The sequence below is a fragment of the Lissotriton vulgaris genome, chromosome 5 (genome assembly GCF_964263255.1).
Source record: "Lissotriton vulgaris chromosome 5, aLisVul1.2, whole genome shotgun sequence".
Taxonomy (NCBI): domain Eukaryota; kingdom Metazoa; phylum Chordata; class Amphibia; order Caudata; family Salamandridae; genus Lissotriton; species Lissotriton vulgaris.
The window spans coordinates 406,210,530-406,354,708 of NC_141693.1; the positions used below are offsets into that span (position 1 = coordinate 406,210,530).

The window sequence follows — 144,179 nt, forward strand, 5'->3', positions numbered from 1 at the left end:
TTGGAGTAAAGGAGTTACTCCCCAGCAAGGAAGGCACCTTTAAGGCATCAGACCGGTTTGCATCTCCCGAGCTCCTGAGGACTCCGAAGATTTCTGCAACACGGGAGGTGGGTTCCCAAGCATCCCATAGGTTGATCTGACCTCTCAGCAATTCTGAGACTGGTATCCCTTGTGTGGAACGTGCAACCCCAACTCCTGTGCTCCGGGTACTTTTGCAGCATCATATGATTTTTGGCAATCCCTGAGGCTGTGCTTTGGGCTATGTGTGGTCATGCCCCGTGCAATAATTGCACCAAAGATTTCCGGCCTACTCTCCACAAGTGTTCCGTGGGCTGGTATTTCGTGATTCAGCTCAAGGTGCCTTCGCGATCCCTGGTCCGTTGGCATGTGGGTCACTGTGAAGGTAACTTTGATTTCTATTGGGCTTTCCTGGTTGCACCAGATGTGCTGTGACTCCCCATAGCTTAGAGAGTCTCCAGGACCTTGCTGGTATTCACTGTGACTGCTTTCCTCTGCCCGCTTGGGTTGCATTTGCCAAGGCTTATTGGTGTTTAATCTGGACACTGACCCCTCAGCACTCGACATCCTTTGTGGGACAGCTCACCCTCGGACTTTGGTCATCGTCGACATCTCTTGGTCCCCGCGCCTGCAGCGTCGAGCGTCCCGTCATCTCACCTGAAGCACCCGACATCCGTGGGCATTTGTCTACCGAGCCCCTGGTCACCCTGAAGTGACCCAGACTCTGTATCCTCTACTTTCAGGTTCTTCTCACCTCAAATCCAGGCTTGGATTCCACCGGACACTTTTCATCTTCCCGGCAGCAGCACTTCTTTGAGTTACATCACTTGACCCCTATGCACCCGGCTCCTCTGGGATACGTAACATGGGTATCTTGGTACTCACAAGGGTGCTGGCCTTAGAACCTTCTATGTTCCAAAGGGTTTGCTTGAAGTCCTCTCTGAAGTGTCCTTAAACTCTAATTTTCCAAATGCAACTTTCCCATAGAGTTGTACAGAACTCGGGCCTGTGTTCTCACCCTGCACCCGTCGTCCGTGAGTCCCCTGTGTCACTACTTTGGGTGGGTCCTTGGGGTCCCAGCAATTCTACATGCTGTAGGCACTATGTCTAGTTGAGTCGTTGTTATTATACCATTTTTTTAGCATATTGTTCGGTCTCCCCCTGGAGCCCGCTGTTTATTGTGGTATTTACTGTTGTTCTATTGATTAATAATTGTGTTACTTGTGCTCTAATCTCTTATAGAGGTTAGTAGAGAGGGTTTAGTAATAAATACATATATTTTATATATCTCTTGTGTGGTTTTCCTTTCATTTGGCTATTCAGGAGGTTACAATCTGGTAAAACAAGCTGCTTTACATTCCTTCAAGACTTAGCCTGAAGGCTGCTCTCCATAGCTACCACTAGGATAGCTTTCATAAAGGTTATCTTTGCCCTAATCATCAATATGGGTCGTTTGGACTGGTACAGGGTGCCCACTTTAATTAGTGGATAGCATATACCAGGCCAACTTCTCACTTGTTTCTTCCTTGAAAAGTTTGGATCCTTGTGCTCATTTTGTAATAACAACTAATGCAAGCTCTAAAGGATTGGATGGGGTTCATGCTCAGGTGGGTGAAGATAGAAAATGAAAATGCCATACCTTATGCATTGAGATCTTTGTCATTTACAGAAGAAAGGTACTCTGTTATTGAGAAGGAAACATTGGCCTGTCTTTGGGCTGCAGATAATTTTAGGTCATTTGTGTGGGAAAAATGTTTCATGCTACGTTGTGACCACAAACCTTTGGTGAAGGTACTCACTATTGAAGTCACTATTAACACATCTGCAGGAGTTGCAAGATTATTAATTAGAGTACAGGACTATAGTTACGTGGTGGAATTTTTTCCTGGTAAAAAAAAAATAATTCCGATTTTCTTTCCAGGATGCCTAAACAACTTGACATGCGTGAAGACGAATTCTGGAATGCAGATCAGGTTGATATGTACAGGATTTTGGTGACACGGGTATCATGAGGGACGAATGGGAGGCTGTGGATAGAAATGATGAGGTAAAGTTAAAAGAGCAGCTTACGCTTTCTTGGCCAAGGAAAATGGGGATGGAGAATGTTTTGAAACTTTTTTGGGAAGTGTTATGACCGGATTCTCAGACCAGATAGGATCAGCTCACCAGAGCACCGTCAACCCAGCCAAAACGTAACCACCTCCCTCCTCAGGACCCATCTATCCAGGCACCTGGGTACCTACCTGAGGATGGGGAACTCGCAATATCCAAGCTCATATCATCAGAAACACCACTAAATCTATAGGAATTACTAGGAATACTCACTGATTACTAAGGACGTCCATGCCCTACACCACACTCATACCTCATAGTCTCGCGACCACATGGGCCCAGACTAATCTACCCTGGGGCAGTTCTGATTATATACCATTACACACTGGCCACAACCAGTGCTCACTCAAGCCACAATCTGGTGGGTATACATACCAGTATCCTCCATGGTACTCTCTTTTATCTAACAAGCCACAATCCTGTGGATATACATACCAGTCTCCTCCCTGGGACTCGCTAAACAAGCCACAATCCGGTGGGTATACATACCAGTCTCCTCCCTGGTACTCGCTAAACAAGCCACAATCCTGTGGGTATACATACCAGTCTCCTCCCTGGTACTCGCTAAACAAGCCACAATCCTGTGGGTATAACGCCGCATCCCAACGACGATCACTTTCCTATGAATACCTTCAGCTCTCTCTCTCTCTCTGTTGGGAAGTTTCTCTCACTATTCACTCGAGGATCACTACTACAATATTATGAATAAAGGCCGAATTACACGGTGTACAACTTATCCTTCAGTTCAAGGGCTCCTCTCTCCCTAATTATTCAGTTATTGCTTGCTTGATCAGGGGTAGCATCTGTTCAAGCTGTAATACCTGACTAGAAGACAAGGTTACCTTTCCTATACAAGAACAAGAGGTACAATAATATTATGGAATAGCCGAATTATATAGTGTATAACTTATTCTCTTAGCTCAAGGGCTCCTCTCTCCCTAATTATTCAGAGGTCACTTACCTGATCGGGGGTCGCTTCCGTTCGTGCACTGACACCTGACTAGAAGAAAAGGTTACCTTCACTGTATAAGAAAAAGGCATACACTGGTTCACTAAGAACTGGGGTATCTTTATTACAATAACATAACACATAGCCTGAAAAGTAAAATGGGAATAGACACATACACAGATCTGCGGGGTCTCTGTAAAGCTTTATTACTATACTACATCCACATGTAACTAACAGGGACTGTAAATAGACTGCACACCCACATGTAACTAACAGGGACTGTAAAAAGACTGCACACCGCTGAAAGAAAAAGGATTAGCAATACAGTAGGGACAAGGTTAATGTTTAAAGATAAAGAAGGATATCACCTAAGGAGTATGAGGTCTTGCTCTAGCTGTCATCTGGGCTCCTCTCTCGTCTGTGCCTTAGCTCGTCTTAGATCCTCTCCTGCACTCTTGGACACACATCTGCGCTGATCACTCTGCACTGGATTCCTCTCCCCCACGAACTCTCTCCACCTTCCAGCTTCAGCCTAATTGTTTTTGCCGCTCTGATAACCGTTTGCACCACTAGCTTCTTCACTCTGTCTGATTATCTCTGTTCCAATGTCCAATTCACTCCAGCTGCTCCCACAGATTAATCCACGATATAACTTCAGTCTCTTTCAAAAGGTATCACTTCAGACTCCAGCTGATCACAACTCCTTCTGATAAGTAACTGCTTCTTACTGCTTCCTTCAGTTCCAAACATTATCTCACTTCTCTCTGTTCAAAACACCATCTGCTCACAACTGCTTCTGGTTTCTCTCTCTGGTTCCAGCTCACTGACTGTCTGTCTGTCTTCTCTCTGTTCCAAGCATCCACTGTATCTTCTTCTCTCCTATGCTCCAACTCAACTCCAACTGCTACTAACTCTCTCTGTTCCAATCATCGACTGAACTCCTTCCAACTCAAACTCTTTCTGCAACTAACTGACTCCGCCTCTGCACTTCACTAATATGGAATGCTCTCTCCTCATGGAAAGTTCCAGCCATCAGCCTGCCGCCCATCAGATCTCTGCACCACTCCGCGTCAAGGACACACACCCAGCCGGCCGGCCTTTTGTGGTGTCTTCGACACAAAGAATAATACAGCCTACCAATAAGGGCTGGCCCAGACCGGTTCTCTCCAAGTGAACAACAGCTCATAACTAAAACATTACCTTTACCCTGCAAGCATCTCAGTTCTGCAGGGACAGAAAGCAAAATGTAGTCTCTCTAGTTCTGGGCCTTGTAGGCCTGAGAAGGATGAAATAACACTTAGCTCTGTCAGAGTACCTACACAAACCATACCAATATGTAATATAAAGTCAGGACTACAGGATCCACCCTTCACTACAGTTAGGATGATGAAAGGACACATAATTATGTCAACGCCAATAGGCAATAGATGGATTAGAGTCAAGAATAAGGGATCTATCATCATATTAAGCAGCTATCCTCTAGTTTATGCTTCTAGGTCTGGAAAAAGGCCTTAAAAGGACCAGCACAAGGCAAGAATAGAGATTTAGGATGGTAGCAAGCTTAAAGTCACCATCACTCAGAAGTAGAGCCAAAAACCCGGTCAGAACAGGAAGTAAGGTTTAATTTGTGTGACCAGGGTAAGAACGTTTTGAGAGCCGAATGGGTTGTTCCCCCGTAGAGTTTGCCTCCGTTAAACAAAAGGTAAAGGGGGAAGTGTTATGTCTATCATAGTTGATATGCAGTGTACAACTGTACAAGCGCTATATAAATGCAAACCTTTTCCCTCTTCTATTCCTCGACTATCCTTCTCGATCCAAATAATTGACTAACATATACACCACTCAAATTACTTTCATATTTCACTATATTAATTCACCACGAATCATTTTTGGTGGTAAGCGCTACATAAGTGCAATTACAATTACAATGTAATATGTGAGGCCATAAGCAGTGAATTTCTCTGGTTTTGTGCAAGTGAAATCTGAGCCTAATTATAATGTCCTTGTATCCTTTGTTTTTTTCAGTGAATATGTATATAGGTATGTATATATATCACAAAGTTCAGCAGAATATGTGTGGGGTTATCGGCCATATGTTTATTATATGCAGATGAGCTTCGGGTAAAAAATAGCCTCCCTCAATGCTTGAAATTCACATTAAGACACAAAGTTCTGGAGTTTAAATGTACGGGACTTCATCCCCATAGGTGGATTCAAACCATCATCATAGTTGAAGAACTGCAATAACTACATACACATTTTGGCCACCATTTTGCTGTTGGTCATATGTTGTACTATTCCTACTGACTCCAATTGTCACACATTTGTCTCACCTCAATACTTAAGTCTCAAATAGAGTCTTCACGTCCATGGCTCGCCAAGCTTCTAATCCCATTTGTAATGTTCTTACTCAATTAAAGTCCAGTGAAGGAGCTCATCTCCTTAACCCTCGCCTGACAATGGATCATGTTCCAAGATATATTCCTCAGGAGTCGGTCCATCTCTGTATTCCATGAACTTGTATAGTTCACGGCCCAATAGTCGACTGAGCCATCTTCCAGGGACGGTTCTGACAGATTTTAAATAAATAAATACTCAGCTCCAACTCCACCATTACTGTTGAACTCACAGCGGGTGCTACCAGAAGTGTGATGGTAGGAATCACAAAATTATATTCAAGCTCCCAAAGTTCAGCAGAGCACTCGCTGGGTTATCGGCCAGACATTACGGTGTCTGGTATAGATGCCATTCCTATCATTCATATGATTTTGGCACATGATGGCTTTAAGACACATAATCTGGCATTCACTTTTAAATAATGCTTCTGAAATAACACCTCTTTTTTCAAATATTTCATATAAATCTATTATGATGCTCGGATAGAATTGTATTCATATCTCCTTTTTATAGATGTAAGAAATATTACAAATGATTTTAAGGATATGTGCAATAAAAAAATGTTTCCTTCATTTTCATTCATTATAGTAGTTCTTCATCTATGATGATGGTTTGAATCCACCTATGGGGATGCGGTCCCATACCTTTAAACTCCCGAACACTGCGTATTAATGTGAAATGCAAGCATTGAGGAAGGTGAATTTTCGGTGAAACACACCTGCCTGTAATAAACATATGGCCGATAACCCTTTGAATGTTCTGTTGACCTTTGTGAGCTTGGAAATAATTTTGTGATTTTTACCATCACTCTTGTTGTGTTCGACAGCAATGGTGGCGTTGGAGCTGAACATATAAATAAATATCTATCTATCTATCTATCTATCTATCTATCTATCTATCTATCTATCTATCTATCTATCTATATAAAACACGCCTATATACACACACACGCACACACACACACACACACATAAAACACATAAACAGCTTTTCCGTGATTAAAGAAAATTTTAGATGAATTGAGGCAAGTGCTTGAAGTGCACAATAGGAGCACTTTATTTCATGTTATGTTCTTTATTACAATGATCTCACTCAGCAGTATGTAGCATTACCAAATAACATGCTGAAAAATGCTGTTGCAGCTCATCTGAAAAAAATATTTTTTATTAAACCGCCAGAATGATTACTCTTACCACCCTTGACTAGAACCAGTGAGTTGTTCCGGGTTAATATTAGGTTCTCACTGCCGCCTGCACGTTTTCTGAAGCCGCCCTTTCGCTTGCTTTTCGCGCTTCCCCGTCATTACGACGGAGACGTCCATGTGACTGCTTGTCATTGGCTGCTTCGAATGTCTCTGCTCGCGGTGATTGGTTGCTTAGGTACAGTTTAGCGCGGCTGGTTTGAAAGCTGCTCACTTGGCAGTATCTGCAGTGTGGAAGGAAGTTGTGTTTTTCCCAGGTAAAAGCCTAATGTAATATTTTTCAGCATGTGCGATAATGGCGGACTGTAAAGTTGTGAAAGGTGTGCTGTCGTTTAAGGAATGAAATGCGCGCCATTGGGCATCGTGCCAGCACTCGATCAGGGTTTTGGCGTTTCAGAGCCGCTAGTGCCGGGGAAAGACAGGGAAAGTGGGCCTTTTTCGGAGGTCGGGGAGAGCTGGTTGCACCCGTTCTGCCTGCTCAAAGAGCCAGTTGTGTGTTGTCGCTCCCTGTGGTGGTGTCTTCATTTCTACTGCGTTCATAGGCGCTTTCGAATGACCCAGGAGATTTGGCTGCTGCTTTGTGTCCCGGGCCACTCTTTGGAGATGGTTTCTCCCTGCACTTTCTTAGCGTTATGAAAAAGAATATCGTTCATATTAAGTCCATTTTAGTATCGATTATTCAAATACCGGTTCAATGAAGTTCCACTACACTTCCCATAATGCATTTGGTTGCCAATAAAAAGTGCAGGATTATTGTACGGTGTCCCGGATAACCTCGAGTTACGTGGGATATTAATTGGAGCATGTCTCTACCTACCCAGGTCCCGTTTTAATATGTGTTTGGCACGCTATATTAGTTTGTTTCGACCCCACCCCGGAAGTGCTCTTTGAGTTGACCCCCTTAGTAAAAGCTAGTATCACAAAAGCCCACGAGGGCTTTAGATGAGTTCACATTATAAATGATCACGAGGTAGGGGGCACCAGCGGACGTGTCTCAGCCCTTGGTTTGCTGACTGAGTGCTCTTGTGAGTTAAATGTTTTATGCCCTGGATTAACTTCTGATATTAATGCAGGGGTGTGGATTTTATGATTTGTTCTCGTCAAAGGGACGGAGTGCTCCAGAAATGTAATTGGCCTATTAACAATAATCCACTTTTTCATTTGGTGTCATTCAAAGAGGTGACACGTTAGGATCTGTTTATGCCTTCACTCATTTTATAGCTGGATTTGAATTCCAGAATGGTTCTGATTTTGCAGTGTGTGTGGTTTTATTTTTTGCTTTTTGTCTTCATATGCCTAAACCTGAGCTGTGTTCCCATGAGGAATTCCACTCACTTCTATTATAGTCGGGCTGTTTACCGGGTGCGAGAACAACCGAACCCATTTTAACAGATGAGCAATCCAGCTGGAAGATTGTTATAAAAATAGGCATTCTGTAGCAACCCCCCCCCCCCCCCCCCCCGCCATGGAACTGGGGTAGCATGTAACGATTAATCTGCACGAGTAATCTTCCCTGCCTTTCTAAAACGCTCCCATTCACGTTTACGACCTGATAAGAGCAGACTAACTATAATCCCAACAGAAAATTGAATGCTGTATGCACTGTTAATCCCTATTTCATGGTGACAGACTGATAATTGCAAGCAACCTGCAATCTGGGGGGTGACTACAGATGCTGCTAGTAGGCAGGAATCAGTAGGTAGTATAGGGCTTCCTGTGAGTGTTTTATACGCCATCAAATTTGCATATGAAAGCGTATTTAACAATTTTTCCAAACCCTTCCCACCACTAGTAAAGGCTGGAAATGTACTACTGACAAAGGAGGAGGAAAGCCACCCTGTTTTCGTCATACATAAGTTGTGAGTAGGGAAAGTGAATTTGCACATGTTAAGCACAATTTCACATGCAGATGGGCATACTTGTCTTTTTTTTTATGTGAAAATTGAAATAAAACATATTTGCCAGTAGTACGTTTTTTATACTACTACAAACGCTTTTGAATTCTAGTCTTCAATCTTCACTAACTAGCTTTTAAAGTTGCTCACCAGTTTAGGAAAACTTTTTCAAAATTGCACCATCTGAAGCAAAAATGTACAGGCCAATATTAAGTTAGTATTTATAACCAAATATGTCATAAAACCTGCCTTCCCCGACCATTCAATGTGTTTTATCCCTGTTTTGCAGTGTGGCTGCTTTTCAGCATGGCTAAAAGTTAGTGGTGTAGAGAAGCGTGGAATGGAGTCGTGTAGATTTGAGTTGTAGAATGGAGTACTGTGATTTTAGCAACGGAAGTCAAGAATGTCTGTTCTTCGAAGTTGTGCGACCCAGTCAAAATGAAAATTACCAGTCAAAATGAAAATTACCAGTCCTATCAGCAGTGTTTTGTTAGGGACAAACACTTTCACATCTATTTTGCAAACTATTACAAGTTATGTATATGCATGTTTACAGGCACTTTTAGGTTTCACTAGTACGGTTACTGGCAATTGGGTGTGTGCACTACTTCTCTCAAAGCTGTATGCCTTAGAATTTTACTGTATCCCACACCCATGCATGACAATAAGGGTATCAAGGAGACGTACGTTTGGGGAATGTAAGTTTTGGTGCTCTGCTAGTGCAGCCTGTGCATTGGGTGCGCGGGATGTTCATCTTTGCGTTCTGGTTTAAGGTCCTCTGGGGAAGCCTGTAGCGGATTTGTCGGTGATACGGGGGACTTGTGTTCCGTTGTGTGTTTGAAAGTGTGCAACCATGCTGCCCACTGCATTGATATTTGGTGTTTACGGATGTCGTGGACTTCCTCATGGCGTAGTGCATCTTCCTCTAATGATCCCCATTTTGTGACTGCTCCCTTCCAGGCTGCTAGAGGGGGCCCTCCCGGAGGGTACTGTAACGCTTGTTCCCATTCTTTGTCATAGAGGGGTCTCCGGATCGCTACCTCCCATTTTTCTAGCAGAGAGGTGAATGGCGCTGCATTCAGTTATCGGATCGCTTTATACAACCATGCTACTATGTGTCGTCCTGGGCCCATTTGCAACACAGCATGGAGGACTGCTTGTGTTGCCCGTTCGTTGTCGATCATGTGCCAGGCGCTGTGACAATCTGCCACCCATACATGAGGAATTGACCTCTGTAATGGCCAGTATCGGTTGTCAGTTCTGCAAATGAGAGCAAGCAGCACTTATTCGGCCACCCTTACGTGCCCTGTACCATAACACACACACACTACCATTGCAAATTGAGTGTTTTGGTGCAGAACAAAGTGAAGAGTTGACATTGGACACATTACTGTGTGCTATGTCCACAATCCACTGCCCTGGTATAGCTAACCCACCCCTCTAGATGGGTGCACTATACCAGTGGTGAGGGTACAGGTGCTTGAGCCCTGTACCCCTACAGTGTCCTAGTCCATTCTTAGACATTGTAAGTGCAGGAATGCCATAAATAGTGTATTGTCCGGGAGTTTGTCATTACTAACTCCCAGCACCATAATGGCTTTACTAAAAACTGAAGTTTGGTATCAAATTTTTCAGCCCATTAAACCCACACTGATGCTGCCAGTGTGGGGTTTAATGGGAAATGCACTCAGAGGGGATCTTAGAGATACCCTCTGAAAAATAACCTAACTAGTGTCCTGGCTGAGTGGCTGCTCACCAGCTAACACCATTAGACATCTTTCTGGACTTCTGGGTTGAGTCTGTCGCTCTCGGGGTCCTGAAACAAAGTACATCATGGGACGAGGTGCCAAGCCTTCTCTCCTAGGATAGGATGAGTCCACGAAGGGGAAGCTTCAAAGGCTTGTTGCCTTTGTGAGCTACCCCAGCCATTTGTTGCTCACAGGAACTGTCCCTCACCGGTTCTGACCCCAACTTTGGTTTGGAAAAGCAGCGGCAAAACCAAGTTAGGAGAAGAGGTGTGCCTACCCCATCCCTCAGGTGGGGACGGCAAGGTGAAGCACAACTTGGTTCCTGCCATCTTGAAGAGGGGGGGGGGGTGACCCAGCCAACCATAGTGAGGCTTATGCCCCCTCCTACTGGACGGTGGCATAATAAGGGGTGTACCCACTCCAAGGAAGGGACCCATTGGTCCCGAACTGTACAGACCTGTAATTTAGTATTATGGGGCAACCCTGAACCTTGCCTCAGACAAGAAAACCAGAAGAAGGACCGAAGAGCCATGCTGATGAAGAGGACACTAACTGACTTGGCCTCAGAACTAACGGCCTGTCCAGACCCAGACTGGCTACAGCATAATTCCTGTCTCTCCAGCAGCCCCCAAGAACACAGAGAACCTGCCTTGCCTTCCCAAACCAGACAATCTCCTGTGAGCACTGGATTTGCTCACCCACAGACTCTGGGTCTGGCGAAATCCGCGAGTCTGTACCCCACGGCCAAGTTCGAGTGGCCCAACACCACAAGGTCTCCCTGGTGATCCTGACCTGGGATCTTGTGATCTCTGACCTGCCTCTTGTCTCTAAGAGATGCCTGCAGACCCTTTCTGGAGGATGACCTTGACTGGAGTTGGTAAGAGAAACCAGATGGCAAGACACCCCTGCATCCGAAGTACCATGGCAGTGGGTGGTCCAACCGTCAATGTCCCAGCATCCCAACCAACCTTTTCAACCAGTGGTTGCGTCCAGAAGATCTTCGTCCCTGAGCCTTTAGTGTTTGTTGCAACCGGAGAATCCCTATTAAAAGCAGCAGTCCACCTGATGCCAAAACAGCACCCGTCACCTGGCTGCCCCTGTGTTGCTAAGTGCTTACCTATAACACTGTTTTCCCCCCATAGGACTGCTTTTCTGTGAAACATCTTTTAAGCGTGTTGATGGTTTATATAAAACCCTAAGACTGCAAATGTACAAAAACTGAATTACTTATCATTGAGAGCAGGAAATGCAAGGCAGTGCAAAAATGCACTCTAGTTGGCTAGTACTCTGTATTAAAGCCTGCTGGCCAAGAAGGTACCATTAGAAGGCCTGTTGGCTCATTCTTTCGGGGCCAAAACTACTATGTTTGTTTTGCCATGGTTGGCAGGCCTCAAAGTGGAATTTGATGGACACGTTCATGAGCCACTACTGTTGCAACAGTCTTGTCAGACTGGCAGCCATTTTGTCTGCTCAATCCTGCAAGAATTCTAATCTCCGGTCTCAAAATCTACTCGTCCCTTGCTATGGTGAGTCAGATTTTATCAGCTGAAGCTACTTTTTAGAGCTTGCTTTCCCGTTCAGGTGATAGCTCCACCACTCAAATTACTTTCATATTTCTCTATACTAATCCAACACGCATCCTTTATGGGTGCCGGAGTAGTGTGCTACTCACCAAAGAAGCGCTTTGAAGCTTTGTCATGGGTACTAAGCGCTATATAAATGCAATTACAGTACAAAATAGCTTGAGCTGACAGAGTAGGTGTTTTTAGTTCATTCAGAGAGTGAATGAGCAATAAAGGGGCCTTTAAATCTTATTTGGTTGTAATTGCTGTATTGATCAAAAGTTGGCAAGGCTGTTCCTCGGGGATGAACGGGAAGTAAGGTGCACTGGTCAAGGGAAAAGTGGTGGTTTAAACAATATTCACCTCCCACTGGGTATCCATTGTGTTGGATATGTTTGCCTCACACACCCTTGCAGGTGTCATGCTTTATCATAGGCGTTGCTCCTCGTTGGGTAGGCGGTGCAATTCCCAACGGGCTCACCTCAGAGAGGGGCTCTTTAGCGGAGTTCTTTTGAATCCAACTGCCTATGGGTGAAGTGTGGGGCCAAAGGGTTTGCAGACCTGGGTGTGAGTTAAAATGTAGCGCAGGGTACCTAAGACTATTTTATTCGGGTGGTCCCTCGTTACAATTAAAAGGTGGAGCTAGACTAGACTTAACCGGAAAATGTTTCCATATTCTATACTAGGCTAGGGAGTATAAAAACGGTCGACATGTTTCTTGCTGTGTAGCAATGACTTGCGATTCGTCAGGCCCTATATGGTATGGTCTACAAAAAGTAAGAAACCTTATGTCAAAAAGTGTTGCTTATTTTAAATAATTGGAATTTTTTTTACCTCAATTATGTTGTTCCTTGCCTAAAGGTCAGTATTTATTTGCCCCATCAATACTCGGCGGGTTGTGCATCAAAAGAGAAGCCTCTGGTTAGTAGGCTACTGCTCTCCGTGTAGTAGGCATTGGTCCTACCCCTTCTTCCACCGAGCACGGGCTGTGCAATCAGATCTAATGTCGGAATATCTATGCTTACAAATCGCTGCCTATTCTGTCTTGGAGATTTGTGTTTACGTGTCTTTCTCTGACCGTCAAGTTAGAGTATTTTGGAAAGTGAACGCTGGCAATTATGCTGGGGTACAGGGTGTGTAAAATGAGAGGCTGTAGGATGTCAGTACTTTGTGAATGAACTGCACAAATTTCAAAATGTATCAGAAGAAACCACTTTTTTGTAATAAGTGTGAAGGAAACCTAGATTTTATTAGGATCAAAACAAATGATAAATATTTGCTGAAACTAATTTTCCCCACTTCGTTTGTTACTATATACAGCCAGATTCCTCATTGTCCCGTTTAGCGAGTCCTTAATAGCGATTATTAAGGAATCGCTATTAAGGACTTGCAAAACTGGATTCATGTAGGAATCGCAAAATAATTTGCGCTTCCTACAGCTTCCTTAATTGAGATTAGCAATTTGCTAATCGCAAATAAGGATGCGATTGCAAGGGTGCCAGGGGTGTCCAAAGGACACCCTGTAGCACCCCTGAAATGAAAATGTAGACTGATGTTACGCACGCACATGTCCAAAGGATGTGTGTGTGTAACATACAACTTAGAAAAATACACTAAAGTTCGCTATTTACCACGAAGTCAGACTTCGCAGTAAATAGCGGCCAAAAATTGCGAATTCGCAATTAAAAAATGGTTAATGAATTGCAATTAAGGAATCTCAAATGGAGATTCCTGAAATGCAATTCCTCGCAATTTTGCTATTAGCGATTTTAATTTTAGGGAAGTACTGCATACTGTTCTGCAAGTCTAACTCCACAATCCATACTCTCTGCCTTTGGGAGGCTCTGCTGTGGGAGGCACTGCTATGGTCCCTTATAAGGTTGGGATTCTGTAGTTCGAAGTACCCCCAGAACAAGTTACCTAAATTAGTAAATGTTCCTTCTAGTGCATACTCCTCTTAAAAGCCACTGCGCCCCCCACCACATCCCCGTTCTGTGTCATGCATTCATGAACGACATGTTTCAAGTTAGATTTTTTTGCACACTGTCAAATACAATGTGATCTAAATGCTCCATGTCTGAGTACTGAGTCTTAGAAGCTGACAGCGTGCAGAAGTAGCACTTGCATACGTCTCCTCTGTCACTTTTGTAGTGGGTTGAAGTCACAGTTAAGGTGGGAGCATTGTTGAAAAAAATGTCCCATTCTAGTTCCTAGGAGTATCTACAGAAATATGCAAGTTTGCCTTCCAGAAAGAAGGCTACAGAAAAAAACTAACTAGTTTGTTTTGACCATTTTACTTCATGCTGTCTTGTGATGCATGCAATAAGGAATAATGCAAAACTGCAATGGGAATTCCTAGACTAATATATACATAGTATCGTGAAGACCCAAAGGAATGTTCCTAGTGTATGTAGTCTATCCAAATCTGAATACTTAGGCCTCCACCTCCCTAGGAGAACAATTTAATTCCTGTTTTTCTACAACCTACTTGTAGGGAATCCTTAAGATACTGCAAAGGTTTGGTGGTGGAAACGCAGAGCAATGCTGTAGCTCTTATTGTTTTAAAAGTAAGTGATAGGGGAACATGTACAGCCTCTTGGTTGTTAAATCTGCCTTGGTCGCTACTCTCGATGGTGGTATGCCCCTGAGTTCTCCCAAGAATTCCAAAATTGGACGAGAGGCTGATTGAATGATTGTCATTGCTTCACAAGGATGGCCTAAAAGTCAGCTGCTCAAGAGGAGTCCTGAGTCTATTTTGGAGGGAGATATCAATGGTGGTGACTGGAGGAGAAAAGGCCTGAGTTTGGCTTATAAATGGAATGCTGCCCTGCCCATTTTGGAATTTTCTGTTTTTCCTTTGTATTTGTCAGTCTGAGGTGCACTATTGTTTCTTAAACATTGGTCGTTTTGTCATTATATAAAGAACCCACTAAACCGTAATACAAAACTTCCGCCCCACCCATCATCCATTCCTCCCACTATATGGGAGTGTTTTTAGTTTTGAAGAGTTCCAGGATGTGTCCCAATAGGGTTCGACCTTGAGATTATAATTCCCTTCACCTCATCACCTCCCCAGAGAGCTTCCTTGTGTCCTTTCAGTCTCAAGGCCCTCAGAGTTTAAGGGTGTCTTAAGATTTCAGAATGTTCTTGACAATAATCCATAATTAGTTTTCAGATCTCTTCAAACTTCTTTCTCGTGTCTCTCTGGTTATAGGACAGCATTTCTATCGCCACCAGAGCCTGCAGGATAACAGATGTGTTGGGGGGGGGGGGTTGTCTGTTTCTAGTGATCCGCCACCTTTCGATTGGCTGCCAAAAGCATGTGCCATATTGCAGTCCAGTTACCTTTCCAGAGACCTCCACCTCCACCCCCACCCTCTTGGGCATATCCCTAAGACTATTATAGAGTATGTGCTATGGCACCTCTAGGCCTATCACTCCTTATGTGGCTCAGTATCTTTCAAAAAGACCTTCAGTATGGGGCATGCCCACCACTCATGTATCTGTTCTTTCCTCCCCACATCCCCTGAGTAACTTTCCATCTGTAGCAGAGAACCTATGCCTAAATTTGTGTGGGGTCATATACCAGTTGTTAGACCTGTCTGCCTTTGGGTAGTCCCTCCAATTTATTATTTATTTTGTCCCTTTTTTGCCCCTCATACCTCTAAATTTTTATGTCCACTGGCTATACTTTTTTTTTTTTTTTTGGGTGTTGGACTGGGGGTTAGATGCTCTTTTGCCCTCATAGTTTTTTACCTCAGGCCCAGGTGCCTTTCCCTGACTAGAAAGGGAGGGTTACACAAAATGGTGGTTTTCAACTGCCATAACTGCCACACCTGAAGCTTGAACCATAGGGAAGAGTAGGGACCATCTAGAACCTTCTGGTCCCTTCTGGACCTCCTAGGGTCAGCCTATATAAGGCCAGAACCAGGGCGGCCATTTTATGTTGGTTTTGGTGTAAAGAGGAGAGGTGGACGACAGGAGTATAGGCGGCTGAAGGAGGAGACTGGTACACTGTGAGGATTGATAGACCTGCTCGGTCGCGTTCCCTGCGGTGGTGAAACTATCCCTCATCTCCTGACCTGACCCTGTCAAGACGTGGACTCGGGAGACCCCCCCACCCCCCCTTCAGTAGGGGTTATCGTTGGACATCCTCTGTGGAGCATGAAGGCGAGGACAGTAAAGTACCGCCAGGTGAGGGCAATCGGGGGTGCCCCCTAGGTCAAGGTCGGGCCTGAGTGGGACGGAAGTAAGGTAACCCCTGCTCTACCCTAATCACCGGTGACCAGTGAGACTATCCTCGTGGCCCGGAGGAAGTGTCCCGCCTAAATCCGGCACTGTGGATTAGCATTTATTCAAAGTTTACTTGCCTCGGGATTAGACCATCCGCCAGCGAGGCGCTGCGTCTCCCAGCCAGGAGTAGTGTCAAGTGCTGCGCAGGCCCAGTGTGGTGCGGAGCAGTTTCCGTGAGGAGAAGCGCCGCCTCGAGGCCGCGCATGCTTAGTGCTGGTGGGTGGTTCCTGAGGAGTGGAGGTGTTCCGTAAGCTGCGCAGGCTCAGAGGTGTGCTGGGCGTCTGTCAGATCTGGTGAGGAGCGGAGCTGGGAAGACCGGTGGCCGGCCAGGCAGCGTGAGAGAAACGGGCCTGGGGAGGAGCGCCTACAAAGAGGACCGGGGGCTAACTAAGTAAGCGTCCTGCTTGGGTGAAGTCCCAGAGCGGGACGAATTTTCCTTAAAAGCGACAGGGGTCGTGGGAAGTGGTGAGGCAGAGTCCCTGGAGTATGACCCAGACAGCGAGGTGAAACTCAGACTTCCTGTCTCCCGACTGGGACCAGACTGGCTGGGGTGTAGTGCAAGAGACCTGAACCCCTGTTTCATTTAACGCTGTAGGGATCCTGCTCATGGTTGATGCCCGTGTGTTCCCTTGAAAGACCGGAGCAATTGGGAAGAGGACACTGGCACTGTCCATGCGGTAGATCCAGCCTATGAGTTAATGCTAGCATGAATTCCCCAACTGGTAAAAGGAGTAGGTGGTACCTTGGAATAGGTTCTACAGAGCGAAAAGAGAAATTGTGGTGGTTATTTTAAAGGTTAAACAGACATAGTAGGGGCTAGCCTCTGGCATGAGTTAGAGCTAGCCTGCCTGTCTTCAGTCTTGCATTGAACTGTGTGGGTTTACCTAGACCACAGGGTCAACTGTGGAAACTTTGATTATCATCTACAATCTGATTGTTTGAAATGCTGATGTCCTATGGGGGGAACTGAAAAGGTTAACTTACCCAAACCACTACCTACTCTGCACCCACTGTGTAGTGCTGATAGAAATCTGGAGGAGAAAGTTTAATGCTGAACCCTTATGAAATTGACAAAGGGAATGTAATATGTCTTTGAAATGTGACTTCCAACTTTAAAAGTGAAAAGAATCATAAGGAGAAATAATGGTGTGAAAGAGAAAATCAAACTATTTTTATAAAGCAATCCATAATTACTGGTGTAGTGTCGTTTTTGGAGTGGAAGTACATTGAGTTACTGCTGAGTGGTGCGCAACCTTTACACTTGTGTTTCTGGGAGTTGACTGTCTTGCCCTAGGCCAGGCTACCCTATGTGACCTGGCAACTCTAGGTCCAACACCAGTCATACATTATTTTAAAGCAAGTCTTCCTGCCCTGTACGCTTCTTGCTAAATTTGGCATCTCCTGCCATAATCTATGCCACTCATCATGGGTTATTTCTGTACCCAACATCCTAGCATTTTCAACATGCAAGGCCAGCTGTGCTTATTAGGGAGGGCCTTCAGTTTTTTATGAGTGGCTTAAATGAGGCCCTTGGTGCATTCATAATTAAGGAATAGCTTAACCAAGGGCGCTGTATGTTGCTGCTGTTTTAACTAGGTGTCTACAGTTGGCAGTATCCGATTTGCCATACTGATTTAATCCAAAGTCATTCATGCATGTGTAAAGTGTTACATTTCTTGGGCCATAAAGGGGTCTGGAGCTGCCCTTAGTGGAGGTCAGGACTAATCTCCTGACAGAGGTGCTTTGACCTGGGGCTTCCACCTTAGAACCCCTTCTGCTCTTAATAAGACACTTATTGATGTCCTTTAAGAAAGTGGTCCAAGCCTAGCACAGGGGCTCCTGTGAATAGGACGAACGCCCAGCTCCAGACAAATCAAAGTTCCTCAGCAAACACCCCACTCCAGAAGTTTGGTGGTACAGGCCTCTGTCACAGGGTGTGTTTCCTTCCGCTCCCCCGGATAGGGAATCCAAGAGGCTGTATTAATTTGGGAAGAAGTTTGTTCCTCCAGCCTGCCTTAGATGTCGGTGAATACCGCAAGCTTATTTGCAGAGGCGCAACTAGAGCGTGAACATTTCACGGAGGTGCTGATTCTTCCAGCAATATGCAGAGTGGAGATGCAGGGGCTTTAAGAAGGGGGAATACACAACAAAGCCCCGTTAACAAGTAAATGGTCTTTTAAAGACCTGTGACGGTGCGGCTGTGTGTGTGCGCCAGGGAAGCTGTTTCAGCCGGGCTGACACACACAACGGGAGGGAGGGGGGGGGGAGCCCTTTGAGCCCAATGGGTGTTATGTGCCTGCTTATTTGGCTGTTTCTCCCACTCCCTTTGGGTAACTGTTGAGTAAGTGCTGCCACAAGTGCTGCAAGAGGCCCAGGCTGTACACTCTAATGCAGTTAAGGATGGGAGAGATACAGCAAAATTCACCTTTAAGGTGTGGCCTTGGTGAGACTGATTTGCTGAGCTGATTGAGTTTCATGGCAACTGGCTTCTCAGGTGATGTCCAGGCAAATCTAATGGACATGCCCTTTGGTGGAACCTGCCTTTTTTGGGAAAAGGCAGATTGGCCTCTAGTGAGGTCAAAGGACTCTCTAGCTATGGCCAGATCCTTGGGCCTCTCTTCTACTCCTCATGGCCAATATACCTTTTGTGGCAAGAGAAGGTTTTTCCAACTACTTCAGCCCAATCCCAGCCACCGTCCTGCGCAGGCTTCCTAAGCTAAATGGGGACATGGACACGGTTCATTCCAGCCTAGGAATGGAAGCCAGAAATAGTCGGCCACCCTTCCCTCAGCAGCTGCAGCCCCCAAGCACTCCTAGTCTGACTCTGCAAGACCACACCACTCCAGTTGGTAGGAGAATCCATCATCCCGTCCCCCACTGGAGGTCCATAACATTGGACAAGTGGGTCTTGCAGATAGTTCAGGAGGGCTATTCTCCTTTCTTTTCCTCCTACACAACACCACCCTCAGAGGAACCCTCATCTATGTACCCCCTGGACCACTACTACGGTTCAGCGATTCCGTCACCGACCTCATCAGCACACACGTCCTCATCTCCACAGACTACATCCTCCTCGGAGACCTGAACTTCCACCTTGAGAGCACTGAGAACATAAACTGCAACCTTGATGGACAATCTCGCCAACCTCTGACTCCGGCAGCTCGTCACGACACTCGCCCACTGTGCTGGACACACCCTAGATCACATGTTCTCCGCCAGCAAGCACGTAACCATCAGCCACACCACTGAACTTCGTTGGACCAACCACCGCTGCATCCACTTCTCCTTCGACAAACACACTGCGCACAACCAACTGCTACGATTCCCACACCGCAGCTAGAACAAAGTCACTGAAGAGCCGCTTATCACCTCCCTCTCCCGAGGCCCTCCACCTGAGCCCTCTGACGCAAACACAGCGGCCCACAACCTCCGACAACGGATCGACAACTGCACTAACACCCTCCCCTGATCAGGAAACCCTCAAACAGGCGCAGAGACCCAAGGGCCATCTGGTAAAACGCCGACCTCTATCATTGTGAAAGAACTCGCCACCTCCAGTGACATCCCACAGTCCCAAGAACTCTGCGACTCCCTAGCCACCTTCTTCCACTGCAAGATCAGACATCCACAACAGCTTCGACACCCAGACACCAATGACAGATGCAGACACCCACCCCATTGACTCAACGGCCACCAAAAACTCAGACCTCCTGATGAAGACACCATCAAAATCATGAGCACCGTCCACTCCGGCTCACCTTCCGACCCCTGCCCCACCAAAGCAAACTCCATCGCACCCCACCTCTCGAGTGATCCTCAACAGCTCCTTCCAGACTGCTACCTTCCCGGAGCGCTGGAAACCCGCTGAGATCAACGCCCGACTCAAGAAACCCAAGGCGGACCCAAAGGACCTCAAGAATTTTTGACCCCCTCTCCCTGCTCCTGTTTCCAGCGAAAGGCATTGAGAAGACCACCAACAGCTAACTGACCCACTTCCTTGAAGAGAACACCCTGGGCTCCACCCAATCGGGCTTCGGAAGCAATCACAGCACCAAAACCACCCTCATCGCTGCCACAAACTACCTAAGGGCCATGCTGGACAACAGCAAAACCGTGGCCCTTATCCTCTCGGCCGTCTTCGACAGCGTCTGCCACCACACCCTGCACACTCGCTTCCACGAAGCAGGGATCCGTGACAAAACCCAGAACTGGATTACCTCCCTTACTGGCAGAACAGAGTCTGCCTCACCCCCCCCCCCCCCCCCCATTCCGATCCAAAGCCACCACGATCACCTGCGGTGCGCCTTAAGGATCCTTCCTCAAGCTGCCAGTTTCCAAATCTACATGGCACCACACGCAAACATCGTCCGAGTACACCACCTCAACATCATCTCGTATGCCAGCTAATCCTCTCCCTCACCAAGGACACGGCCACTGCCAAATCCATCCTCCACGAGGGAATGAAGGACTTCGCAGAGTGGATGAAGACCAGCCGCCTGAAACTGAACTCTGGCAAGACTGAGGTCCTCATCCTCTGCTCCACCCCCTCCTCATGAGAACTCTTGGTGGTCTTCCACCCCTGGAGCTGCACCCACCAACCACGCACGCATCTGGGGGTTCTTTCTGGACTCATCGCTCTCAATGACCCAGCAAGTCGACGCTGTCTCCTCCTCCTGCTTCTACACCCTACGCATGCTCCGCAAGATCTACAGATGGATCCCCACCGAAACCAGAGACTGTCACCCAAGCCCTCGTCAGCAGTCTTCTGGACTACGGCAATGCCCTCTACGCAGGAATCCCTGTCAAACTCAAGAAAAGACTCCCAACGCATACAAAACACTTCCGCACGCCGCCTCCTCGAATCCCCTGCCACAACCATATCACAGCCCACCTGAAAGAACTGCACTGGCTCCCAGTCAACAAGAGGACCACCTTCAAGCTCTTCGCCCACGCGCACAAAGCACTCCACAACACCAGACCAGCATACCTCCATGATCGACTCGCCTCTACACCCCTTAAATGCCAGCTTAGCTCTGCTGACCTCTCCACCGTCCCACGCATCCGCCTAACGACCAGCGGCGGCAGACCTTACTCTATCTCTCCGCCAAGACATGGAACACCCTCCCCACCCACTTGAGACGGAACCCGGACCTGCTGACCTTGAGGAGACTTCTCAAGACCTGGCTGTTCCATCAGTAGCCGTCTTCCCTACCTCCACCCCAGCGCCTTGAGACCCGAACTGGCGAGTAGCGCGCTTTACAAATGCTTGCTTGATTGATCTGCTAAATCGGGAACGGCTGACAGAGGATCATTTAAAATTGATCCAGAAGAAGTTTTAGCTCTTTGCCAAGAGAGCTATAGAAAAGGTCCCGGTTTCAAAAGTAGGCAGTGGGTTTTATTCCTGCTACTTTCTGATTCCGAAGAACAACAAAGGGTTGCAGCCCATTTTAGATATTCAGACCATCAATCTCTTCCTCAAGAAAGAGAAATTAGAGCTGCTCACTCTAGCTCAGCTCTTCTCTGCCCTAGATCAAGGAGATTAGATGGTAGTGTTGGACCTGCAGGATGCATTTTTTCATATCCCCATCCTGCCGGGACACCTGCGGTTCAAGGTAGGCCACAAGCAGTTTGTTTACTGTGCTCTCTTTTGACCTTACCAGTGCCCCATCGGGTGTTCACCAAGGTGATGGCGGTCGTCGCAGCTCATCTGCACAGAAGACTTGCGCAATTCGCTGGGGTTCTCTATAAACGTGTGAAGTCACACTAGGCTCTTTCTCAGACGCTCCCTTTCATCGGAGCAGTTCTGGATCCACTGCAGTTTCGGGTCTATCCTCCTGAGCAGCGAGTCCAGGATATTCTGGTTATGATTCAGATGTTTTGGCCTCTAGCCTGTATTTCGGTATGATGGACCCTAAGGCTGTTGGGCCTCTTGGCCGCCTGGCCACCTGCATCCTGTCAGTAATGCATGCCAGGTGGTGCATACTGGCTCTGGAGTGGGACTGGAAGTTTCAGTGGGCACAGCATCTGGGAAGTCTCACCATAGTGGCCCAGATCTTGTGAGAAACTGAGAAACGTCTGCAGTGGTGATTGAACCACGATTGGGTCAATGACAGATCCCTCTTCCTTCCTTCAACCACATCTCGGTTGTGACAGATTTGTCACTTCTAGGATGGGGCGGCCATCTGGGAGAGGCAAATATCGGGGGACACTGGTCTCTGGCGGAGTTGTGTGCTCCATATAAATGTTAGAGCTCCAAGCGATTTGATTGGCATTGAAAGTATTTTTTCCTTCTGTCCAGGGGAAGCTAGTGCAGGTCTTCACGGACAACACCACAGCCATGTTGTACTGCAGCAAGCGGGGAGTGGTGGGGTCATGGACCCTTTTTTCGAGAAGCCTTGCATCTCTGTGCATGTTGGTTCAACACTTGGCAGGTTCTCTGAACGCCAGGGCGGATGAACTCTGCCATCTATGCCTAGTTGATCAAGAATGGGGTCTCCAGTCAGGGGTGTTGCAAGGTCACTTTTAGCACTGGAGAGAACCTTAATTAGATGTGTTCTCCTCTGAAGAGAACACGCAGTGTGGGCAATACTGCACGTAGGAGTTTGTAAGCCACATATCACTTGTCTGCACCTTTTCGTCTCGAGTGGGTCTCTGGCCTCCTGTATGCCCCGCCCCCCACACACACACACACACCTCTCCTGCCCAGGGTTCTGAAGATCAGGAGCAACTGATCCCAAGTCATTCTTGTGGCTCCGGACCGGGTGAGGGAAGTCTGGTATCCAGAGCTTCTTAAGATGAGCATCAATCCTTTGATCAGTCTACCCCTTCGGGAGGATCTTCAGTCTCCTCAGCAGCAGGGGAGGGTTCTACAGGGCTTGAAAATTGTAACTGTTACTAGACCTGCAGGTCTAGTAACTTTAATAATCTACTCGACCTAACTGTATTGTACTTGACCTGTGATCCTAGGAAAATATTTTGTGTTATGGAGTAGTCTTAATTATCACATGAGCACCTTCAAATATGAAAGTTCACTATTTCTGCTGTACAAAATACATTTACTGGACTAAATGCTTGCTCCATGTATAACTAGAATCTAGGCCATATACAGGGGCACGCAGATGATTTCTGGTTTGCCTCTTAGTTCACTAATAGCATTGTCGTCTGGCCAGGAGCAGTAATTCACAGTTCACTCACTTTTCATAAATATATTAACAAAGCATGAAGTGGTAGTTTATTGTCACTTATGGATGGCATATTTTCCATTGAAACTGGCACTAAATGTTCCAACTAACTTGTAGTTTTACTGATAGCACATATAAATTTTTTGGAAATTGAGTTTCAGGAAAAATATTGAAAATTTGCGCATTACCAAGTTTAGTGTTATAATTTGTTTTGATCCTATAACAATATTTTTTCACCACAGATTTTTAAATATGGGTCTTAACTAGTGAAATATGTTTGAACGGTTCACTTAGCTATTTCAGTGTTGTGTTAGAAAAAAGCCTGACCTCTTACAGCCTTTCATTTAACATGCTATGCACAGTTCAGTTGTCAAACTGTTCACTTTACAGAATCCCCTATCTTAAGTCACAGAAATAAAAATAAATCTAATAAGATGAGCTGACTTTTGACCTCTGTCTCTGAAAGCCAGCAAATGTGACAAAATGTAATGGCATTTTTATTGCTCTTTCACTTTCTGAAAAATAAAGATGCCTTTAAATCTTATCTTGTCACATTTGCTCTGCTTTCAGAGACCGAGGTCAAAAGTCAGTCTGTCTTTCCTGAAGTTGGAGGATTTTCAACTTGCCAGAAGGGATGAGTAGTCCTAAAAAATAGCTCATCCTAGGCAAGTGGATTTTTCTAGCCCTGGTTCTCCACCCGAACCAGTCAACTCTTGTGTCTCCATACATGGAGATTGAGCGGCGGCAGTTGGCTTTTGACCTTCCTCCCGAAATGAGTAACCCCATCTTGGCGGCCTTCCACTAAGACGGTACATGCCTGCTGTTGGTAGAAATTTGTATTCTACTACACAGAAAGGTCTCTTGACCCTCTTTCTGCTTCTCTTTCCGTTCTTTTATTTAATCTGACCCTTACACAGCAGGGCTCTGCATTGGGACATCTCGTTACTTTTTTAGGTCTCGCCCTGGAATTCGCATCCGAAGGATGCGTCCAGGGCGGAGACTTATAGTCGGCTGACACGGGGGAATGAGGGACACAAAACTGTGACGAGCGTGGATTGAGCTGCGTGCACGCGCGTCAACATTCACGCATGCGCACATCACAGCCACACGCATACACAGCACTCACGCATGCGCACATACACACGCATACACAGGCACACCCCCGTCACCTACACGCATACACAGAGACCCCTCCACACACACCAGCCCCTCTCCTCTCGGCTCCACACACACGCACACGCATTTACACTTACACAGACACGCAGGCACCCAGACAGGCAACCCCCCCCCCTCACACACACGCATACACACAGACTCCAGGACACATACACATACACACACACATGCACGCTCACACACATACACAGTCCGCCGCCGCGCGCGCGCACACAGATGCCCCCCGCCCCCCCCCAACAAGGCGACGCCCCACTCACCGGCATCCTCAGTGCAGCGGCTCCCACCGGCAGCAAGACTCTTCTTCCCTTCTTCGGCACCGGGGCGCAGGGTAGGCTCCTGCCTGCTCCGGTGCGCCAAACAATCGCGGCTCTTCCGTGGGAGGCGGGGTAGGCTCCCGCCCTCCTACTTCCGGTTGTCCCGCCCGGCCTGCCTGACTTCCTGGTAGAAGACACGGAATGTTCATGGCAAACAGACAGACAAAAAGTGTCTTAAGAATCTTTCGTGCGCCGGTAAAGTCATCGCGGTGCTGACCAGCAGAGGGAATGCACAAGGTAAGCGGCTCGCAAGGAGGTGGTGGGGGTGTGAGGCGAGGGACGTGATCTCGCTTAATTTAGTTTCGAGTAGAGCCCCCTGCCTCCCTCAACCGTGCCCCCTCCCCCGCTTGAAGGGGCCTGTACTATGCCCCTGGTGCCCATTTGGTTTGTATTGTAAGTTCGCAACTCATTATATAACACACGTTAGAGTTGCTCCCTGAGCCTATTCTTCAGGACATTGACACAGTTTAATTCCCTCACAGGTGGCCCGTGTGTGTGTTAATGTGTGTATATGACGTTGCACCTGTAGTTGTGAATGTACGCACGTCTGACTGGCGCGGAGGTGTGCATGCATACGTGTGCATCTATCTCTGGATGCGGGCAAGAGCAGAAATGTCCTCTCTCTATGTGTGCTTCAGTGGCCAGCCACTACTGCCTCTCCAAAGGACTTGCGGATTGCCTTGTGTTGCGATCAAACTCACTTCCGGATTTCAGTAACGCTAGGTGTTACCTGCGCATTATCAGGCAAGGCCTTTCAAGGGATGAGCTCCGGAGCTCATCTTTCTAACAACACGATCCGGCTGGAGCAGCGGGGACGGCTGAGGTGCTGAGAGGACTCGGTGCATCAGAACACTGATGCTGCAATGCAGGTTTTCTCTGAGCACTTACAGTCACTGTCACAACCGGCTTTCGTTTTCACTGTTAACAGCACATATTTCTTTTACAAGTGGGATTAAAGGAGGTAGGCAGAGGACCGTGTTCAACAAAAAGAGGGGACACGTATTGCATGCAATCCTCCAGAATTGGCACCGCTTTTACAATATACGCGCTGCTGTGATTTGAGGCCCTGTTGAACAGCTCCAACATTCACCAGACATCATTTCCTTCATGTAGAGACATGAAGAATGGCGGAGAGGGAGTTTTGAATATGAGGGACTATGTTAATGTAAAAAGGGCATAAAGTACACCCTGCCGTAATTCTGGTGCAGAGTGACTGCAAATCCTCCAGTGAGCCCACACTGAAGGCCAAGATTTGTCTGTGAGATACGGGAGACTCAGGGGCCCTCTTCAAATTCTGCCTGTGGGCCCCCTCCATTTTGCATTGCGTCATAGAGTGTAATGTGCTGTAGGGCACAAGGCGGCTGTCTGCTGCACATGGTACCTTTGTATATTTTCTTGTCTAGAACCAGATATTCCTTAATACTTCCCGGAAAATCTGTTCTTCTCGGAGGAGCTAGTGTGTCACCGAACAGGATGTGACACAGGGGTATCGGAGCTAGGGGAGTCAGAAACGCTAACATCATGGAAGGGCCTTTAATGGTGCAGGTTTGATGATGGAATACCTTTCTGCTCTTACATTATTTAAGGAAATGTGCTCCCTGTGCTTTCCAGTGAGGAGTGTTGAGTGTCCGGTGTAGTACAGAAAAATGGACATGCATCCTCGGATCAGATTGTGGCAGCTAGACATGCAGCAGAAGTTCGTTGTCACTCGCTTCCATTTCTGCACATTCAAGCACCTTGGACCGGAAAACGTACGCTTGTCCCTAATGTAACAAGCGCGAGGCCAGGTGCTGCAGCAACATTACAGTACTCCATTGCCGTGGGCCCAGAGCCATGAACTAGGTTTAAACCTTCTCTAATCTCAGTTCCTTCGTTAATCAGATGCACCGACCAGAGCCGTAGCCTCCATTAGCGCAGCAGGAGCATTGGTGCCGGGGTTCAGAGGCTCTATGTAGACACCCAAACACACACACACGGAGTGACAGTGAGTGCGAAGTGACAGTGAGTGCGGAGTGACAGTGAGTGCAGAGTGACAGTGAGTGCAGAGTGACAGTGAGTGCAGAGTGACAGTGAGTGCAGAGTGACAGTGAGTGCAGAGTGACAGTGAGTGCAGAGTGACAGTGAGTGCAGAGTGCGTGCAGAGTGACAGTGAGTGCAGAGTGACAGTGAGTGCAGAGTGACAGTGAGTGCAGAGTGACAGTGAGTGCAAAGTGACAGTGAGTGCAGAGTGACAGTGAGTGCAGAGTGCGTGCAGAGTGACAGTGAGTGCAGAGTGAGTGCAGAGTGACAGTGAGTGCAGAGTGACAGTGAGTGCAGAGTGACAGTGAGTGCAGAGTGACAGTGAGTGCGGAGTGACAGTGAGTGCAGAGTGCGTGCAGAAACAGTGAGTGCAGAGTGCGTGCAGAGTGACAGTGCGTGCAGAGTGACAGTGAGTGCAGAGTGACAGTGAGTGCAGAGTGACAGTGAGTGCAGAGTGACAGTGAGTGCAGAGTGACAGTGAGTGCAGAGTGCGTGCAGAGTGACAGTGAGTGCAGAGTGACAGTGAGTGCAGAGTGCGTGCAGAGTGACAGTGAGTGCAGAGTGACAGTGAGTGCAGAGTGAGTGCAGAGTGACAGTGAGTGCAGAGTGACAGTGAGTGCAGAGTGCGTGCAGAAACAGTGAGTGCAGAGTGCGTGCAGAGTGACAGTGAGTGCAGAGTGACAGTGAGTGCGGAGTGACAGTGAGTGCAGAGTGACAGTGAGTGCGGAGTGACAGTGAGTGCGGAGTGACAGTGAGTGCGGAGTGACAGTGAGTGCGGAGTGACAGTGAGTGCGAAGTGACAGTGAGTGCGGAGTGACAGTGAGTGCAGAGTGACAGTGAGTGCAGAGTGACAGTGAGTGCAGAGTGACAGTGAGTGCAGAGTGACAGTGAGTGCAGAGTGACAGTGAGTGCAGAGTGACAGTGAGTGCAGAGTGACAGTGAGTGCAGAGTGCGTGCAGAGTGACAGTGCGTGCAGAGTGACAGTGAGTGCAGAGTGACAGTGAGTGCAGAGTGACAGTGAGTGCAGAGTGACAGTGAGTGCAGAGTGAGTGCAGAGTGACAGTGAGTGCAGAGTGACAGTGAGTGCAGAGTGACAGTGAGTGCAGAGTGACAGTGAGTGCAGAGTGACAGTGAGTGCAGAGTGACAGTGAGTGCAGAGTGCGTGCAGAGTGACAGTGCGTGCAGAGTGACAGTGAGTGCAGAGTGACAGTGAGTGCAGAGTGACAGCAGAGTGACAGTGAGTGCAGAGTGACAGTGAGTGCAGAGTGCGTGCAGAGTGACAGTGCGTGCAGAGTGACAGTGAGTGCAGAGTGACAGTGAGTGCAGAGTGACAGTGAGTGCAGAGTGACAGTGAGTGCAGAGTGACAGTGAGTGCAGAGTGAGTGCAGAGTGACAGTGAGTGCAGAGTGACAGTGAGTGCAGAGTGAGTGCAGAGTGACAGTGAGTGCAGAGTGAGTGCAGAGTGACAGTGAGTGCAGAGTGACAGTGAGTGCAGAGTGACAGTGAGTGCAGAGTGACAGTGAGTGCAGAGTGACAGTGAGTGCAGAGTGACAGTGAGTGCAGAGTGACAGTGAGTGCAGAGTGCGTGCAGAGTGACAGTGCGTGCAGAGTGACAGTGAGTGCAGAGTGCGTGCAGAGTGACAGTGCGTGCAGAGTGACAGTGCGTGCAGAGTGACAGTGAGTGCAGAGTGACAGTGAGTGCAGAGTGACAGTGAGTGCAGAGTGACAGTGAGTGCAGAGTGACAGTGAGTGCAGAGTGACAGTGAGTGCAGAGTGAGTGCAGAGTGACAGTGAGTGCAGAGTGACAGTGAGTGCAGAGTGAGTGCAGAGTGACAGTGAGTGCAGAGTGAGTGCAGAGTGACAGTGAGTGCAGAGTGACAGTGAGTGCAGAGTGACAGTGAGTGCAGAGTGCGTGCAGAGTGACAGTGAGTGCAGAGTGACAGTGAGTGCAGAGTGACAGTGAGTGCAGAGTGACAGTGAGTGCAGAGTGCGTGCAGAGTGACAGTGCGTGCAGAGTGACAGTGCGTGCAGAGTGACAGTGCGTGCAGAGTGACAGTGCGTGCAGAGTGACAGTGCGTGCAGAGTGACAGTGCGTGCAGAGTGACAGTGCGTGCAGAGTGACAGTGCGTGCAGAGTGACAGTGAGTACAGTCACTCAGCACCACCACATTATCAGTCAGAACCACCACAGCATCACTCAGAACCACCACAGCACCACTCAGCACCACCACAGCATCACTCAGCATCACTCAGCACCACCACAGCACCACCATAGCACCACTCAGCACCACCACTGCATCACTCAGCATCACCACAGCCCCATTCAGCACCACCACAGCATCACTCAGCACCACCACAGCACAAATATGTTCTCTCAATGTTTCAAGCTTTATTACAAATGTCACAAAAAGATGTTAATATTTCACTTCTGTTCTTGGATTTTGTTACAATAAAATACACTGAACATAATCTTCACAAAAGTTATTTACAAAAGTTTAAGCTATTGCCATTATAAATTACAATCACTTTTATTAAGTATTAAAAAAAATTAAAAGCCATTGTTATTTGTAATATCAATACATCTAAGTCACGTAAATACAAATGTTGCATTACAAATGCTATAGGTGTCACATTTGCGAAAGTTATAACTACTGGCATTGTAAATGACAAAGCTATTAATTTAGCTATTTTCAAAACCAACACATAAATGAACGTTTGGTGAATTTCCATTAAAATATTTGACTTTTTTACTAAGATATTATTATACTGTTTTATGCAAACAAAATTTAGATACTGCATAAATAACTTTAATAAAACATATTTTATATGAAGCTTTTTATGTAAAAAAAAAATATAGCATAAAGCAAAAAACAATTGCCATTTACAATGCTAATAGCTCAAACTTAAATAATGCGAGACCTATTGCATTGCAAATGCTTGTTTTTCTCTGTCTTCTTTTTTGCTGCTGCCAGACAAACCCTTTATCTTTAAGTCCCCGATTGTACATAGGTTTCTGAAAGGGCTGGCTCACTTGTTTCCACCCAGGCCCTTTGTTATCCCAAAGTGGGACCTTAATTTGGTTCTCCCCCATCTAGACGCTCCAGGGCAATCGTGCGCCATATAAATTCCAAAATCAAATCTGTCTGTGTGCTCCCTTTGAGCCATTACTTAACTGTCCCCTCTGGCTGTTGACAATCAAAACAGCCAACTTCGTGGCAAATGCAGCTTTCCAGAGGGGGTGAGTGAGTTGCAGGCGTTGGCTTACACGCCTCCATATCTGATGTCTATTCCAGACAAAGTGGTGCTTCGCACCCAGACTTCCTTTTTACCAAAAGCTGTGATTCCATTCCTTCTGGGTCAATCAATCACGCTGCCAATCTTCTCTGCTCCCCCGCATCCCTCTAAGGAAGAGTAGCATCTTCACCGACTGGGCTCAAAAGAGCGCTCTACCTTGACCACACGAGTTTCTGGGTGGACGACCAACTCTTTGTGGGGTATGTGGGAGCAAAGAAGAGAATAACAGTGCAGGAAAGGGCCATCTCTTGCCGGGTCGTTCTCTGCATTAGGGTCAGCAATGCCCTGGCAAAGAGGCAACCCCCTGAGGGATTAAGGACCCATTCCACCAGGGGAAAGGCTGCAACTACAGCCTTGACTCTGGTGTCTCATCTTTGACATCTGTCAGGCGGCAACATGAGCTTCCTTGCACATGTTTACAAAACACTACTGTCTGGACAGTCTGATCCTCCAGGACAGTCATGTTGCCCGTTCAGTCCTGCAAGACTCTTTAGTCTAGGATGTGAGTCTGCAACCCACCGCCAGGATGTGATGGCTCGGGTATCTGATTCAAAGGTAAGGAATCTGCAGCTAGTAACTATCAGATGTTACTTGCCTTCTGGATCACATTAAATGGTAAAGAATCCATCTAGCGCAGATTCCGTACAGCCCCACCCATTTGCGGACTGATATTGTAGGGCTAGGGTTGTCCCCTTTGCCAAGCCCTAGTTTTGCACACGAATACAGCAGTTACTTCGTGGCTCTGTGTTTCTGGCGTGGTAAGTATGAAAAGTATGGACGTCCGCGCACCTGGGTGGTACCTATATAGGCACAGTAACTTCATAACTGACACTGCTGACAACGTTGCACGGAGCCGAATGGAGCCATCCGACGACGCTGCAAGGTGTGTTGCTCAAAAAAAGTTTCCGGATCCAGCTTGATGCCTGGGAAATTCAACGGTAAGGAATCTGCAGCTAGATAGTCTCTAACAGATTGTTTTATGGAGCATAAGTAACTTGTTTGTTAGTTACAATGCTCTGTTCAGAATGTCTTCTCATGCCAGAGTAGCTGGAGATATATCATGGCACAATTGCATAATGCATTAATCCCATTCAACCGCTTTCTGATGGCATGCTAGACCCATCAACCATGCCCAGCATTCCTCGGCAGACAAAAAGGAACTAGCCAAAAAAAAATCAACCCCCCAGACATAACACGTGCAATCAGCAATGGCTCGCAACAAAGCCCCGGGAATGGATGGGTTCCCATTAGAGTACTATGACACCTTGCAACCCAGCGAGTGCCCTGGCTGGTGGCCATGTGCGACGCACTGACCAGAGGAGAGCTCCTACCCTCGCTCCGCGAGTCGACTTTAGTAATGTTCCCGAAACCACATAGAGACCCAACATTACCTCCGTCCTATAGACCAATTGCTCTGCCGAATGGGGACTGCAAAATTTTAGACAAGATACTGTCTGATCACCATAGTCGAATCCTACCAGCGCTGGTACACCCAGACCAATGTGGGTTTGTCCTAAGGCGAAACACCTCGCAGAAGTTGCGCAGGCTGTTCCACATCCAGGACCAGGTAAGATCGATTTTCACGAGCAGCATGCCTGATTTTCGACCTGGAAAAGGCCTTTGATACCCTATTATGGCCGCATCTGTTTGCAGTCCTCCAGAACGTAAATGTAGGCCCTTTCCTGCGGGCGTACACGCAATTTATGCCCTCTGTCTCCCCTTCTGTTTGCCCTGGCAGTGGAACCCCTAGCGATACGACTAAGGAGGGAGGGGGGAGAATTGAGAATCCCAATAGCTGATTCCGTACACTGTGTATCATAGGCGGACGATCTCCTGATTTATGTCCGAAATATTACCAGTGACCTCACCATAATATGGTCGACGCTGCGAGAATTTGAAGCGACCTCTGGTCTCCCAGTTAACTGGTACAAATCTACGATCTACCCATTTAACCCCCACCTGGCTCCTCTAGACATCACAGTAGGAACCCAGCCTATCGCCTGGAGCGCCATGGCCCCCCGTTATTTGGGAGTGCGCCTATATCCCTCTCTGACAGACGTGTATGAAGGGAACCACCGAAAGACATTGGCCGGGCTGAGAACGGCGGTCAATTTATGAAAAACCTTGCCCCTGGCTCCCATTGGGCGTGTAGCCATCGCGAAAATTATTATGGTTCCCAGATTGTTATATCATTTCACAAACCTCCCGGTCATACCACTGCGCTCCTTCTTTAAGGAACTGATTTGGGAGATTGGCGACATAGGATAGCCCTCAACACGCTACAGTTGCCCACAACCGAAGGGGGCCTGGAAGCTCCATCATTTGAGGCATACTTCCTCGCGGCACAACTCCAATGGCTCTCATTGGGTGGCGGAGCGCCATATAGGAAAAACAATTACTGATTAAGCCCGCTTACCCCTTCCGGCAGTCCGGAGACTATTGTTACCAGGGACCAAACACTCATGTACATATCCCCTTCAGGTTTCTGTAGCCCGCAGATATGATGCGAATACATCGCATGTCGAAGGACCTAGTCCTACATTCCCCGTTGCTCCCACTGGCCAGTTTCCCACGGAGGGATACATATTATACTGCGAAGGCCTTCCAGATCTGGACGGACCACGATGTAACTGAGGTGGAGTCCCCATTTGCCGAGGGACAGTTAAGGACATACGCCCAACTGACAGAACAGTACGACCTCCCACCGGGGCAATTCCCTACACACAGACAAATATTAGATAGTGGTCGACGCTACTGGGATATCTGAGAGGGGGAGCCCCCGACACACCCGGTCTTGCACACGATCCTTCGTATGGGTACACGTAGACACCTAGTCACTTGGCACTACAAAGCGATTCGAGAACTGGTTAACGCCCCCCCCCCCCTTCCTGGACACCTTACTGTACACCTGGGAGGATGAGATCGGTAGTGCCATGTATGATTAAGAATGGGAGAAAGCGCTGAAATACCCAAAAAAGGTGTGTAGGAACGAGTTTCAAAAATATACAGTATAATATCCTACACCAGGCATATCTGACTCTACACTGGCTACACAGATTTTTACCACGACACGCAATTTGCTTGCCCCCGCAGTCAAGCCCAGGGGGCAGATTTTAAACCTATGTTCTGGGACTGCCTGGTACATGGGCAGTATTGGGACATGGTACAACAAAGTCCAAGTGACGACCGATCTCTCGAACACATCCACATGGGAGGCTTGTGCCTTGGGAGTCTGTCGTCAAAAGAAAACCGATAAGTTGCAATGGCGTTTGGTGTCCCTGGCCCTGCTTCTGGCGAAGAGGGGAATAGCCATGCATTGGCGGAGACCCCAGTGGATGCATAGGTGGGTGCTATGAAAAAATGGGAAGCAGCGGAGGAGGAGGCACTCTGACGAGGAAGTGAAAGGGACACGCAAACATCCAGTCTCCATGGAATGGGCACAGATGCTTTTTCAGTTCATCCAGGAAACAGCGATGGGGACCCCAGAAGCCTCGCAGCTCTAATCTCCATGGCAATCCCTGCCCCTCATAGCGCAGGAGCCGGATCCCAGGAATAACAGTGTAACATTTATCATCAAAGCGATATCTAAGGCAGTTTAGACACGTTCCTATGCAGTCCAGCAGACTGTCCCTCACTTCCCTCTTGAGCACTCATTGACACAACAGCAAACTATCACAGCCCGTCCCTACACTCCGCACCGCGCAGCTTCCTCCGATAGCTCCTATTTTCTCCTCACACCTAATCTTCCCCCACAGTTCACAGGTTTGTTTTCCCCCTTTGATTCGTTTCGAAACTACATCATCCGTCAAGGAATACATTCCTGAATCGTTCGACTTGCATGGGTAAAGTCGAGGGGGGTGGGGGTTTTGGGGGACACCAACTCACACCCCCAGGATACATGCCCAACCGAACACTGCATGACCTATTACAACATGCCAGGCCAAGCTGGAGGATGACTCCTGGACAGAAGTTAGTCAACCTACCCAAGTTGTGTTGATGTAGGATAAGACCCCCAAATACACTGGAAAAGCAAAGTGTTAATCAAATACCTGTAATTATGTTATGTCAATGATGCAACAACCACTTGTACCAGGAAATGTAAAAATCTTAATAAGCAAATTTAAACAAACAGCTTTCTGATGACCATGCCTGGTGAAGAATTATCTTTTAGTTCATAGGACACCAATTTTACCACGATCTCTTGGACAGTAGCGCAGATACTGTTTAGGTGTCATAACTCTGTGATCTCACTGTCTGTCGCTGGTTGAGCCTTCTCATCCAAAATGTGCGAATAGGGCGGGGCAAAAAGTTGATACACTTTGCTCTTTAATGTTTTTATGAGCTTTTCACGTTCTTAAGTTGACTTCCAGATGCTTCATATCTTCTTTGGCCGACCGTGCTAGCGTGTGGCTCTACTGCTTTTCCATTTTTCAGCTTCGATCTAGCATCTTATTTGCAGCCAATTCTGTTGCCCAATGATCCAGCTTCTTTTGTGTCGGCTACATCCCTCTGAATGTCAGCTTTTAAGGATTGTATCTTTTCTGCCAATTTTGTCAATCTTTATTTGCATCTTTGTAAACCCTTTGAGTAGGTTGTTCATCAATAATGGCTGAAGTTCTCCAGCTTTTGCTGTGCACATAATGGCATTGGTGTGTGTGTGGGGGGCCAGAGCTGTATCTTTTCATGGTCCGTTTGGGGGGGGGGGGGCACCTTATCTCTTATCCTTCCTCCTCCTTGGTAGAGCACTTGGAATCACTCTTCTCCCTGTTGCTGTTACATGCTATATGTCCTGCGTCAGTTTGAGGCCCCTCTAAAAGGACTAGTTTTCACTGTGAGGATTATGATCAGCCTTTCCCACAGAAGTCTTGAGTATGTTCAAAATTGGGGCACCCATGCTTGCAGTCGCTTGATTCTATTGGCAGCGTGAGGTTAGAATCTCATAGTTTTGAAATTTGGGTTTCTGGTTGGCAGAGGTATGTACCCTGTCAAAGTAGGAACCACAATCCTATTCGGGCAAAATCAGATACACATCATTCATTATCCTGAGCTCACGCTCTGGTAGTTTGGTGCAGGCAGGCTTAACTTAGAGGCAATGTGTAAAGTTTTTGTGCAACACTTCAAACAGTAAAAACACCACAAAGACTTTTTTTTATTGTGTTTAGAAAAATTGCTTATTTTTATGAATAATACCAGACCAAAATGAAAAATCCAAAAGTAGCTGGAGTTATGAATTTTTAAAGAATAAATTAAAATGTAGTGCTGAAGCGCCAACTGGGAATATCTGGTTGCACTAGGGATAAATCCAAAAGTTCAGGCCTATCTCGACTAAGGACAGGTCCGATACAGGAACTGACATGGCCCGCTGAAAAGTACCTGGGATGCGTTGTCGAAGAGGTGCGTCTGCGTGGAACTGCTGGATAAAAGGCCATGCATCATTGTCAAGCCACACAAATCGAAGCTTTCTTGCCACACTGCAGGGTGTAGCAATGCGCTGAACTCATGGCGTGAGGCTTGTGGTCCATGCAGCAGTGGTGAAGTGCCAAGGGGGATGCACAGGTTCCTTCATGCGCAATGTCGGTGCATGGAATTTTAGCAGTTGCAGCACTTAATACCAAACTCCAAGGGCCCAGGACTCGATTGGCATCACTTCGCAGGGCACGACTTGCACAAAGTCCAGGTGCTGTTGCAAGTTGATAAGCCTTTGGTGTCCTTGAGAGTTGGAACAGGGGGCATGCCTGCATGCCCTTAATGTCACTCTGGGTTCACGTTGAATGGGCCCAGTCCTTCCTCAGCAGGGTAGATGGTAGCAGGCTGAACAGCAGTAAAGATGCTCTTTCAGAGCAGCACTCCAGCATAGTGACAGTCCTTGTAGCAGCACAGCAGTCCTGCCTGTGTTATTCATAGGTCCACAAGTGTCTGATTTGGTGGCGTCAGAGACCCAGTACTTCTACCCAGTTGTGCCTCTTGAAGAATTGGTTAATTCAAAAAGGTGATTTGAAGTACACAGAGGTCCTCCCATTTCTAGATCTTTTTTCAGACTATTTGGGTGTTAGTTTCAGCTCCTCCATTCCATCTTGCCCAGGATGGCCCATCAGGTTGACTGTGGCTGTTCAGTCACACCTAAGCTAACTTTGTGTGTGGCTGTCTAGAGGGAATGCACGAAGTCTGCTGCCGCTCAACACAGACGTATATTGGAAACAGGCTGCAAGCGTACAGGTCTAGGAGCGAAAAAAATGCCATCTTTGTGGCATTTTCCATAGGAATTATTGATACTCTAATCAAACCGATTGTTCAATAGTCATACAGCTGTGAAAATCCCACACATTCCATAAGTGGGACACTTGTCAGCACAGATTTTTTTTTATATGAAAAGTGGCAAGTTACAATGCATACATTAAAAAAAATGCAGTACAAGATAAACCAGTTCAGAGGACCACCTTGATGCATAGAGTACCCAGAGATGGGAGGTCTTTGACCTGTTTTATTCTGGTTCTCAGCTGACTCGGGACACATCCATGATTTTCTCTCGGGTGTTTATTCACCTCTTGGCTGTGTATCCCTAAGGGGTTTATTGAAAATAGTTGTAGTCCTTTACATTGGAGTATCAAAATGCTGTTACTGTGGATTTGTTTTGGATATATAGGCATATTACCTATTGATTTAATCTTTCCATATTTTAAATTTGGGCTGGGAAATGCATGTTAATAGTGCTTTCTTACTCGCTGATGTTTTGAGATGTTTTTAAAATACAGGATGTCGTAGTATTTTGAAGCAATGTCAATTTGTTAGTAGGACACTATTCATTATGGTTTTCATGATGGGATAAATGTTTAGCATAGCGCACAAATCACTCCTGGAGCATCTAGGCACTGCTTAGAGAGGGGGGAGTTTAAGTCCTCAGCCTCTTCTGGAAGGAGGTTGTCTGAGCAGAAGCGTAGACTAAGGGGAAGTTTGTTCCAGTGATAGGGGCAGAGTTGAAGAACCATCTGCCCTCCATCCCTCTTTTGAGGTCTGTATGTGAGCGATAGCCAGAAGCGACATATCAGAGGACCTAAGGCAGCTGGAGGGCCGATAGGGTTTTAATTGAGTAGACTGGTCTGCTGGGTAGAAGGTGGCATTATGCGCCTGACAATGAAGCTTACAAAGTATAGAGGAGGAGGGTGAGCGAGAAGGAAGATTGTATATTAGCCGAGCACCAGTGTTCTGGACAACCTGCAACTTGGATAGCAGGGTATCGTTTACTGATGTCATCAGAGCATTACCATAGTCCAGCTTACTGCTAAAAAGAGACTGGACAAGTTTTCCTATTGTGGTCAGGAAGCCATGGTAGGGCCATTTTAAGGAGCTTTATAGTGGCAAAGCAGGGGCCTTAGGTGGTGGTGGTAATTTTCTTTCAAGGAAAGTGATTGATCTAACTTCACTCCCAATTTTTTCACTGACTGCTTAGGTGAAGGAGCAGGGCAAAGTTCAGAAGGTTGTGAGTTGGCAGACCAGTGATCGGTCTCTGCCAAAAAGCATAATCTGTTTTGTCACAATTTAATTGAAGATAGTGGCTAGTAATTCAAGCGGCGACTTCCCTCGTGCAATTTGCTTTTCCAAATGAAATGGAGTTTGTGTTGTCCGAAACGATACAATCGCCACACCACAGGCTCTCACAATCTGGGAAAGTGGCGCTATGTAGATTTTTTTTTTGTGTTTTTTTGTCCTCTCACCAAAAGCATATTCAATAAATAGCAGCTTACCCAAACTGTGCGACCCGCAGCCTCTGCAATCACTTTGGTCCCAAACCAGACCAGCCCCTTTGTTCAAGGTTTCATGAAAAGCCCAGGCCTCTGCCCCAATCGTCAAATCCCTGCCAGATATTTCAACTAACATCATTATGACTGCTATGCTGGTCCAGTCTGGCCACTAAAAAGCAGCTCTAACCCAATCCTGAGGCATTGGGGGCAATGGGTCTCTCCATTTCAGGCATATTTCCCTCCTGGAGATTAGAATCGGGTACAGCAGTAGACATTTATTGATGTGCATCAGTTTCATACTCCACATTCCATCATCTCCAAAAAGCACCATAGTAGTGTTTAGACACATTTTTTTCTTTGAAAATCCCACTTAAGGCTTCCTCAATTCTGCTCCAAAAATGAGCAAGTTGGGGACACAAAGATGTGAAGGCATTGGCCTGAGACAGGTTGCATCTTGGACATTTTGGATTTGAGAGAGGGGCAAATTTTGCAATCCTGGCAGGAGTAGAATATAATCTATTAATAACAAAAAAGGTTCTGTTTAAGATAAGCCGGCTTTATGTATTTATACAACATCTTCAGAGATGGTTCGGTAAGATCTTCAATGTTGCCTCCAAGTGACGTTTGGTTCCAAATATGGGTTGATGGGGGGAGGTCCTTATACTATGCCTCTACCAGCATTTTATACCATTTTGATATTTCTTTATATTTAAGATTTATGTTCTGAAGGGAAATCTCAACCTCCCATAGCCCTTGAAAATTACTCTTTGCTGCTGAAAACCACGAAGCCAGTTGTATATATTTAAATCTAGAGGCCCTTCCAATCTTTGCTCTTAAGACTTCACATGGGAGTACCCCCCTCTGAAGATACCAGATCTGACCAGATGGAGACACCAGCTTTTTTAATTGGAATTGCCAAATAGTCTTTAAGAAACTCCGGTGTTTAAGGAGAATCACAAACTGGGGCAAATTCTGAGTAGTATCCTATCCCCCCATCTGGTTCTAATCTTATACCAAAGAGTCAGAGCGTCCCTTTAAAACTTTCAATTGAACTTTTTAGAAGTATCTGGGCGCTCCATATTTATATAAAAAGCCTCCTGCCTTATCTTTGCTAAAAGTCTGATCCATGTTGAATCATCTGGTTTTGAAAGCATCAACCGAATGTGTTTAAATTGAGAAGCAAAACAATAACAATTTTTGTCTGGAAGAGCCAATCCCTTTGATCAACCTGTGCCTCCATTTCTTCCAAGCCAATCTAGCCCCGATCTGCGCCCAAATAAAACTTGTAATCTTACTTTGAACTTTATTGATATCTGATTCTAGAAAGGCAAGGGGAATAGCGTTGAAGAGAAACGTAAATTTGGGGAGTATGACCATTTTAACCAAATTAACCCTGCTGTAAATCGTTAACGGGAGATTTTTCCACCTGGCAAAAATTCGCCTTTCTACTTTTGTAATTCTATTCAAGCTAATATGCGCAATTCGATCTCCAACTATTATAATGCCTAAATATTTGAACCCTTTGCTAATATTGCCCACCCGTTTGTCTATATTCCAGAGCATCACCTCGGTTTTGACGGTATTAGCTAGATACCCTGAATAAGCGCCGAATTTTAATAACAGAGCTTCAACCCGGAGTATTGTTACCCCTGGGTCGTCGGTGCATATTACCAAATCGTCCGCATATTGGGCGATCTTACTACCGTATTGATGGGAATTAAATAGGGTAATCTGTTAATCTACCTGATAGCTTGGGCCAGAAGTTCTATCTATATATATATATATATATATATATATATATATATATATGTTGAAAAGCTGTGTTGAAGGGGGCAACCCTGCTGTGTCCCTCTAAGAATATCAAAGCTAGATGTTAGAACGCCGTTTACTAGAATCTTAGCAGAAGCTCCCTGATAAGTTTACCAGGCTTTGAATGAAAATAGGCCCAAACCCCATAGCCCTCAGAACCTCCCAAAGGTAAACCCAACAGACTATCGAACACCATGGCTGCATCCAATGACACTACAGCCAAGGATTAGCATCGAGCAGTGACAAGATCTATTTTACCTATTAGCTGTTGCGTTCATTCTTGATGTATCTTTTGGGATAAAACTTTTCTGATCAATATTGATCTCTTGAGGAGCAATTTTAGCTACCCTCCCTGCTAGAATGCTCACAAAGATCTTCTAGTGTGCATTCAGCAGGGAGATCGATCTATGAGAGTCTGCCATTAGCAGATCTTGTCCAGGCTTTAAAATAACAACGGTTGCCTCCTTCCAAGAGCTAGGTACCTTACCATCTGATAAACTGAATTAAACAAAACTCCCAATATAGGGACCAGTTCATCGAGCAGAAGTTTGTATATCTCGCTAGGAATGGCGTCTGTACCAGCTGCTTTATTATTTTTACACTTCCCAATTTGTTCCCTTATCTCGACCTCCATTATTGGGGCTTCAAGTGTGTCACGGATTTCATCTGTTACACGCAGGTTTTTTTTTATCCCTTAGCCAGTACCTAAGTGCCTCCAGGTTAAGTGTAGTTTCCTCTTTATAGAGCTCTGCGAAATAAAGAAATAAGTTGTGCTTAGACATCATCTAACCGTTTTCATGAATGAATGAATGAATATTCGTCTTGTATAGCACAAACTTCGCCCTGGGGCATCAAGGTGCTGCGGAAAGAGATCAAAGTGGGAGATATCCATAGATTTCAGGGTTTAAGAGGTTAGGACAGGTGAAAAATTAGGACTGGTGAAACGCAAGCCAGGTCTTCAAGGATGTACAAAATAAGGAATGGGTTTCCAGAGTGGAAATTCGGGAAGGAAGTGAATTCCACAAATTAGCCCCCATCAGCGAGAGAGCCCAGCCAAGAACCTCCTTCCAACCTGGCTTTCCTGACCCTGGGAACTGTTAAACGGTTCTTGCTTGCAACTCTCAGGTCCTTGTCGGGAAGGCATCTTTGAAAAATTTTATTGATGCCTTCTGACCCCCTATCGTGGACGGCTTTGTGGACCAGGCATAAGGCTTTGAACACAATTCTCCTCCCCAACGGGTGCCAATCCAGGCTTCTGATGGTAGCTGAAACTGAGTGAAATTTAGGGAGACCCAACACCAACCTAGCGGCGGCATTCTGCACCAGTTGACGTTTATGTAGAAGTACCTTGTTTATCCCTAAATAAAGGGCATTGCAGTAGCCTAATCTAGACACTATAAGGGCCACCACTGCCTGTTTCTGTGATGGAAGGAAGAGCACACGGAATATCTTCCCAAGAGTCCGTATCATACCAAAATAGGTAGAGCAATTTCTATTTATGAATAATTCACTTGTATGGTTTTTTGCATGAGCCGCCTTGGCTTTCCATGCCAACAAAGCTCCTGCCTTCTCACCATACTCTAAATTCTGCATGGATTTAGAGCCACTGAGCCTCACATTTTAAATCGAGCATAATTCTAAACTCCTGGTTTGCTTTGTGGAGATCTTTGTCTTTGGGATATTCGATCAGTGTCCCCCTGATTAGTCCTAGTCCTTTCTGCCTCAGCACGGGAACTTCGGCTAATTGAGGAAAAAAAATCTCCCGGTTATTCTCCTTATTGTTTGTGCTAATAAGACTGTGAAAGAATCCCCGAATGAATGCCTTAAAGGCAGCCACACAAATTCCATGGATGTGGAGCCCATATTATCTAAAGTAATTTTGAGTTGCACCTTTAAGGTCTCTTACTATCTCTAGGTCAGATAAAACTGATCTTTTGAATGTCCATCTAGGATTTATATTACTTTGATACCCTTTATGATTAAATGCTACAGGAGCGTGATCAGATATGACTGGTCAGAAAGTCTATCTAGGTTACTCTCCACAATAGAGCGACTAATAAAGGCATAATCAACCCTAGAAAGGTGTCCATATTTTTTTACTGTGGAATATATACCCCTGTTCATTGCCCTTCTTCAAGCTCTACAAGCTCCAAATCATGAAGCATTAGTCAAGGACTGACGTACCCGGGGGCCTCAAATGTAATGGCTCTGGTTTGATCGTTCCTTAAGAGGATCTAAGAGTACATTAAAATCTCAACCTATTAGTAGTGTCTTAACTTCTTCCATTAAGACCCATTGTAGCTTACAAACATAGAATCGTCTGTTATGGCCATAGAAGAAGACACATCAACTCTGACCCTCCTAAATCTAAACTAGCCATTACCCATCTCCCAGACTGATCTGTATTTACCCTTTTTTTTAATAGTGCAACCCGCTCCATGCTTAATCGAAATGGCCACTCCCTTACAGTGGACTGTCTGCTCTGACACACAATCCATTTTTTTATCCCTGAGTATTTAGAAAAAACAGCATGACTCTCTATATGGCTCAAGTGGGTCTCCTGGATTAGACCGATTTGGGCAGGACTTTGTTCTAAATACTTCATTACTAATCTGTCTACGAGGGCAGCGTAACCAGTTTATGTTCCACAACAGGAATTTTAAATTGCTACTTGCTACTTGCTGATTGCAGGATCTTAACTGTAAGAAGCGCCCATCATCTATACCTACACCTAAGAGCAATACTCTAGAAATGTCACCTAGAAAAGATGGTTGAGGACTTTTTTTGCTATTTTTTTCCACACTGCTCCCCCACCCGTGCTACCCCAAACTTCCTGCCCCCCCCAGGAGAACTCTCCCGATTAGGCAATAGCCTAATTGGCGTCCAGTCCTTGGGTCAATTAAAAACTACATTACCCATTTACACACCCTAACTCTCTAGTCCTCAGCTTCCCCATTATGAAAAAAACAAATCAGCCTCCCTTATATCTCTCCTCCTACCTTTCTTTTTTTGAATAAGAATATCCGCCTTATCTACTGACCGAAAAGTGTACGTATGTTTGTTCCACATGGCTTGCAGGAAACCTCAACTGAGCCCAGGCTCCCAGTTTATTTAATTCGACCATTCGTTTGCCTATCTCCCACTGTTTCTGTGCTGTTTTGTGGCAAATGTCAGACCTGATGTTAAATGTAAAGGTTTTCGAGAGGCCATTTGATGTAAGTGTCCCTTCCAAGCTGCTGATAGTATTGCCTCCTTTACTGTGTAAGTATGGAAATTGACAAAGATCTTTCTATTTTTCTGTCTCGCTGGGTTCCGCTTATAGGAATCATGATGTACCCTTTGTATCTCTTGCTCCAAATCAATATTTTCAGCGCCAATAGAAATTTTTTTTTGCACCGTCTCCTTAAGTAGTGAGATCACAAAACCCTTAAGATCTGAACCTTCTAAAGCTTCGGGAACATTAATCAATCTCAGATTGTTCCTTCTCGAATGGTTTTCAAGATCGTCCTTCAATTCCTTGTTCTGATTCTTTAATTTAGCCATTTCTACTGAAGAGGTGCTCATGGCACCCTTAATCTTACGAATCTCTTGCTGAAGCGCATCCGTTCTTAGGGAAACTTCTTCCAGCTTCTGGGCGAATACAGCACATGAGGCTTGTATTTTGATTGTTTTCAGAGACAGTGAATCTACTCCCTAGCTCTTCTTTAAGTGCCAATAAGATATAGAGCCTCCCCCAGCCCCCCACCCGTAGGGGGAGATATGTTGAAAAAACTAGGATGAGTTTGCTTCCTGCGATAACTCTGGACAGGAGACGTAATCACTATCTTGCAACTCCAAAATAGAAAAGCGGTTTGAGAGAGGGGCTACAGGATGGGCAAGGGTCTGGGAGCCACAAAGATTCTCTGGTGGAACTTCTGTCGATTTATCAATTTATCAGAGGCTAAGAGCAGGGTAGGTATGGGCTACTGTCTAAAGAGGCTAATTGCTCCAGATCCATCTCCCGACTGAGTTGGATCATTGGCCCGCTCCACCAAATACTCCAATGGATGGGGGACAGGGGGCAGTTAGGACCTTATAATATGATTTCATGGACAGGGCTATCTTAATTTTTGCCCTTACCTCCACATTTGCTACCCCCTGAAGGGTCCGTCTTGCCTCCTTTTACACTCCCTACCCCCTCGCTTACTTCACCTCCTTTCCTTCTTTTGGAAAATGGCAGGGGTAACACTAACTGGTGGAGAGGAATCTTGGTTATAGAGACTGGAATCTGGGAGTTGAGCTATCCGGGCTCTGAGTGCAAGCTTTATTAACAGACTCTCCCTTTACTTGCTTGCCTTCTTCCATATGCTGTGGATTCCCCCCCCCCCCCCCCCCCACCACCACCACTTGCTGCTCTCTTAATAGGCAGCAGTAGGCTGATTACAACACATTTTAACAATGGGTCCCTGTTGGAGCGAGCCAGGCAGAGCCTGACCCAAGTCCTGCCAGCAGGACCCAAGTCCTGCTGGCAGAATCATGGGGCCGGTCTATTTCCTCCACGCCTTACCTGGGGAGATTGCAGGGGAAGTAGCTTCCCTTCCTCGCACCTCTCGCCTGTAGCTGCACTGCACTGCTAGTACTGGCTCTGCCGCCGATGAACCGGACCTGAAAGTACAGGCAAGCAAGCCTGCTTCGGCGCCAATCCCGTGCCTTCTCAACAGGATCCTTGTGGCATCCGTACACTCCCTCCGAGCTCTGGAGCCAAACACAACCTCCAAAGCTGCTGCCGTTGCCACGCCAGCGCCAGCTCCCGTTCCTGCTCGACCAGAACACTGGAGAGTGAGGACAAGGTACCAGGATGTATTTTACATGTCTAAACCAAAAGTATGCTAGGAGAGGTGATACATCGGCCTTGCATTGCGGCGGCTCTCTCCTAGAAAGATCTGGAAACTGACCAGAGGACCTTCGACCCGCAGCCGATTAGCTGACGGCAGCCATGTAGATATTAAAGTGCTGGGCACGAGCCCAGGTGCGTTCCCTTGTGCATTTGCATCGGCTGTGACTTGAAGGAGTCCAAGCAGCCTTGTTGCGTTCTATTTGTAAGGAAATCTTAGAGCCAATGTAACGCCTTTCCATGTGGCCTAGATTCATGAATGGAATGTGAGACCGAGTGAAATGCTGCCGACTGTCATCAGCATAATTGGGGTACCTGTATCTAGAGAGCCGGATATCGGCCACAGCCAACATTGCACTCTGTGCTGTGGGGCTCCCTGAAGCCAGATTGCAAAGAGTCCGGGATGTGGGTTTCCTTAAGAGAGGCAAAAAGTTGTTTACTTGCTAAATCTCTGAAAAGGCTTATTAATAAAGGTAACGGCAAAATCTGTAGATAGTTTGGGAAAACATTATGAAATGCTGTAGATTTGATATTTTTTAAGCAGTAGATATACTAATGTGTGCTTCTATTCCTTGGGCACATTGGCTGTAGTCAGAGAGATTGTCTAGATCTTCTACTTCAGGTGCTAGACAGGTTGCTAAACTAGCTGCTATTCTGGGAGGCAGGGGTCCAGAGGTGAGCCAGACTTTGGCTGGGATTGAATATCGTACACCAGAGCAGAGTGTGAATTCGCTCAGGCTGCCCATGATCTTAGGATGAGGGTGGTTTAAATTGAAATTGTTCTGAGAGCAATCGGGGATAGCTGACATTCTCGTAAATTGACTTGCATTTAGTTGCCTTTTTTAAAAGTTAAAATTATTACATAAATCCTGGGAGGCCACGATGGTGGATACCGAAGCATGAGTTTTCACAAAGTTATTTAATGCTTTATAGAGCTCTTTACTGAAGTTCGCTACTTTCTCAATTAAAAACTGCTAGGAAATATTTCCGGGCTGACCTCTCGATGACCAGTTAACACAGTCACATCATCTTGCTTCAACACCGTGCGCGTGCTCCTTAAGATCTTCTGATAGATCCCCGCCGAAACCAGTCACCCAGGCACTCGTCAACAGCCGTCTGGACTACGGAAACACCCTCTACGCCGGAACCACAGCCAAATTTCAGAAAAGACTCCAGCGCATACAGAACGCCTCCGCACGACTCGTCCTGGACATCCCCCGACACAACCACATCTCCGGCCAACTGAAAGACCTGCAATGGCTCCCCGTCTTCAAGAGGATCACGTTCAGACTCCTCAACCACGCACACAAGGCTCTCCACGACCTAGGCCCCAAATACCTCCACAACCGCCTGACTTTCTACACTCCCACCCGCCAGCTACGATCAACCAGCCTCTCCCTCGCCGCCCTACCACGCATTCGCGAAGCCACCGCCGGAGGAAGATCCTTCTACCTGGCAGCCAAGACATGGAACTCGCTCCCCATCTATCTTCGGCTGACCCAGGACCATCTCTCCTTCAGGAAGCAACTCAAGAGCTGGATTTTCGAGCAGTAACGGACCCCTCCCCCCAGCGCCTTGAGACCCTACCGGGTGAGCAGTGCGCTATATAAATTCTGTGATTGATTGAAGCTCAACCTTAAAGGAGTTGTAAGGCAATGGCAATGCCCCGGACATTATGTGAGATCTGACCAGGGAATAGTGCTATGGCTAATGAGATGCTTGGGATGGCAGAAGCACAAAGCCAGGTTTCTGTAAAGAAGCAATTTCATAGAACTGTCAGAGCGGGAAATCCAAGGGAGCTGTTCTGATTGGAAGGTGTGCTAAGCAGGCTAAAGGGGAAAGTTGTTAAAGGTGGGTTTTCCTCAAGTCTTTGCAAACCTGCCGGGGTTAAGCAGGAGGATTTCTAGTCCCCGTATGAAACGGGACCCTCGAGGAGTGGAAAACTTTGGTTGCAGCTCCAGGGAGAGTCAGAGATTGGTGCTGGCTGTATACATTTGTAATAGTGTATGGAGGATAATTTCCTTGCCATATTTAAATCCACATAGCCCTAAGACCGGGTTGTATGAGGGTTGGAGAAAAACAGGCCAGGGTCCTGATTTTCCTTAGTCCACGTCGCACGTCCTCACCCTGCAGCTGCTTTTAAAGGTCTGTGTGCAGAGTAAGTGTGACTCTGGAGCGCCGACCTGCTCAAAATGGCGGCGGTCCTGAGGCACACAGGAAGTAAAGGCAGACTAACAATCCAGCTCTGTTGCAGCAAACGGGAGTGAGCAAATTAAATACTAATAGACCGGCTAACACATGGTCCACTGGATAGATTATGTGGTGAATCCAAGGTTGACTGTTCCCTTCCATACACAACAGTGGTCCAAGAAAGCAGTTATAAACCATATAAAATGGCACAGTCCGTTACAAATACCCTCTCAGAAGGATTTGTATTCCGTTCAAAAATTGCCCCTGCGTAGTTGAACAAACCTTGTGATCAATAAGTGGCCTGACTACTGCATATGATGACATTTTAACCGCCCACCTACCTTCATTTTATAAGACTGCGGTTGAGGGCATTGTTTGTGTTACTGTGACTTTGTAAATTGGAGGCTGATGAATACGCTTACTTCACCGCACTGTAAAATCCTGTTTTTATATGGTATTGGATCCATTTCAAGATGGCCCCGCTTGTTTGATTGTATCGAGTGACCAGTAAGGGGTGTGTTTTTATTATGTGTGTGCTCTTAGTGTGCCCTCTAACAGCTGAGTTTTGAACATGCTAACAGGGGATACATGGGCGCCTCCACTGTGGTGCATTAGTGAGTCTTACGAATATGTGCTACATGCGGACTGTCTGGCGATATGTGGTAATATACAGTTTTTTTGACTAAACCAATAATGTTCCCCCTTTGCAGATTGAGTTATCTGCTTACATTGGCTGCGTTTGTTAAGATATTGTTGGATCTGAGGCTGCCAGGTGTTTTACTTACCGTCTTAAGATGTGAGTTTGAACCAAGTGCAAGTTCTCCAACCCCCCCCCCCCTTTTTTTTTTGTTGAAAGATAACAGCATCCTTTCTAGTTGTTTTCCACACCCAGGAGTTAATGTTGGGTCTCTGCGTACCACCGACCTTTTCAGTTAGTGCATGTTTATGGCACTTTTACTGTGTATGATTGCTTCAGTTCTCTTGGGTGTATTCCCACCAGTTGGGTGTTGGTCTGAACACACCTCTTTTGGATTATTGATAGCATGTCTTGGGAGCTACACATTTAAGCATTGTAGTAGATTGTGGACAAGCGATGCACCCAGTAGTTTGTATTGTTTTCTTTCTTTGAGACTGTTTTTGTTGTTTGTCAGTATTTTGTAGGTGGTGTTCCTTGCTTACTTTAAGTCCTGAAGGTCTAATGGAAATTTTTGGCCCCCTCTAGATTTAAACGTTGACTGACCGTTAGTCCTGTTTTACATCATAAGGTGCACCATTACATCTCAATATTTGAAACAAAAGGATCAACTACATGAGACTGTGGATGTATAAACCTAAATAGTTAAGAGGACATTGCGCTTCCCAGATCATAGGATTGGATGTATATTGTGTAAGTTGTAGGGACCGTGTGGGAGGCTCTAGTGTTGCTGAATTGCCGTTTGTGTTTGCTTATTTTGTACAGCATTTTTCTTTTTAAGTATGTATTATAACTTGATGCATATCTGTTTACAACAGTTCGCAGTTTATGGGATAATAGTTTTTTTGATGATCATTGTATTGACCAATATATTGATTTAAGTACAAATAATTCCTCCAGGAACACTATTTGTACATTGTATGTCCACTTTGAAGGGAGATTGGGTTGCCCTGTTGCATAAATCTTTCTAAAATTGGCATTTTGCAAAAGATAGTGGAAGTCCTCTTTACCTGTAAAGAGGATTTATCATTACAATTCCAGTGACATGAATTAGGATACATCTCCTTCTCAATCGGGGATTACAGTTTATAAGGGTAAAAAGGAATTCCCAGTGTTCTCTTAAAAGAAGGGAATTGTTTTAGGGCAGGGACTCCAACCCTCCAATGTTTTGTGTAAAAAGAGCTACTTATGTTAAACATACCAATCTGCCAGTATTTTTAGTGTTGGACATGGTGCTTACTAATGTAATCTTGTCTGATGTCACATTTACAAGATTACCAGCAGCAACTCCTCCGTGCATCAGGAGTGTTGGCAGCAGTAATGTAAAAAAGCTTTGTCAATTTGGAATGCCTGTATGTGGGTAATTCATACAAGATACAGCTGTTGAGTCACTTGGCAAAAAAGTAATCCTATTAGTAATAACTTTGCACCTGATTTATCCCTCAAACATCACCTTTAAATATACTTTGAAAAGTCAGCAATTTTTCTCCAAGCATCAGTTTGAGTTCTCATAATAATCATGTTTGTCTTGAAATACACAATTTAGTCATACATGTTAATTTAACCAAGCAAAAAGCTCCTATTGAGAATGCATGGGATGCACATAGAAGAGCTAATGACTGGTTGCTGTAGAGCTAGTTGTTGGAGAAGCTGGTTTTAGTGCCACACTTTTTTGGTAATATGCTGGAGCTCCTTGGAGGCGAGTCTAAATATCGGACTGCGTAGCCGCTGGCCTGCAATATTTTACTGTGCTATTTGATGGTGGGGAGGAAAATGGATACATAAAGTGACATCCATTTCGCCCCCCCTCCCCCACACCAAAACCCATGTTTGTCCACCTACACAGCTATGGGGAGACTTCATTTTGTCTCGGTGCCACTTGGAGAGGTCCAAGGCATAACTGTGGCATTTGTGCTTTGCTTAGATCAGTCACCAATGTGATAAGCCAATCTTGGGAATCTGTTTAATTGAGTAGTCTCCCATCCCCCCCCCCCCCAATTGCTTATATAAGTTTGTTAGCTAGGAGATTTTTCATTAAGACTATCGTGACGGAAAGTTACATTTCCATTAATGACACTGGGGTGAAGTTTATGATTTACTTTCTTCACTTTGTATATCAGCAGCCACATTAATAACAAGACTTTATTTCACATAACCTGGGAAGTCATCAAAAAAAGTATTCAATCCAGTGTCAGACCCCACAAAAGTCTTTCTCTGTTGCTTCCTTCTCTCTTCCTGTGACGATACATAGAAACATCCAGTCTTGCTTTGACCTATCTGATCCCGAAGGGGTATAAACGTACGTAATTAAACTGTACTGGTAACCTCAAACAGTACACAAAGCTTGGCGCAAAATAAGACTTACTTCATCAGTCTATAGCGGAACACAATGGTAGCAGAAAGAATCATTTAATCAGGTGACTTGTAAGGCGCAACACCCCCCCCCCCCCCTCTTTTCATAGAAGGGGCTTGAGGTGGGCTGCTGATCTGCCGAAGGCAATATGGTTCAGTCGAAGAGCCAGGTCTTGAGGTCCTTCCTGAATTGAGGCAGTTACTGTGATTGCCTGAGGTGGAGAGGCAGGGTGTTGCAGGTCTTTGCTGCGAGGTAGGAGAAGGACCTTCCTCCAGCTGTGGCCTTGCAGATGTATGGAACGGTGGCCAAGGCCAGATTAACGGACCAGAGGTCTCAGGTGGGTGCGTGGAATGTGAGGCGGTGCTTGAGATCAGCAGGTCCCTTTGTCGTGTAGGGCATAAGGGGACTCTTGTAAACAACTGATTAACCCGAGGACTATTGAAGACTTTCTCATTAAAAAAACTGGATGTTCATCCTTTGTACTGAAATGTTTATCATAGCAACCTGAGTAAAAGATTGATGTAAAAAATTATTTTAGCCTTGCGAAAGCCCTGCCGTTATTCGCCACATAGGGTGAAACACGTCTGCTGTCTTTGCTCTGTTCAATAAAAACTTACAAACAAGAGTGAAATGGACTAAGTGAAGAATGGACAAAATATGGAATAACAGTTTATCAGCAAAACACTTGGTCAATAAGTATTCATCCTTGCTGAATAATCATCCATCTAAAAGGAAGGAACATATGCTTACATAACCTTACTTGTTTTTGCGAAGCTGTCATGGTCCAGAGCTTCGATCACAGTTCCTACAACGCTTGCAATTATTTTTTAGGAATTATTACCTAGACCCGGGACCCCTGGACCTGTTACTTCTGTTGGAACCCATGGCGTGTACGGCTTTGTATGTGTGTGAGGAGCTTGAAGGTGATTCTTTTTTGATTGGGAGCCAGTGGAGGTCTCTTAGGTGGGTGGTGATGTGGCTTCGGCAGGGGATATTGAAGAGGAGTCTGGCGGAGGTGTTCTGAATGTAAGCCGGGTGGTCTAATCCTCGCCTCTGTGTCCCCCCTTTTGTTTTGTTTTTTTTTTTTTTTTTTAGAAGTAAACTTTCCATTACGACAGCTAGGAAATTTTTCATTCTATTTTGGGACCAGGGGTGAGGATTCTGCTGGGTTAAAGCTTTCCCACAACCAGCGAAGAAATGCAAGGGACTGGCTTAAAATAAAATCTTTTTAAAGTAGAATCTGAAAAGGTCTGCATGGAGTATATTCTCCAGGCAACCCGCCCCCCCCCCCCCCCCAGAACGTCTTTAAAGCCTAACCAAACGAGCAGTAAACATCTTCGGGTCAATGCCAATCTCTTGCATAGCCCATCAAACCTGCTGTATACTGCTACCAAGGTGCAATCAGAAGTTGCCTATCACCATGTTGCTGAATTTCTGCAGTCATTGTCTCGTTGCTCTTAATACACCGTACCCCACATAATTTAGGTGAATCTGGAAAGGTAGTTTACAAATTCACATATCAATTGCATTTCATACGTCTGGAGATATGGAAAGTAACCCTGTCTAGGGTAAATACTCTACCGGTAACAGAGGGCTCTCACATCGGAGACCCTTTCGCAGAAAACCAAACCTAAAAGGGGAACCAGCTTAGCAGATCTCACTTTCCTCGAAAGGTTAGGTGTTGGATTGCATTGACATCTCCCTGAGTTAAAACGCTCTTTCAACCGGTCTCAACTGCCAAAGAGTATATGTATCCCACAAGCGTCTGAGACATATTACTACTCCCGTTCATGTACTCGCTGAGTTTATTCTAGTTGTAAACTCGACATGGCGCCCTTCAGGGAGGTGTCCCAAGAACACAACCTATAACCCAAGGGACGAGACTAATACATATAGATCACAAAAGATCATGAACAATTAGTAAATCAGCCCCTTCCACAGACATCTCATTGTCAAATTAACAAGTCATAAGATGCGATGTGAAATAAAAGCAAGCCCGTGGATACGAGCCGAAATATACTGGTAAAAGTATAGGCAACTCCCTTGCAGGGTCCTTACTGTTCCGAGGGAAAAACCTCACAACACTGCCTGCTTCCGGTTCGCTGCGTGGTCAATAGCGGCTCTGGTTGTTCTGCTTAACGTCTGACTCCAACGTTACCAGTGATTCTGTCGCGCCCCCCCCCCCCCCCCCCCCCCCACGTGACGTCTCGTATGACGTAATCACGTACCGCGCGTTACGTGAGGGTATTCTGGGTAACGTAGTCCTAGTTGGTGAAGTAGATAAGAAGCCAGGGGGCACAGTAGCCAACATGTGCTCATCCTTAGCATAATGTTCTCACGTCCCCTTCCAAGACCACTCCTCCCGTATGTCCAAGAGACAATCAAGAAAAAAGACGAGAGGCAAGAACGATGGGCCAAATTAAAACGCAAAGAAACAGAATTGTGGGTCAACATCAGGCCCCCACACAGTTAGACATTCAAAAGGAGAAAAAATGGAAACCTGTATCTATTTTTCAAAGTGTGAGGAAAGATATCACTAGGTTCAGGTGACACAGACCATACATCTAATATAATGGGAGTTGGGAGTAATATATATAATCGCATCACACACTCTAGGTAGGGGTAAAACAAGGAGACTGCAACACCAACCCAACCATTGAGTCCATGACGGTTTATACCTCTTCGCTGTACTGTTGACGCATGTCTTAAAGAGCAAGGACGCATCATGGCTCAAAAGCCCCAGGACTTTCTAACGATCCTGTAATCCTCCATGCCATAAGAAGTATGGACCCCTCCAGGACCAGACAGTGGTGATTCCCCTCTGGATCCCGGAGGAGGTCCGGAAAGAGGGATAGAAGGATTGAAAAATCCCAAGAAAGTTACAGAATCCAAATCATGATCACTAACGCCATCTCTGCCTCTTGTCTTATCTGGGTCAATAGATGCATTATTATGGCAAAATGAGGCAGAGGGGGCACCCCCTGTGCTAGTTCTGACGCAAGTTCTGTAGAAAAGCACCTGTGACTGGATCCTTCAGGATCCAGCACAAGTATCTGGGAATATTGTGGTCCATTTTACCTGTAGGTACTTTACGACTGAGTGCAAGGGCCAGAGGCTTGCATTTTTCAAGTGACGCGAGTGCCAGTCGGACACTTGGTTGGATGTTCCCAGGTGGTGATCTGCCATTACGGACACTTGATACATGAGACAATAGTCCCCAAAGTGTATGGCCAGGTCCGAGAGGGTTTAGGAGTGCATACCACCTAGATTTATGTAGCTACAGTTACTACATTGTCCTTTTTGAGAAGGACGCAGAATTTCGCTTGGTCCACCACCAGACTGAGTAGGAACATACCAAATTTTCTCGGCTGTTGTGCAGAAATTGTGAGAGGACCACCTTCCGGTGGAGAATTCCCCAAATTTTGCAAACCAGCCCTTGCCCCTGGTGTCTGATTTGATGACAAGGTCCGGAAGCGAGCTAAATATCGCTACCATGGATCTGTGGGCCAGCCACCACTGGATTTTCTCCCGTGCTCCCGCTGATAAGGGGGCCACCTGAGACTACCATGCGATGCAACTCGTGCCAGATTTTGTTCAGTTTCCGGGAAGGAAGACTGAGCATAGCCCGCACCAAGTTACTACAAAGCCCAGAAACACCAGAGATTAAGAGGGAGTGAGGTCTGACTTCTGTTAGTTGATTAATCATGAGTTCCAAGAGATCGACTGCCATCTGCAGATGCTTGGAGAGGGTCCAGGATCACTGTTCCATCAGAAAGGACGTGTAAGTAGACTGAGGCCAGTACCCGAGCCCTTAGGAATTCCACCACCGGGCAGATGACCTTGTTAAAACGCCACAGTGGAGAGGGAGCTCTAAAGTCTGCCCCACCATTGAAACTGGAAGAAACCAGTGCCTAGGAAAAAGTCTGGATGGTCAGGTAAGTGTCCTCGAGGTAGAGACACACCATCCAGCCCTCAGGTGGATCCCTTCAATCTTAAGTACTGGAAATACATCCACTTGTTGAATTCTTTCAGGTTGAGAACTGGCCATTGGCTGCCACCCCTCTTGTCCACCTAGAAAAAGGTTGCTGAGAAAACCTGCAGGATGAGATGCCTGCACCGTGGCACCTTTGGTAGATGCAGAGGTAGTTGAATTACTCGACAAACAGACCCTCCAGGTTTTCGCCATTCCAAAACTTTTACAAAAGTATTTACCACGTATTTACATTTCCTTTAATACACTGGAAGAATAAACTACACATGGGTGAATAGAAATGCACAGTCTTGGATTAAGGTTAGACGACATGACGCTGCATCTACAAACGTTCTAAAGATACCGATTTAGTGTGAACCTTCTGCCCTCCAGTGGCAGCGGAAAGGAATCCCAACAGCAGCCACATCATAAATAAAGGCTTTTGAATTGATGTGGAAAATGCCAGAGTAGACAACCCCAAAAAGTATACTTCTTTAAATCCTAAATCCGTCACATAGCCCCCCCCCCTCTCACCCCCCCCAAAAAAACTTGGAGAGGCTGGCGCTCTGATGTCCTGGGGTGTTTTCACACCACCCCTTAATGGAGGTCCCTAGTTCTAAGCCTCTCTAAAAAGAGTTGGTAAACCACTATTTACAGCACACAATTCTACGGTAGACTGCACATGCCGTCTGAACAATGCTGTGGTGCCACTGGCGGATACCACAAGGCCCAGTCCTAGGCGCTGCCTACCCCCAACCAACGCCCGCCCCCCTCGCTTGTGTAATGCCCTGTAAGACCCTCCAGGATTTAAGGCTGAAAATGAATGATTGAGTAAAATAAAGTGCAGCAAAAATGCCGCTAAATTTCCTTTGTCGCTAAAATTGCTAATCCATGCCGCTATATCCGGGGGGGGGGGGGGCGGGGGGGTCTGGCCAACTTGGCGCCTGATTCGGAGAAGGCAATTAGAGGGGAGGTTCCCTTATGGAACCCCTGCATGGTTTGGAGTACCCAAGAGTTGGCAGTGTGCGCCGCCCAGTTGCTAACAAGTTTCAACAGGCGCTCAGGCGCTGCTGTGGGAAAAGATGAACGCTCACCTTGATTGAAGCCGTGGTTGCCATTGCCTCTGCGGCTGCCTCTTGAACCCTGGTGTTGGTTATCCTCTAGTGCAGTGTTTCCCAAACTGTGGTCCGCGGACCCCCAGGGGTCCGTGACACATTTCCAGGGGGTCCGTAGGCAACAATTTTAAAAGCACAGAAACCTTTCTTGTATAATTAGCAGCTTTCCAGCAACAATAAGTGTCAAGAGAATGCCAGTGATTAATGTACCTGCTGGAGAGCAAGGAGAGTTTTGTTCAGTGGCAGCTTTGATTTAACTAATGTAGCACAGAGGGTTAATGTGCCTACTGCAAAGAACGTGTAACATGTATCTTAAAAAGCAGTTTTATGTGCCTAGGTTCGTGGTTACTGCTTTTGTCACAGAGATTCTTTTGTTACTGGGCACTTCATAAGTGACAATCGTAATCTAGCAGAGGGACCTATAAACTGACATCAAAGAGCTGCTTGCAAACTGCATGGTACCAGTTAGTAACTTATATTTTGTCCCAGTTATTCATTATCCTGATGCTGCTAAAAAGATATATTTGGGTGGAAATACATTTTTAATGTTAAAGTCAATGCTAGCCACTGTGTTCTGTTCTGAATCCTGAGTTTGTGCTTTTCCAGACCAAGCACTCTTTAAACATTTTATATACACACTGATTTACAATGGTATGAGAGATGCTATAAAAGAAATGAAATACATGTGACAGAGGGGCTATTACTTCAATATAAAATACTATGGGTCAGATGAGCGATCTGTGTTTATATGCGCGAACGGGTTCGCGAACCCGTTTGCGCATGCAAAAACCTATTAGGCCATGTACATAGCCTATTTCGCGAGTCACAAAACAGTCACAATTACCACCTACTTCCAGTAGATGGTAATGCATTCGCAAATGGGAAGGGGTCCCCAGGGGACCCCTTCCCCTTTGCAAATGCATTCCAAAATTTTTTTTAAGGGCAGGCAGTGGTCCCAGGGACCTCTGCCTGCCCTTAGAAAATGAAACGAAAACGTTTCATTTTTCTTTTTTTTTAAATGCATGGTAAACGGGCTGCATTTTTTTTTTAAACTGCTTAATTTAAAAGCAGTCCGAGACATGGTGGCCTGCAAAGCCCAGCAGGCCACCATCACTGGGAGGGCTGGCATTCCCAATGGGCTCGCAAATTGCGAGAGGCTGATTAATATCAATGAACCTCGCAATTTGCGACCCCATTGGGAATCCCAAACAGTGTTAAACACACTGTTGTACATTTCATTTAGCAACTCGCAATTTGCCACTCGCAATGTGTCGCCAATTGCGAGGCGCTAAAAGAAATGGTCGTACATCTGGCCCCAAAATCCTTAGTACTTTGAGTATTTGGTTTGTGTGCACACGTGTGTATTTTTTTTTTATTACTGTTTTAACGTTTAAAATTTAACTCATACAAATTGCTTGGGGGTCCCCGGCTTCCAGTGGTGACTCAATGGGGGTCCTCAGGAGTCAAACGTTTGGGAACCACTGCTCTAGTGGGATAGAAGTTTTCGAATTTAGCCCAGCTTCCAAGGTGTCAGGATTCCCCCCCTCAAGTTTGGGGTCCATCTTTGAAGCGTGAGCAGTGCTTTTCAGTCAAGATGGCACAATTTAGTTCACCCAACCAGATAATGGCTCTCAGCGCCCACCCTGACAGTACATCTGGGGGGATCAGGGTTCCAGCCTCTTTTGTGTCCTCAGCCTTGTCCAAAATGCTGGCAAGTTGTCTGATAAGATCAAGAAACTTGTCCTGGCAAGCCCGCCAGGACCTATCCATACACTAATTTGGTTAGAAATGTACTTTCCTAGGAAGGGGGCCATACGGTGGCCAGTCTGGGGTCCGTGCTACTTATGACCTAGAGATGGGTGAGGGAATTCTGTCCAAAGGTAGTTGCGGCCCTCCCTATCTAGAGGCTTGAGGTGCCTTGCAATGTATGGCTGCTGGGAACCATTTCACTGACCTGGGGTGGAGGAGTTTATTAGGGACAAACCTATTTGAGGGTAATGTTTTTAAGCCTGGGCAGGTGTACAGTGAGAAAGAAACCTTGCAAGAGCTAAGGCATTACAGGTACGAACCCAAAATAGGTGCTTAATGCTCCAGGCTTATGGAGTAACAGTGAAAATGCTACAGAGCACCTGGTCAGCTGTGCTGCCTCTGATGTGCCTCGGAGGAGGGGGGCGCAGCAGGAATAGTGTTCCGGCTCAGGTGAGACCCAATGTATGCGTACACACTGCGGGTCCTCGGGCTGCAGGAGGACCACACAGCGTTAGCCCCCAGTGCCAAAGTGTGCAATCAGCCGAGAAAACAGCAGCTGCAGAATGAGAAGCGTTCCCACAGCTGTGCTGTCAGGGAAAACAGTAACTAAAGCAGTTGGCAATTAAGCATACAAAATGAGAAAATCAAATAATAATAATCCACATTTGTAAAACGCACCATCACCCGTAAGGGTCTCTAGGCGCTGGGGCGGTCGGAAAGATTAAGCAAGCTATTGCCCAGAGTCGCATGGTGCTAGGCTAATCTGCCGCTGGTGCTGGGGATCGAACCAACAACCCCCGATTCCGGAGTCAGTCGCCCTAGCCGCGGCGCCACACCTCTTCCTCTTTTTAGTGATATAAAAGTGGCCCAGAGGCTGAACTGACTAATCTCTGCTGCAGGGGCAGTAAAGAAAGAGGCAACAGACACCGACTATCCTGGGGGGGTCTATGTCACAGTTAATTGGACATTTTATTTTTACTACTTTGCATGTTTTATGGGAAAATAAGTATTTTGTTAACATGGCTGAAGGTACAGCATAATCCTCACCTCCAGTCCTGACAGAATTCAAAGCAGTGGGTAAAAGATTTAGAACTGAAGTTCTATAACATTTGTACTGTGTATAGTAGGAGGCTGACTTAGTATATGGTACTCAGTTATGTAATTGTAGCACCCTGCACTAATCCAGGCAACCCCTATGGTGATTTTAGTGGTCTCTGACAACCTTAGAAAGCTCTAAGAAGTAGCTGTGGAGAGCAAACTTCAGGCTTAGTCCAGGAGTGTAAATCAGCTTGTTTGATCAGCATAAATAGGTATTTATTAACACTTACTATCACTATCTCCTACCCGGATATATATATGCATAATACACACAATACTTTGCCAATAGAGTACTTGAGTAGCACAGTGATTATCCGGGGGTGGAGGGGTGGGGGGGGTGGGTTGGGGGAGAATCAAACCATATACTACAGTAGTGTAATGCAAACCACAACTTAAGTCAACAATGGACCCCGAAGACGTAGAGTTGGGGAACCATCCAAGGCGAGTAACCATTAACCCTACAGAGTCAGTGTGCAGAGTGGGAACACAACTGTGTACTCTGAAAGTCTGTGGGTAAGTCGTGCTTGCAGTTTGAAAGAAGGACCCTTCCCAGCAGACCCTGAAGGAACCTCGTGGAACATGGAAGGTTGGAGAGCCACCCCACCTGTGGATACCCCAGAAACCAGGATGTCTACACCAGGGAAGCTGGCTGCATAGGTGCGAAGTAGTGTCTGAAACAGTCGACCCAATGGAGGACTTCAGAAAGATGCTGCTGGTGCAGAAGGTGTAAATGTCCGCAGGAACCCAAAGGTGTATTCAAAATGAGAGGTACCTGCAAGCAGAGAGGACAGTGTCACTCAGGAGTGACCAGGAGACACTGAAGACTAATACCAACCGATGTGGGGAAAGCATGAGAGTTGACGGTGCCCATGGAGTTACAGCAGTATGGACCGGGCTAAGCTGACAGACCAGGAGCCATGCATGAGCTGTCCCACTTCAGATGTCAAGAGCCAGGGGGTTAGTGTCAGACTGTAGCACTATCAAGCCTTGGCAGCAGCAAACAACGTAGTTCGAGAAAGAGGTGCAGTGTCGGGACCAGCAAGGTCCAAGTGACTCACCACGAGTAGGTAACTCAAAGCTGGCCCGAGCAACCAGGGGAGCCCACAGGAGCCAATGAAGATCCTCAAGAGGACCCAGAGGGCGGAGGCACAGAAACCTCTAGCAGCTCACCAAAGGTTTAAGGACCATGGTACAAAGGATGCGGTGCAGGCAAAGAAAATTGTTGCAGGAGATGCTTGAGGCTGGAGCGTCTTGGAGTCTGAAAATCTCTGAAGTCAACCAACCTTGCCAACGGCAAGTCGATGCAGTGCACAGTGGTGCTGCTCCAGCCGTTTAGACAAGGAGATACTGTCCTCCAACTTTCTAGGAAGACGGTGTAGAGGCACCACCTGTGTTGCTAAACCTTTCCGAGTCCATCGGAGCTCGGGAACAGCAGACCGGTCAGCTGGGTTGCGGTGCCTGTAGATTCAGGTAATTGACCCCTTCACTTGAAGGGAGATTCCTTCAGGGGGCTCGGATGTCCAAAGGCCTTGTGAGGAACCTATATGGAGCACAGACGATGCAGAAAGACTGGCAGAATGACTGGAACAGGAGCAGCAGGAGTCTTCCCAGTTGCATTGTTGAAGAGTGCCCAGACTGTTGAAGATGAAGTGGTTTCCAATCTGAATCTTGTCCCACGACTAATCTAGGGACACACCCACTGGAAGGGGGGGTTGGGGGGGGAGAAGAGTGTGTAGCCAGACAGTCCTTGGTGCAGTGAGGTATTGGATTCCACACCTCCTATAGTCAATTTTCTTTGTGTCAAGCATTTACACTACCATGATGGTGGACGTGGTCCTCTGATGTTACCAAAATGGCAAAATTGTAATGCCACAGAACTTTTATTTTTGCTGATTCAGCTTTTTGTGGTGTTATGGGCACAAGCATCAGTGAAGTTACCATTTTGGTTTTCACTCCAATTGTGAGCTACTAGGAGTTTCAACTTGTATCACATCTACTTGACGCCTGAAATGTTTATCATTGTTATTTGGTTAATATGTTCACAAGTGACAACCTCTGTTATGGCACTGTTACATTAGATTTTGTTTTCTTTTTTCAGGTTTATAGTCTACTGTAACCATGGATGACTATGCTAAGATAGAGAAAATTGGCGAGGGTAAGTAACCTGAGCATTAAGGACTTGTTTTACTTGAACGAAGTGGCCAAATGTGGTGGTGTTCCCTTCTGCAACTACTTGCGTAATAAAATTTTATTTGGATTGCATACATGTAGTAATGGCTTTTCAGTTAAGTGTACAGTTTAAATTAATTCCATGAGACTTTAACGTAATATCTTAAGCTCTCAGCATTTTTGTAGTAAGAATTTCAAATCTGAAATGTAATGTTCCTAGATAGATATGCTCCCTCTACAGCATTTTGTTGGCATGTTCTGCAAGAACATCAAATATGTGACTGCCTGCCCCTCCTTGAAATTTATCTGGTGTTGCTGCACATTGGCTCTGTACTAAGCCATTGCCAGCGTATTTCATGGAATGTAGCCTTCTAGCACATTATTTGAATGCTAATTGACATTGGTGCTAATGAGCCGCCTGGTCTGCCTAAAAGATTTCAATGGCTTTCCAAAGTGATGCTGTATTTTTGATGTTAAACCAATTGATTTGTTTTCTTTGAATCGAGGTATTCCAGTAGAGAAATTGCAGCGTACATTGGATTTTAAAATGTCCCTCTTGATTTTATATTGCTCTATCTAGAGGTTTATGGAAGCAAATCTGTGTTGAACGTGAGTTGCATAGTTTACAAAAACAAATGGTATAGTATCCTGCATTGAAATAAAGGTGAGAGGAGCACTCAGTTTCTTTACTCAGAAAATTTCAACTCGTTTGGACTTTCATCTAATATACTCCAAGCGTGCTGCTGAGGTGGCACGTATGTCCTAACCGTGCCTGACTCTGTGAACCTTATCTTAAGTGTGTGCAACACTTAACCTCTGCGCACTGTTGCTTTTTGCGGAACACCGCTGCGCTTTTATAAATACTTTAACACTTATTGAGTTTCAAAATGAATGTATTTATCCACATATTTCAACAAGAAATAAATAATCACATTTTACAATAATAATCAGAAATATTGTCCCATTTTAACAAAAGATCTAAACATAAGATGATCCAAATCTGGATTTTGGCGATTTGTCTTTTATGCCCAATGCATTTCGAGCTCGAATGAGCTCTTCGTCGGGGGCCTGTAAACTGAATATGATTCTTAATTAATAACTCGTCAAACTATACAGAACCTCACTCTCTTCAATATAGTACAAATCATTGCAAAAATGTAGTGGTAACATTGCTTACTCAAAATACCCTTCACCTACACCGCAGTGTGTGTGAAAATGACAAGAGAAACCGAACTCACTTAAGTCACAATGGAACAGGGGGGTCCTATGCTGTAAGAAAGTAAATGATAAACGGACTAAAAAAAACGGACTCTGAAAACAACTGAAAGGAACGCTTCAAGGGTGTCATGGCACTGCTAATTGTCAGGGTTCTCGGGGACTCTCTCTTACCTTGACCAGACTCTTTTCTTTACTTTAAACAAGATACTCCTGAACACCCGGTCCTCGCTCTCCTCCTGTGAATGTACCAAAACAAATGCGCTCACCATTGGGTTCCGCGACCCTAAACCACTGATCTACCAAATCAAACAACTGTTTAGCAGTTGAACCGGGTGCTCACCTCACAAGCAACAACTAAGTTCAGATACCGGGTCCCTTTCTCCTGCGTGTTCGGGTAACTCTAACTGTGTATACAGCCGACTGCGTGAAACAACCGCGCATGACCCTTTACTATGATGTGAAAATACTCAACACTGAAAACGGACAGCGGTATGCAGAAAAAAGCGGGCGCCATCTTAGAGAAGGTTAACTGAACACGAAAAAAGTGTATAGTGGAGAAACAAGAAAGTGATGGCATAGATAGAAAGTTTGAAGAGACAGATACAAATGAGAAAAAATGTTACCACCTAAATAACAATAGGTCAAACTTTTTTACTGAGTGCAGACATCATTCTCATACAGTATCTGGGTGAAAGAAGTCTCATAAAAAACATAAGTCCATTTTCTCATTTAAACCCTTTGGTGCTTGTGTAACTAGATATTTTATCCAGTGAATCTCCCTTTGGAGGAGGGATCTGGTTAGATCTACCCCCTCGTATGGTTTTACAACCTCTAGTATGGAAAACCTGATTTGGGCTATGCTGTGGTTGTTTTCATTCCAATGTTTGGCTAGATTACTTTTTACGTTTTTATTTCTTATTGTGCTCTTGTGTTCGGATATCCTTGTTTTTAGTTTCCTCTCTGTTTTTCCTGTGTATATTTTCACACACGGACATTTTATGTAGTAGATTACATTTTTAGAGTTGCAATCCCCATTGTAATGTAGAGTCACTTCTTTACCGGTTTCAGGATGATGTAACATTTTTCCTTCAATCACATTAGAACATTGGACGCAATTTTGGCATTTCCTCATACCTCTGTGGATTACATCTGTGTCTCTTATGGGGGTCATCAGTAACTCTTTCAAATGTTTTGATCTCTTGTAGGCAAAGATCGGGTTATCAAAAATCCAGTTGAAATCTCCTTCATTTTTTAAAAGATCCCAATGTTTATTTATGATGAATTTCAGTTTCTGAGATACAGTGGAAAATTTCGATACGAACACTTGTCTGTCCTGTGATTTCTTAGGTTTCTGTATCAAGAGATTATCCCTGCTGTAGGCTTATCGCATATGTGAATTGTTCAGAGAATATTGAATTCACATATGCGATAAGCGACAAAGAATTACCTTTCTGAGATGTCATGATCAACATTCAGGACGGACAGATCAAAACCACAGTACACAGGAAAAATACCGATGTGAACAATTCATTATTATTTCAAAGCTTTCAACCACAATCTAAAACAATTTACCCGTATCTCAATATAAGTGGATCAAAAGAATTTGTTCACATGAGGACGAGTTGAGGAAGAATCTGAATCTACAACAACGGTACAAAGAGAGAGGATACCCTGACATCTATCCGGTTTTTAGCTTTGGTCAAGAAGCCTACAGCAGGGATAATCTCTTGATACAGAAACCTAAGAAATCACAGGACAGACAAGTGTTCGTATCAAAATTTTCCACTGTATCTCAGAAACTGAAATTCATCATAAATAAACATTGGGATCTTTTAAAAAATGAAGGAGATTTCAACGGGACTTTTGATAACAAACCGATCTTTGCCTACAAGAGATCAAAAAATTTGAAAGAGTTACTGATGACCCCCATAGGAGACACAGATGTAATCCACAGAGGTATGAGGAAATGCCAAAATTGCGTCCAATGTTCTAATGTGATTGAAGGAAAAATGTTACATCATCCTCAAACCGGTAAAGAAGTGACTCTACATTACAATGGGATTGCAACTCTAAAAATTTCATCTACTGCATAAAATGTCCCTGTGGGAAAATATACACAGGAAAAACAGAGAGGAAACTAAAAACAAGGATATCCGAACACAAGAGCACAATAAGAAATAAAAACGTAAAAAGTAATCTAGCCAAACATTGGAATGAAAACAACCACAGCATAGCCCAAATCAGGTTTTCCATACTAGAGGTTGTAAAACCATACGAGGGGGTAGATGTAACCAGATCCCTCCTCCAAAGGGAGATTCACTGGATAAAATATTTAGTTACACAAGAACCAAAGGGTTTAAATGAGAAAATTGACTTATCATGTTTTTTATGAGACTTCTTTAACCCAGATACTGTATGAGAATGATGTCTGCACTCAGTAAAAAAGTTTTTTGACCTATTGTTTATATGGTAACATTTACTTTCTCATTTGTTTCTGTCTCTTCAAACTTTCTATCTATGCCATCACTTTCTTTTTTCTCCACTATACACTTTTTTCGTGTTCAGTTAACCTTCTCTAAGATGGCGCCCGCTTTTTTCTGCATACCGCAGTCCGTTTTCAGTGTTGAGTATTTTCACATCATAGTAAAGGGTCATGCGCGGTTGTTTCACGCAGTCGGCTGTATACACAGTTAGTTACCCGAACACGCAGGAGAAAGGGACCCGGTATCTGAACTTAGTTGTTGCTTGTGAGGTGAGCACCCGGTTCAACTGCTAAACAGTTGTTTGATTTGGTAGATCAGTGGTTTAGGGTCGCGGAACCCAATGGTGAGCGCATTTGTTTTGGTACATTCACAGGAGGAGAGCGAGGACCGGGTGTTCAGGAGTATCTTGTTTAAAGTAAAGAAAAGAGTCTGGTCAAGGTAAGAGAGAGTCCCCGAGAACCCTGACCATTAGCAGTGCCATGACACCCTTGAAGCGTTCCTTTCAGTTGTTTTCAGAGTCCGTTTTTTTGAGTCCGTTTATCATTTACTTTCTTACAGCATAGGACCCCCCTGTTCCATTGTGACTTAAGGGAGTTCGGTTTCTCTTGTCATTTTCACACACACTGCGGTGTAGGTGAAGGGTATTTTGAGTAAGCAATGTTACCACTACATTTTTGCAATGATTTGTACTATATTGAAGAGAGTGAGTGATGTTCTGTATAGTTTGACGAGTTATTAATTAAGAATCATATTCAGTTTACAGGCCCCCAATGAAGAGCTCATTCGAGCTCGAAATGCATTGGGCATAAAAGACAAGTCGCCAAAATCCAGATTTGGATCATCTTATGTTTAGATCTTGTGTTAAAATGGGACAATATTTCTGATTATTATTGTAAAATGTGATTTATTTCTTGTTGAAATATGTGGATAAATGCATTCATTTTGAAACTCAATATGTGTTAAAATATTAATAAAAGCGCAGCGGTGTTCCGCAAAAAGCAAGTGCGCATAGTATCCTGCATTACCACTTTGTACCCAAAAAATAAATTGCATCTGAATAATTCCAAAGTTGTTCCAATAAGTGGTGAGAAATTTCCCAATTTGTGACTTGAAAGTTGGCCACCTGAAGTTTGGGCCACTCCTTTCACGAATTGTGTTTTGTCGACTGATACAGGAGAATGCCTTTCCTGATCTGGTTCTGCGTATGGGTGGGATCTGTGGGAGTAGAAATCCTCCGGATCAGGGGGGTCTGAACGGTTGATGGAAGGAGATGCAGGTGTTAAGGTGTCTCAAGTTGTGTAGTACCATATGTGTGTGTGAGGAGTTGAAATGAGTGCATTTGTTTATTGGGAACCATTGGAGCTCCCTCAAATGTGATGAGTTCTGTACTGGATGTTGAGTATTAGTGCTGCCAAAGGTGCGAGGGTATCCTGGCCTAAAGAGGGTGTTCTGTAATCGAATGTGCTGATGACTAGGGCATGACTGGCATTTCTACCATTGCTTGGGAGACCTTTGAAGAATTTCTTTTGCGTAGGGTGTGAAAGCAGTGCGCCATGATGCTGTGTACTTGTGAGGTCTTGTCCAGTATGGTATCTATCATTATTCCAAAGTTCCTGGCGTGGGTGCTGAATATGTGTCCAAGTTTGGCCCGTCATCAATTGGAGTCTCACCATGAGGTGGTCTTGCCGAAGATCATTATTTCTATTAAGCTTGAGACAATTGTCGTTCATCCAGTTAGCAACTTGGGTAGGGTTTCTTATCCAAGAAGGAGAGTATGAATTGCGTGTTGTCTGCTTAAGAGAGGTTGTTTGTTGTCGTTTGGTTCTAGATCGCTATGGGCTAATCCTCCTGAACGCGGAGTCTGGCATTTTGAGGCAATGATACCCATGTTTCTGCTTCTAATCCTGTGTTTGAGTGAGACTGCCTTCGAGGCTGCTAGGTCTCATGACCTCCTGCATCCTGCTTGACATACGCCTGCTGACTCTGCAGTGGGACCGGAAGCACTATTGAGCGCAGCATCATAGTAATCGCTCCAACATGGTCTACATCTTGGGGGCACTGCAAAAGCTATGCGGTGGGGTTGACCATCTGCAATTGGGATAGAGGCAGACTCCTTTCCCTGCGTCACTCCTGGGCTGGGGTGGCTATCTTGGAGAGGTGAACATCAGAGGACTCTGGTCTCCGGTGGAATCCGGACTCCACTTCAATCTGTTTGAGCGGTGAGCAATCCGGCTGGCATTGAAAGCCTTTCCAGCCTCCATCAAGGGAAGGCTAGTGCATGTGTTCATAGACAACATCGCTACCATTTAGTGCTGCCGGGCGAGGTGCGGTTGTGGAACTTTTGTCAGGAGGCCCTAAGCCTTTGGACATGGCTGGAATGTCAGGGCAAACTCCTGTTGGTCTCTCTTGCTCTCTCTGAACTCCAGGGCGCTTGAACTCGGCTAAAAATGCCTATCGGATCATGCATGGTATCGCTACTTGGATGTCGTGCAAGATCTTTCAGCAGTGGGAAGAGCTGTGATTAGATCTGTTTGCCACCGCTGAGAATGCACAATGTCATTAGTTTTGTGCATTGGAGTTTCCAGGGTGGCTCTTGCTCAACTGCTTTTTGTTTTGAGTGGAGCTCAGTCCTCCTGAATGCCTTTCGGCAATACCAGTTCTGCTCAGCGTTCTCAAGATCAAGGAAGACCGGACCAAGTTATTCTTGTGGCTCTAGACTAAGCTTAGACTGGTAACCCAAGCTGTTTAGCTTGTCAGTCGGTCCTCCGATGAGGATGCCTCTTGGGTAGAATCTTCTGTTGCAGCAGCAAGGGATGGTTCTCCACCCGAACTTTCAATCTTCTGCCTTCATACATGGAGATTCAGCTGCAACAGTTGACAGCTTTTGACCTTCTGCCCAAAGTCTAAGATATTCTCTTGGCAGCTCGGTGTCCATCTACAAAGACTATTTACACCAGCTGTTGGGATACATTTGAGGCATTGTGTTCTAACAAAGATTGAACCTTTACCTCTCCTAAGTTCTTTTGTTTATCGTTACTGTAGCCCAGCAGGGCTCTGTATTTGGCACCTTGAAGGGTTAGTTATCTGCCGTCTCTGCTGTTCTGTAGCTTCCAGATCAACCATCTCTCTTAAAGTCCCTTATTGTAAATAGGTTTTTTTAAGGTCTGCAGCACAATGTTTATCCCACCTTCCTATATTATGCCACATTGGGATCTTAACTTGGTTTTTACTTTTTTTCATGTGCACTCCATTTGAGCTACTCAGTTCAATTAATCGGGGTTTATAACGCGTAGCTACTCCTGGCACGGTGAGGTGTTCACCCATGACTTGGTGGAATATACAAATGTTGCAATGAGACTCCTTTGCGCCAGATTGACACGTAATATATAGGCAGACAGTACTATATTTGTGTTCTAAGATACTGCATACTGCAGGTGTGTAGAAATGTTCTAGTTCAAATGTCCATGATGGAGAACTAGGATTGCAAGTAGATCTATCTATATTTCTTTGTTCCATGCAATTTTATGCAGAATGTTCTGCATGGCACTTCAATGCCCTCTCCCTAGTCTAAGATAAAATACATTAACCTTTTTGTTTTTCTTCCATTTTTTTAAAGCATCATTTTCTTGCATTTACCAGGTACCTATGGAGTGGTATACAAAGGTCGTCATAAGGCCACTGGCCAGGTTGTAGCAATGAAGAAAATTAGGTTGGAAAATGAAGAGGAAGGTGTTCCAAGTACAGCCATCCGAGAGATTTCTCTGTTAAAAGAATTACAACACCCTAATGTAGTTCGGTGAGTTATCTAGCCTGTAATTTTGTAAAATGTTAAATTGTAGATTAAGAATACAATTGTTTTGATTTTTCACTTTCAGAGAACTTATTGTGGATTTGATGTATCCCATCTGGTGGGCAGCGCGGTTTTTCTGTGGATAGAATATCCACAGATGCCTTTGGGTGAATGTTGTGCTATATAAATATCAAAATCAAATCTAATCCAATAAAGGAGATTTGAACACCCATGCATCGTTTTGTATTGTGCATATGCAAATGGGTGCACTATAAATCTATTGCCCTTGAACAGTTATTGTAAAAAAAATATTTCTGGTGCTCGGGTCTTGAGTCTAATGCTTGAAGTATTAAGGAGGTCTAATCATGAAAGGAAGAATCCATGCCCACGTTTCCTCTTATTTGTAACAAAGTCCAGGACTATTGCTGGAAGATGTAGACCACCTGCTGTCACTTTTGTTTTGCACAACTTATATCCAACACCTGTGAATGTGGCCTTGTTCACCTGATTTGGTTAAGATTGTCTACTAAGCTTCTACCTTTTGTGTATGCTTTACATATGTTCACTTGAACTGGTTCTTTTAGACCAAATCCACCTGTGACCCTGAACATTAGACACGAAGGAAGGTACACTCCTTCCCAATTTGAAGGACCTACTTGGATTCTGGTTTCCTATCTCATTGCCATAGAAAGATGGGCTGTTGGCTGGGAATGTGTATATAGTCTTTACTGAAGACACCCGTTGCAAGAATATTGGGTAAACTTCTTTCCACCAACCAAACCTTGGCTCTTGTTTTCTCTCCCTGAAGTTTTGATTGTAACTTCCCCCGTGTCCTGAATCACTCTGTCCTATGGTCCTCTTAATAAAGAGCTGGACTGCCCTCCGCTGCTACTAGACTGCTGAAGTAGCTCCACAAGGTCCAGTTAACTGAGGGTCTACCTGGGTGAGTACTCTAGGAACAAACACTACCCTAGAGCTACAAATGTTTTGCAGCCCAAATGCACTTGGAGGAGAATTCAACAAACCTTGTTGGGGTCCTAGAACTGCGGAGAGGTTTTTTTATGTTGCATCACGAACGAGTCTGCCATGTTCCTTTAAAGTGTCCGTCTCTTTGTCCCAGTAACCTGCATGTTCAGAAAAGAGTCTGGTTTAGTTAGGTGGAGTTAATTGTTCTTATTTCAATACCATTTGTGTCTTGCGGCTTCCCTGGCTCTTTTTGTGCTGAAGATTTTATCTTTTTTAGGTGTGGTGGCTTGTTAATTTTAAAACCCGTTTTGTAAACGCAACTAATCAAGCCTTTGTCCATTTGAAGTTTGATATACAGACCCCTAATGACTATTCTAGGGGGCGGATCCCCTTCTGCGAGTGATCTACTGCTACACTTTAACTTTTTAAAATGTTAATGTTTGGTCCTTCAAAGTTCTGCTTTCTGCCATTTATGGTTATCACTTCTGACCCATTGCTTGGAGTTTTATATTTGGAAAACCCTATGTTGAAAAACCTACTAGGCCCCTAATTGCCCATAGGCCAAGTGGACACAAGTACGGACATACAAGATTACACTGTGCCAGTGCTTCTTCCCTTAAACCCCCAATTCCTAATTCTACCCCCTTTAAGTACCTATGGTCTGGGAGCTGAAGAGTCCCGGGGCCATGCCACTGCCTTGCAGTTTGCATCCCCTTGTGAGGGAGAAAACAGCCTACATGGTGCCATGCCAACCAACACTGCCTGTAGGTATGGGTTAGTTACCCCTTTGGCAGGGTGCACTATACAACAGTTGAAGGCATATCTGCATGAGCAGATATGCCCCAACAATATTGGGGCCCATTTTCCTGATCATATAAGTGCCATAGGAGCCATTAGGAGTACCACAGGAGTTTTAGATACCAAACTACTACTTAAATTCCTCACTGGCCTCAGTGTGGATTTATTTTATTGTACCATGTACTCGTCCAGCACCTCAGGTGTCCCCTGAAAACCTACAAACCCTAGTGTGGCCTCTGACCAGCTGTAGGCTGCCCGCCACCACCAGACAACTTGTTTCGGAACCCATGAGTAGGGAGCACGTGCTCTCTGGGACCAGAAACCATGCACATCCTGGACACAGAGGGTAATGACTCCTTCCCAGGATGGGCTAGTGCTTGATGGTTCAAGCCTCAAAGGCCTGCTGCCTTTAAAAGGTGACCTCCACCTGCCTCTGCTGCTAGCTGCAGATGGCAGACTCTTGTTTGCATCCCCACTTTGGGTGGGAAATCTGGAGGGAAAATTTAAAAGAATAGGGGAGCCAACCTCTTCCAACTCCACCCCTAAGGTCAGGGAGGCGAGGTAAAGCACAACCTTTAGTCCCCATCATCTTGAAGATGGGGATATCCTCCAATCGGGGCTAGGTCAAAGCCGCCCTCCCATAGGAGAATGGCATAATAGAGGGTGTAGTAATCCCAGGTGAGGTGCCCATTGGCCTCAACTGCTTCTCCCCCAGACCTAGAAGATAGAACTGCGACAACCTAAGAAAGATTACCCTGAAGAGATGACTGCTTTTGCCCCAGCCCTACAGGCCCGTCTCCAGCTTATGTGATCCTGGCACTTGTCTTGCAGGCAGCGATCTCTGAAACCCCTGGGAGGACTGCTTCCTTTAAAAGAGACTCCAATCTCCTGTGGAGGGTAGACCTGTGTAGAAGATGCCCTAGCACTCTTGACTCCTGATGTTGGATGACCGCTCTTGACGACCTAGACAACTCTTGCAGTTTAAATCTAGAGGCCCCCCCCCCCCGACCGCGACAGGCGCCGGTAAGAAGTCTGTCGAAAGGTACCCCTGCACCCGAAGGCCCTGGGCCTTGGTGAGCTGAACTGACTGTGCCCCTTCGATACCCTACATCCCAACTTACTTCTGCTGTTGGACTGCCTAGTGCAATCTCTGGTGCCACACCTGCAGCCTCTCTTCCATCAGAAGAATCCTCATTGGAAATCATTGCGTGCCTGAAGTCTTATTTGCACCCTGCACTCGGCCACCCCTGTACCAATGTTTGACCTAACCCCCAAAGCTTGGCCCTTGCATCCAATCACTTTACCAGCAAGCAGTGGGGCTCTAGGCAGCCCCTTTTGACCTCTGCAACTGGCCGCCCTTTACCTGACCTCTGGCTCTTGGAGACATTTTGCCACCGAAGACTGGGATTGTAAGTTTAATACTTAATTGTTTAACCACACTATTGTTTTTCCCATAGGATAACCTAGGACTGTGTCAAAGTTTTGAAGTGTCTATTTTTCAAAGTTTAATTAAAACTGTACTTGCCTGATTACGAAGACCTTGGTCTTGAAATAAAATACATAGTATATTTTTCTTAAATTGGCCTTGAGTCGTATGTCCATTATTGATCACTGTTATGCAATAAATGTCTTACACTTTTGTGTTAGGCCTAAACCTGCTCGCCCACACTACTACTAATGAAGTTGGGTTTTACATTGAGCCCTGTATGCAAGAGTCTAGGGCACGTTTAAATATGTCACTAGGATGCACATATCCTGAACTCCTATTCAAAAGAGCCCTAGTCTCTTGCATGCTTTTAACGTGCAGGAGCGTTTCACTTTAGTAAACCAGTTTATATTTCTATATTGAGAAGCATTTATTACCAGTTTTAATAAATGCCTTCCAATATAGTAATTTAACCTGATGCACTAAATTAAAACGCCCTGCATGATGAAAAGCACACAAACTAAACACGTTTTTTTAAATACATGAGTTCCGGATGTGTGCTCTGCCAGCCTGCTTAGTTTTTGTTTAAAAGAAAAAATCTGTAAACCAACCACAGCTGGCAAGCATAATGGAAGGCCCCCATCCAATCCCCCCTGGTCCCACTTACATGGAAAACTCCGGTTCTGGAACACTCACGGCGGCGTGCAACCGGGTGTGCTGCTACTGCTGCTGCTGCTACAGTCCAGGGTGGGAGGCTTGAGAGTGCCACGCGTGCCCTCCTGGCCTCCGATGCGAAAGTATTATGTGGCCTGACGTCAGTCTTGTGACTCTGCGACCTCGAGTCACACGCCTGCAATTCTTTCTTCACTGTCTGCAAACACCCTTTCCTAACATGTCACAGGTGACTAGATAGGAAAGGCCTGCAGCCTGTGCAAGTGATTGATAGGCAGTCACGGGAAGACGGGGCTTATGCCCGGGACTGCTTGTAAATGACGCTGCTGGCGTCGTTAATGGCCGGTCTCTTCAGACCCCCAAACATTGCAGGCCAGGGCTGGCACTAGGCAAGTCCTTGTGCCTGGCTGCCTGACTACTCGAGATGCGGCCAGGCACTTTAGCAGTACCTCACGGGCTTAAAGCCCTTGTTTTATTATTAAAAAAAATCGTATGTGGGTAGCAATTGCCCCTTGCGATTACCATCTACGTAATGTGAAAAACGATGTGGGCGGTTCCCTGGCGCCCTCTAGTTGCAGCCGCTGCTGCTCATGGAATTGGGTCTACCCCCCCATCTTCTCACTGAGTACAATTGCATTTTAACCAAGTGTCCTTGGATTTTGCAGCCCATCCTTTATGCTGTTCAAAAGCGTCTGCCCATGAATCCTCGGTCTACATATTTTGTGGCGTGAACCTCCCTGTCAGTCATCCTAATAAAACTAATGCTTATTCATTAACCAAACAGTAGCTTCCAAATTGCAGTCTGCAGCACAAAGAAGAAAAGCAACTTGCAAAACAGTCGTTTAAAGTGTAAAAACGCACATTTCAGTATTAATGCTTTCATGCTGAATCGTGGGATCTTCACCATGTCAATTTAACGATCTGTACTTACTTTGTTACAGTCCAATAGGTTTTAAGTATGATTGCCTACATTTTTTTAAACAAAATATTTTTGGACATGTTGCACTATTTAATAAACCGTTTTATAAATCATTATGCTAGTGTTAGCAGACAGAATTCTGAATCAGATAATTTGGTATTTGAGTTAGCCCAGTATTCTTATCATGGATGTTTGTAGAAAAAACCGAAGGCAAGATGCTGGGAGCCTGGGCTTTTTTGAAGCTTGAAAAGCAGCACTCCCTTCTTCCCCAAAAGCTTCAGCTTTTGCTTTGCTGTATTGAGAAAATGAGACGTTTCATCTGCTAGTTCTGAGCTGTGGCAGGACCCATCTTGCGAACATGTCGACCTCTGTATGCTGGATTAACAGTCCAGCAAACAAAACTGCATTGGTCAAGTCTACTAATGTATTACCATCAAAATTGTTAAGCAGTGTGGACACAAATTATGAAAAGGTGTGTGGGAAATTGCAAATAATTTCTACTCTGTCAATAGACCCAAGCTTTAAGGGTTTTAGCTGATAGCAGGTCGAGAGCGGAGGAGACCATTGGTTCTCTATCATGCAGCTGTGATTTTGCAGTGGTTTTTGTATGCAAGTGCACTGGATTTTCCCAAGATGGACAATGATTGCCTCTGACAGACAGATGTGGGACATGCTTGGATCATATCACAAAGCATTTCAATACAGGGAGTGGTTTCTTAATCACTTACGGCTAGATCAGATCACTCAAAGTTCTTTAAGTCTATAAAACGTGCACTATATTTAATCTTATTAAGGACATTAACAGTTAACACATTCCTACTTCAGACTTTGAGGAGGTTCACCTAAGATTTGGTATATCAAGGAAGTTGGATGCATTTCTCTAGATTTCAATTTTACATTTTTTTTAATGACTGCAGTTTTCCCAGCTTAAACTAGCATGTTTAGGTCCTTCTTTTGGCCTCTGGCCTCTGGCGTCTTGACTTGAACGCTAGCTCAAGTGAAAATGAACTTGTGCAGACTTACATGTGTATCCCTCTCTGGACTGGCTCATATCCCTGTCACTATATTATTGCTTGTCCTTTGCAGCAGTGCAGACTTGCCTTCTGTTCTAAAATCTTCAATGGTTTCACCTTATGAAGTATCCTTCCTGGGGCTATAAAGTGTTCCTTGAAACTTTACCCCTTTCTTTGGTGTTCACTATCTTCTGCTCTACATACATTGCGTTTTTAAATATATATATTTAAATAAAAGCCCTAAAAGATGAACGTTCGTGCAAAAGGTAATGCGTGAAACATTACTTTAGGCTCTATAAGTTATGTGTAACGTATAAAATTCCCTTGTACTAGCTGGCTTGGGAAACTTTTACTTCCCGGGCCAACGTGTTCCTTGTGTGTGTATTGCTGTGATCCTCTTCCTGAGTCTAATTAAAAATTCCTTGCCTCTTTGGTTTTGACTGGTAGGTTTCCCCTTTCAGGATCAAGCTGAAGAATATTTAGTTTACTTGATGGTGTGGTTCATGTGTAGAGTGCTCATGCATAAATCTGTTCCTTTTCTTCAATTACTAGTTGAGGATCGGAGTGTAGTATATGTTATGGCTTTGGGGCTTTATTGTGGAATACACTCGCTAAACCTTTATTGGGTCTAGTCTGGCTCATTTGAGCAGCCTTCAGCTCAACCCTGGGATAGCTATGGCTTACGAACTGTAAAGCTTGAACAAAGGATGTTAAGCATTTAAAAGTATCAAACCGAATAAGAAAGCCACATAAAATGAAAGACAAGATACCAGTTCATAAAAATAGTGTGTTTTTGTTTTTTTAGAGTGCAAAATCGACTTGAGTGTTCCGGAAAGACTTCCTCACTTAATTTCAACTGCAAACCAGCATTGGTCAAAGTTTGTAAACTTTTTAAAAGTTGATAACGTTAATACAACTACTCTGGCCCGGGTTGGGTGACCAAATCCGGCAACTAGAGCGTTTTTCTGTTGAGTTCCAGCCTTTACAGCACGGCCGCCATAGATCAAAATGGAGTGTTCCTGATGCTAGAGATGCAGGATGACCAGATGCTTAAGGATGCTCCGGTTGTCATGCTTTCAAAGGGGGTGCTTTTGTGGTGATTCCCCGGTCCACTAGTGATGTGTGGGAATTTGGCCACAGAGGTCGGGGGTCCCACAAAGTCCTTTCAAGAGGTCGTAGGTCAGAAACAGCTGGTTTGAGCACTGGTCTTCCTCTTTGTCCCTTTCTCCAGCTTGTCGGCCTACACAATGGGCAGCCACTCTGTTATCACCATGTGCCCCTCCAATTGGGGCTTCCCGTTTTGAAGCTTGCCTTTTGGGCAAACGCTTGGAGTGGCTTCCTGCAAAAGGGAAGCAACACCTCCTAGTTTTATTTTTACTTATTTACTTGAGTTTTATATAGCCCTGGCTAGTCCCGGAGGTATCGGAGCACTTTACATAAGGACACAGTGAGTTACAAGATACAAAAGTTTTTCTGAAGTTACATAGTGGATAAATAAACAAAACCAGAGTAAATAAGCTAACATGAAAGTCAGGATAGGAGAGACCAGGGGCAGCAGTGAATCCACAGGAAGGAGACCGAAGCAGGGAAGAAAACAAGACAAATGTCCGTGATCCGGCTGGGTAGGTGATGGCCATAGCGATGTGCCAGGGCCAATCTCTCCTATAGCTGTCGGAGCAGCTCCACCGGGAAGCTGCCATGTATGCGTTTAGGGCTCTGCCAGCGAAGAATGAGGCTCAGGGGAGGTTCAGAAGGCTAGAAACCAAAGACTGGTGGTAGGCGCTTGCGAGGATGGCATGGTAGGAGTGGTGTGGTTTTGGCAGCCATCTTAGAGTCAGGCATGTCGAGTGTTAGTCTCCATGGCTTGTTCTAGTTGCCACCAATTCTAAAGTTGGATGAAAAGCACAGTGCTAAAAATCCTGAAAAAAACATCAGGACCCTGGACTCGGAGAAAGCTGGAGGGGAGCCAGTGTAGCATTATGACCCACGTCGTTGTGAGACCGCCATTTTAGGGTCTGGCAGGGAGCACTGCAACCGTAGTCACCGGTCCCGGTGAGCGCTGACTCTCAACTCATTAATCTGTCTGTGCATCCCAAGTGTTATGAGGGGTTTGATTCTGAACATCAAAGGGAAAGAAGGTGACTAGATTGTCCGAAGAATAGACGCTAAATGTTTTGGGAGAAGTTGGGAAGGACTGCTGACTACCTTTTTGGATGTGTAGAAAGGATTCAGCTTAAATATGCAAGTGGAGGCTGAGGGTAGGGGGGGGTTTAAAGGTGGGCTTATGTCTGAAGTCGAAGATCATGTGGAGGTCACAAGTGAATAGGGTGCTTCTATAGATATTTTCATTTGGACCCAGTATAATTAAATATTCAAAGACCCTATCCTTTTTCAGAAGTCTGCCAATTCAATGGGATGTCATGCAAATGCAGGCAATGGACTAATTGTTTTAGTGGTCGCCTGACATTTTCCTCGGATACAAGGATTTAAATAAAGCTATCTCCTCCATGCTAACATAGTTTGGTCAAAGGGCCCAGTTAGTTTTTGTACGTTTTTATGTAACCCTGCAGTATGGACTGAACAAAAATCAACATTTCAATTTTTAGGGAAAAGGTTGGAGCTTTTCTAAATTCAAGTGAGGCCACCCATCTTCTATACTATATTCTTTCATGCACTGCTCCCCCAAATCCATCTGATACCAAGAAAACTATTGGCCTTCAAATTCATATTTATGAAACGTTGTAACACTTTTAGTTTTATATTTTACTTCTCTATATATGCTTTTATGTGTACATATAATTTTGTAAGCAGTTGCAGACCCCCTGGGAGTCCCAGGCACATAGGCTAAAAACAGATGGTCTAGTCTGTCATTTAAGGGCCTGCTCCATGTTTACTATTGATGGTTGTAATTTTGGTACAACGCTCTGTAGTTTACAGTAGATGAGAATACCATTTGGCAAGGAGTTAATCCACGTTTGTAAAGCGATTCACGAATTGCAAGGTCCATAAAGTTGCAACTTTGTGTGTTTTTTAATCATAACTTTTAATAACATTGATTCTCTGGCAATTCTGTAACTTGTTGCTGGTTGCTCGCAACTTCTTCCAGAGCAATTTTGGTGTGCAGAGTTATCAGTTCTTGAACTATACGTCATACTACCAATGTATTTAACGATTTCTTTGTCTACAGTCTTCAGGATGTACTCATGCAAGATTCAAGACTTTATCTCATTTTTGAGTTCCTGTCCATGGATTTGAAGAAATATTTGGATACCATACCATCTGGCCAGTATATGGATGCAATGCTTGTCAAGGTAAATTGATGATCCCTTTTATCTCCAGGCATCATGAGTAACTTCATATTATGCTATAGTGCATTAGTTAATTTATTATAAAATCTTAAAACAACAATTGGGGCTCTGCGTGTTACTGCATCTGTCTTTTAAATGTAGGGGTTGGATTCTAGATTATCCCTTTGCTCGAGATGGGTGACCCTGGGAAACATTTAATTTGCATGACCTGGCTGTCGCACCTTCAGTGGTAGTAATCTTTTTAAAACCGATTTGATACAGTGCATTAACTGCCTGCGCTCGATGCCATGTCTGACAAAACTAACATAGGCACTTTCCTCTTATCCCCTTAAGGAGTTAGAAGATACTTTTGTAATGTTCAGGGGAGAAATGTGTGGCTACTGCCCCAGGACAATGTATGTACAGTTGGAAATGTTCGACATGCCCCAATTCATGTGAGGGGTAATTTGGGCCTGGGGAGGTAGATTCTTACCTGCTTTGCTTTAAACAATGGCTGCCTTTCAGAGGTGGAGAATTAAGGCGCAGAAATCAAACGTGACCTTGAAGAGATAGGTCCCTATGGTTTGGAACCAGTTTGAAAGCTATGTAGTGTACTATCAGTTTTATTTCACACCCTTGTAGTCACCCAGTTGCATCCTCTCTCGATGAGCCTACCATCATTAGGTTAATATCCTAATAATTTGTTTCTCAAGACAAACCTACGTAATTTACACCAGTTCTAGTAGCACTGATCCAAAAAAAGACTTTCTTAAAATTGCACTGAGCGGAAAAAGCCTGAATGGGCTTTAAAAAAAAAAAATATATATATATATATATTTGAAGCGGACTGTAAAAGTAATTGGGGATCTCATATGAAATTTACTTTTTATTTTGGTTTTATTTTCTAAAAGAAACTTACTAAGAAGAGCTATGCTGCAGGTGCTACAGATGTTATACTCTACATCGGGGGCAGTTGCAAGCATTTTCCCACAGGTCAAAAAGCTTGCTCTGTGGTTTGATAGAGGGCTGCATTGATTCCAGCGGGTTGGCGGTCATAGGGAGTCGTAGGGGATGCAAAGCATGTGCATCTAGTGGACGAATTACTAAATTCGAAAGCAGAAAACTTGGGATGAATCCCAACTTACCCACTTGACAAAAATGTGTGATCTAAGACCACCTTCTTGAATGGTTAACTGTAAAGTATTACGTTTTGTACAAGGTTTCTTGCCTGATCATACTAAGTTACTCAGCATTTGGTCGATGTTGTGAACAAAATTATACGGGACTTGAAGATTTTTGAAAAAATAAAGAATCCTCATTTTGATCACCGCTACTCTCCCTATTATAGAGTGGTAAAGTCTGCCACTGATTTAGAAGATTCCTCGCTTTCAAAAGCGTTGGTTCATAGTTAAAATCGATATAGCCGTGACAGATCGTGAAATGCGTATATGCCCAAACATCTAATTGAGCCAGTCCTGCAGACTTGATTACGCAAATCAGATGGAAGGATTTGATCTACGCGGTTAAAAAGTAGAACCTCCGACTTGGAATGATTGTTTTTAACTTGTGCAATATTTTGATTGTCAGCTGCCAAAAGGGAGATTAAATCCTCTGCGAAAAGCTTATGTTTGGGGGCTCCTAACGGGTGCCTTGATTTGCGCATCTTGGCGTAGCAAAGATGCGAATGGTTCTATATATAATGCAAAGAGCACTGGTGACAGAATCCAGAAAGATCTTCAAGCTGCAAAACTACACCGACAGGTAAGAAACTATTCGTTTTGCAGCGTGAATCTTTCTGGATTCACTATGCTGTGCATATTCCGCGGTCTTGTGGTTGGGTCCGGATTCGTAGTCTTTTCTTTGTTTTTGTTGTTGTTTTTTTTTGTAGCCCTTGTGGGCGTCGGCGTCACACCTCCTCGGGCGCGTTGACGTCGGCATGCTTCCTGTGGAAGCTCCCACTCTTGGGCGCCATCTTCAGATTCTTTTTTCCGCGGTCGGGTCTGGATCGTTCCCGTTGGGCTCCAGACATTTTTGGAGAAAGTACTGAAAAGAGTGGAAGTTGGAGGAGATATTGGATGAAGAAGACTAGAGAAGACTTCGCAGAACACTGACGAAGAGGAGAGAAGGTGAAAACCTCGAACTTCGACGATCGTCGACGTCCATGCGCTCAGTGAGGCCTGAACGCACGAGGATGGACAACACGCCGTTCAAGTTCTGCCCGAACTGCAGACACAAGTACGCACAAAAAGACCAGCACCCGGTTTGCAATCTCTGCCTACCGGTAGAACACAGAAGCGAGGACTGCAACGCCTGCGCCGTCTTCGCCCAGAGGACCCTCCGGGTGAGGAAGAGACAGAGGGTAGCACACGCCGCCCTCGGAGGAAAATCCCCGACTCCATCGCTGTACGAGCTGGGGATGTCCTCAGAGGAGGAGGACAACTCTGCCGCTGAAGACGACGGCTACACGGTCGTAGAGACCGATTACAAGAAGACACCTGATAAGGTAGGAGACTCGACGTCCCATAAGAACACGAGAGACCCTGAGTCTCGAAAGCACGAGGCCAAGAGCCCGAAGGCGCCAACGCAGCGTCATCTGCCGTCTGCGACCACAAGCAGGCCCAGCGGATCCTCGGAGAAGGAGTCCCTGGCGCCGAAGGCTGTTGACCAGCAGAAAGCGTCGAAGATCGTTGCTGAGCGTATTAGGTCCAGCTTGAGACCCCCAGTGTGTGTGCTTTGTTTCTTACAAGGACTCCCAGATGGCTAAAAACCTTAAAAAGCCCAAAAAGTCAAAGACCAGTCTCGAAGGAGGGTTTGATGTAAAAAGAAAAGGTTAAACCAGCTTAGACATTGACAAGCTCCAAAAGAGAGGCAGAAAATCTCGACGCTGAAACACAACCGTCTGAGTTAGAAAAGGAAAAGAAAATGCTCTAAGCCGAAATGACCTGCATCTTTAAATGCAAGAGGGATTTGAACGAAACAATTCAGCAATTCAAAATTCTGCCAAAAAGTTGTCCTTGTCGGAAAATTTGAGCCACCGGCAACACCAGAACCTGTCGGAAGAAGAGTACTACTTCGAAGCCGAAAGAGAGGAAGAGGACCAAACCTATCACAGTTCTGCTACCTTGTAGACACAATACCTACAGTGGCGATCTTGATGCCGAATAACCAGAAGGGGTAGCTGCATACCCCTTGAGGCCCTTACCACCAGATGACATTGGTATGTACAATCGGGCGATAAAGAAGGCAGCAGACACTTATGGAGTACTATTAGAACAAGAAAAGCCACAATGTTTTCTTCTAGAGACCTTGCAGCTTACACAAACAAGGAGTCAATTTCTTCCCATGCTACCTAGTGTACTGGACCAGGGTAAGTAAGCTTTTAAAGAACCAGCTACATGCAAAGCAGTCATACCAAGGGGTAAGTGCCAGCTGATCCCCTGATCACTGCCACAGCTAGGAAGAGAGCAAATGTACCTACTAATGTGGGGCCACCACCAGACAAAGAGCAAAAGAATGCATCTCATGGGAAGAAAGGTGGAACGAAGTGCAGCAATACAATGGGGCATTGCAAATTCAAATGCATTAAATAACAGGCATGCATACCACCACTGAGAGGAAGTAGGGAAACTACTGAAACTACTAACTCCTGCCAGACCAATTCCAAAAAAGGGCAAGCTTGTTAGTGGAAGAAAGGAAGAACATGGCTAACACATGTTTAATATCCGCATTAGATGAGGCAGAAACATCTAGCAGACAGATGATCTGAGTCACTGAAAGAAGGCACACCTGGCTGTGAATTTCGGGTTTTAATCCGAAAGCATATAATAAAATTTGAAACGCCCCATTCAATGGTGAACAACTATTCGCAACATCTGTGGACGACAAATTAAACCAATTGAAGGAAAATGAAACTGAAAAGTCCAAGGGAGCACTACAATTCCGCGGTATGCATAGGGGCACGCCCTCACGGAGACCAACAGGCCGAGGCAACCACCAACCTGTAGCCTCGCATCAAACCTTTCAGCAGGGTTACCAAGGAGTAAGCCATGGTCCACAACTGGGCCAGCAACAGCAGGGGTCGCAATACCAACACGGAAGGCAATCCTTTCGAGGGCACCCTTGTGGAAGAGGCCAATCTCAAAGAGGGGGACATCAACCCACCTCCACGTGACTTCACTGCAAGATTTACGCACACTCCACAACTCGGAGGGTGAAAAAGACACCACATAAGAACAGTTCACAAAAGACAAAGTAAATGTCCTAAACCGGAACCAATACCTACAACATGTAACACCAGTGGGAGGCAGAATAAAAGACTTCTTCCACGAGTGGAAGAAAATTACATCCGACAAATGGATATTAAACATGATACAATCTGGATACAGCATAAAACTTGCAAAACAGCCTCCAAATAACAAGGTTCATTCTGTAAAAGAACTATCTCATTTTGATCGAAGAGGGGCAAGAACTGCTGAACAAGGAAGCCATAGAGGGTACCATACAAGGAAAGGAACAAGGGTGTATATTCCACTTATTTTCTAATACCAAAGGTGAATGGAACCTTACGGCCGATACTTGACTTAAGGTTCCTAAACAGATTCATAAAGAAAAAAAATAACAACCTTACAGGAGGTAATACCTCAGATACAGGAAGGGGACTACATTGCAGCTATAGACTTAAAGGATGCATACTTGCACATCCCCATAAACGGCAAACACAAAGGTCTATTAACATTTGTAATCGACAAAACACACTACCAATTCACTGTGCTATCATTCGGGCTAAAATCAACACCAAGAGTCTTCGCAAAATGCTTAGCAGCAGTAGCAGCCCACCTAAGAAGGCAAGGGATTCAGGTTTATCCATATCTAGACTGGTTGAAAAGAGCAAGCTCATACAATCTTTGCAAACACATATAGCAAGTCAGAGACATTGGTCCAACTCTGTTTCGCAATACACTAGGAGAAATCGTCAACTGAACCAGAACAAGTAAAAGATATTATTAGGGGCTGAAATCAACACAATACTAGGGAATGTATTTCCAAGCACTAAGAACATTTTCAATACTGAAGGAGATGCATCTATACCACAAGGAGCAATCTTTGACCGTGAGGACAGTGGGGAAACTGTTAGAGATGATGGCTTCATGCATTCATCTGGTACCAATATTCGACTTCATTTGAGACCATTCCAGGAATGGCTTAAACAACAATGGTCACAGGCAACAGGGAGTTGGGAGGATTTGGTGGTTGTCACACACACAGTTTATCAGGATATGGCATGGTGGAACAGAAGAAACATAGCACAGGGGAGATTTTCAACACAACCAACTCCAACAGTCCCCATTACGATGGGGAGCGCACATTAACAACTTCAAAGTAAAGCTATTGTGGACACAAGGATGCGCAGAAACACATCAACTTCTTGGAGTTAAAGACCGTGTTCTAGCCTTAAAAGCCTTTCAGAACGAGCTTTACGGGAAGAGGGAGTTAATTCAAACTGACAATACCATGTTTTACATCAACAAACAAGGAGGAACACAATCGCTAACACTATCATCCCCAGCCCAACAATTATGGAGATTTGCAATCCCAAGGAAAATAGATTTACTAGCAATAAATCATCCAAGGAAGGACAACGTAGAAGCGGACAGACTGAGCAGGCAAGCGTCTGCCTTCCACGAGTGGGAAATAAATGCGACTGAAATCCAAAGGATATTAAAAAAAAAAATGGAACTCCACATATTGATGTATTTGCAACACCCCACAATGCAAAATGCCAAAGTTTCGCATCCAGGCAACCATTCAAACAGTCGCTAGGGAATGCGCTATGGATAGACTGGTCAGGGACATTTGCTTATGCTTTTCCTCAGATTTCACTGCTACACAGGGTAATCAACAAATGCAGAGTCATCCACAGGACATTAATACTCATAGCACCTCAATGGGCCAGACAAACCGTGTTCTTACAGATTTTGTAGATGACTCTGGGGATGCAATATACAAATTCCCTCAAAGGTGCACTTAGCAGCTGTCCTAGCATACACTAGGGGAAAAACAGGAAAGAATTTCTTCACATTCCATGTGGTCAAAATATTCCTGGAAGGAGCCAAGAGAATAGCGCCTCCAGAGAAGATGCACCACCTGCATGGAACCTCAATGTAGTACTAGCTCAAATGACACCATTCAAACCAATGCACAAGGCAACACTACAAATGCTCACACTAAAAATCGCTTTTTTAGTGGCAATTAAGTCACTACGAGGAGTAGGTGAATTGCAAGCCCTAACCCTGCAAGAGCGCTACTTCCAGAATTGTCATGAGAACTGATCCACAATTTGTGCCAAAGGTGGTATCAAAGTTCCACGTAAACCAAGCGATACAAACAGCAAGTCTTTTCCAATAACCCAAGCAGAAAGGACGTTACACACCCTGGATGCCAGGAGGGCAGTCATTTACTACATAGAAAGAACCAACGAATTCAGAAAGACAAAACTATTCTTTGTATCATTTGCCGACCGTTTTCTTCGGCGACCAGTCACAAAGAATACCATTGTAAGATGGATTGCTCAAGCCATACAATTATGCCACGAACAGGCAGGACAAACATTACAAGGAGCACCGCATGCTAATTCAGCAAGGATAAAAGGAGCAACAGTAGCCTTTCTAGCAAATACACCTATTCAAGACATTTGCCAAGCAGCAACATGGTCTTCAGTGCGCATGTTCACAAAGCACTACTGCTTGATTATTCAAATGAAAATAAGGAAGCACAAGTAGGACAAAAGGGTCTTATAACATATATTCACAAACCAACGCTCATCTTCTTCCCAACCACCACAAGACTAGCATACTGCTACAAAGTCTATGCACATAGTGAATCCTGAAAAGATTCACGCTGCCAAACGTATTGTTTCTTACCTGTTGGTGTAGTTTTGCAGCTTGAAGAATTTACTGGATTCACTAACGAACCCACCCTCCTCCGCCAGGAAGATGAGACTGAAGAAGGAACTAGGTCAAAAACTAACAATTGAATAAAATAATTCCGGACCCAACCACTAGATGGTGAAATAATGCACAGCATAGTGAATCCAGAAAATTCTTCAAGCTGCTAAACTACACCGACCGGTAAGAAACTACAATCTCTGCCACTCCTCTGACTTTTGTTGGAATGGGGGTCTTTTGTTCATTCACTCCAGACATGATCCGTGTGATCGAAATCAGGCCTTTCCCTCTGAAATCCATTCATCTTGGCATGGCACAGAAGCATATATTGAACTTCCCTTGCGCTGAGTTTTTGTTTCATTGGTTGCCTCTGTACCATCCTAGTAAAGAGAAGGGAAAATCCATATTTTGTTGGATTCTTTCTTGAGATTCCCCAAGTTTTCCCACTGTGCAAAGATTGAGTTCTCTGTAGTTTAAGAATTGAGCTTTAATGGGCCTAAGGGAAGCACCAGGCGAAGGTCTCTGTACTAGTGCACGATTTGTCTGTTTGATCAAAAAGCACGAAGAGAGCTGCTCTGCTGGTCCTGTTCGGAGCCAGGATTAGAAGTAATTCTGGTTGAGCCCCCGCTCGATGCTTTGGGGAAACCATAATAGATTACGATTTCAGTCTAGGACAGCTCTCTGCATCTTTAATTCTTGTGGACATCTACCCTGCGGAGCCCTGAAGTTTCTGGACCATGTGGTGCGAGGACTAAGCGCATCCTCCAGTGTGTTTCTGCTTCAGCGCCGAGATACCCTCATGGGTGAATCAGCGCTATACAAACCAATAAATATCAAGTGACTCGGCCAGTCGTGTTGTCTTTTGCCAGAGGAGCACCCCATGAGCTCCCACCTCACAATTTTAATTTGAAGTAGTTGACGGAAAGATTGTATGGCCACTACTGCTGGAGATTCCAGGCACACTCCACCAGGTCAGAGGGCTACTCCAGACACACAGTGGGCAGAGTTAGGGATGGTTGCCCCCCACCACTACAGGCAACCGCGAAAGTGGGTGCAACAAGATGGGGAGAGGAGTACCTTGCCCAACAGTCTCCTCTGACTCACCGGCTCCTCCTGTTTATTGATGCCAGGACTTAGTATTACCTCCTTTGAACTCTGCATCTGGAGCAGCTCCTAGCTCTTTCTTCCTACTTTAGTAAGCTGTAGATGCTTTGCGCTACAAAGGCACAGGGAAAAGCAAAGGCACTTGAATGATTCCGCTTTGCATACTAAGACTACAATGCTGAGCTCGGCAAGGAGAGGAAAGTATGGGGCAGGATCTGGGGAGCTATTTGACAGAAGGAAGAAATTTTAAAATAGAGGGTATGCTTTTAGGTGAGCCTTACAGATGGGGGCTAGTGGTACTGTGGATACTGGGCAGACTAGGTGTAAGACATTGGGAACTGGTATGACATTTGGGAGATCAACAAGAATTAGCTCCCACTCTCCCGCTCCAAACTAGTGACGTTGTCTCTGGCAAATTGCTTGTGTTCATTTTGGAGCCTTTTCAGAGACTATTTTAGAACACTTCTTGCCCAATTCTGATATGACTGGGAACCAAAATGTGTACTGGCAAGGCAATTTTTGAATTGGCAGGCCTATTCCAACCGACACCCATCATGTTGCCATAGGTGTTATACAATTTTATGGGTTCAAGATTTCAATCTTTGTTTGGTCTCTTATGAATTGAGTCAGTGTCAAGTTTTTCATGAATAATTTAAATACAACTAGTTCATTATTTAAAGTGTAATGTCTGATTAACAATGTTTGTTTTTCCTTTCTGTCCCCAGAGTTACTTATACCAAATCTTTCAAGGTATTGTGTTTTGTCATACACGCAGAGTCCTACACAGAGACTTAAAACCACAGAATTTGTTAATAGACAACAAAGGAGTAATTAAATTAGCAGATTTTGGTTTAGCACGGGCCTTTGGCATACCGGTGCGAGTTTACACCCATGAGGTGAGTCTTTTTTATTTTATATACTGTTTATCCATGCTTATTTGTATTGAATGTTTTTTTTTCTGCTGTTTTGGCAGAGGACTGTCTAATTCAAGTGTTACACCTGTAGTTGGAATGATTGAAGGCTTTTGCAATGAAACTCTGCTTTAATATTAATATTGTTTAATTTCTGGCCATGTCTACTAAAGTTTTGTTTCTTAGCTTGTTTCGTAACATGGTGTTTTGCCTTTCTCCTGCTTTGAATTTAATATAAGGTGTTGGGCTGACATGGGGAAAGGAACTGCAAGATTCTTGTCTGACCTGTGTGTGTGTGCATCATTCCCATGTGCAGACTTTGCTCATTGTTGCATCATGGTTGTACCTTTTCAGCTTTTGGTATTACATGAAATTCTCTTTAAAGAAAATGTATTAATTTTGAAGATGGGAGGTGTTTAAATATGAAAAAAAAATGAATAGCACCCTAGCACCGATTCTAAGTCCAATCTATTAATTTAGTGGTCAATAACAATCCTACGTTGTTCCAATATTTTATAGCTTTTTTTATAAAGACGTTGCGTACATAACGCCACAGAACTCTAAGCTTATTTCACCATATTTAAAAAACACGGTTCTTTCGACCTGCAATTCTCGAATGTTAAAGGGAGGGAAAAGCCCACTATTGTTGTAACAAATGCACGTTATTCAAATCTTCAATATTCCCACAGTGGTTCTGAGAAAATAAAGCTGTCATGCCAGTAATGAGCTCACTGGCCACAGGACTAGAACAAATGGAGCCATGTACCTGCCGATCCCATGTAGATTAGGCCATTCCAATTGAAGTTTAAAACCCACATCCATCTTTCCAGTTCTGGAAAATACGGGCTTCTTTACTCGTGTGCCAAACTTGTACTAGAAAATGAAGAATTCTGAGATGCAGTCTTGTAATAGTTCACTGTGTGTATGTATTTAAATGTAAAAAAAACTCCATGCCTACCAATGTTTACCTAAGTCTATTTAACCTTTGAAAAGTTTAGGAAAATAAAGACTTGGAATCCAAAGTAGTAAGATTAACTATTGCAAATAGAATTCATCACATTTATAGGTGTTAACTTATTTTTTATGAATGAATAAATGAAGTAAGAATGTAGCTGAATACAACTGAGATCAAGGATTCCCATTGCACCGTATGAAGTGGGCATTTTAAGTCTCTGCAGGCTGAGTTGCAATTGTCAATTTGCCCACAAATGTTTGTGAAGCTGCTCTCAAAATCTAGAGAGTGAATGGGGAAAATCAATACTAGAATTGACACCTTTTTAGAAAGGCAATTTAGCCTAACGAGTACCGCATCATTCACATAATCGGATATGAGTTCTTTCAGTGAGGGTATTGTTTCAGAACTGCGAATCAATATTGCAAGGGGCTTAATAAATGTAAATGGCTGACAAGGGGCGTTCTTGTGTGGTCACTTTGTCAGTTATTTTAACTGCAAAATTGTTTTTATTACTTTGGCACTTGAATTGTAAAATGGGATTTAACATAGGTAAGTACGGTATATTTTAAAAGGAAAAGTAGGGGGTCATCTTATACGCCCAGTCGTCTTATATGCCAGCAAATACGGTATTTTACTACTCTGCATGGAATCCCTCCTTACCCACATACCTTTGCATTGCAGAGTTTCATTATCCCTTCCGAAACTTCATTTTCACTAATTAAAGCACATCACGCAAGGCAGCACTTAATACTTCTAGGGTGTTGAAGTTTCGTTACATATATTCTCATATAAAAGTCTGTAGAAAAGAGATTTTTTCTCCTTATTTTAACTCACTGTTGTCTACCCCCAGTCCTGGGACCATGGTGATTAGATAAACTGTCTCTATTGGATTTTGTGCTTCAAATTGCCTGCTTCTTCTTCTTTGACTTCTGTTGCCTGTTGGAAGCCAGGGGCCCCTGCGTAGGGAATTTGTAATTTAAGCCTCTAACCAATACATGGAACTATAGTAAAATCAAAGTCCAAATTTAAATGGGAATTTCTGAACCGGAGCTCTGCTTCCCTTTTCAGGGGGAGATGATTGACGAATCCCATCGAATTCGTTATTTTTTTTTTTCAGTGTGCAAGGTAACTATGTTCCCAACAAACCCTACAGGGCTCGAACCATGCCGGGACTGTCAAACAGTTTGTGACTATCCTGCAGGTCTGACTCTGGTGTTTGAACTCAGGGCACGATGTCCATGTGCCCTCTTGTACCCGAAGATTGTTCAGGATAGTGAAGCAACGCTGGATGTCCCCTAATACTGACCTAGTGCACTAAGTCCTGTTCCTAGCAGAGCTCGCAAACCTGCTCTCCCTCTCCAATTTGCCACTCTGTCCAAAGAGAAGTTGGGAGGATGTTAAGGTGCCAATATCTCCCTCTCCTGATCGAAGGAGCCTTTTCGACAACTGGCCCTGTTGTGCCACAAATTTCCCAGGTTGTTGAGGAATCTAATGAGGCCACAGTGTATTTGTGGCACTCTTTCAGCTCCCTTGGGCCCCAAGAACCTGCAGGGCACCTTGTAGAATTCTTGCTGGTGGGTCGTCCATCAGCGCTGTGTGTGCCCCCGAAGCCCACTTCTGGTATCACTCTGACACCAAGGCGTGCTCCATTTCCTTAAGTCCTGAGGTGGGGGTGGAGCCCCTGCTGACTGATGTAAGGTCCTGAATCGAATCTATCCCGATTTCCGCACTAAGCCTCCATTCTAGAGCACCCAGTTCCTTTGCTTGATCTCAAACAAAACTCATCCTGTGAAACACTTTCTCGGAGGCTTCATCTTTATGGCTCTGATTCTGACCAGTTTACTACCACCCGGTGATAATTTACCCCCCCCGCCCCCTCCCCCACCATTACGATAGCAACTTTGTATACATGGGCTGTCCTGTCTAGGGGCAATAATAGCTTTGGCACTGAGCAGTTTGCTACAATATGCAAAGGATTCTCTTTCAGTGTGTTTAAAGCAAGTGCTTCCCGGGGACTATGTTCTAGATTGGTTTATCCCTGAAAGTTGTATCTTTATACATCTAGGCAAACAGTTCTTGGGTATTTTGGAATGGATGTGACCTCCCTGAGTAAGTTCAAAATTTGGTTAACAATGAGTCTTGTTGCTGCCGAATTGGCAAAGAAGGGCTACCTGGATCTTTTATGACTTTGTGACTTCTACAATTATGTGCGACTTCTACATATGCTTTTGTTCACACAATATGGACCTCTGCTCCAGACACCTGGAGATCTGGTTACCTGCAGCAAGTTTTTTTAAAAGGGTATCTTCCTCTGGTTATTAACTAGTCTCCTAGTAAAGATCTAGCTTCATCACCATTTCTGGAAAAAAATAAGTTAAAATAACCTATTATCTTAAAGTAAGCTTCACTCCAGATAAAATTCTTTGACATGGAGTTCTATTTTGGAGGTACTCCTGCCTTTGATTCACTTATTAAAGTCCTAAATATGCCTCAGGAATGTAGGCATATGCTACACAAACAAAATCAGAATGTTCTGCCAATCCATTTAGTTTGTGGCAGGCCAGTTAATTTCCTACGAAGTGTAGACATCTGAAAGCGAAAGTTTTCATCAGCAGCACCCCTGCACGTCAGAAGGTGGAGTTGTGCGTCTCCGCATCCGTCGTGATCGCCGAGATGACATCGCGGCAGCTCTTTAGATGCCGTCCTCGCTCGCTGACGTCAGTTCTTTCATCCGCTCCAGCAAGGGCAGATCCGGAGAGACCGGCACCCTCCCAGTCAATTTTTGACTGAGTTTTTTGGGACTTTTGTCTGTCTTTTGAGTCTTTGACTCCTGGTGTATAGGGATGCCCGGTTTCAAGTCTTGCAAAGTTTGTCTCCGCATGATGTCGGTGATGGACCCGCACGACGAGTGTCTCTGCTGCCTGGGGTGGGCTCATGACCCCACGTTGTGCCTAGACTCGAGGGCCATGGCTCCGAAACTCAAGGTCCCGGTCCCGTGGGAGGTTTTTACACTCTGGGCCTTCCCCTAGACTGTCCCGTGACACAGCTCTGGGTGCAGGTGGTGCCTCTCCCACGGCTCCGGCGGAGCCTACGCCGTCTGCCTAACCGCCCTTCCTGGGCCAATCTGCAACTCTGGCCCAGCTGCAGGAATTTCTGTCTGCCAAGGCCCGACTCTTTAGCCCATCTATCCCCTCCGGCACGCATGTGGGTCCGACTGGGGATCCTCGTTCTTTGGCGGTTCCAGCCCGACGTCGTGGACTGTTCCGGCCTTGTCGCCGTGAGACCAGCATGGATCCATGCAAGGATCCCAGCCGATGTCACTTGACCTCGTACGACCTCCACCAACATAGACTGCACCAGCGTCTGCCAGCTACCTGGCAGATGTCGTCCCCGGCATCCACCCTGACGTGGAGACTGCTGGAACGGTGTAGCTCGACTCCGATTCCGACAGGTAATTTTTATCCCTATTTCCATCCTCCTCCATCTTTCTCACCTGCCCAGCAGGTTATGGAGGACGGGGAGCACTGGGTGGGGTATGAAGACCCTATTGCAGCCCAATGCCAGTTAAACCCGGACTGGACAGAGAATTTGGGGGACGCCGGTGATCTGGATTTCTCAGCAGAACCTTGCGCACTCTCATTCTACTGTGACTACGGAGAAGGGTGGTACTTATTCAGTGGTGTAAAGTAGGGCAGCCGAGGCTCTCCACTTCGAACTCCCTACAGTGACCATCAGGACTAACCTCCTGGCAGAAGTGCTTTGGCCGGCAGCTTTCTCTGCAGAGCTGCTGCTCCCCTTTAATGATGCACTTTACGACGTCCTTTTAGGCACTTGGTCCAGGCCCAACACAGGGACTCCTGTGGATAGGAACATGGCCCAACACCCTGGGTGACCCCATTTTCCTCTCCCAACACCCTACCCCTGAGAGCTTTGTTGTCCAATCCTCTGCGTCCACAAGTGCATTTCCTTCCGCACCTCCGGACAGAGAATCCAAGAAACTGGGGCAGTTTGGGAAGATTATCTTATCTTCTGCCAGTTCAGGGCTGCGGTCTGTGAACACTGCATGCCTCTTGGGCCGTTTTTCCCACTCTGTGGGTTAGTGGCGCAGGTGCTGCCTTAGTGCCCGGTGGAGGCACGGACGGTGCTCTCCCAAGCTATTGCTGAAGGGAGAGATGCAGCCAAGTAAACGATTCCTTGTTGCCTTGACACCGCCGACTCGCTGGGCAGAGCGATTTCCACGACAGTGGCGCTCTCGCCGTCACGCTTGGCTGAAGACCACTGGCTTTTCAGGGGATGTTCAGAACACTCCGATGGACATGCCCTTTGATGGCACTCTCCTTTTTGACGAGGCAGATCGTGCGTTGGAGTGATTTAAGGACTCTCTGGCTACGGCCAAGTCCTTGGGCCTTTCGGCCACGCGCAGTCCTTCGGGGTCTACTTTTCGCTCCTTTCTTGGTCAAGGAAGGGATGGCCAGACACGTTTGTTTCAAAGCCATAGGCCTGCGCAGCAACAGTCTCTGCATCAGTCCACTGCCTTCAAACCTTCCTAGTCCGGTGTTTCAGGCCCACCAGACGTCAGTGGGCGGCAGGATTCGCCATCGCCTACCTCACTGGCGCACCATCACTACGGACAGGTGGGTTTTACAAATTGTCAGATGTGGCTACTCCCTCCCCTTTGAGACCACCCCTCCAGTCATGCCACCTCAGGTCGGGGATCACTTGGCTCTTCTCCAGCAGGAAGTTGCGGCCCTCTTGGCCAGTGGGTCATCGAGCACGCTCCGCCAGAAGTAGGTTGTGGTGGTTATTCCCACTACTCCTGGTTCCGAGGAAAGACAAGGGGCTGCGTCCAATCTTCGACCTTCGGAACTTCAATGTCTTCCTCCGGAAGGAGAAGTTCAAGATGCTCACACTTGCTCAGACTGGATGGTAGCGTTGGACTTGCAGGACACCTATTTTCATATCCCAGTCCTGCTGGCCCACCGGAATTTCCTGCGATTCACAGTAGGCCACAAGCACTTTCAGTTCACTGTGCTCCCTTTTGGCCTTACCATGCCCCTCTGGTGTTCAAGTAAGTGGTGGTGGTCGCAGCTCATCTGCGCAGATCAGGGGTTTCAGTCTTCCCCTCTCTCGACAACTGGTTGTTGAAGGCGGGCTTGCCCCAGTAAGTTCTCGCCCACCTCCAGACTACGGCCGACCTCCTGCAATCGCTGGGGTTCCCCATCAATGTGCTGAAGTCTTACCTGATTTCCTCTTAGAAGCTCCTCATTATCGTACAGTTTCTGGATACAGCGCAGATTTGGGTTTAACCTTCTGAACAGCGAGTCCGGGACATTCGAGCTATCATTCCGATCTTTCGACCCTTGTCCTCGGTTTCAGTCGGATGACCTTGAGGCTGCTGGGCCTCCTGCATCCTGCTGACCAATCATGCCAGATGGCATATGCGGGCTCTGCAGTGGGACCTGAAGTTCCAGTGGGCGCAGCATCGAGTGGACCGGTCTGAGTTTGTCCATATCTCGGAGGGCACTGCACAGCAATTGCAGTGGTGGCTCATGAACCAGCATTGGGTCAGCGGCAGATCACTCACCCTTCCCAAACCAGAGCACACAGTGGTGACCGATGTGTCCTCCTGGGATGGGGCAGCCACATTGGAGAGGCGGAGATCAGAGGCCTCTGGTCTCCGGCGGAGTCCAGGCTCCATTTCAACCTTCTGGAGCACCCAGCAATCCTACTTGCACTGAAGCCATTCCTTCCCTCTGTCAAGATGGAGAGTAGTGCTGGTGTTCAGACCATACCACTGCAATGTGGTCCTGCAAAAAGCAAGGCGGGGTGGGGTTGTGGACTCCATGTCAGGAGGCTCCACGTCTCTGGACATGGCTGGAACAGCAAGGCATTTCCTGGGTGCTTTATCACTTAGCAGGTTCTTTGAACGCCAGTGCGGGCAAACTTAGGTGCATGATGGATCACGAATAACGTCTTCACTTGGAGGTGGCGCAAGGTCTCTTTCAACAGTAGGGAGAGACTTCGTTGGATCTATTCGCCACCGAAGAGAACGCGCAATGTCAGCAGTTCTACGTGTTGAAATTTCCAAGGTGGCACTCGCTTGGCTTGTCTATTCTACACCGTTCAGCCTATACCACTTCTACCCAGAGTGCTGAAGATGAGGAGGCGCGACCAGGCCCAAGTCATTCTTGTGGCCCTGGACTGGGCTAGGAGAGTTTGGTATCCCTAGCTACTCAGAATGAGCGTGGATCCCCAGATCTGACTGCCACTTCGGGAGGATCTTCGCTCACAGCAGCAGGGGACGGTCCTCCACCCGTACCTGTCCAGCCGCCACCTCCTTGCGTGGAGATTGAGCGGCGACAGTTTATTCCCTTTGACTTTCCTCATGAAGTCTGGCAGCCAGGCGTCCCACCGCTAAGTATATGCCTGCAGGTGGAACAAATTTGTGGCATGTGCACAGCAAAGGCTGTATTTTTCCTTTCTGCCCCTCTTTCAGAAGTCCTTTTGTTCCTCCTTTCTTTGGCCCAGCAGGGTTCTGCTCTGGGCACTATTATGGCCTACCTTTCAGCAATTTCGGCCTCTCAGGCTCCCTGATCAGCCCTCTTTCCAAGTCCCCTGTTGTAAATAGGTTTTTCAAGGCATTACTCATCTTTTCATTCCTATTCCATTTGTGATGCTGCGTTGGGACTTTAATTTGGTTCTTACTTATTTTATTGGCGCTCCTTTTGAGCCGCTTCACAGCTGTCCTCTTCGTTTATTGACTTTGAAGACTGCTTTCCTGGTTGCCATTTCCTCCACTAGGCGCGTGAGTGAGCTCCAGGCAATTTTCTGTAAACCTCATTTTCTGTCTGTTCATCCGGACATGGTTGTGCTTTGCACTCGTCCTACCTTCTTGCTAAAGGTTGTTACTGCCTTCCACAACGTGCAAAGTTCCACCGTCTGGACCCAAAACATGCACTCATTCTACCTGAAGCGCACACAACAGTTCCGGGTGGATGACCAGCTCTTTGTTGGCTACATAGGGGCCAAGAAAGGCCAGGCTGTACACAAGAGGACTATCTCCCGCTGGGTCGTCTTGTGTATAAAAGCCTGTTATTCTCTGGCTAAAAAGGAACCTCCGGTAGAACTACGTGCCCATTCTACCAGCGCGACAGCAGCTACTACTGCATTGGGACGCGGTGTCCCCCTGCAAGACATGTCAGGCATCCACGTGGGCCCGCTGCACACTTTTGCTGAGCGTTATTGCCTTGACAGAAGAGACGGGAAGAGACTGCTTCTTTGGCCGTTCTGTTCTCTGACTTTCTGGTGCGATCTTGGTTCGCAGACCCACCACCGGGGTTGGTATTGTTGGAGTATCTATTTTAAGGTAAGGAATTGATCACTAACCTCTTTCAAATGCACAAGTTACTTGCCTTCGGTAACTATTTCTCTAAGACATTAGTTAGTGATAGATTCCTTACCAACCCACCCTCCCCGTTTTGCGAACTGTTTTCTAGGGTTAAGGTCATCCCTTTCAGGACCCTAGTTTTAATGCACCAGTGGTCAGTACCTTGCATTACTGGCGCGGATAGTTGTGTACAGAACTGATGTCGACGCGCGAGGGCGGCCTCTAAGTAGCTGCCGCGGCCTCTAAGTAGCTGCCGCGGCCTCTAAGTAGCTGCCGCGGCCTCTAAGTAGCTGCCGCGGCCTCTAAGTAGCTGCCGCGGCCTCTAAGTAGCTGCCGCGGCCTCTAAGTAGCTGCCGCGGCCTCTAAGTAGCTGCCGCGGCCTCTAAGTAGCTGCCGCGGCCTCTAAGTAGCTGCCGCGGCCTCTAAGTAGCTGCCGCGGCCTCTAAGTAGCTGCCGCGGCCTCATCCCTGTGCCTGCGACTGAGGCGGAGCCGCACAATTCCACCTTCCGACGCGCATGGGTACTGCTGACAAACGTCCCGGATCTAGTCTGACACTGGTAATTCTAAGGTAAGGAATCTATCACTAATGTCTCTTACTGATATATCGTTACCGAGGTTAAGTAACTTGTGCACCTATTCTCTAGCTCCTTACCCTTTCAATTATTTATATATATATATATATATATATATATATATATATATATTTTGTCTCCCTGAGAAACTGAAATTTATTGATTACACCACTTGGCGGGATGGGTATGCAAAGCTTTGCACCCTGTAAATTACTGGTAACATGGTGCTGGCTGTAGTTGTACCAATGTTTGAGAAGTTATGTATTGAAAATGTTAAATCTAACAAATTACTGTATCTTGGCTATGAAATTTTAGTTGTAATTATTTTAGATTTGTTTGATTTTCAAGTGTTTTATGGATATTAGTAGAGCTGTTTGTTTTATGGTTTATTGGATATAGGAGGTTTCTATCAAAAAACCTCTTTAGTGAGTCTGAACTTCCTGTTTCTATCTAGGTTGTGACTCTGTGGTACAGAGCTCCAGAAGTGCTTCTTGGGTCACTTCGGTACTCCACTCCTGTAGATGTATGGAGCATTGGAACAATATTTGCTGAAATGGCAACAAAGAAGCCACTTTTCCATGGAGACAGTGAAATTGACCAACTATTTCGAATATTCAGGTAGTATCTGCTTGGAAAATGTAGAACATTACTTTTTGATGTGATTTCGTGCAGTGTACATTTTTCTACTGAAGTGCTAATGAACACATTTCCAGTCATTTTCTATGCACATTTTAACTCGTGGCCACTAGTCACTTAGTTTCTGATGGGTACATCTGGCAGTAGATTCCTCACCGTGTGAATATACCCTACACCAGCATTCGGAAATTTTTTGTAGATCGCCAGGCAGACTAGGACGACGTCACAGAAGCATGTCTCCGCTCGCGACTCCGCTGACGTCACTGGAGCCATAGGAGAGACTCATCGGTGTGATGACGTTGGTTACTTTTTTTCTGCGCTGTCGACGCTACCTGTTTTCTTAGACTCTCCGTTGTTTCACTTGCTACTTTGTGTTACTGGTCTTCTTGTTTCCTTCTCGAGGATGTCGTCGGAAGTCTGGATTCAAGCCCTGCAGGGAGTGCGGAGGACACATGTCTATTACAGATCCTCATGAAGATTGTGTCTGGTGCCTGTTGTCTGCTCACGACGTCTAGGGATGCGTCTGCTGTAGAAAAATGAATCCAAAGACGTTAAAGGAAAGAGGCTAAACTCTTCATGGCGAAGATGAGGAAGGAGAAGAGGTCGTAGAAGTTCGTGGTCGCGTTCCAGGTTGAGGTCGGGCTCTAAGTCTACAATGGGGCATGCTTCTAGATCTAAGAAGAGGCATGGATCACGAGGCCTTTCAGATAAAGACACTGCTCCGAAGTCGACCTCACCAACTCCTTGACGTCGTAAAGACTTTGTGTCGCCTTCTCCATAGAATCGGGGTTCTCCTGTAAGATCGGCTTCGCCAGCACATTCTCAGACGCCGGCTCCATCTCAGACTTCGGCACATGCTCCGGTGGAAGAAAGGTTTAAAGGACAGTAAAGCCACATCCAAGTTTCTGGGCCTTCAGGCTCAGCCTAGAGGTTCTTTGTACAGGAAGTACAGAGGTTTTAGGAGGTTGTCCTTTTTGACCTACAGACAGCCTCAGCAGCAAAACGCCTTGTACGAGTCCTACAGGGGCAAGAAAAAGGTCGTCCACAAGGTCTTCAGTACTCCTCTTCCTTTTCCTCTGAAAAAAGGTGCGATAGATGCCTATTGAGGATGGATGCACCTTTAAGGCCATGCCCATTGTCCATAAAGCCATGAATGAAATGGGACCAAGAGTATTACAAGAAATTTTCCCATCACAGGCCTCTAAGATCATTAAATCATCTTCCGCAAATATGGTCTGTGTAACAAAATGTAAAAATCAAAATGGGTGTAAAATCCTTTCAGGTTAAGGGTTGAACTATGGAATAAGCTGCCAAATTCCTTGAGCATGTGAACCTGCTGAGTTTCAGGAAGAGCCTGTGGATTTGTACCGAGATTCTCATGTGTGACCGCTCTTTAACAGAAGGTGCCTGGTGTACTGATTCAGTTTACAAATAATTAAATAAAATAAAAGTGGCTGTAACCATGTGAAGGCATTCCAAATTGAGTATTTTATCTTGCTGTTGGTGAACCTGCCTGATATAGTGAGTTGATCACTACTTGTAATTTTGCATGAGATATCCACTAGTCTATTCTTATAATGTGGTCCCTGTCACCACACTAATATTGCTTTATATGATTTTATTGAGCTGTAAGTAGCTTTTTTTTTTCCAGAAAAAGTTGGCACCCCTGACCTAGTGGTACTACCTGTGGTATAATAGGATGGTGGTCTGGCCACTGTTAGTGTTGCTGGATTGACCTGATTAATTTGGGAAGGTAGAGAGAATGTGGGCTCTGACTCTATACACCTGGAGACTTTTTCCGCGGGGCCATATGCAGGGAATCTCCAAAGCTTCAGGTTCGAGGCATGTGGGCTGCTAAATTCACATCTAGTGCATAGATCGCCGCCTAGTGTTGGGTCCGGATGATTGCACCTTGTTGTCCTGAAAGAGTCTTCGAAGTATCACGAGATAGGTGGCTCCTCCCCTGGACTACAGTGCGCATGGGCATCGACTCCATCCCCAGATTGTTTTTTTCCGCCATTGGGTTCGGATGTGATTTTGACGTCTCCTGTTCGGAATCGATAAAACAACTTTATTAAGGCCAAAAGGCTTTACTCACTCGTCAGTATTGTTCGCGTTCGGTCTCGTGTTCATTCCTACTCTTCGAGTGGGATTTCGTGTGAGTCGGTGACTCTTCGATCATCGAGGCCCTGTCGACGCAGCAAGACCCCGACGTTGATAAGATGTAACGGAGTCCGTTCAAGTACTGCCCCGTGTGTGGTTCAAAGTACCCACACATCGACGTGCACCCGGTGTGCAACAAGTGCCTGTCGCCGGACCATGACGAGGCCAACTGTATGGCCTGTTCGAGATTCCGGTCGAAGAAGACCATCAAGCTTCGGCGCGTGGCGCGCCTTGAGGCCCAGCGATCGGCTCCTGCGCCAGCGGACATCTTCGGCGACCCCGCGGCAGATGAGCAGGAGCTTCACCTGCAGATTTCGCCGGCATCGGCGGAGGTCGAGACCGACTACGGAGAAGCAGTCGAGGACCACGACCTTGAGGAAGACATCGAGGAGGTAGGGGACGACGGAGAACCTTTTGGGGCCATGGAAGATAGCTCGGAGGATGAGCTATGCCCCGACCCATCCTTTACAACGGCTCAGGTCACGGGATCGCCACAAGGCCTTACCCACGACCATACGCCTTGATCCTCCGCCCCGCCTATCGGCCCGGCTATGGACACCTCTGCGGAGCCGCCATTACCGAAAACGAAACCGAAAGTGAAACCTTCGGGTTCGACCAAGATGGACGCCACTCCATCGACACCGAAGACGTCTGCTACGTCATCGACGCCTTCATCCTCGAAGGCGTCTGCTACGTCATCGACGCAGTCTTCTTCGGATACCTCAAGGCCGAAAAAGACTGTTGATGCGGCTAAGGTACCAAAAGTGGTTGAGCAGCCAAGCTCAAAGGAGGCCTCGGTGCAGCCTAAAGTCAAGCCCACCGCGTCGGCAGACAAACCAGTCGGCGATGCCAAAAGAGGCGCCGTGCCAAAGCCGGGTGTCCCGGCACCAAAAGTCGGTCGATCCGAAGACATCGACAGCGACGCATGGAGCCGTAGACTGTGGCGGGAGCTCGGCCGACGGCGCATCAGCAGCTCCAAAGGCAAAAAAGGTGTCATTCACGCTCCAGTCTTCCCCAGGGGGTGGATCGAAGTCTACAGTCGGATCGACTAAGCCGTCCGCTTCTTTTACGAAGCAGGTACAAGACTCCCTCAAACGGATTCGGGACAAAGAATCCACTTCGGGCCCGAAGATTACCTCGGAGACTACTCCGGTTCTACTGAAGAAGCAAGCCTCGATGCCGCTTCACTTTACCTTGCCACCAAAGGTGGTGCCGAAGGCTTTTGCGCCTCGGTCGATGCCCAAGGACTCGGTCGAAGGGGGGCATACTCAACTAAGTGGCGGTTCTGGTCGTCAGCCCTTGTTGGATGATGAGTCGGAACACTTTATCGATGCTGACACTGGAAAACACCCTCAAGAAGAGAAAGATTACTTCACAGCCTCTGGAGCCGTTCGTAATCCCTCTAAAGAAGAAGACACTCCCGGGGTCCCCTCAACTGGTGGAGCCTATTTACCAACCAACCAGAAGTCCAACACCTTCACCCACTTGTTCAGATGGTGGAGAGGGCGACCTGGAGGAACAGTATACCTTCCCTGAGAACACTGACCCTGATGAACAACAGGACTCATGGTTGCCCTCAGGGGATCAGGGGGACCACCAGCCTGTCTCTGACCCACAAGCCTATGGGCCTAAAACTTCTCCAACAGAAGATTCTACAGCATTCAATGCCTTAATCGAAAGGGCAGCTGCGAACCACAATGTAGAGATGCATGCTGACCCGGTACAGGTGGACTTTCTATTCAACACTTTCTCTACTGCCGAAAAGACTGTAAAAACACTTCCTATGCTTAAAGGAATGATGAAACATGCCACTGACATTTTCAAAGACACTACTAGGGCGCGAGTGGTGAACCCTAGAATTGAGAAGAAGTACAGGCCGGCACCTGTGGACCCAACTTTCATTCGGGGCCAGTTGCCTCTGGACTCTTTGGTGGTCTCTAATGCCCACAAAAGGGCGAACTCTCAGACGACGGGTGAAGCTCCTCCCCCGGACAAAGAGTCTAAAGTGCTGGAGGCGTCAGGGAAAAGGGTGGCAGCGCAGGCAGCCAACATATGGCGCATCTCAAACACACAAGCTCTGTTGGCCAGATACGACAGGGCACACTACGATACATTGGAGCAGCTTCTACAACACCTCCCTGATGAGTTTAAAGAGGGTGCGGAGATGCTCATCCAAGAGGGCAAGCTCATCTCCAACGCTGCTATTAAGTGTGCGCTGGACGTTGCGGATACGGCAGCAAGACCCATCAACACTAGTGTGATGCTAAGACGCCAAGCATGGCTCCGCATCTCTGGGTTTAAGCCAGAGATACAAACCACTATTCTCAATCAGCCTGTTAATCCAGACAGACTATTTGGCCCAAAGGTGGACACCACACTTGAAAAGATTAAGAAAGACACAGACTGCGAAATCGATGGGTGCACTTCAGTCTCAGCAGTTTAGGGGAAGCACTTTTCGTCGCTCAGGCAATCGAGGTGTTACCAGAGGACACGTGGCACAGCAGGCGCAATTCACTAAGGGTGGTGCGCAATCCTCATACACTAAACGTACGGGTGGTTACAGAGGAAACAATGCCAAGGGCAGAGGCAACAACAATTCCCGCTCCTCTGCCGCTAACAAACAGTGACTCCCTGTCACTGCCCCCGACCATCTAACACCTGTCGGGGGGAGACTCCAACGGTTCCTGCCTGTCTGGAAATCCATCACCACGGACAGGTGGGTAAGGAAACTTATCCAGTTTGGTTATTGTCTGGAGCTAACGTCCACTCCACCCACCATTCCCCCAAGGCACCGTCCTATGTCAGCAGAGCACTTGCACTTATTGCAGCAGGAGGTTCTTGCGATGCTGCAAAAAGGCGCCATAGAGCTTGTGCCGGTAGAAGAACAGGGCACAGGGGTTTATTCCCTGTACTTCTTAATACCAAAGAAGGACGGCTCATTCAGACCCATCCTGGACCTACGCCCGCTCAACATGTATATTCTTTCAGAACACTTCCACATGTTGACGTTGCAGCAAGTCCTTCCACTGTTAGAAGAGGGGGACTTCCTCGCAACCTTGGATCTCAAGGACGCTTACTTTCACATACCACTCCATCCATCCCACAGAAAGTACCTCAGGTTCACCATTCAAAACAGGCATTACCAGTTCAAGGTACTACCCTTCGGAGTGACCACTGCCCCCAGAGTGTTCACGAAGTGTCTGGCGACCGTGGCGGCGCACCTCAGGAGACAGAACATACATGTCTACCCCTATCTAGACGACTGGCTGGTTCAGGCCAAGTCAGCACGGCAGTGCGCCGCGGACATGTCCAGCACTATTCACATTCTTCAGTCTGGGGTTTTCGCTCAACTATCCGAAGTCGCACCTTCAACTTGCCCATGTGAGGCAGTACTTGGGCGCGACAATCAATACTCTGACTGCTACAGCTCAGCCAAATCCAGCGAGGATCACCAGTATCCAGTCGCTCATTCAAAAGTTCAGGCCGCAACACTCACTCCCAGCGAGGGTGGTTATGCAGTTGATAGGCATGATGGCCTCCTGCATCTTCATAGTCCCGCACGCGAGGTTACATATGCGTCCTCTCCAGGAGTGCTTGGCACACCAGTGGACTCAGGCTCAAGGACAGTTGAAAGACCTAGTGTTGGTGACCGGTCGGGCATACAACTCTCTGCATTGGTGGACTCCACACAACCTTTGCAAGGGCCGACCGTTCCAAGAGCCTGTGCCACAGATTATCCTGACGACGGACGCGTCTCTCCAGGGATGGGGAGCGCATGTACTTCATTACACGGTGCAGGGACTATGGTCGACACAACAGAAGAGGATGCACATCAACTACTTGGAGCTTATGGCGATCTTCATGGCACTGAAGTCATTCAAAGTACATCTGTGCAACAAGGTCGTGTTGATCCGGACAGACAACATGACGGCAATTTACTATATCCAGAAGCAAGGAGGAACACACTCTCCACAGCTGTCTCATCTGGCTCAGAGCATGTGGAAGTGGGCCATTCAGAGGAACATCTTCCTCATGGCGGAACACCTCCCAGGCAAGGACAATCAGATGTCGGATCTGCTTAGCAGGTACAGCCACCAACTGCACGAGTGGGAGATACATCCATCAGCACTCCACCCGTACTTCCAGCAGTGGGGTCATCCAGAGATGGACCTGTTTGCCACAAGGGAGAACGCAAAATGCCCAAGCTTCGCCGCCAGGTTCCCACACCCTCAATCGCAGGGCAATGCGATATGGATGAACTGGTCAGGCAAATTTGCGTACGCTTTTCCCCCAGCACCTCTCATACCGCTGGTGGCAAGGAAGCTGCTGCAACACTCGATGACACTCATCCTGGTTGCTCCAACGTGGGCACGCCAACCATGGTACACCACATTCCTGGAGCTCTCCGTGGTACCGCATCAAAGACTACGCCTCACACCCAGGCTCTTGATGCAGAACCATGGCGACATTCAGCACCCGGATCCGCAACAGCTCAACCTGGTGATCTGGCTCCTGAAGTCCTAGAGTTTGGCTACCTTGGTTTGCCCCCGGAATGCATGGACATTATCCGGGAGGCAAGAAGGCCCACTACCAGAGCTTGCTATGCAGCAAAATGGAAGAAGTTTGTCATTTACTGTACAGACCATCATATCAACCCGCTAGATGCATCCATTCCTAATATCATCTGCTATTTGTTACATCTTTACAAATGTAATCTGGCGTATGCTTCCATTCGGATACACTTATCCGCCATAGCGGCTTATCTCCAGAACAGGCAGCACCTCTGTTTTTAGGGTGCCTGCCATTAAAGCTTTCCTTGAATGGCTGAAACGAGTCATCCCCCCCCCCCACCAGGACCCCACCAGCTCCTGAGTGGAACCTCAATGTGGTCCTCACCAGATTAATGGGACCACCGTTTGAGCCCCTACATTCCTGTGAGATTCAATTCCTCACATGGAAAGTAGCCTTTCTCATTGCCTTTCTCATTGCTCTACGGCGCGTCAGTGAGCTACAGGCGCTCACAGTACTAAAGCCATTCATTCAGATTCATCCTAATAGGGTGGTGCTGCGCACTAATCCTAAGTTTCTCCCTAAAGTGGTGTCACGGTTTCATGTTAATCAGACCATTGAGCTGCCCACATTCTTTCAGAACCCTGAGACAGTGGCAGAGAGGATGCTTCACACGCTTGATGTCAAACGAGAGTTAATGTACTACATTGACAGGACCAAACACTTTAGGAAAACACAACAATTGTTTGTTGCCTTCTCAGCCCAGCACAAAGGCAACCCCATTTCCAAAGCTGGAATAGCCAGGTGGATCGTTAAGTGTGTCCAGATTTGTTACCACAAGGCTAAGCGCACCTTAACGGTTCCCCCTAGGGCCCACTCGACACGCAAGTTGGGGGCTTCCATGGCTTTCCTGGGTAATATTCCTTTGGAGGATATTTGTAGAGCAGCCACATGGATTACACCACACACGTTTACTAAACATTATTGCGTGGATGTGCATTCTAAACAGCAGGCAGCTGTAGGACAGGCTGTTCTTAAATCTCTTTTTCAAACTTCTGCAGCCGGCACGGGCGGCCGCCGTTAATGGAGGAACTGCTATGTATTCTATGCACTAGATGTGAATTTAGCAGCCCACATGCCTCGAACTGAATATGCTACTTACCAGTATGCATCTGTTCTTGGCATGTAGGGCTGCTAACATTAACATCGCCCGCCCTCCTCCCCGGCGCCCGTAGCGGCTGCAGGTAATTTCTTGCATTCAATCATTAGCATGGACATCATTTCACTACTTCACTCCATCTCTAAACAATGGCTAAAAACAATCTGGGGATGGAGTCGATGCCCATGCGCACTGTAGTCCAGGGGAGGAGCCACCTATCTCGTGATACTTCGAAGACTCTTCCAGGACAACAGGGTGCAATCATCCGGACCCAACACTAGGCGGCGATCTATGCACTAGATGTGAATGTTAGCAGCCCTACATGCCAAGAACAGATGCATACTGGTAAGTAGCATATTCATTACGTGCATGACCCAGGGTCACACACTAATTCAAAGTATGCGTTTAGACTGGAAGGCCCACTCACTTCTTCATGGAAGAGGATTAGAAGACTGAGGGCCTGATTCTGATGCAGGTTGGAAAGCTTCCCGACCGAATCGGTTTGGAAATGGTTTCCAATCCTATCTGATTGGAAGAGTCCGTCCGACGAATTAAGATGCATCCGGATGCTTCCAGATACGATTTGGTTAGACTCCCATTGACTTCAATGGGCCCTGGGTCGGGAAGACACGTTCCCGATCCGATTTGGAAGGAGCAAATCCCATTAGGAGGCCTTCCTATCCGAATCAGGCCCTGAGTAGCTTTGATTACTTAAGAGTAGGAACACCTGGAGCATGATCTGGTTCACTCAGCAAATTCAGGACTTATTATGGTCTAGCCTCCTTAGTGTATTTAAAAACAAAATAAGCTTACTTATTAACAGTGGGTGGTTTTTGAACGTATCCAGCAATTTGTCACTCTTCCCACCCTTCTCAGCTGTGCCCTACTTGGATTGAAATTGTAGTTTAAATGGTTGTGCGGATTATTGACTTGCTCATTAGGACTGCTGCCCTAATGCAAAGTTGGTGCCGGCGACTTAATGTTTTTATAAATAATCCAAGGCAGGAAGAACAGATCAATTTACATAAAATGGTGATATATAAATCCAGGAGTATCGTATGAGTCCTGTCCATCTGGGTGGTACCGGCACATGAGTGCTCTTTACTATAAAACTCACCCTTCAGGAAATCCTGAAGGTATGCTTCGCCATAGTGTTCACAATTGAGTCTAATACTTCCACCACATGCTTCAACCTGATCTCTTCCAGGGAGCACTTATAGATATTTCATCAGATCCTAGCAGTAAATTGGAGGTCTGCCTCAGGTAGCCTTTTAACAAACACATTATCAGAATATTACCTTGGCATTGTTAAAAACAAATGCAGACACTTTATGGGGTCTAATTGCTCTAGTATCCTTTCTCGCAGTCTACATGTTATTGCCTTCATAAAATGATCTAAGACTTTAGTCTGGACCAGCATTTCAAGGATCGCTCTGTATTGCTTAATCTTTTCTGTGTCAAGCAGGTGGGGAATTATCCCTGCTCGCACATCATACTTCAATTCATACATACGTGTACTTCATGCTGAAGTCACACCCCAGCTAAATCATTGGTGGGTATCTGTGGAACAGAGAATCACCACACCTTTATGCTATTTTGTTTAAGATACATCTACGTAGACCAATCTCCTCTTGTTTATAATCTCTTCTTGTTTATTCCTTCCATCAAACACCTGTGTAAAGGGTCACACTGAACACACAATAGATGAATATAACTATGGACTTCTAATGAGTCCTGATATTGGCCCACTCTCCTAGATAAGTCACCACTGGGTCTAGCTACATCCATATCATTAATAGTGATTCTGCACCCCATATACGGCCTCCTGACCCACTCCTTACTTGTACTTTGATCTCATTACTCCTTTTCTATCGACCAGGGAAGGTCAACGTTCTTATAGTAACACTCTAAATTTGTGCTGGAGGAAATGAAAAAAGAGAAAGGAAAACAGCGTTTTATATTTGTTTATCACTACTGTTCTCTGTAATACACAACTATGCCTTCTTGGCGATGGAGTTGTTGCCTCATCACATGCCTGTAATCTTTGCCCAAGCTCCCGAATACCCGTAAATATACATTCTAATTACTAGCAAGCGCCTACCACAGGAAGGCCATATTCCACTTCCCACTTCCTCCTATTGCCTTACTGTGGTAGAAAATTGCTAGTAATACGAATGTAGATGTGTGGTTAGTAGGGGGCTCCTTTGCACAGGACGATTGCCCACTGCCTAATGCTATAACCTACCCCGGGGACCTTGATGGTCCAAGTCTCCACTTCCCTAATCAATCCTGGATCATTCCCTACCACCCCTCCAGATAGGGATTCCAAGAGGCTGGACACCTTAGGCAAGTGAATGTGTTCTTCTACCAGCCTAGCACTGTGTTGCATGCTATTTGGTCAAGTACTCCCATGCACTATGACCGTGGTTCTTGACCTTTTGACTTTGTGGACCCCCACTTAATCATTGCTAAAACCTGGGAACCCCCACTTAATCCTAATTGGAATCCGGGTAACCCCACTGTCATTACTGGAAGACTGGGATCCAACGTAAGCATTGTAAATGATTTTAACCACAAAACAATACACAAACCAGCATTTATTGCACAAATACACAGATGATGATCTGCTAACCAGTCTTGGACCCCCTGTGGTCCCCGAACCACAGTCTAAGAACCACTGCGCTGTGGAATTCTGTTGCACATATGCTGCCCATGGTCCGGGTGGAGGTCCAGGCAATGCTCCCAAGCTATATCTGAGAGCTGCAGTGATGTTCACAATATGATGTGAGCTGGACTTGACACAGATCAGTTTCTTTGCCAGTGGCCTGATGGTGCCAAGCCTAGCTGAGAACGACTGGTTTATTTGTGGATGCAAAGCATCTTTTATGGCCATGCCCTTCGATGGGTCCTGTAACTTAGGAGACCAGGCAGACTCAGCGGTGGAGCTCTTCAAGGGTAGCAGAGCTACATCCAGGTCCTTTCCATAGCCCCTTGCCAACCCCAGTCCGCCGGTTTATTTTGTGGCCAAGGAATGGGCTTCCAGCCGTCTCTCTACCCACCCAACCACCACAGTGTACAAGCTTCCCAGCCTCTTCATGGCGGAGGATGCAGTTCTCAAACCCAGTGAGTCTGGCAACCTGAGCTTAGTCCAGTCTACCCACCCATTTACCTGGTAGCCACAGTCTCCAAACACCTTTTGGTTTGCTCTCCTACCATAATGGGAACCTAGTGGGAGGCAGGATATGCCATCACCTGCCCCAATGGAGGTTGTTAATATCAGACCACTGGGTCCTGACGATTGTCCGCAGGGTCTTCTTCCGCTCCCCCCTCCAATCACTTTCAACAGGTTGATGGATGACCAGCTCCTTGCTCTGCCAGGAAGTGGGCAAAAACACAATAGAAAGGATGCCGACTCCAGCTGTAGGTTGTGGTTGTTGTCCACCTACTTTTTGGTCCCCAAAAGGGACAGAAGCCTTTGTCCTGTCCTAGACCTGCTCCCTCTCGCTTCTTCCTGAAAAAGGAGGAATTCAAAATGCTCGCACTCGCTCAAAGTCCTACTTGCTCTGGAACCAGAAAACTGGATAGTAGCTTTGGACTTGCAAGATGCATACTTCCACATTCTCGTCCTGCCTGCCCACAGGGGTTGCATGCAGTTTATGGTAGGCTACGAGCACTTTCAGTTAAGCATGCTCCCTTTGGGCCTTACCAGTGCCCCTTGGGTGTTCACCAAAATTATGGCAGTGGTTGCAGCTCGGGGGTGCTGGTCTTTCCTCATCTTGACTGATTATTGGAGGCAGCCTCCCATGCTGTCATCTCCCATCTCCTGCATTTGCATCAGGTTGGCTATCAACGTGCCAAAGTCACTCCTAGCTCCATCTTGGCTGCGTCCCTTTCATCAAAGCTGTTCTCGACACTGCCGTTTCCGGCCTTTACTCCAGGACAGCGAGTCCAGGATATTCACGCTTTGATACAGATGGTTCAGGCTCTATCCTGGATTTCAGTGAGACTGACTCTGCGACTGCTGGGTCTCGTGTTCTCCTGCTTGTGATTCATGCCTGCTGGCGCTTGTACCCTGACCTGAAGTTTCAGTGGGCACCGCATCTTGGGAGTACCTCCGCCATGGTTCAGATCTCTGTGGGAACTGGAAAAGATCTGTAGTGATGGTTAATGAGCTGCGATTGGGTCGGCTGCTGTCCCCTCTCCAGCCAGATCTGACAGTGGTGACAAATGCATCACTTCTGGGATAGGACAGCCTTCTGGAAGAGGTGGAGAAGCTCTGGTCTCCAGTGAAATCTTGACTCCATCATACTATTAGAGCTCCAGGCCGGCATTGAAGGCCTTTCTACCCTCCATCAAGGGAAGGCTAGTGCAGGTGTTCACGGACCCCCCCCCCCCCTGTGGTATTGCAACAAAGAGGGTGGGGTCATGCACCCTTTGCCAAGAGGCTCTGTCTCTCTCGACATGGTTGGAACATGTAGCCATATCCCTGGTAGTTAAACACCTTGTAGGCCCCTTCAACATCAGGGCGGACAAACTGCTAAAGATGCTTAGCTGATCACGATTTGAGTCTCCATCCGGCAGTAGTGCAAGGTTTCTTTCAGCAGAAGGGAGGTCCTTGGTTAGATTGGTTTGCCACCGCCAAGAACGCTCAATGTCTATGGTATTGTGTGCCGGCGTTTCTGAGGCTGCTCTTGCTCGAAGACTTTTTGGCTCAAGTAGCGGTGAGGCCTCCTACAGCTTTCCGCCTATACAGTTTCTGCCCAGAGTTCTCCAGATCCGAAACAGCTGGGTCCAGTTCATCCTTGTGGCTCTGGACTGGGCTCGGAAAATTTGGTATTCCGAGCCGTTGAGAAAGGCCATTGGTCCTTTGATCAGGCTGCCCCTTTGGTAGGACTTTGGTATGATCTTCTATCGCAGCAGCAGGGGAGAATTCTCTACCCCGACTTGTCCACACTCCGCCTTCATACTTTGAGATTGAGTATGGACAGTTGTCAGCTTTCGGCCTTCCCGCAAATGTATGCAATGTTATCTTGGCAGCCAGTTGTCCCTCGACTAAGACTGTAAATGCCTGAGGTTGGGGCAAGTTTGTGGCATGGTGTGCAGAGAAATTGGTTGACCCTCTTTCTGCTGCCCTCTCAGGTCCTTCTTTTTCCTTTCTCTTGCCCAGCGGGGTTCTGCTTTGGGCACCTTCAAGTGCTATCTTTCTGCCATCTGAGCCTTTCTGCGGTTGCCAGATTGGCCTTCACTTTTCTTATCTGCTGTTGTAAAAAGGTTCTTGAAAGAATAACACTGGTTTCGACCTTGGCCTTTAATCCTGCCTCAGTGGGACCTCAATCTAGTACTTGAGTTTGTGATGTGCACTCCCTTTAAGCAGCTGCACAACTGTCCTCTCAGGCTCCATACCATCAAGGCTGCTTTCGAGTGGCAATAGCGTCTGCCTGGAGGGTGTGTTAGCTTCAGGCTTTGTCATTCAAGCCTCCGCATCTGAACTTCTACCTAGACAAGCTGGGTCTTGGCACTAGAGCTTCCTCTCTGCCAAAAGTTGGCATTCCTTTTCATGTAGGCCAGTCCATCACTCTGCTTATCTTTTACACACTTTTCCTTAGAGGGAGGTGGCTGAGGAGCGACTCAAGACGACCCAAAAGGAGCCTTGTTCAGCATGGACTGTAGAAGTTACGGATGGATGACCAAGTCTTCATGTAATATTTTGGTGCGAAGAAGTGACAGGACCGTGCAGAAACGGACAATGTCTGGATGGATCATGGTCTGCTTTAAGATCTGCTACACATTGGCCTAGGTGAGACTCCCTGAGGGTTTGCTTGTTCATTCCACCAGAGCTAAGGTTGCTACCACAGTATTAGCAAGCGGAATTCCGGTCTTGGATATCTGCCAGGCAGCAATGTGGCTTTCTGTACACAAGTTCACAAACCATTATGCCGGGACAGTCTGGTATGTCGGGACAGTCTGGTATGTTGGGATGGGCACTTTGCTTGTTGTGCTCTACAGGACTTACTAGTGGGAATCAGTTTTGCAGGACAGCCTCTGGGGAGATATTGCTTGGGTATCTAGTCTAATGTAATAGATCAGAGACTTCTAGTTGCAATCAGACAAACGGGTTACTTATCTTTAGTGCATTTTATTAAGACTATCTAGCCTCAGATTCCTTACCGCCCCACTCATTCTCCCTGCTTGGCGAACTGATTTCTAGGGACAAGGCTGTTCCCCTTTCAGGGCCCTAGTTTTCCCCACCAGTAGTCAGTGTTCTTTGTCTCTCCGTGCTCCAGGTGTGGAAGTCATGAAGAGAAACTGATGTCTGCTTGCTGGGGTGGTGCCATTTACAGACACCGTGCATGTCACTTTCCTGCTTGACCGATGACCCCACATTCAGCTTTCTGATGCAAAGACCTGCATTGAACTTGCCTTGTGCACTGCCTCCAGTGCTGAGTTTTGGGAAGTGAGGTCTGTTTCACTGGAACAGCAGCTGGGCTAGCAGAGCACCCTCCGTCTCACTTCCAGGGGTCCAGCACTTGAGAGTGCAGGGCTGGCAGTCCATGAGCGGTGTTCAATGTTGTTGGAGCTTGTTCGGTCTCTGACTCTGATCAGGCCATACAACTAGTCCTTGCAGTTACTCTGGTGGTCCTAGGTTCAAGATGCAGGTCCAGTGCTTCTCACCCAGGCAAAGGGCGGCACAGCAGAGTGTCAGTCCTTCCTGCAGTACAGCAGTCCTTAAGAGTCTTCCACATGTCTATATGTGTATTGAAGAGTTGGCGTTGGAGGTCCAATATTTCGATTTGGTGCTCACTTTGAAGGAGATATTTCTAGAGACTTCCACATTGCCGAGGTGTCTGGTTTCCCCTTTCTCACTCAACTAGCCCCAGCTTGTCTGGGTTCGGACACCAAATTATAGTGACAAAACATGGGTGGCCGGAATTTCACAGAATTACATGAAAATCCTATGAGCTTCAGCGACTGGGTGGAATTGGCATTTGGCGCTATTGTCTTAGTGCAAAATTCACTCTTGCCTAAAAATAGATGGTAGGATTCATTTCAAAATGGTATACTGAGGTTTCTAAACTTTAAAAACCACTGCATATCATTCCGCAGTGCGTACTCTCAGCGCTCTTACGAACTCTACAGTAATTAGTGTAGACTATGTAAGGACGCCGAGGGATATGCACTGTTGTGCAGTGATTTTTAGACTGGCTGGAAGAGGTAGCTGCAGAATAGTTTAATCTGAAATGTTTTTTAAACTTTGAGGGACTTCTCTTGCTGCCTCGTTTAAAAACCAATGCAGTGCGTACCCCTTGGTGCCATTAGATACTCTGCAGTGATCCCTGTAGTGCAATTTCTACGATTTGAACTGCAATATGCTACACAAATAAACCAGTATGTTAAATACTGAAATACCTCACTACTGATCAAATATAGATTAAGCAAAATTTTAATAGGTAGATTTGAGCTTTTCTAAACTTGTTTTTTAATTCTACCAAATCGCACTTTTTTGTGTGTGAATGCATGCTTTGTCGCCCTCTTAATGTGAGCCCACACTTTGTCTATGCTAAGTTCTGTGTGCTGTGCTTGGGCTGCTCCAATGAATCCAGATTAAGATTCCAACTAACTTTTAGCCTTGATATTCTTTCAGTTGCAGATATTTTGCATTTTTGCAATTGTGCTTCTTGTACTCTATTACTCTTAATATTTAATTTTCTAAATGGTCCCCTCCTATCCCCCTTATTGATCTGGAAAACACAGGTTAAGAACCACTGGTCTAAACCATTCCTGGACTAAGCCTTGACGGCTATTGCTAGTCTGGAGAGCCAAATGGATTCCTTTACTTGCTAGATTAGCATGTAGAATTTCATGCAGTTTCTCAATGGAGGAAATGAGTTGTCAAATCTATCACAAACCGAGTTTGTAATTGTGATGTTTTTGCCTTTTTTTGGTCTTACGACGACTTTTTCTCTCTCCAGAGCTTTAGGTACTCCAAATAACGAAATCTGGCCAGAAGTGGAATCCCTACAAGATTATAAAAACACATTTCCTAAATGGAAAGCCGGAGGTTTGGCCAACCATGTTAAAAACATTAATCAAGATGGACTTGATTTGCTTGCAGTAAGTTCGGTGTTATATTATTTGTTGAATGGTCTCTTTGCCCATGGTAAACCTGCGTAAGTGACAAGTAGCGGCTCTTGATGTGCATATTTGTCCAGTCTTAGACCAAAAGCATTCTCTGATTTGATCGGCATTTCAGTACATTGTAGTCCTGAAATTACTGTAATATCTTATTTTCAATGGTATTTTTTTCCCCCTGTGCTGTTGTAAGAATTTTCTTCTTGCTACCTTTCTTTAACCGCCAGTTCATGCTTATTAGACCTATATTTGGAGTTTGTAGTGTATTGGTGAGGTTTATGCGAACAACACTTTATTTTCATTCACTGCTTACTATATCTTTTTAACCTTTTATAACTGCTATAATGGTGTGATTTGAACTTTAACTAGTATTCGGCTTTGGTTGAAACACAAATGTTCTTTGAGCTGCCCTTCACACACTATACGGACTCCCGGCTGTAGTGGGGCACTTCAGATATGGCCAGTATGTGGCATGCAAGTTCAGCTTGAATACTAGCAACTAGACCATTGATAATGAGGTCTTTACACTTACTGGCTTCAATAAGTGCAACAACCAGGATGTTTCTTGTGCGATATAGTGCCTCAGTCAACTAATCCACATGGGACCATCAACTGCTAAAATGCAGGATCCTGCAACATGGGAGCAGAATTAAATGTGGAATCTCTTGTCTCACTACCAGAGGCATTAGCACAGCAGCGATGATTTGAACTGAGGTGATGAAGCCGATCTCACTTGAACCAAGTGGAGGAGGTAAAGCCAGCCTTCTCTCTAAAACTTTTTTGGATGGGTAATGTGAAACAATCCCCAATTGTCTAAATGCTCTTGAAGGTTGGATGGAGGCGGCCTTTGTATGATAAAAGCTTTGTCAGTACTTAAATATGTTGAATGTGGCCGACATCACTTGTTGATATATTCGGACACATTTCAGTGCGTGTAAGTGATTGTATTAAGTCCCCTAACTGCATGTTATGGATTAATCCTTTCACCAAAGTTTTTCTAATGTTTTCTAAAGCTTTGAATCCTAAGTAAAGGTATAGACCAACCCAGTGCCCATCCACTCCTAGGTGAACCACATCAGACAAAACATTCTTTTCTCTACTCCTGACATGTTTTTTCATGAGCATGTTTGTTTTCATGCCTTTAAAAAAGAGTAGTATTTCCTTCATTTTTTGCAAATATCGATTTCCAAATCTTCAGAAAATCTTTAAAAAAATAATTTAGCCTTTTTAAATTTACCCAATTTAAATTTACCCAAATCAATCCAATTTGCTCAAATCCACTAAATCTAACCACATTTTAATGTAAAAAAAATGTCCTGCACGAGTTCACGGGGAGGCAGGAAAGGTAAATGGTGCCAATGAGCCAAATTTACCTGTAAATTGTATTTTTCCTTCAGTATGGGATCTTCCAGACGTAGATGAAGTGGTGTGGCTCACTGGTTAGAGGCGGCAGACCCGAAAGCATAGGACTGCCTGGGACCAGGGTTCAATCCCAGACGCGGCAGGGTCTTGAACCAGGGTCAGCAGACTCGATAATTCTCGCCTCGGTGCCTACTCTAACCAGGGATCACACTCGGCAACTCTGGGCATTAGCTTGCCTCATCTCCACAACGGCCCCCCACAAACGCCGGGGATGCCTGGTTTCACCTTGGAGATACCCAGGAGGGAACATCTCACAGGGAAAGCCAGGACAGGTTCCCCGCGGTCTATTGCGCCAGGACGCCTCTGGGTAGCAGTGCGCTTTACAAGACACACACTTACATAAAAACAAATGGATTAATGTTACTGCCTATTTGAGTGTATTTGTTTTACCTTGGCTTCTTGCCAGATGACTCTAGGCTAAAAGATAAACAATTTGATAAATATGATGATCTAAAAATGGCATGTTAAACTATGCATTAATCACTAATTTTAACTCTTTCTATAGAAAACCTTGATCTATGATCCTGCAAAGAGAATTGCAGCAAAAGAGGCCTTGAACCACCCGTACTTTGATGACCTGGACAAATCCAATCTTCCAGCCAATCAGATCAAGAACTAATTAAAATGCTCCCATGGAGAGAAGTTCCTGCTTTGTTTCGGGATTAAACTTGTAACCTTTGGTGAATCACCACTTTTATTTTCCTTTGTCTGTCCAGTCTGTCATTTATATGTATTTGCTTGTATTTTTGTGTAAAGCATTTTGAGCATTTAGATTGCTTTAAAAGGATACATAAAATGTAAATAAATCTATCTAATATTTGTTAAGCATTTAAATATGATGTAGGCAAATCTCATGAGTTTCTTTAATTAAAATAAACTTAAATTTTATGTTGTGCAAGTTAATCTTTTAAAATTGTGCCTTTTGAGTCGAGCAGTTAAGTGGGCATTCATATGCCTTTTTGATGAATTGAGTGCTTATGTTCTTCTTGCACAAGTTTGTGCCGCTCTCGGAATTGCCTGCATCAGGAGGACATCTATGCTGAAAGCCATTGTGGTGGTGTTTGTGAGCACAAGTGTAACAAGTCCCTAGTGGTAACGTTGTAGCGTGTGTTCAGTTCCTGTGCATCTTTTTCATACTTATTTTCTCTGAATGGGAAGCATGTCCGTATTAATAGATGTAACTTTTGCAAAGTGCAGTTGTCCTTTGGCTCAAGTTTTTTTTTTTGGGTGGGGGGAATATTACACCTAGTTGATGCTATGCAATCCCCTGAGCCACACCCCATAAATAACCCCACACCCCCTGATGCTTGCAGGAACAGGAATGCAATAGATTGTTCCTCTTTTTGGGTTTCTATGTATGAACTATTCAGGGTTTGCCTAACCAAGTGGTGCATGGTTGAGCTAGAGGTAGGTCCTCCTCATTCGACCTCACATTTGCAATGAAGAGGTGTTTCTTACCCGAATTGTGAGTTATGTAAATTTTCAACACCTTCATATCCGTTACTTTGAGACTTTTACGGAGCGCACTGACACAGCTACTTGGCACTGGATAGGACCGTTAGAGTAATGCTGATTTAAACAATGGACTATTAAAAAAAAATGCCTTGAGCTGCTTTCTAAAAATTGCAAACATTTTAAGATTGCGTTTACCCCAGCTGGAATCTAATTCTGGTAGTTGCCTCTGAAAAGCCCCTGCCACCTGAATGTATTTTGTCGCCACTAAGTAGTTCTATTTAGGTTAGTTTTTCCATAGACAGAGCGTTTTTGGTTTGCTAATACCTTTGGCACAGTGTGACATCTTCATAAAATTGTAAAAAAAAAAAAAAATCTCCACCCCTTCCTTGAAAGCTTTGGGGTGATCCGTCAAGCGGGGCCTGAGAAACAAAGGGGGAGGGGTGTACCAAAACCACATTTTCGCATGAGTTTTCCATAGACCACCTTGATTTTTTTTTTTTTTTTGTGTAATTATTTTTGGGCTGCTCCACCACAAACTGCTGAATGGAATTACACCAAATTTGACAGGAACCTAGTACCATAAAGTGTGTTTTTTTTTGTGTAAGTCTGGATGGCAGGGTTCAAGGAGGAAGAGTCCCTCAAACCCAATCTTTAAAAATCGCTTTCTCATTGGCCCATGAGCCCCCCTCTTCTGCCATCTTGCACCTTAGGTAGCAAGTGCTCCGACTGGTTGCCAGCAGCATAAAGAAAAATGTTGCTGGCAGTCATTACAGGACTTCCCTTTCCTGAAATATTTTTTTTTTTTTTAAAAGCATAAGGGGGCAGGGTCGGAAGACCATACCCCACTTGCTAGGGCCTGGGTGAAGGAGGCAAAATAGCCCCAAAACAGGAAACAAATCTGCAGTTTTTGCTGCAATCCCTCAGGAGACCCACAGAAAAAGAAAATTACAGCTCAGTATTTTCTGTTCTAAATTAATAAAGGAAGTTTGCATGAGTGTCCCTCCTCCCTGAGACTTTAAAAAAAAAGTTTTATTCAAGTTTTCATACAAATTGCAAGTACATAAACAACCATAAACCACCACCCCTGCAAAAAAAAAAAAAAAAAAAAAAAAATTAAACCCAGTGTGGTGTCACATTATCAGTCTGTTCACAATTTCAATGGTTTCTTCCCAGTACAGGACAGCTCTACGAGAAATAATAACGCTTTATTTCATCACAATATTTAGGCCCCAACATCATCACCACCCGTACACAGATTTATAAAACTTGGAAAAGAACTTCAGTTCCCCCATTTCACCCTTTGTTGAGAATAAGGCAATGAGCGCTTCTAGGAATACCCATAGAGTCCAGTATCATTAGAAATTAGGAATGGTCTGATTCTCCTGGTTTAACGATTTCAAGCTAGCCGGGGAAGTAAATTGATTGCTGGCAATACTGCCATATTTCCTCAGCTAGCACTCCTATCTGCAAATTTGGTATTCTATATGGCATTTGATTATAGCCAAAACAGTCCTAGAAGGTATCAGCAAAAACTATTTTGTGAATTGCGTCACAGGAATAGGCAACTGGTCTGGCATGCTGTATGCAATTTGGGGAGGCAGATGTCCCGGCGGCACTGGCCAAGATTACAGCTTCTACAGGGTGCAAAATAGACCAGAACTCCTGAGGCGGTTATAATCTCATGGTTCATAAAGCCATTAAGGGAGCAAATATGAATGACCTTTTTAAAAAAAATTTTTTTTTTTAAATTAAAAATAAGGAAACAAAAGAAAAATTACACAATCCCTAAAACGAGCAACAGGTGAATCATATTTTCTCATCCCATTAGTCAGAATGTCACATTTGCATATTTAGTTGCAGCCATATTTAGTTGCCGCCATTTACATACTGTGGGATCCTGGTGATTCCCACTCCTCTGAAACTGATCGTGGCATCGGTGGTTCACAGATATCTCCCCGGTCGCTATTCCACGCCCACCCCGACAACCCCCATGCCTCCACCACCGTCCCCCCGTCGTCCCCCCGTCTCTGGGCGCCCCCTGGCCACATACACACATTTTTTTTCCCCCCTAAACATACACCAGTCCAAGTCCAGGAACCAGAAGACCACAACGCGATGCTCCTGTATGTTCCAGCCCCTTGACCTTACTGTGGGCCTGCTTTTGTCGACACCGACTGTTACTAGGATCTGTGATCTTGCGTACGATCTTTCAATTAATAAAAGAAACTCCTTGAAAGCCTGACCAAGACGGATGTGAAAAGCGTAATCGGAAAGATTATTTTAAGCCCTGAAGAAGTCCGGCAGCGGACGAAAAGCGTCGGCTATTCGCAACTATCAAAAAAAGAAAAAGAATAAAAAGAAAATCAAAGTCACAACTTTGTGTGTCTTTTGTGAACATTTGGGAAAACTAATACTTTGTTTATATGTATGTTCGTTTCTAACAACTGTTTTGCAATGGTGCATAATTTTTGAAGGGTGCTGTCCAATTTCCAAAATCAGAGACCCGAGGCGGCCGACTCACACCCCACAGTTGAGCTATATTACGTTTCGCCACCATATAAAAGTGTAACCCATTGCATCTGGCTCTCATTCAGATCTGTGGGTTCCCACACATTCAACAGACCTCTAAGAGCCTCCAATTGCATGTCCCCCCCCTCCCCCATACCTCTAAGTTTCATCATGATTTTCTTCCAGTATATCTGGATCTCCCCACAGTGCCAAAGGATATGTATAAAAGTACCGGGTTCACCACATTCCCTCCTACAATCTCCACTCTCCGCACGCCCCATACGCATCGAACGGGGACCAGTGATATACGATCTATGCAAGATCTTTAATTGCTCTAAGCGAAGCCTCATCTGAATTGCCACCACCCTCTGGGAGGAAATAGCCGCAACCCAAACCTCATAGTCCAACTCTAACCCGTCTTCGTTCCACTGTACTCTGATTTGACGAAGCGGGACTTCCATATTATAAACTAATTACTTATATATTAAGGCGATCGTCTTCTCAGGAAGGTGTCCGTCCAGTATCCGATCCTCTAGAGGAGAGACCTCTGAAATCGTGGCACCCTTGGACACATGATTAAGGATGGCATGTCTCACCTGTGGATATCTATAGTGTTCAGTATCATGCATACTATATTGTTGCTTGAGGAAATCAAGCGTATGTATCTCCCCTCCTACCCACATATCTTTTATCTGGGCAATCCTATAAGTTCCCACTTGTCAAATCCCTTGGTTTTCCATAGGCTACCAAGTTTCTCCGAACTAAACAGAGGGGTTGCTAGAGTCAGTTTACCCTCCCAACCCAAGTATCAGTTAGCTGTGTGCCACACCTGCACCGCATGTGCTGTTGGGCCTGTCAACTTAATTCGCCCTGGCTTGGCATACAGAGTTCCTGATATCGCCGCCCGGCGCCAGCCCACGATCCATGGCGTCTCCCGGGGGACCGCAGACCACAGGGTTCACTGCTGCCAACTGCGACGCCCAATAATACTTGCGTATATCTGGGAGTCCGATTTCCTCCGTCATACCACGGGAGAGTTAATTTTGCAAAAGCAACTCTGGGCCTGCCGTCCCAAAAAAGTTGTCTCTGGAGCATCTCAATCTGTTTAAAATAGGAGACCGGCACCGGGTCCATGGACTTTTGTAGTTTGTATAAAAATCTAGGCAAGGCCATTTTAAATAGCGTTGCCCTTCCAAGCAATGAAAGGGGCAGAGCCTTCCAGCGCTCCACATCCTTCCGAAACTTGCTCAAGGGAGAGACCAAATTATTGACGTATCTAGTTTTGGGTCCAGGGTTATGTAGATACCAGGTATTTAAACCTAATCGTTTCTAGATTATCGGTTTTAGATTAGGTATAATATCTTCCACAAAAAGGTCAGGGTTCAGACCCTCGGCCTTTTCCGGAACTCAAATTATACGCACATTATTCCTCCGGGCTCTTCCTTCATAGTCATCCAGCTTGCGGTTTGCCAATTTACTCAAGGTTTTAAGGTTCCGTCCCTCTTGCTGCATCTGCGCTACGTCGTCCGTCAGACTCTACGTCTTTATATCCAATGATTTCACCTTCTCACTTGTTTTGGTGAGATCCGCTCGAATCAAATTGACCTCTATAGACACTGTCCAACTTATGGTCCAGCGACTCCATCTTCTGTCCTAGAGAGGGAGGTCTTGACCCCACAGGTAGCTACTATCACATCTTGTAATGTAAGCTCTGACATAGGACTCTCCACCCCTGTATTGCAGTCTTCTGGACCCAGGAGAGCCCCTGGGTGGTGTATTAGTCCAACTTGTTGGTTTGGACGTAGCGGGACCCCTTAGTGGATTTAGTCTGCTGTTTGTCCCCTTCAGGTTTAGTCGCCATCATGAGTTTGTGCTCGGAACAAGCCTCAACTGCCTGCGACAATAGCTGTCACCATCAATCGCAGGCCGGTGCCCTTGCACTCTCAATCGGACCGCCAATGACCACAAGGTTTCCTTTCTGGGATCCAGAGCATCATCCGGATCCGGGTCAGCTGTCTGCCCGCACTTTAACCTTCTGTCATAGCAAGCGGCGCGACCACCAGCACTGCTAACAGGTCGCTGAACCCTCAGTACCGTTCCGGCCACTCAGCAATCTGCCTCCACGCAGGCCTAAAAAGTTCTCATGTCCGGGCCATCCCTGCCCCGCCCGTGCTGCCAATGCGTTTCACGCTCACCAGCCGGTGGGGACTCCACTCTCAGGGCCTGCTCCTCTCTGCCCTGTCCGCCACTCACAATCAGGGAGCACTCAAGCCCCACACACAGACACTCTGCCCCATCAGCCTCTCACTGCTCCACAACTGGCCCAACAAGTGCCCTGTATCGCGGTGCGATGACTGGCGGCGTCTCAGACGCCGGACCCCCTCCGTTGTCCAGGTGGTAGGTGCATTCGGGGCGAACGCCTGCAGGAAAACTTCAGCCCGGGCCGAGATCGGGGCCGGACCGGCAACATCTGGTCACCGACCCTGCTGTTACACTTCGGCCCGTGCAGGAAAGCTACTAGAGGCCCGACTCTCTCCTCACCCAGGCTGCAAACTTGCCGGCGATGTCACTGGCCCCCTGTGCGGAAACTAACACGAAACCCAGTGCCCGGCGCCCCTTCCTGTCCGCCGCCTGTTTCCGTTGTGGGTTAACAGGATAAAGGTTAGGATATGCACTGAGACGGCAGGGGTCCCGAGAGCCTGAAGCTCATGCGGCCATCTTGGACTCGCGCAAAGCTCCTCCAAGAATGACCTTTTACTCTACATGGGCACTGTACTACACCGCAGATCACATCTACAAAATGTATCTTTCCATCTCAGCTGCATGTTTAAGATGTGGACATATGAAAGGAGATTGGCTCAATGTAGACTTTTTCTATCCAGCCCTTGTTTGTAATTGAACCAAGATATTTGCTTCAATCGGCACGAAATTGCAGGTCCACTTAGCCGTACGGCTAAACGTTGGCGTTCAGTATGCCAAGCATTTATTAAAGCACTTTGTAAACATTTAAAGTTGCTTTAACAAAAGTAAGTACAAAATATCTTACAGCAATATGTATTCATTCCATTACGCATACAACCCCCTTAGGCGAAGTAAGCTTCTGTTAGGTGCAACATTGCCCTTATACAATACATTTCATGGGTAACTGGGCTCATGATGAATCGACTGCACATAGGTGGGGTAACCCCTACTGATTGCGGTGTTCCATTTGTATACAACTGTTTAGAGAAGTCTAACTTCCTCTAGACACACAAGCCTTGTTACATGATTAATGCCTTTCTACGGACAGCCTTAAACTTGTTTCAAACCCTTAAATTAGTGAATCTCTTGTAAAAAAGGAAGCAGACAGGAGTACAAAAGTAGGTACCATGAACTATGTACCCCATATGGAGATTTTTCCCTGTACCATACTGTTTGAAGACACCCAAACTCTCTTGAGTAATATACCACAGATGATCAAATAGCTACTAAGAACAGTGTTCACAATATGTAAATCCTTCTTCAAAGAGACTACTTGCAGCAAACACCAGGCTTGAAGGTGCTAAAGGTCATACTACCCACATCCTTTATACTTTGCTATCAATGAGAGAGATAAATCAGCTTTGGTGGCTTATCAACCACATGGTTAAGTACCTGGTGCAGTCATCTCTCATTTATAAAAATTATCATGCTGAGACAATTCCCTTGTACTTATAATACTTAGTATATACTACATAGTCATTACACTGTTACAAAAAAAAGTCAAAAGAAAAAACTTGTGTCCGAGTCTTCAACTATCATCTGCACACAGTGTTATTCCTGTACATACACATTTGTGATATGCTGAATACCTCTACGCCCATATAACCTCTTAGGAGCATAAGCGCTTTGTATACACTTCTACCCGTTTGCAGCAAAGAGGTTGTACAAAATTAGGTAGATAACTTAGATGATACCTGCCGCATCACTGGGGGACACTGCCGCATCATCACTCAGCACCACAACAGCCCTGTCCTTGCTTGCTACCAATAAGCATTGCTATAGCCAATAGGACTCATTAGGAAAGTGTAAGCTGTTGGCTTTGTGAATAACAATGCTATTAATTTATATATTTTCAAAGCCAACACATTTAAAAAAAATTAATTTACAATACCAATTGCTCACTTTCCTAATGTGAGACCTATTGTATTGCAAATGCTTATCGCACTGTTCGTATGCTATTGCAGTTTTGTGCATGGTACCGCGTTGTGATGCGGAAAAGTTTCCTGTAGAAAACTGACGTCCGCACGCCGGGAGCGGCTTATGTGGCTCCATTGATGTCACTTCCGTGGACGATGTCAGGACGGAGCCAGGCGACACCGCCTACCTGCGTGCAGGGGAAAAAGATTTTCCGGATCCAGTCTGACGCCTGGGGAGATATTCTACGTTAAGGAATCTGCAGCTAGACTGGGTCTCTACCAGATATATTGTTACCGAAGGTAAGTAACGCTTCCTTGAACTCACTTTTTGCACTGCCCCCACTTAAATGATTTGAAGTGCCTCCCTGTCTTAAGGTGTAGGCCCACTCTATATCAAACCGGGCTTTAGAGAGCGAGGACTGCGGAATCATGAATCATGACACCTGGTGGTGTGCGAGGACAGTCCTTAACATTTTTTGAGATGCCTAGCACTATCTATAAAGTGCTTGTAGGGCTATGGTTACATAACGTAAGTGACCATTACTTCAGGGTAGCTTCTACAGTGTGGTTATGGTGTAAGGGGTGTGTCAGTGTTTCTCTGGATGATGACATGAGTGATGTCACTGACTGTCATGAGTGATGTCACTGACTGTCATGAGTGATTAGTTTATGAGTGATGTAATATCGGTTATAAGCAGTGCTCTGCTTGGGGTGAGTTAGTTACCTCAGGTAACCACCACTGCTGAATTTCTCTGGTTTAGTATTGAGTGAAATGTCAGACTAACTAACGACCCTGGAACTTAATTTTTTTCCACTGAGTTTGAAAGGTTTTTAACATTTTATTTCCCAACTATAGTTTTTATGTAACCTTTGTTTTCTTCAGTGATTTTTGTAAGGTTTATAAGATTTTATTAACTTAAATAGTGTCCATATTACCTTTGTGCGTGTTTATTTTTTTTTATATCTAAGCTTGTAGAACTTTTGTGCATTTTTCTAAAATTGGATGTTTTTCTATAATTGGATATTGAACGTTACATCTGCATGGCACACCACTTGAATTTGTCATCTATTTAAAAAGTACTTTAATGTTCAAGATATTTTTGTTTTTCGCAACGATGAAGTTGCTGCAGACTCACCGTGAATACTGCGTGTTTTTTTCAAGTTGTAAAACACATGTACTGACATTGTAAATAAAGTTTGAGCCTAGCTGTTTAATAAGTTACTAGTTTTTTATTTTCACAACGCATTTGTCAAACTGTAAAAAAAAAAAAAACTTTCTGTACCTATACTTGCGACTAGCTCTTGACTACCAAATAAAGAAATTTCATTGGCTTACAGTTTCCTTTATGAAAGGCGGTACACACCCATTTCTCTCGTGACCTTTCCAGGTACTGGTTAGTTTGTGTTAGAAGCTGTCCCAAACTGATTGTGCTGGTTTGTAACTTTTTTTGTGGCCATTTCTACCGCTACATATGAACCATCTTCTGATGAAGAACCAGCAATGAAGAAACAAAGCCTAGCTTGGGATTTGTTTTTACCATTCCATCTGGTGAATCAAGGACCACAACTAAATTGGTGAGGTGCAGCATATGTGAGAAGACATTATCTCTGGGCACAGCAAAGAATAAATCCTGTGGTACCACAGGCATGCTGTACCACTTGAAAACCAACACAAGAAGCAATTTAAAATTGCACAGAGGAAAGAGTGATCATCAGCCTCCATCCTCTGGCCACAAAGTTCCAGGTAAATTGGAGAGAAGATGCATAACTAAAGTGTTTTGCAACCTTCTACATGGACTGTAACACCATTGTATTGGCTGGGGAGCAATATGTGGATGTCATTTTTCAGAATGTGAAAGCCTCATTTGTTAATTTTGTCCTTTATTTGCAGCTGATCAACTACTGTAATAATATAAACAAATATATGGCTTTCGTTTATACATTAGGCAATCAAAACAAGATACAATGATTAAGTGGTGAAGAGACTTCTTAGATGCAACTTAAGGCAGCTGGTATTATAGTATCTAAATTGAGTTTTTATCTGTGGTAACAGAATATAATCCTGTAATGTTTTATTGATCCCTTCCCTGCAGTGAAAAAGACTTTCATTTTTAATAGTTGATATAGACAATACCCCAAATAGGTGGAATAATGTCTCAAACACAATGCTCATACATTTCAACACAATACCACATTTGGTTATCTTAAATTGTTATTTGAACTTTGGAAATGGCAGATAGGAGTTTGGTAACTTTTAGGTACTTTTGATTTGTATGTCCTTTCTGTCATTGCACACTGACAAATCTAATAGTATATTGTGTAAAGGTTATATTAACTCCTACATGAAATATGATTTCTATAGTTATGAAAGTTCTTTTTAAATGGAAATTTGCCCAGCTACAAAGTTTGTAATTTCACTTTCTAATTTAGTACCATCCTCTGCATCGTTTTGGCAGGACTGATCTATTTTCCATACCTCTTTTGTAGTAACAATGCAGACCTAAGTTCTTGAATTGCAATTTGGACATGCCATATCTTGATGGGCATTTTTGGCTACATTTTCAAAGTGGTAATGTTCAGTAAAGGAATTGGTCCGAATTTACTTCAGTGCTAGAGGTGCAATTGCTATGTTCAGATCTGATAAAGACTACTAGCAGCAGATTCCTTAATAGAATTATCCCCAGGCGTGAGACTGGATCCGGAAAACTTTTTGCCTCAGCATACCTGCGTGCGGGGTGGATGGCACCACGTGACTCCACCCTGACAGCGTCCGTGATGTTAACAAGGATACTTAAGTCCCACCTGGCGTGCCTACGTCAGTTTTTTTTCTCTTACCTGTGCAACGCGGATCCAGATTGTGTCCTGGCCTGTTTTGGGCCTTCTCTTCTTTTACACACTTTGGCGTAAAGTGGAACAGTGTCTGAATGCCTTCAGGCTTCAAGACGTGTACCTCCTGTGGCGTGTTCCATGTTTGCGACGGACCCTCACCCAATTTGCATGTGGTGCCTGGGTGAGCACCACGACTCAGAGCTGTGACGCCTGCCAGCACCTTAAGCCTAAGTCAAGGGAGCGCTGGATGAAGTTGCTGTTGGCGCACTTGTCCAGGTCTGTCATCCCAGCGTCCGTCCCCTATCTTGGAAGCATGGAACCGCCGGTTTCGTATGCGACCTAGTCTTTCGCCGCGCCCCCAAGGGCATGGCTCACCGGCTGGTAGGTCCTTCAGTTTATCTCCGAGGCCTTTTCCTCCTTTTGCGGTGGGTGCCTGCTTCCCCCCGGGACATGCGCCCCCGCCTGCGGTGCAAGGGTGACTAGGGCCCAAATGACAGCCTACGCTGCGGCGCTGCATGCTTCTTTGGCCCTACTTCCACCACCTGAGACGTCCTCGGATCATTTGCTTCGCGCAAAGTCTTTCGCAGAGTCTCGCCGGGATTCCAGGCTTGCCCCTGAGTCACCCTCTGTCCTCTGAGCAGAAGGCTGCCTCACCAGAGGTTAGCCTTCGCCGTTTTGGTGCCGGGAGCCTTCTTCCCCGGCTCCGGTGTAGTCGCGGGTGGGGGCATGGACTTAGGGTGCTTTCCCGACTACCCCTCGGCGCGGGTGGCTGCCCCTATGAGGCTGAGCCGGCGCCACCGATCTGGCGTTGACCCTGCCCCATCCTCATGGAGAGCACGTGGTGGCAGAAGTTGACCTGGTGCCACAAGTGCCCACTCCAGCGCCAATCGAAGTCTATCAGGTGCCGGTGGCGGACTCCCTGGAGCCGCGTTGGGTTCTGGACTCGTCCCCTGAGGTCCCTTCTTCTCCAGAGGTCGGCCATCTGTTGGTGTGTTCCTCCTCGGAGACAGGGCGTCGTATTGTTGCCTTTACACTGGCATCTTCTAGGGAGGGCTCCTCGCCGTCCCTGCGGCCTAATTCCTCGAACCCTTCTTTCTGTGGCTTGTGGATGACTTTTCCACTGGTCTCTGCCTCCTGGGACCCCTCAGGTTCCCCATTCATCAGTGGATCCCCCACTATTCTGGGGCTGGCTGCTTCCCCCTGGACATGGGGACGGACGACTCGGCCTGCAGCCTCGCCCACGGAGTAATTACTGTCTCCTCCACGGCGCCCTACAGAGGCTAGTCTTGTTCTTGCAATTTCCACAGCCGCAGGTATTCTGCGGATGGGTGAACCTGTCACTGTTTCCTACCCCTCCACCAGGGCTTTGGTGGACGGGAGTTGTTCCTTCCCTTTGAAGCATCACTCCACAATTCTCTTATGGGGGCTAGAAGGCGCCCTGCTCCGCATGACCAGGTTTGTGTTTCTTTCCACCCTTCTACTCAAGGCTCTTCTACGGAATGCCTTTCCGTGTTTGACTGTGGTGGTGTTCACTCTGTCTCGAGAGGCACCGTGGTTGGATTCATGGGGGCGTAATGTCTTTGGGCGCTTTACATTTGCACGTGGGTTGCCCAGGGTTACTTCCAGTCTGTGGGACTCTGTGGAGTACCTTCTTTCTCATGTCTCTCATGAGGGTGCCTATGTTGACCTACGGAGCCATGTGTTGGATGGTAGGGAGTTAGCTGAATTTATTCTTCGCGCTGCTTTGGATGTTGCCGTACTATGTCCACTTCTGTGGCTCTCAGTCGCCATGCCTGGTTCGGTGATGCTGTTTTTCCTGAAGCTAGCTTGGAATGTCTGGTTGACCTACCCTTTCACAGGGTCCTTCTGTTTAACACTCGTGCGTACTCCGCCATTCAGCGTCTTATTGCGGGGCTACAGCCACCTCCTCTGGTAATTTTGTTGATCCTCCGGGTCTTGGTTGGAGGCGTTATCCCACTGCTCCAGGAATCTGGTGTTGGGGGAGAACGTTGCATGTTCTTTGAGGATTGCTGTGCCCTCAGGGGTCCTGGGTTGGCCTACCGCTTCAGTTGGCTGCTGGTTCAGCCCTTTTAGACTGCTTACTAAGCCTTCTGTGGTTTCTGCCGCAGGTTTTCTAATTTGTTCTCTGATGCAATATTTTCTTCTTAAGAGTGGTTGCTATACCTGGGACGTGTCCTACCCTACGTGGGGTATTTGTAGCTATTGGATAGCCCTGTCTTACACTGGGAGGGCGTGGACTCTTGTGGGTACCTCGCCCTTCCTGGTGTTGCTGTACGCCCCTGGTGTGTTTTCTTGGGCCGCTACGGTGTTGTGCAGTGTTGTTTTTGCCCTTTGTCAGCTGTTTAGCCTTGTCCTCTGTCTGGTGTCCATGGTTCCTCCTACTTATTTCTCCACTTGTATTCTGGCTGATTGCTTGTTGGTACCCAGTTGTGCCCGCCTGGACGTTGTATTCCGGATGTTTAGTGGCGCTTGTCGGCGTCCAGCTGCACCCGCCTGTTCTTCTGGTCTATGGCTGGGGGCCTTTGGTCAGGCCTGGCGCCCCTGCTTGTTTTTTGGGAACCTTGTGGGACTGTTTTTCTTTTCCACCTGCCTTATTACTGAGGCGCTGTTCTGTCTGTCCTGTTGATGTCCAGCTGTGATGGATTCGGCTGCCCTCTTCACTGGGTGTGTTCCTTATGGAGATCTATTGCCCTTGTTTCTACTCTTCTCCTTGGAGTCTCTGGGTTGCTCTTCTTCCTCTGCGTTGCCTGTACCTGGGGCTTTCGGTGGAGGTCCCTGGTACATTGGCTGCTGGCCTCCTTTCGTATTGCCAGTGCCTGGGGGCTTCTGATGGAGAGCCCTGGTACATTGGCTGGTGGCCTCCTTTCGTATTTCCCTTCCTTCTCCTTCTTGGTGAGTGCTGGGCTGCCTCTTTTCATTATGACACATCCCCTGTGGGGTGGTGTTCTCTGCGATACTGAAGTTCTAGTCTGCTTGGGGGTCGGGTGGGGGGGGGACTGGGGCTGTTTCCCCTGTCCCTGTAGCTCATCCCCTGTAGGGGAGGACTGGGCTACTTCCCTGTCCCAGTGATTCGTTCCCTGTCTGGGTCTTGGGTTCCCCTGACCTGTGGAGGTCCTCTCGCAGACCCTCCTGCCCCTTGGGTATGGCTAAGGTATCTATTCTACGTTAAGGATTCTGCGGCTGGTAGTCTATCAAAATGTACGAGTTACTTACCTTTGGTAACGATGTATCTGGTAGAGACTATTCTAACTGTAGATTCTGTAGTAGGGGATCTCTGTGTATAGTCATAATCTAGTGAATAGTCCCGCCCATGTGCGTGGACCCCGGCAATCAAAAATAATCTCTTAAGTTGTCAAAAATAATGCAGAAACTGCAAAGACACTTAAGAGAGCATTTAAAGACAAATAATGCAGCCTATATCCACAGGCTACACGGTCCAGTACTTCAACTAGAAATTCCACCAAAAAAACACCACACACAGGACAGCCTGCTAGTTTCTACCATAAAGAAACCTGCCTCCCCCAGTCAAAGACTCAGGAATGATAGAGAGGAAGGTAGGGACAGACAAGCCCCATAGGCTGCCATTATGTGGCTTAAATAGGATACTGTGCCTTTAAGAGAACTTTCCAGAACTTCTCCCAGTATCCCAGAATGCATAGCAGGTCCCTCTGCTTTCAGTTCTTTTTTCCGGCTCCTGCTTACAGGACCCTGGCATTGAGCTCTCCCTTTTTCAAGGGATTTTTGGAATTTTTTGGCACTTTTGAATTCTAAAAGTGTTGCAGTTTACTTCTTGGTGTTCTCTTCTCCTTTTTTGTGCTGTTTTAGGGCTCTAGAATGCCTGGCCTTTTTGTTAAGTGCCCAGCATGTGAGAGGAAGAAGGCCAAGAGTGACCCCCATGATGTCTGCATCGTGTGCCTCCCAGAAGATCATGTCCCTGAGGATTGTGTCATCTGCCAGCAGCTTTCTGCTCGGACTCTGAGGGACAGATTGAAGATCAGGCTGGCTGGCCTGGAGGAGAGGCGTCTGCAGGCTGCAGGTGGGTCTGGGCAGGCTGGGAAGGTTCCCTCTGCTGAGGCCCCTGGGGGGCTCCCCAGGGGCAGGAAGTCCAGCAAACGGTCCCGGTCTCCGTCGACGTCGATTGCATCGACGACGACGTCGAGAGGGATGACGGCGGTGTGCTCCCCTTCTCCCCGGGGCTCCGGGTCGAGACGGCGTGACGGCTCGACGTCGAAGGAGAAGCCGCCGTCGACGTCATAGTCTTCGTCGACGTCGAGGTCTTCCTACCGACGCCGAAGGCAAAGTGACAAGCACCGGCGCTCGCCGTCGAAGCGGCACCGGCGCTCGCCGTCGAAGCGGCACCGACGCTCGCTGTCGAAGCGGCACCGACGCTCGCCGTCGAGGCGGCACCGACGCTCGCCGTCGAGGCGGCACTGTCGATCGCCGTCGAGGCGGCACTGTCGATCGCCGTCGAGGCGACACCGTTGATCGACGTCGAGGGGCTCCTCGACGTCGAGAGCATCAAGACGGCGGCGTTCGTCGTCGACGACGGAACGCTCGAGGTCGAGAAGGCGGCGTGCGACGTCGCGGAAGAGGATCGACGTCGAGGAAAAGAGGGTCGACACCGAGGGGACGGCGATCGATGCCGGAGAAGCGTCGCTCTGCGTCCAGCAGACAGCGGTCAGCGTCTAGGAGTCGGTCAGCCTCCAAAACGGCGCAAGAGGGATTCTAGTCCCAGAAGTCACGCTGCTTCGAGTGGAGGACGCAAGAGGAAGCGGTCACCTGCTGATGGGACTGGCTCTCCGCACCCTTCGCCGAAAGGGTCACCGGGCTCGGTGTACTCAGAGGTGTACACACCATCTCGGCCCAGGACTCCGACTCCTCCTCCTGTTCCTAAGGAGGATCCTCCACCCAAACCGCCACTGCCTTCAGGAGACCCTCCTCCGCCTCCGGTCCCTCCGCATGGGCCCACCCCGCAGCCGAAGGTTCCTCCTTCGAGGTCCACTTCCCTGCCGTCCCTACCTGTTCCTCCTAAGGGGACCCCAAAACCGAAACCCCGTGAGGAACCGAGGAAGACCCCTCCACGGAAACCGAAGGAGCGGCCACGTGCATGCAGGTCTCTCTCTCGCTCTGGGCGGAAGGAGAGATCGCGACGCAGATCATCCACGAGGTCGAGACACCGCCGTAAGAGGCGCGAGTCTCGCTCACAAACGAGGTCCTCTGGGACTAGGGACTATTCTCCCACCCTATCGGGGTCACCGGACACGAGAGTGTCCCCGATAGATGACCTGGTGGCGTTTTATGACGTCCTTTTACGGGGCGCGGCGAAGTTGGGCATATCCCTGACGGTGCCCACTCCGAAAACGTCAGTCATTTTTTAGACTTTACATCAGAAACACCTGTCTCGTCCTCTCCTGCCTCTGGTACGGGGCCTGGAAGAACCGGCTATGGCCCTGTTTCTCACCCCTGCGGCGACGAAGGCGGCCCCATCAAGATTACTGAAGAAGTACCAAGCACCCGATTCGCATCCGGCCTTTTTAAGAACAGAACCTCCTCCTGACTCTGTCATTGTGACGGCGGCCCGCAAGCAGCATGCCACCACTCCGTCCTCCCCGGTTCCCCCGGATAAGGAGTCAAGGTGGATGGATTCTGCGGGGAGGAAAGTCTGTGGCACTTCCGCTACCTCCATGAAAGCGGCGAGTGCCACGGTACTGTTGGGCCGATACGACCGCGCCCTCTGGGACTCCCTCGAGCGCTTTGCGGAGCATTTACCTCGGGAGCAGCGGGAAGACTTCGTGGAAGTACTGAGTGAGGGGATGCTGGTAGCCAACCAGATTATCAGCGCGGCAGCGGACTCTTCCCTGTTGGCTGCTCACGGATTTTGGCACGGAGTCAACCAACGGCGCCACGCATGGCTCCGGCTTACGTCCCTGAAGCCGGACGCTCAGCAGAGGGTAGCCAATCTACCATTCTCCGTAGAGACCCTTTTCGGGAAGCATGCGGACGATGAGATCGCCCGCATGAAGGCGGAGGCCGAGACGCTGACGGCTGTGGGCCTGGAGAAGCCTAAAGAGACCAAGAAGCAGTACCGCCCTTTCCAACGGCGGTTCGGCGGACAAGGCCGAGGACAGGGACAGGCTTCGGGGCAATCGCAACAGCAACACCAGTTCCGTAAGCCGTTCCAGAAGGGCAGGGGAGGCCAGCAGTCGGCCCCGGCGCCCAAGGGCCAGGCTGGGTCTAGGCCCTAGGAACCTACTTCCCCCGGATCTGTTACCCACTCCGGTAGGGGAAGCATTCAATTTTTTCTGGCAGAGTGGAGAAAAATTACTCAGGACAAGTGGGTGCTGAAAATTGTTTGCAATGGATACAGTCTTCGGTTCACCAGCCCTCCTCCAGCTATTCCCCCGGTCAGCTCGCAGTTTTAGCTGCACGAGCTTCAGGCGGAAGCGGATATCCTGTTGAGGAAAAGGGCGATAGAAGATGTACCTCGGTCTCAGAGAGGAAGAGGTCTGTACTCCCGGTTCTTTCTGGTTCACAAGAAGGACAAGAACGAGTTCAGGCCCATTCTGGATTTGCGACAGGCAAACAAATGGATTCGCAGGGAAAAGTTTCGCATGCGGTCGTTGCATCAGATTTACCCTCAGTTGCAACAGGGAGACTGGCTATGCGCTATAGACCTACAGGCTGCTTACTTCCATGTGCCCATTGCACACAAACACAGGAAGTTCCTGCGGTTCCAAGTCGGCACCAATCACTATCAATACACAGTACTCCCATTCGGACTGAAGTCTGCGCCGAGAACGTTCTCGAAGTGCATGGCAGTGGTAGCAGCACACCTGAGGAAGAACAAGGTGTTCGTCTACCCGTACCTGGACGAATGGTTGATCAAGGCATCCTCCTTCTCGGAAGCGCGAGCACACTTCCAGAAGACGTGCGTTCTCTTGAACAAGCTGGGGCTGCACATCAACATGGCCAAGTCTGTCCCGACTCCGGTCCAATGCATACAGTATTTGGGAGCCTCCATCAATACGCTGTCAGCAAGCGTGTCTCCTTCGGAAGAGCGACGATTATCACTCCTTCGGAAGGCTCAGGCTCTTATGACGACTCCATCTACAACAGTGAGGACGGTGTCTTCTCTACTGGGATCGATGGCCTCTTGTATCTTCCTGACGCCACAGGCACGGCTGCACATGAGACCACTTCAGGAGTGCTTGGAGGACCAGTGGGATCAGAGGAAAGGATCTTGGGACGACAAGATTCGCCTGTCGCTGCATGCTCTTCAGGCTCTGAAGTGGTGGTGTTCGGCGGAGAATCTCCTCAGAGGGGTTCCCTTTCACAAGGACATTCCCACGCAGACTGTCGTGACGGATGCGTCTCTTCTGGGATGGGGAGCGCACTCCGGGACTCTACAGATTCAAGGCACGTGGTCACCGATGGAGGCCACGTATCACATCAATTTCCTGGAACTCAGGGCTGTTCACTTGGTGCTGAAGGCCTTTCTTCCGTCCTTCCAGACCAACTCTCTGCTTGTACAGACGGACAATACCACCACGATGTATTACCTCAACAAGCAGGGGGGCTCGAGATCGCGCACTCTGTCACAGGAGGCGCAGACTATCTGGCACTGGCTCCTAACCAGAGGACTGACGATAACGGCCACCCATCTACCAGGTGTGCAGAATGTTCAGGCAGACGCACTGAGCAGAATGCTCCAGGAAAACCACGAATGGGTCATAAACGACGAAGTACTAGGAGAAGTCTTCGCAAGGTGGGGAACTCCAGACGTAGATTTGTTCGCCACCGCCGAAAACAGCAAGTGCAGAGACTTCGCCTCCAGGTACTTCCAACAAGGGACGCTGGGGAATGCGTTATGGATCAACTGGACGAACAGCTTTCTGTACGCCTTTCCTCCCATTCCCCTGATTCCGGTGGTGCTCATCAAGCTGGCTCGGTCCAGAGCTCGGATGATACTCATCGCCCCGGAGTGGCCCAGGCAGTGGTGGTTCACGGACCTACTTCACCGGTCTCTCCTTCCTCACATTCGGTTGCCGTGCAGGCCGGACCTTCTCACGAAGTTCGGGGGACGGATGTTTATTTTATTTATTTTATATTCTTCTATAGCGCCTGAATAGACCCCCGGAGGGGTATCTCCTCGCTTTGCCAGTGAGAATATCCTCAGATGATTATGGATAGATGAATGGTACATATTGACAGAAGGGGATCAGTTACTGGGGAATAGATGTGTTTTTAAGACCTTACGAAAGGTCAGATGGTTGGTAAGTGTTCTCATCTCAAGAGGTAGGGAATTCCAAAGCTTTGGTCCAAGATGGGCCAAGGCTCGCCCTCCTTGTCTGGACATTTTTAATCTAGGCACCTGTAGAAGCTGCTGGTTACCAGAGCGCAGGGTTCGTCCAGGGGCATAAGGCAGGAAGATGTTGGCCAGATATTTAGGGCCTTTGCCTATCACACTTTTGTGGATAGTGCATAAGGTCTTAAAATGCACTCGCTTCCTCACTGGTAACCAATGGAGCCTAATCAGCAGTGGGAGGGAGGGAGTCCTGGGGGGGGCATTGAGGACTACCCTTGCTGCCGTGTTTTGGATTACCTGCAACTTTTTGAGCTGCCCGTCATTTGCTCCTAAAAGAAGGCCGTTGCAGTAATCCACTCTGCTGATGACTAATGCCTGCACAAGTGTTTTCCTATGGCAATCTGGCAGATAGGGAAACACTCTTCTTAGCATTCCGATGGCTCGGAAACAGGTACTCGCCACCTGATTTACGTGGTCCTTGTAAGTGAGTGTCTGATCTAGTAGCACTCCAAGGTTTCTCACCGTGTTTTTTGGGCTAGGGACAGGACCTAATTCCAGGGGCACCAATCCGGTGTCCAGTGTGTTGCTGCTTGTCCAAACAGCATGACCTCCGTTTTTCCTATATTGCATTGGAGACAGTTAGATGACATCCATGCAGATATTGCTCTCATTCCCTCTGCAAAAGATCTTTTTATTGCAGGTGTCAGGTCTTTAAAGGGAAAGAAGTTGGGTGTCGTCAGCGTACGACACAGGCGTAAACCCGAATGATCTTGCTAGGTTGGCCAGGGGGGGGCCACATACACGTTGAAAAGTGTAGGGCTTAAGCAAGAACCCTGTGGCACTCCTTTATTGAGCTCCCTGTGGATGGATTTGTGGGAGCCCAGCCTGACCTCTTGAGAGAGAGAAAGCTTTCCATCCATGCCAGAGCCACACCTTCCAGTCCTACATCCTTTAGTCGCTCAAGAAGCACTTTGTGAGACACCGTATCGAAAGCGGCGGAGAGATCCAACAGCACCAGAATCATAGAGCTGCCTTCATCCAGTGCCATTCTGATGTTATTGGTCACTGTTTGAAGGGCTGATTCGGTGCTGTGATTCGGCCTGAAACCAGATTGAGAATAGTCCAGGCCCTCCGTCGCTTCGAGGTGTTGTGACAGATAGGTGTTCACATGCTTCTCAGGTATCTTGCTGATGTATGGCAGGAGTGAGATGGGACGCAGGTTGGAAAGGTCGGTCCATGGGGATGCAGCTTTCTTGCGTATTGGTTTTACCACCGCCCTTTTCCATTCTGCTGGGACTTGTCCTTTAGAGAGAGAGAGATGTTAATACCATTCTGTATAAAGGGGCCCAGGGGGGGAACCATCTTAGCAGGGAGGAGGTCATTTGGAGATCCTGATTTGATGTGAGTAATGAGATGAGGGAGATCTGTACTTTCAATAAGGGGGAAGTATGATATTGGGTGTGCATTATCTTTAGGCGGGGTTAGAGGTGGGTGTGATCTTATTGATGCCACTCGTGCTGTTATTGGCAGCCACTATTTTTTCATATATAGTGTTTATTTTACTCTCAAAGAAAGATGATATCTCGTTGCACCCCAACCTCTCGTCTTTGAGTTTGGCGGCATGGCTCCTGAGATAGTGCAATATGGCCATCTGAATCTGCCCGAGGATTGCATGGACATACTGAAGGAGTCTAAGAGACCTTCCACTCGGACTTCATATGCTTACAAGTGGAAGAGGTTTTGTATCTGGTGCCAGTCTAAGAACCATGATCCTACGACCTGCAAGGAAGATGTCATTCTTCCTTACCTTTTATATTTGGTGCAGTCTGGCCTTAATGTCCATTCCATTAAGGTACATCTTGCTTCATTGACTGCCTACAGGAAATGCCCTTCACAGACTTCCTTTTTCCAGATCCCTGTGATCAAAGATTTTCTGGAAGGTTTGAAGAAAGTATTCCCTCCTGTCAGGCTTCCCTCGCCTTCATGGGAATTGAATGTGGTGCTGTCCAGATTGATGAAGGAGCCTTTTGAACCTATTCATAAGGCTTCGTTGCAGCACCTGTCCTGGAAGGCGGTGTTCCTCGTGGCCATTACATCGGCCCGCAGGGTGAGTGAAATTCAGGCGTTGTGTTGTAATGAACCTTATACTGTATTTCATGCTGCTAAGGTTGTTATGCGTACTCACCCTAAATTTCTTCCCAAGGTTATTTCTGATTTTCATGTCAACCAGACTATAACTTTGCCTACGTTTTTTCAGAACCCTTCATCCCCAGCGGAGAGGTCTCTTCATTCCCTAGATGTTAGGAGGGTGTTGAAATTTTATCTGGATAAAACCAAGGATATTCGTAGGTCTGACCAGTTGTTCATCAATTATGGGTCGGTCATGACTGGTCTTGTGACCTCGAAGCAGTCCATCTCTAGGTGGATTGTGTCCTGCATACAATTGTGTTATCAAAAGGCTAATAAGACCTTAGGAGGTAAGCCTAAGGCTCATTCCACCAGGGGCAAAGCTGCCACGACGGCTCTGCTCTGTAACGTGCCGATTGCTGAAATCTGCAAGGCAGCCACTTGGAAGTCGGTCCATACCTTTGCTAAGCATTACTGCCTGGACACTGACGCCAGGGCAGACGCTCAGGTTGGGCAGGCTTCGCTGCGGAATTTGTTCGCACAGTAGCGCCGCTTTGGTGTGGGGATGGGCTTGCCATTCTATTCACTAGATTATGACTATACACAGAGATCCCCTACTACAGAAGGAGTAGTTTCTGTCCTGTAACTCCAGTTCTGTAGTAGGGGTATCTCTGTTATAGTCATGAGCGCCCACCCTCCTCCCCGGTGGAGATTTTTCATCATGTAAAGAATGCGACGGGTCTGGCGTGCTTCGCCTTCAAAAAGAACTGAAAGTAGAGGGACCTGCTATGCATTCTGGAATACTGGGAGAAGTTCTGGAAAGTTCTCTTTGTAGTGTAGTTCCTAGTTTCCCACTAGGCCCTGCGCATTGGAATAACATAAACAGTAGTATCGACGTGGAACTGCTTATATTCCAGGCCTCCACTGACTATGCTAAACTTAATTGGGTTGTGTTACCAACTAGCTCAGAGGTCACTGGAAACTTTCTTCTCTGCATAGGAAGTGATCAGCTTCCTTGGCACAGACAAGAAGGGATTCAGCTTTCCAACAACCGTGCAACATGACAACTTTGCTCCTCAGATCAAGAGTCGATCTCTAGGGTCGTGTGAAACAATAGACATAGATTTCACTCAGTCAGTCTAGTGCAGTTTACTTTCACAGTATGTAGAGAATAGAGAGACGGGCGTTTATCAATAAAGGGTTAACATTTATTGAACAGTCTTTCTTCTCATACAAGAGAAATGTATTGCCACAATTGCAATAACTGTTATTATAAAAAGTACGTACAGTAAGATAAGAATAGCGAAATAGAACTGTAAAAGCATTGATATGGTTTCTTAGCCATACAATGGTTTAAAAGTAATAAAACATATATACAGTCATATATACATTAGGCTAACATACTCAACTGGTGCTTCTAACTAAGCCTACCCCAGTGTGCCTGACCTAAGCCTAACACGTGAGAAGGGGGAGTAAGTAAGTAGCTTAAGTTAAGTTGGTTTTGCCAAGGTTTGTTTCAAGAATTCTCGTTTAAGGGTTTAGTCAACACCATACCTCTGAATAGAATGATGGAGGATTGGTATCTCCTTCAGGGGTCTCTCTCGATATCCCAGTCACCCGCGAGGGTAAACTGGAAGCGCCGGGACTGGATTTCTCTGCACGAGAAAGGCAGCGGCTTCTCTCAGCGCGTCGAGGAAGGAGGGGTGACAGCGTCCGCGGGCAGCTGGGCTGGATGTCTTCGCAGAGGACGGCTGCACGGCTCCTCAAGCGTACTGCACCATAGGTCGCGCTGTAGCGGCGATAATGGTAATCAGTAGCTTCACCACCACAGGATAGCAGGCTGCAGCGACAGAGTGCTAGTTTTTACCAACACAGGGTCATGCAGGCAGCTGGCATCAGCAACATGTTCGCTCCTTGCTTAAGGCAACGTTGGTAATATTTATACCTGACAGGTGCCGGGTTTGACGCAAGTTTGCTGGACATAAGACGTCAATTAAAGATGTCACTAGGAAGTGATAGTTATCAGTTGCTCATTAGAGTTCCATTACTAATCAAAACATAGCAAGCGGGGATTTCCAGGTTTGCTAAGTTTTTATCTTGTTGAAGAACTCGGAGTGTTATCTAGGAATATCAGATAGTGACTGCTGCTCTGTCATTGCACTAATTGGTCGCAAAGGAAGTAGCAGAGAGTCATGCTGGAATGTGGCTCTGTGGCTCTGCTCGTGTGAGGCCAGAGATGACTTTTCAGAAAATCGCACTTGAACGGTTATGCCAATATAGGGAATAAATGGATTTATAGCCGAATAGGGGCATAAGGTCACAGTATCGATCAGGAACCTAGATAAGCACATGACACCCACTCCACGAATTCATGTCCATCAAAATTACTAAAACTAAGCAATTAGATGCATGTGTAACATTGTGTAACATAGCCCACCCCAAAATACATAAATGCATTCGAAATAGGCGTACTTGTAATACATGGAATTTAGGTACTGTACGTAGTTTTAAAAGCATAGTAATCATTCAAAAATTATTGCATATGAAATCAATGAACGATTATGCATAAAGAATTACACATGAAGTATCTCTGACAGAAGAAATGCGAGATAAATCATCACATAAAAATGCATTGTAATAATATGTGTGCTAGAGGCTGGTGTTATGTTATGTCTCTAGATGTGTTTTTTAGAAATAGAAGTGTGAAGCTTCTGTTCTCTAAGAATAGTTTTTACGTTAAGCAAAGAATTGTTCGTGCCAAAAAAGGTCAATATTTGAAAAATTGTCCAATTCAAAGAAAAATAGATTTTCCAAAGCTCCTGGCAGTTTTATGTTGATCAAAACTGAAGGCCGAATTCAGAGTTCATGGGAACGCTGTGTGTCGGAAAGCTTCTCAAAAGTTATTGTTTCTCTGTGGGTGAGAACATCGTATCAGACAGGCTCGCAAAGAATTGGTCTACAAAATCAGGTGATAGTTCAACCAAATTAGATAGCGCTGTAACTTGGCAGGTGTGAGAATGATTGCTGTCATCGAAGACAGGACCAGCCCTGCTCACAGAACGTTGTACCTGGATGATGTTGCTTTTGTCACTTGCTCCACTGTTACCACTTGGCTGTAGTACAGGAGTCTCCACGAATGCCGTCATCAGGATTGGTAGCCGCTGGGGACAACACAATGCGTGAGCCGTTATTGGACTTAGCAAAGTATCGACGTCCATTGGTACTGCTGATGGAAGTGAAAGACAGATGTCCAACACGCATTCCTCGCCGCAAAGCATACACCGTAGCACAGGTAAAATGCAATTTTGCCATATTGGTCTGAATGAAAGGAACCAGGTCATGTTTAGATCTCTCAGCCTGGCCAATCCGAGGACGTTAGTTATCCTGTCCCTGTAGCGCATTGCTAGGATTGTTTCTTCCATTCCCATGGGAGCTATGTCTGAGCCGAGGCTTGCCATAACGTAGCAGGATGGTCAAAAATAGAATCCCTGCGATGAGTCCAAAAAATAATGGAATACCACCAAAGATGGAGTGCACAAATTTAGGAAAGATTCCCAAAATTGCCTGGAAGGGTGTTAGCAGTCCCGTAAAGACTGTCTTAAATATGCCTGGGATGCTTGTAGCACTAGACATGTTAAGGAGTTGGTCGAGCATTTGTACGAAATGCACGGGGCAATTTGTTGATAAAAGGTCATGGACCTCAGTAGCCGTCCTTGCGACTAGAAGATCATACGTCTCTTTAGATGACGTTATAGGCACTGTTGTCTGTAAAAGCACAGATTTCATTTTGCTTAATGTATCAATTCGTATAGAATAGAGATTCAGACGAGGCCAGAGGGGAGTCACTATGTCTGGAGGCCCGCTCGGGAACAATGCTTGCATGCAACATTTGACCATGGACGTTACTTGCACTAGATAACTTTTTCCGGGCGCGAGGCCACAGCACCTGTGATCCGTTCTTAGAATGTAACTCCCGTTTGCGAGTTGCATAAAGAAGGGCTCTATCTGAGTTGCAGGTGTGACTAGCTGGTGGCATGAAAGGTTGTTTGAATTGCCATCACATGCTCCGTGTAAATTAATACCCTGACACAAAAGTATACCGCTTAGTGAGTGTTTACAGTTGTCACCACTAAGAAATACATTTTTGTCGCTGTCACTATAGCAAGAATGAGTGTATGGTAATTTCCATATGGATTTTACATATCCCTTACCCAATTGTTCATACTGGCCAGCAGGTATGTACTCAAGGCATTTATGAAATAGGAAAGTTGTAATCGGAATTGTGATAATTCCGTGTATTATCCATTCAATGACAGGACTCTCTGACATTGTCAATGGTAATCTCTCGAGTTTCTCGATGCTCAAGATTGTATAGTCTGCTCCTTTCTGTGCCAAACTGATCTGTTTATCAGTAAGGTTAAAAATGGAAAATAATGACGTTGTGTTTATCAGACGCCAAGGCACATAGCCTGAACGAAGATTTTGCAGCGTCCAGCCTAATTCTATAATAGAGCGTAATTGAGACTGGCCATGTTGTAACATTAGCAAATCTCTGTCTATCACATCAAAGGCAGAGGATACAATATTGTCCAAAGAATATATTCTGGAAGACAGTCATTAACCCATTGTCTACCACAGAAAGTGATTTTTCCAAATTAATACGATCAATTTCTCGTATCTTTTCAGCAGTTTCAATTTGCTTTACTTTCCAAGCCTCGTTGTAAGCAGCATAGATGCTGGTCGCTATGAAACGCTTTTGACGCTGTTTGCGTGGACCAAGAATGAAGTCGCGCAAATCAGCACCATCTTTTAATAAAGACAAGTGTTGCTTAATTTCAGCCAGTGTGGATGTAGTTAGCCATTCTAGGCAGAGTTTCCCTACACTGTATGTCGTTATAATTCCTGGATGTTGTCTCTGGGAATATCTAGAGTCTAATCTGGTCATTTTTAAACCCTGTGTTTTATTCAGGAATCTATCTTGACAGCCATTTGTGTCTGTAGGCCAGATTAACCACTTTTTCCAATCAGGATGTGTTCTGTTGAAATGTAAAATTTGTGACACGTCTAACTCAATATCAGCTGTTGCATTTTCAGGTATTGGCTTTGGTATAGACGGTGTTTTCATTTCTTTGTTCTTGGCTAGGCCAAGACAAGATGTTTGGTGTACAGTGTCATTTAGAAATAACATTTGTTCTGGTATCATGCAGGTTCTAAACAGTGCTTCTATGCCTTGCACCTGCCAATCTTTTGTACCCCAAATTGATTTCGTTTCAATATTATTTTTCCAATAATCAAAACCAAATGTCATCATTTTGTCATAAAATGCTTCTGAATATATCAATTTAGAATTTGTCAGCATTGTTTTCATTCCTGTTTTGTCTAACAGTTTATAATAAAACGTTTCTGCATCACTGGTGTTAAACCCTGAAAAATATTTGAATTTCTCAAAAAATGCTTTAGAACTGCTTTTAGGTGGTGTAGAACAATGTTCCCATTGATTATACATAAAAACATTTCTAGGCTGTGCAGATTTATGCAAGTAATGATCCCCATAGTGGGTGTAACAGAATAACTGCTCATAACTAGATGAACCTTGTAAATAATCATGATCTGTGAATCTAGCTGACATTACTAAATCAGACATCATGTCATTAATACTGTTAAAGTCCCAATCATCAGAGAATGTACTTGGTGTCAAAAAGTCACTTAAGGAAACCTTTAGTTGATGAGGATACTTCAGGATTTCGACCGGACCATAGATCTCATAGTCTGTTTTCTCCCATACTACCCCACCAGGTATTGGAATTGCTGTGACATTTACTGTTGACAGTTCTCTTTTCTTCACGTGGGATGATCTGTGTGGTTTCAGGACTAGGTTGATGTTCTGACTTGCTGTGTCCATTGTAATATATTTTCCCTCAATGAATTTTCCCAAACACAGTACCATGATGAGCCAAAGCAGGAGGAAAAATACACCTAGACCGAACCAGAACTCTAGCCAAGGGGAAATGAGGTAGATTTCCTTCAGTTGATGAAAGAGTTCCGTTGCATTTTCTTTAAAAGACTTTTTTGTTTCTGGCATCACTTCCGGGTCGTTTTCATCTTCAGAGAAGTTGTCGAAGTTGATGAAATAACCAGAGGCAGTTCTGTCAATTGATGGGATTGTTCTTTCAATCTGTCTCTCGGTAGCACTTTCTGATGCCACATCATTGTAGACTGGTGTTGTTTCTTGACGAACTGTTTCAATCTGTGTTTCAAGAGGCACGAGTTCCATGGCTGTATTGCATAGTCCTTCATTGTGCACTGCAGGCTGATCGAATGTGATTAGTCTTTCAGTTTGAACCTCTTGGATTGTTGCAAGTTTGGGTATTCTGTTGTTTCTTGGGAATCCACTGGGCCTACTGTTGATTATAGGCCACATGCTTGTGGTTTTACCAGGTCGATGGACACGACTCAGTTCTCCTTTTTACCAGCAAGGGGCGGTAGCACAACTGATCTTGTTCCGGTGACTGCCAAGACAGGTACTGCTTTTCTGTAAGAAGGCCCAAATTCCTTCTTAACCGCGATCTTTTCTCTGACTAGATCCCCAATCTTTGGAATCCAGACAGGCCTTGCTGGGGCTGTTGCGGGTGGTGCCTCGTCAGTGGTACTTGGCTGTTGCTTTAACTTTATGTTGCTTAATGATTTTCTTGTTTCATTCAGTTCCTGTAAAACAGCCAAACGGTCTTTTACTTCAAACTGCTTTGTTTCTTCTTGTACCACTGACATCTGACTATCGAGGTCCTGAACGTTCATTCTTATTCCGAACAATAGTTCGTATGGGCTGAAACCTTTTAGAGAATTTCTTGGCATGTTGTTAAGACTAGTCTGGACACTTATTAAATGTTTGACCCACCCAGCGCCTGAACCTAATACCTTCGCTGTTATAGATTGCTTTATGTCCCGGTTTTTTCTTTCTATCACACTTGTGCGACGGACAAGAATACCGCAACCCAATTCCCATGCTAGCCATGGCCTCCTTATAGGCTCGAGAGCTGAAAGCAGGACCCTGGTCAGAATGGAACTCGGTAATTGCGTATATGCCGATATGGACTCGCAAATCTTTTATAACCGTTCTAGCGTCAGCCGAGTGCTGGAGGCCTCATTTTTTTAAGTGCTTTTCGTCTTAACTATTAATAGGACGCAGGGTTGGGTGTAGGTAGCGTTTCGCTCTTTCTAACTGGTAGCCGGTAGCAAGGTTCGCTACTGCGATCCCTATTACAGTTTTCACAGTTGTTTGCATATATTTGGTGTTCTACACTCATTCCCGGCCACCAGAATACTGATTGTAATTCAGTCAGTGATTCCTTGATATCTCTGTGCCTTAGACCCAAACCCATGTGTGCGTCTGCTATTAAAAATATTCTCCTGTTCATGTTTGGAATTACTCTATCCCCCACTCCAGGGATTCGAGCAAAAGGAACGGAGTTTGCATCGATTATGTATGCATAATTGAGTGGATAGTTTACGGGTAGTGCTGCACAGTCGCCTTTTACGGTCGTTTTTACTGCTAGCATAGTTTCCCCGTCTATATACTTATCTGTACGCTTTTTTGTGGCTACGGAAGCCGGTTTAGTTGCTTCCGTGGCGGCTGTATCAGCCAATGAATTCCCTGCAACGTGAACGCCATCACGTTGAAGACTCTGTGCGTGAATCACGTGAGTCTTTTGTAGTTCTTTGTGTAAAAGAGCTACTTGTTCCCAAAGCAATTTATGCTTTATTGTGGCACCTGTGTCATCTTTGTAGTCGTTTTCGATCCAGCTCTGCAGTTTGTTGTTGTAAGATTTGACGCAAAAATGAGAATCGCACACGATAAGTGTGGGGAATTCGCGTTCTGCATTTTCGAGCGCCATCTTTAAAGATCTGATTTCAGTTCTTTGAACCGAACAGTTTCTTACAGATTCAGTTTTTGTTACTTTCGGTCTGAATTTACCGCACAGCCAACGACCTTTAATGATCGCACATGCTGCATTGTAGGATTTACTCTCTACGTTGAAATGCTGTACAAAGCTATCTGTATAGATTATACATGCGTATTGTGGGAGAGGCAGGATTTCGATTGGCAGAGGATATTCTTCTTCATATTCTAAATCATTCAGTTCTTCGTATTGCGGGGCGAAATAGTATTTCACGTCTTCCGCTCCTAGAGAATCTATGCACTGTATCCATTTTGGATCCAGTGACACTGTAGGCAGGTTTACTGGGCTGAATAGCGCTTCGAAGGCGGATTCCGCTGTAAGGATATTAATCCGTTTGCTGTGTGCTAGTTCTCTTTCATTTGCTAATGCGATTTGCACTGCGTTCACAGTTTTTTCTGTGTGACTGAATGTTTTTTCTGCTTGTGTGTACAAGTGAGATTTAATTGAAATTGGTACCTTTTCTCCCTCATTAGAGGTCAGGTACGTGAATCCGCATCTTCCTGGGATGACTCGGATTACTAGATCGATCGTGTTGTCACGTGTATCTAATTTTGTTTTTGCTAACATGTCTGTTTGCAGTGATCTCAAAATTTCTGTGTGTTTTTGAGTCCAATTGATTTGTTTTAAATCAGGTTTAATTAGTTCGTAGAGAGGTTTAACCCTCTCTGCGTAATTTAGGATGTAAGTTCTTCCGAAATTCAGAAAACCTAGTATGGATTGTAAATTCTTCAGTGTTTTTGGAGCTTGGAGTACAGCGCACTTCTCTAAGAAGTTGTCCGCTAGGCTTTTTCCTTCACTTGATAATTCGTACCCTAAAAACAGTACTGTCAGATGGGCAATTCGAGACTTTTTAAAGTTGAATTTGTAACCCTCTGCTGCGAACCCAAGTATAATGGTGTTCACTCTTTTCAAGTGAGTATCCAAGTCGTCGTCTGTGAGATAAATATCATCTACGTAAGATAATGCTTCATCATCATAGATTTGTAGTAATTCTGTTACCCTAGCTGAGAATAGTCCTGGGCTGTTCTTGAACCCCTGTGGGAGACGACAGAATTTTTTCTGTGACCCAAATGCGGAGAAAGCGGTCAAATATCTGCTTTCTGGTGCAATGTTTTGACAAAAGAAACCATTAGAAATGTCTAATGTCGTTTTGTATTTTTTCCTAACTATGTTATTCATTAGGGCTGCACTATGCGAGTTTTGTACTGCAAAAGTTTTGCAACATGTATTAAGGTGTCTGTAGTCCAAAACTAGACGATATGAATTGTCTGGCTTGGAGACAGGAAACAAAGTATTGTTCATTTGAGAGGTGCATGTTTCAATCACCCCCTGGTACTCAAGTTGATCTAAGATCTCCCTGACTTGTTTTTTAGCTTCTTGCTTTATTGGATACTGCCGTTGGGCAGTTGGTTCACTTTTTAGTTGGATTTTGTGAGGTGGTGAATCCTCATCCCATCCTACATGATTTTTATATAATGCAGGTGCCTGGGCTACTGCCCATTTCCTTGCATATGTGTATTTTTTGTGAATCGGTATGTGATTCGAGAAGGCAGGCATAATCACTTCTTCGCCACGAGGGCACTCCCTGACAAACTCCGGGGGCCAATCTTTTTCAGCTAACAGAATATCATAGCCTTTTGAGAACTTATCCCAAAATAGACCCTTAATTTTCCTAGTCTTATCACCCTCTATACGCAATGTTATTTCGTATATGTTATGGGGCTCGCTAAGCCTGGCGTCCGCAGTTTCAACCTGAATGTATTCATTCGTGTCCACTGTCTCCAGATGACTCATCAAGATCTTGCGCGCTATACTGATTTCTGCTGCACTGTCCAACATTGTCAATGCCCACTCCCCGTTTTTCAACTGTGTCCTCAGTATTCTCGGCATGGTTGATTACTCTAATACTGGCTACCTTCTTTTTAGGAAATTGAGATTTCTTATTTTGAGCAGGTTCCTTGTCTTTGGACTTGGTGTGCTCTCCTGGGTCTGACCGTCCTCTTCTTTCCGAATTCTGTGGAAGAGATCGAGAGGGACGTGTATCAATACTTTGATATCTATCAGGTCTTTTTATATTATCCCTATTTCTAAGGTTATATCTTTTCTCAGAGGGCTCCCGTTGGGGAGACTGGCGTTCTCGAGTCGGAGTTCTTTCCCTCCGTCGAGGAGACCTTCCTCTGGACTGGAAAACTTTTTCCTTGGGAGTGGATTGTTTATTTCCATCCCAGCTCTTTTTAGGAGTGTTTAAATTATTTTTAATAAATAATTTTTCAGGATTTTCGAGAAGTTGGGGCTTAACTGGTTTCCCACCCAAGCTGTCTCTACCTAATTCTTCATAGCATTTTTCTATGATTTTTGCAAGCTCAACAGGATCTTTTATATCTGTTTCCCTCAACTTCTGGCGAATCGCCACAGATGCTGCTTCTCCCTTTACATT

At 46.0% G+C, this 144,179-nt stretch overlaps 1 protein-coding gene across 1 annotated transcript; it reads left to right on the forward strand.

Annotated features, from left to right (window-relative positions):
* The first annotated feature begins 6,838 nt into the window (after positions 1–6,838).
* Positions 6,839–113,270, forward strand: CDK1 (cyclin dependent kinase 1). The gene is made up of 8 exons (XM_086921769.1): positions 6,839–6,934; positions 59,847–59,903; positions 67,258–67,414; positions 76,390–76,513; positions 85,263–85,433; positions 94,818–94,981; positions 110,801–110,942; positions 112,888–113,270. Exons 2-8 carry the CDS (start codon positions 59,867–59,869, stop codon positions 112,999–113,001), a joined length of 909 nt encoding a protein of 302 aa, XP_086777895.1. The 5' UTR covers positions 6,839–6,934; positions 59,847–59,866; the 3' UTR covers positions 113,002–113,270.
* The last annotated feature ends 30,909 nt before the right edge of the window (positions 113,271–144,179 follow it).

What these genes read in the sequence shown, in the direction of transcription:
- CDK1 (XM_086921769.1), top strand. Translation starts at nt 59,867, where the DNA reads ATGGATGACTATGCTAAGATAGAGAAAATTGGCGAGG. An exon ending in CAACACCCTAATGTAGTTCG is followed by an intron (nt 67,415 to 76,389) that starts GTGAGTTATCTA and finishes CTTTGTCTACAG; the next exon opens with TCTTCAGGATGTACTCATGC. An exon ending in TGGATGCAATGCTTGTCAAG is followed by an intron (nt 76,514 to 85,262) that starts GTAAATTGATGA and finishes TTCTGTCCCCAG; the next exon opens with AGTTACTTATACCAAATCTT.